At 33.8% G+C, this 141,564-nt stretch overlaps 15 protein-coding genes, 2 long non-coding RNA genes and 1 pseudogene across 28 annotated transcripts; 10 read left to right on the top strand and 8 right to left on the bottom strand.

Annotated features, from left to right (window-relative positions):
* Positions 1-28,666: 28,666 nt before the first annotated feature.
* XRCC2 (homolog of X-ray repair cross complementing 2 (XRCC2)) lies at positions 28,667-33,085 on the top strand. Its single transcript, XM_089623685.1, has 12 exons — positions 28,667-28,915; positions 29,031-29,178; positions 29,467-29,579; positions 29,815-29,885; positions 30,509-30,571; positions 30,674-30,811; positions 31,002-31,095; positions 31,653-31,689; positions 31,788-31,888; positions 31,982-32,074; positions 32,614-32,718; positions 32,850-33,085. Exons 1-10 carry the CDS (start codon positions 28,739-28,741, stop codon positions 32,000-32,002), a joined length of 963 nt encoding a protein of 320 aa, XP_089479811.1. The 5' UTR covers positions 28,667-28,738; the 3' UTR covers positions 32,003-32,074; positions 32,614-32,718; positions 32,850-33,085.
* Positions 33,086-39,805: 6,720 nt separating this feature from the next.
* Positions 39,806-42,799, top strand: LOC149387028 (uncharacterized). The gene is made up of 5 exons (XM_089623253.1): positions 39,806-40,129; positions 40,489-40,626; positions 40,727-41,092; positions 41,273-41,386; positions 42,122-42,799. The coding sequence occupies exons 1-5, from the start codon at positions 39,866-39,868 to the stop codon at positions 42,797-42,799; spliced, it is 1,560 nt and encodes a 519-aa protein (XP_089479379.1). The 5' UTR covers positions 39,806-39,865.
* Positions 42,800-47,478: 4,679 nt separating this feature from the next.
* On the top strand, positions 47,479-51,487 carry LOC149387027 (protein-protein interaction regulator family protein). 2 transcript variants are annotated; one of them, XM_089624105.1, is made up of 11 exons: positions 47,479-47,646; positions 47,727-47,846; positions 47,997-48,062; positions 48,188-48,331; positions 48,420-48,533; positions 49,382-49,453; positions 49,564-49,647; positions 49,757-49,857; positions 50,166-50,250; positions 50,745-51,125; positions 51,332-51,487. In XM_089624105.1, exons 1-10 carry the CDS (start codon positions 47,560-47,562, stop codon positions 51,081-51,083), a joined length of 1,212 nt encoding a protein of 403 aa, XP_089480231.1. In that variant the 5' UTR covers positions 47,479-47,559; the 3' UTR covers positions 51,084-51,125; positions 51,332-51,487. The 2 variants fall into 2 exon arrangements, with proteins under 2 accessions (XP_089480231.1, XP_089480230.1); XM_089624104.1 differs by lacking the exon at positions 51,332-51,487 and having other exon boundaries at positions 50,745-51,293.
* Positions 51,488-52,769: 1,282 nt separating this feature from the next.
* Positions 52,770-56,100, top strand: LOC149387026 (uncharacterized). Its single transcript, XM_089624812.1, has 2 exons — positions 52,770-53,456; positions 55,478-56,100. The coding sequence occupies exons 1-2, from the start codon at positions 52,863-52,865 to the stop codon at positions 55,562-55,564; spliced, it is 681 nt and encodes a 226-aa protein (XP_089480938.1). The 5' UTR covers positions 52,770-52,862; the 3' UTR covers positions 55,565-56,100.
* A 2,679-nt stretch (positions 56,101-58,779) lies between these two features.
* COP9 (COP9 signalosome, subunit CSN8) lies at positions 58,780-61,333 on the top strand. Its single transcript, XM_089621598.1, has 5 exons — positions 58,780-58,933; positions 59,015-59,094; positions 59,546-59,727; positions 60,354-60,461; positions 61,007-61,333. Exons 1-5 carry the CDS (start codon positions 58,850-58,852, stop codon positions 61,144-61,146), a joined length of 594 nt encoding a protein of 197 aa, XP_089477724.1. The 5' UTR covers positions 58,780-58,849; the 3' UTR covers positions 61,147-61,333.
* A 1,325-nt stretch (positions 61,334-62,658) lies between these two features.
* On the bottom strand, positions 62,659-63,253 carry LOC149387024 (uncharacterized). The gene is made up of 2 exons (XR_016300931.1): positions 63,003-63,253; positions 62,659-62,749 (listed from the first exon to the last, which is right to left on the bottom strand). It is a non-coding gene; the product is annotated as an uncharacterized LOC149387024 (long non-coding RNA).
* Positions 63,254-67,276: 4,023 nt separating this feature from the next.
* LOC149387023 (bZIP transcription factor 12-like) lies at positions 67,277-70,650 on the top strand. 3 transcript variants are annotated; one of them, XM_089624740.1, is made up of 4 exons: positions 67,283-67,972; positions 69,611-69,670; positions 69,888-69,917; positions 70,395-70,650. In XM_089624740.1, the coding sequence occupies exons 1-4, from the start codon at positions 67,448-67,450 to the stop codon at positions 70,569-70,571; spliced, it is 792 nt and encodes a 263-aa protein (XP_089480866.1). In that variant the 5' UTR covers positions 67,283-67,447; the 3' UTR covers positions 70,572-70,650. The 3 variants fall into 3 exon arrangements, with proteins under 3 accessions (XP_089480867.1, XP_089480866.1, XP_089480865.1); XM_089624739.1 differs by having other exon boundaries at positions 67,285-67,972; positions 69,611-69,682; XM_089624741.1 differs by lacking the exon at positions 70,395-70,650 and having other exon boundaries at positions 67,277-67,972; positions 69,611-69,682; positions 69,814-69,907.
* A 1,202-nt stretch (positions 70,651-71,852) lies between these two features.
* On the bottom strand, positions 71,853-74,567 carry LOC149387022 (protein BYPASS1-LIKE-like). Of its 2 annotated transcripts, none has more exons than XM_089624198.1 (3): positions 74,361-74,567; positions 73,330-74,230; positions 71,853-73,101 (listed from the first exon to the last, which is right to left on the bottom strand). In XM_089624198.1, exons 2-3 carry the CDS (start codon positions 73,979-73,981, stop codon positions 72,506-72,508), a joined length of 1,248 nt encoding a protein of 415 aa, XP_089480324.1. In that variant the 5' UTR covers positions 73,982-74,230; positions 74,361-74,567; the 3' UTR covers positions 71,853-72,505. The 2 variants fall into 2 exon arrangements, with proteins under 2 accessions (XP_089480324.1, XP_089480325.1); XM_089624199.1 differs by having other exon boundaries at positions 73,330-73,932.
* Positions 74,568-79,206: 4,639 nt separating this feature from the next.
* On the bottom strand, positions 79,207-80,478 carry LOC149387021 (uncharacterized). Its single transcript, XR_016300581.1, has 3 exons — positions 80,171-80,478; positions 79,847-79,897; positions 79,207-79,530 (listed from the first exon to the last, which is right to left on the bottom strand). It is a non-coding gene; the product is annotated as an uncharacterized LOC149387021 (long non-coding RNA).
* Positions 80,479-81,193: 715 nt separating this feature from the next.
* LOC149387020 (WAT1-related protein At1g25270-like) lies at positions 81,194-85,811 on the bottom strand. The gene is made up of 7 exons (XM_089623812.1): positions 85,576-85,811; positions 85,055-85,117; positions 83,756-83,875; positions 83,092-83,350; positions 82,386-82,544; positions 82,163-82,314; positions 81,194-81,645 (listed from the first exon to the last, which is right to left on the bottom strand). Exons 1-7 carry the CDS (start codon positions 85,764-85,766, stop codon positions 81,396-81,398), a joined length of 1,194 nt encoding a protein of 397 aa, XP_089479938.1. The 5' UTR covers positions 85,767-85,811; the 3' UTR covers positions 81,194-81,395.
* Positions 85,812-90,766: 4,955 nt separating this feature from the next.
* On the bottom strand, positions 90,767-91,990 carry LOC149387019 (uncharacterized). Its single transcript, XM_089624546.1, has 2 exons — positions 91,659-91,990; positions 90,767-91,246 (listed from the first exon to the last, which is right to left on the bottom strand). The coding sequence occupies exons 1-2, from the start codon at positions 91,872-91,874 to the stop codon at positions 91,046-91,048; spliced, it is 417 nt and encodes a 138-aa protein (XP_089480672.1). The 5' UTR covers positions 91,875-91,990; the 3' UTR covers positions 90,767-91,045.
* Positions 91,991-98,347: 6,357 nt separating this feature from the next.
* LOC149387018 (ENTH/ANTH/VHS superfamily protein) lies at positions 98,348-100,683 on the bottom strand. 2 transcript variants are annotated; one of them, XM_089624469.1, is made up of 3 exons: positions 99,889-100,683; positions 99,125-99,444; positions 98,348-99,055 (listed from the first exon to the last, which is right to left on the bottom strand). In XM_089624469.1, exons 1-3 carry the CDS (start codon positions 100,559-100,561, stop codon positions 98,348-98,350), a joined length of 1,701 nt encoding a protein of 566 aa, XP_089480595.1. In that variant the 5' UTR covers positions 100,562-100,683. The 2 variants fall into 2 exon arrangements, with proteins under 2 accessions (XP_089480595.1, XP_089480594.1); XM_089624468.1 differs by having other exon boundaries at positions 98,348-99,444.
* A 1,559-nt stretch (positions 100,684-102,242) lies between these two features.
* On the top strand, positions 102,243-108,861 carry LOC149387017 (phosphatidylserine decarboxylase proenzyme 3-like; annotated as a pseudogene). The gene is made up of 21 exons (XR_016300723.1): positions 102,243-102,684; positions 102,783-102,862; positions 103,211-103,235; positions 103,502-103,561; positions 103,762-103,833; positions 103,997-104,089; positions 104,173-104,223; positions 104,828-104,911; positions 105,167-105,258; positions 105,413-105,568; positions 105,683-105,767; positions 106,096-106,207; positions 106,485-106,585; positions 106,733-106,780; positions 106,933-107,079; positions 107,233-107,328; positions 107,419-107,493; positions 107,594-107,686; positions 108,209-108,295; positions 108,378-108,428; positions 108,528-108,861. The product of XR_016300723.1 is annotated as a phosphatidylserine decarboxylase proenzyme 3-like (transcript).
* A 5,421-nt stretch (positions 108,862-114,282) lies between these two features.
* On the top strand, positions 114,283-115,634 carry XND1 (xylem NAC domain 1). The gene is made up of 3 exons (XM_089623795.1): positions 114,283-114,566; positions 114,853-115,163; positions 115,260-115,634. The coding sequence occupies exons 1-3, from the start codon at positions 114,377-114,379 to the stop codon at positions 115,383-115,385; spliced, it is 627 nt and encodes a 208-aa protein (XP_089479921.1). The 5' UTR covers positions 114,283-114,376; the 3' UTR covers positions 115,386-115,634.
* Positions 115,635-118,039: 2,405 nt separating this feature from the next.
* On the top strand, positions 118,040-122,830 carry LOC149387015 (UDP-Glycosyltransferase superfamily protein). Of its 6 annotated transcripts, none has more exons than XM_089623374.1 (15): positions 118,040-118,213; positions 118,461-118,532; positions 118,994-119,078; positions 119,210-119,352; positions 119,598-119,668; positions 120,078-120,159; positions 120,277-120,375; positions 120,507-120,562; positions 120,835-120,869; positions 120,986-121,193; positions 121,319-121,510; positions 121,604-121,663; positions 121,756-121,795; positions 122,205-122,426; positions 122,531-122,830. In XM_089623374.1, the coding sequence occupies exons 1-15, from the start codon at positions 118,127-118,129 to the stop codon at positions 122,582-122,584; spliced, it is 1,506 nt and encodes a 501-aa protein (XP_089479500.1). In that variant the 5' UTR covers positions 118,040-118,126; the 3' UTR covers positions 122,585-122,830. The 6 variants fall into 6 exon arrangements, with proteins under 6 accessions (XP_089479500.1, XP_089479499.1, XP_089479498.1 ...); XM_089623373.1 differs by having other exon boundaries at positions 118,994-119,081; XM_089623372.1 differs by having other exon boundaries at positions 118,994-119,093.
* A 2,930-nt stretch (positions 122,831-125,760) lies between these two features.
* LOC149387014 (basic blue protein-like) lies at positions 125,761-127,061 on the top strand. Its single transcript, XM_089623375.1, has 2 exons — positions 125,761-126,061; positions 126,635-127,061. Exons 1-2 carry the CDS (start codon positions 125,872-125,874, stop codon positions 126,832-126,834), a joined length of 390 nt encoding a protein of 129 aa, XP_089479501.1. The 5' UTR covers positions 125,761-125,871; the 3' UTR covers positions 126,835-127,061.
* A 6,977-nt stretch (positions 127,062-134,038) lies between these two features.
* On the bottom strand, positions 134,039-137,859 carry LOC149387013 (uncharacterized). The gene is made up of 7 exons (XM_089623552.1): positions 137,251-137,859; positions 136,185-136,328; positions 135,821-135,893; positions 135,318-135,423; positions 135,134-135,230; positions 134,539-134,634; positions 134,039-134,454 (listed from the first exon to the last, which is right to left on the bottom strand). The coding sequence occupies exons 1-7, from the start codon at positions 137,770-137,772 to the stop codon at positions 134,302-134,304; spliced, it is 1,191 nt and encodes a 396-aa protein (XP_089479678.1). The 5' UTR covers positions 137,773-137,859; the 3' UTR covers positions 134,039-134,301.
* Positions 137,860-138,767: 908 nt separating this feature from the next.
* Positions 138,768-140,816, bottom strand: LOC149387012 (putative plastid-lipid-associated protein 4, chloroplastic). The gene is made up of 6 exons (XM_089623576.1): positions 140,429-140,816; positions 139,726-139,839; positions 139,531-139,626; positions 139,377-139,451; positions 139,224-139,291; positions 138,768-139,081 (listed from the first exon to the last, which is right to left on the bottom strand). The coding sequence occupies exons 1-6, from the start codon at positions 140,753-140,755 to the stop codon at positions 139,009-139,011; spliced, it is 753 nt and encodes a 250-aa protein (XP_089479702.1). The 5' UTR covers positions 140,756-140,816; the 3' UTR covers positions 138,768-139,008.
* Positions 140,817-141,564: the final 748 nt, after the last annotated feature.

The raw sequence follows: 141,564 nt of genomic DNA, 5'->3' as shown, positions 1-141,564 counted from the left end.
ATAAGATCCATCTTAAATCAGCGTACTAAAGATAGAATTCATCTTTATCCATAACAAAGTTAATAAGGAGTGCCTCTACTCCCACATTCATCCTCATGCCGTCACGTGGTGTCGCCGAATGTGGGTGATGTTGGGGAGGAGTCGGTTTCCTCTTGGCTCGGGATTCCGGTTGTGTCGGAGCTTGAGAGCTATCTCGGTCTTCCGGTTCGAGTGGGTAGACGGAAGGTGTTGCTCTTTAGCAATATAATGAATCGAGTCCAAAAACAACTTCGTTCGTGGAGAGCTAAGATTTTTTCGGCGAAGGGTCGGGAGGTGCTCATTAAAGCGGTAGTCCAAGCGATACTGGCTTACTCCATGAGTCTTTTCAAGATCCCGTTCACCATCATAAACGAGTTACATCGGCTCATTGCGAGGTTTTGGTGGGGTGGTGTGGAGGATAGGCGGAAGATCCATTGAAAACGGTGGGAGCTCCTTGCAAGGCCTAAGAATGAGGGAGGACTCGGGTTCAAGGACCTCGGAGACTTCAACCGGTCGCTTGTTGGCCGTCAAGTGTGGCGCATAATACGGTTCCCGGATTGCTTGATATCTCGGGTCCTCAAAGCCAAATACTTCCCGAACTCGTCGGTGCTTGAGCTTCGGAGCAAAGGCCACTTCTCTCATCTAGGGAAAAGTGTTTGTTGGGCCTTGGAGTTGCTTCGGAAAGGCTTAAGATGACGGGTGGGTGATGGAAACTTGAGAGCCTTTGGCCCGCCGTGGATCCCGAGAGTCGGGGCCTTTTCTCTCACCTCACCCGAGCCGGATGATCACTACCCGTGGCGAGTGGCGGACTTCATGTCTCCGAGGGGGTGGAACCATGGGTTGTTGGAGTCGGTTCTCTCTCCCTACGACATGGAGGCGGTTCGTCGCATTCCCATTAGTAGCGAGGGTGAAGTGGATAGATTGGTGTGGCATTTCGAGGATAATGGTCACTACACGGTCCGATCCGGGTACCGCTTGGCAAGGTCGGAAATCAAAGGGGGTCCCAATACGTATTAGGTGCGACATGAGTTGGCGAGAAATTAAAATTGTGGGTATTTGAGTATTGGGTGCGACATGTCGCACCCAATACATTGGCGGGAAGCGTATTAGGTGCAATATGTCGCACTTAATACTCTGACGGGAAGTGTCACACCCGAAGCCTTTAGCGACGAACTTTTGAGTGCGACATTATCGCACCCGAAGAACTTTCGAGTGCGATATTTTGGCATCGGATGCGACGAAATGCCTATATATGTAGTAGTGCACTGACATTATCGACACGTATCGAAATTTTTCATGCTACTTCCGCAGGCACGGAAAACAGCAATTATCGTGAGGCAGTTTGGGCGAACGGAAGCCATTCCTTCCGTTAGCCGCCGTCCGAATGGATAGGATGAATTTGACCTCGATGTATCTTTTAAGGATTAACTTTTGTAATAAATTGTAAGGATGGTAATGTAAGTGGATGATAATAACCAATAATGAAAAACATATATTTGAAATCTGCTATTGATATCAAAAGAACAATACATGGTGGTGAGAAGGTCGATTGCAAAGAGAAAATAGATCAATATTCAATATTGGTTATTCTTACATATGTCTATTATGTTCGATACATTTTAATCATGGAGTTCGATTTATTTATTAGATTTCAGAATATTGTGGAAAGATACTTTATCGAAGAATAGTCTTCTCTAGCCAGCTCGTGATATGTATCTCTTTTGATCCAAAATGCGAGGGACGCTTGATAACGACCATGAATTTGAATTACTCCCATGGGATACCCGATCTCGCTTTGACCACCATTTCTAGCTCGCTGAATTACGTGTGCTATTGTTGTTCTACATATTTTTTTATATGGTATTGTTTCTTTTACCTATGTCGGAGTGCAATTTTATTAATGTTGTTAGTAGTATTTGTTGTTATTATTATTGATCTACATTTTTTGGAAGTGAAAATAGATTTAAAAAGGTAATGCAAAATATTTCATTAACAAATAGATTTAAAACCATTCTTTTAATATATTTAGTAAAATAACCTAAAGCACCTAAAATCAATCTACAAAAACCAATCACATCAACAACATAACCAATAATAATTCGTATTAAATTCAAAATCAACTCAAATTTGGATTAAATTCAAAATCGACTCAACATAACCAAAACTCCACCAAATAAAGTATATAAACTCAAAATCCCAAAACAACAACAAACAAACTCGAAACCCATATTTTTTTTTGCGGTACGAAAAATTGCTGAAAATCGCACGAAGAAAAACTCTCGACCGGTGTAGTTTTTGCGGCGTAGTGCAATTTACTAGCAAAACCGTATATCCGAGGTGCAGTAGTCAGCAAAATCATATCCGGCAATCGCGAAATTTTAAACCTTGATACAAACAAATAAAGCATATTAAAAGTATTGCTCATTTAAAATTGTTATATATATATATATATATATATATATATATATATTATATATATATAAAGTAATGGACTACGGTAGCGAAACTGCCCTAGCCACTCACCACCGCCGGAAGACTATCCAAAGCAATTACAGATACAACATTGACGGTTGTTAGACCATTGTCGCCGCCTCTGAATTTTTCAAAGATGACCCATGCCACGGCTGGGACGACACCTGAGCCGCCCACAAGGCTAGTCAATATTATTAACCATGTATGCCAACTTACTTTAGCTTCCTTTTGTTCCTGGCTCAGTTTAACACTGCAAAACGACAGAGAGCATATTCGTTAAATCAAATATATATTAGACCCGTGACGTGAGTCGTCCATTTTTAGCTTTGCTTTCACGCTGGTTTTAAAAAAAAAATTAAAAAAAAAAAATCAGATGCATGATTGTGCGGTCATTTATTTCCCTGCCGCTCCATGACCGGAAGACATGGCGATGAGCCGATCTTCTCCGTTGGTCCACGACCGGAGGGACATAGAAAGGCTCGGGAAAGTCCACCGGAGAGGTCACGAGGCTCGGAAACGATGGGAGGGGAGAGATACAGATATTTTTGAAACCCCAATAGAGGCTTAATTAATTTGAAAAAATTTCAGTTTCAAACAACAACAACAAAAAATTCATCGTATGTTTCCATCAAGAAAAGCATTGGCTGTATGTTACATATCAGCAAAGTATTCATCAGAAAATTAATAAAACAAACTAATATACAACTAAATTAACCCCACAATCATATATATTAAATGGAAAAAAATAGGAATCCGTAATTTTTTTACAATCCATGAAATAAACAATAATGTACATGCCCATGGGCATGGCTTTCTGAACTAAATATGTCTGTTTAGTTCCAAAGCTGCATTGTTTGGATTTTCATCGACCATGTTTGACATTCAAACCCTTGCTTATTATATCAAACACAAATGACAACGAAAACCATACTTTAATAGAGACCATAAATCAAAACCCCAAACAAATCTAATCACATACACAGCAAAATAGTTATAGATTCGCCCAAACGCGCAGCTCGCTAGACTATTGGATCGAAAATCATTCTTCTACAAATTTTTATTTATTTTCCTATTAATTTGGCAAAAATAAATAAATAAAGAAAAGATAAGTGTTCCAAAGCTGCATTGTTTGGATTTTCATCGACCATGTTTGACATTCAAACCCTTGCTTATTATATCAAACACAAATGACAACGAAAACCATACTTTAATAGAGACCCTAAATCAAAACCCCAAACAAATCTAATCACATACACAGCAAAATAGTTATAGATTCGCCCAAACGCGCAGCTCGCTAGACTATTGGATCGAAAATCATTCTTCTACAAATTTTTATTTATTTTCCTATTAATTTGGCAAAAATAAATAAATAAAGAAAGGATAAGTGTTCCAAAGCTGCATTGTTTGGATTTTCATCGACCATGTTTGACATTCAAACCCTTGCTTATTATATCAAACACAAATGACAACGAAAACCATACTTTAATAGAGACCCTAAATCAAAACCCCAAACAAATCTAATCACATACACAGCAAAATAGTTATAGATTCGCCCAAACGCGCAGCTCGCTAGACTATTGGATCGAAAATCATTCTTCTACAAATTTTTATTTATTTTCCTATTAATTTGGCAAAAATAAATAAATAAAGAAAAGATAAGTGTTCCAAAGCTGCATTGTTTGGATTTTCATCGACCATGTTTGACATTCAAACCCTTGCTTATTATATCAAACACAAATGACAACGAAAACCATACTTTAATAGAGACCCTAAATCAAAACCCCAAACAAATCTAATCACATACACAGCAAAATAGTTATAGATTCGCCCAAACGCGCAGCTCGCTAGACTATTGGATCGAAAATCATTCTTCTACAAATTTTTATTTATTTTCCTATTAATTTGGCAAAAATAAATAAATAAAGAAAAGATAAGTGTTCCAAAGCTGCATTGTTTGGATTTTCATCGACCATGTTTGACATTCAAACCCTTGCTTATTATATCAAACACAAATGACAACGAAAACCATACTTTAATAGAGACCCTAAATCAAAACCCCAAACAAATCTAATCACATACACAGCAAAATAGTTATAGATTCGCCCAAACGCGCAGCTCGCTAGACTATTGGATCGAAAATCATTCTTCTACAAATTTTTATTTATTTTCCTATTAATTTGGCAAAAATAAATAAATAAAGAAAAGATAAGTGTTCCAAAGCTGCATTGTTTGGATTTTCATCGACCATGTTTGACATTCAAACCCTTGCTTATTATATCAAACACAAATGACAACGAAAACCATACTTTAATAGAGACCCTAAATCAAAACCCCAAACAAATCTAATCACATACACAGCAAAATAGTTATAGATTCGCCCAAACGCGCAGCTCGCTAGACTATTGGATCGAAAATCATTCTTCTACAAATTTTTATTTATTTTCCTATTAATTTGGCAAAAATAAATAAATAAAGAAAAGATAAGTGTTCCAAAGCTGCATTGTTTGGATTTTCATCGACCATGTTTGACATTCAAACCCTTGCTTATTATATCAAACACAAATGACAACGAAAACCATACTTTAATAGAGACCATAAATCAAAACCCCAAACAAATCTAATCACATACACAGCAAAATAGTTATAGATTCGCCCAAACGCGCAGCTCGCTAGACTATTGGATCGAAAATCATTCTTCTACAAATTTTTATTTATTTTCCTATTAATTTGGCAAAAAAAAAAAAAAAAATTAAAGAAAAGGAAAGTGAAGAGATCAATAAGAGACTTAAAAAAATGATGTAAACAAGGAGAGAGTAGAGGATCTAAGTACATATCATATATACATATATATATGATAACTTGATGATGATTAATAATATTGAGAGCGCATCATTATGACAGCCTACTTACAGAAATTGGACGTGATAGTAGTTAGCATTCGCATCGCTTGTAATCGCCGCCAAAATGGAGGAGCGGTTCTCTGCATAGAATTGGTGATCGGCGGCGGTGGCGAAGTGTGCGACGGTGGAGTCAAGTGGCGTGGCTGTGCCTTGGGGGCAGGCGAGGGTGCCGGAGCCGCAGTCTCCGGTGACGCAACGGAAGGCGCCGGTGACGAGGTCGTGGCTGCAGTCTGTCCGGGCCCACACGGCGCCGGACCATTCCGCCGGGACGGAGATTCGGACGGACTGTTCCGGCAAGAGGGCGAGCCCCGTCGCGGCTTCGGGCAGCTCCGGCGACTGCGGAGCCGAGACCACCGCAACCCAGATCGGTTCAGGGCACGAGTTCTCCGCCTCGATCCCCGCCGTCGCTGATACGTAAGTTTAGTAATTATTAGGTTCTCGATATACGGAATTAAGCGGATCTATATACACACACGCATATATCCATATATATATATATATATATATATATATATATATATATATATATATATTCAACACTCACCTGAAGTCATGACGAGCTGAGAGTAGACCATGCAAAAAAAAGCGAGCATTTGAAGAATGGCCATCGGGTATTTTGTATACTTAGAGAAAGAGCGAGAGTGTCTGTGTGTGTAAGGAAAAATACGTATATCTAGAGGATTTTGTATGAAGAGAAAGATAGAGAGTGCCTTGTTATTAATAGCCGTGGGATAGAGAAGGGAAGGAAGGGGGGAAACTTAATCTAAAAATATAGAGTTAAGACTTTTAGCTAGCCCGAAGGAAAAGAAGTTTGTTGGAATGCATTCAATATATTAGCGGCCCTTGGCCTACACTGACACACACACACACATATAAAGGTTTGAAGACGTTATTCTATGTGTCAGGTTTGAAATCTTCTCCCATATCACAAAGGTTTGAAGTATCTATGTATACATGGATAAATTTGACCCTTATTTTCACCAATGAAAGAAAATTTTGATTTTTCACCAATCTCAATAGTTGCTTTTGGGTTCAAATCCATATTGGGGGAAGTCATCTATAAAAAAAATTATGTGTTTCCAATGTGGTTAGACCTTTGGCTTAATTAACCACCAATCTAAGATTCTCATCACCTTTGTCTTCTTACGCTTTTTCGGGTTTTGTGTTCTTTTCTATATATCAGGTTGTTGTGCACAAGCCTTGTTGTGTTCATATCCTGAAATTTCCGTTTGAAATCGCTAATAAATCCGTGGAGTTTTTTGAAGTGCTTTAACCGGGTTTTTTGAAGCTCTCTTCGGCACGAGTTCATAATATTTGGAATCACTAAATTTGGAGTTGATACGGTGGAGATATGGTCATTTGAAATTTTGAGAAATAAAAGAAACGAAATTCATTAAATCTACTTTTAGTTAAATATTTAGTTGTACTGAGTTAAATATACTTTTAGTTTAGTTAAATATTTAGTTGTACTGAGTTAAACTTAAATCTACTTTTGTGATATGACTAAAGTTGTAAACCGTTTTTATGGTATCTTTGAGAAAAGATACAGGTTAATCAAATCTTAGTAAGTGGAAGAAGCCAAGTTATGTCATATAACTTTAAATCTTAGTTTGTCAGTACCTGCAAGTCTTCTTCCTGGTCCATTCTTCTCTTTTTCCATTCTTCTTATAAAAGATATAAGATATTAGTCCTTTTGCACTACCCCAAAATATATAGAAGTATACAAGTGCACGATCAGGGTCTCGTGAATTTTAGTCCGGTATAATCTAGATACCATGATTATAAGAAAATTAAAAGAAAATACACCTATTTCTCCTGTTGATCCAGTACTATCCCTTTTTTTTAAGACCATATTTGTATATGTAACTTTTGAAAATTACATGGCTACGATGACATGTAAAGGTTTCCACCATATAAATTAAGGTCAACGTCTTTAATTTCATGCGACCATATTTGTGTATGTAACTTGACTGACCAATCTCCTGTTGATCCGCTATAAATATTTTCTCTCAACAAAATATTTTCCCTACACACATATACCCCTATGCTATTTTTCAAAGAATCACGGTCGCGGTGTGCATGGTCTACTTCCAGCTCATCATGGGGTTATCGAAATTATTTATTTTTTACACAGGTAAAAAAGTTATCTGTGTCCGTTTGTGAGAATGATGGGGTTATCGAAATTATTTATTTTTTACACAGGTAAAAAAGTTTTCTGTGTCCGTTTGTGAGAATGATCCAAGGAAAAAAATGCCGTTTTCGTTGCCGTTTCGAGCCTCCTGATTTACGGAAATTCGTCATGCCGATGGAATTTCCAACGGAAAAATTGTGGAAATGGGCAAGTAAAATGCCGTTTTCAAATGCCGATTTCCATGGAAATTCGACGTGCCGACGAAAAACCGAACGGAAATAATGTGGCCAATACACATATTATATAAATATATATATATATATATATATATATATAAATATGTGTATATAAATATATTTCTACCCGACACATATTTGTAGTTTTTTAAGTTTTATTTATTTACGTGTATATATAGTTTATTTTTTTGTAAAAAAAAGTTATCAAGTTCATAATGATATTGGTGTGTACGTAAATATTTTATATAAGAAGTGGAGCAATAGAGTTAATACATTCATTGAACGTTCAAACCAATGAAGATTGTTATACCTTTAAAATAAAAGAGTACACTTATGAAGTTAATAAGTTCATTACTAGCCCACTTTTTCTTTTTCATTTAGTTCATTTGGGCAAAAATATTTAGCCCACGTTTTCATTCAGCCCAGCCCACTAGGGCAGTAATACTCAAGTCCTTCTCCAGATGCAAGTCTCATCTCCGCATAAACAAAAAAAAAACTGGAAAGCAACGCAACCAAGACCAGAGCTCCCATTTCTCTCACTCTTCAGTCTCATCTCCGAGGACTCTCGCCGGCGTCCAAAAGCTTTTTGTCGCTTCTCCGAGGACGACGAAAATCGTTAATCTCCGCCGTTTTCTCCGGAAATTCGCCGATTATTTGTGGAATTTGAACTGAGACGAGACGATTTAAAGGAATTTCGTCGATTGTCTGGGAAATTCGCCGGTGTCTTCACCTTCTTCTTCGTTGAATCTAAGTCGTTTTTTTTCTTCTTTTCTCTGGAAATTCGTCGACATTCGTGGAATATATACAGGTTTTATACTACAAGCTAAACGAAATCAACCGGTCGTTTACAATGGAAACGGCATGTCGTTTCCCCGATTTTCCAACGACATAAAACGGGAAAACGACACAAAAGCAGCCGCCGGCCGTTGAACCACCGAAATGGAATTTCCAGGCGAATTTCCTGGAAATTCGGCGACATTTTATTCCATGGAATGATCAAGGAATAAATTCTGTAGCTAGTCACCACTTTCTGTGTCCGTTTGTGAGAATGATAAACGTAAAAGTTGAAATTTCACAATCAAAGTCGAACGTAATAGTTGATAGGCTCGAACGTAATAATTGATAGGCTCGAGCGTAAAAGTTGACAGCCTTAAAAAAGAAAACACTAAGGAAACGAAGTGGAGTTCAACAACAAATAAATATATATATATATAAATATATATATATATATATTATATATATATATATATATATATATATATATTTCAACAGCTTTATTTACAAACAAAATAATTAATGATATGCCAATAGACTCTTTCCCACACAAAATCTCCCAAAAAAGTATTCCGCATATAATATACGACTTAAAATAAATGGGGTTTTCTAAGTTACAAAGCTGTTGAAATTAAATCGAACCATATATATAATCTCAAAATAATGTATCCCCCACGTAGCACCAATTCACCGTAATTCGAGCTACATATATAGCATATAATAAAACAAAACAAAAATACATTGCAACACACATCTTATTTGATCTCACTCAAAATTTCCACAATCGTTGCTTAGCAGTAACGGACTAGGCGCAGCAGGTGATTTTACAGCACTCGATGTTTGTTGGACCGTTGGATTTGAAACAACCACCACTGCCATTTTTCTTGAAGAAGATGTACCATATCACGGTTGGGACGATCCCAATGCCACTATTGGCGCCAATTCCTACCGTTAACCACATCATCCAACTCCTTTTACTTTTAGCTTCTGTTGGTTTCACACTGCAGATAAAGAGAGCGGTTTATAGTTTAATTAATATCACAACATTATCCTTATTTATCATTAACTCATTTTCTCTCTCTTCACGGCCAATCATGATTTTGAATTATTAGTCTAATTAAGTTGATTACTCAGCTAATTAATCTCGGGCTGGACCACATGCTGGAAGGAGGGTATTACGACGCAGGTGACAATGTGAAGTTCGGGTTGCCGATGGTTTTCACGGTGACGATGATGTCGTGGAAGATAATTAATCTCTCTGTTCTATTAATAAAACTATCTTATCTAATTTATTCGGTTTTTTTTTTCAATTAAATTGCATGCAATTATAATTGACTTACAGAAATCGGAGGTGATGGTTTGCACTGCGGCCGTCGACGGTTGTAAGTTTAACCACCACCGAAATGAAGGAGCGGACGGTCCGAACGTAGAGTCGGTGATCAGCGGCGGAGAAGTAAGCCACGGTGGAGTCAGGTGGCGTGAGCGTGCCTCGGGGGCAAGCGACGGCGCCGGATCCGCAGTCTCCGGTGACGCAACGGAATGCGCCGGTGATGGGGTCGGGGCTGCAGTCTGTCCGAGCCCACACCGTGCCGGACCATTCCGACGGAACGGAGATTCGACGGAGTGTCCCGGTGCAAGGGCGAGCCCCGTGGAGTCTTCGGGGAGCTCCGGCGAGTCCGGAGCTGAGACCACCGCAATCCAGATCGGTTCAGGGCACGAGTTCTCCGCCTCAATCACCACTGCCGTCACTGATGATATGCAAAAAAAAAAAAAAAAAAAAAAAAAAAAAAAGGATTGATTTGTAAATTTTAGCCCACGCGGCCATGCAGACCGCGCGTTCAAATTTTGTAAATTCTATAGGCTCTGTCGTTGAACACTCACCTGAGTTCATGATGAGCAGGAAGTAGACCATGCACACCGCCACCGTAATTTTTTGAAAAATAGCCATAGTGTATTTGAGAGAGAGAGAGAGAGAGGTATGCGTGTAGGGAAAATATTTTGTTGAATGAGAGACACTGGGTCGTTGGTGCTTGTTTTATACTTAAGGCCCAATCAAAACAGGACCAATCAAAAGAGTCCAGCAGCGTACTTTATTGTGGCAAATATTTACATGTTTGCAAACAGGAACAATATTGTCATTATTGCTTAACTCGTAACACATAGTTAGGACGAATGTATGACTTTTCTAGAGACGATTCTGACAAATATAAAACAGGACCAATCAAAAGAGTCCCAGCTGCGTACTTATCCTCGGACGAATGTAACACATAGTTAGGACGAATGTATGACTTTTCTAGAGACTTTTTTTTTTTCCGTTCTTCTTCGTTGCAGGTTGCGCGCGTGAGGGAGGAGAAGAACCGTGAAGAAGAAAGAAGAAGAAGAAAAGAAAATAAGGAAAAAAGAAAAATAAAATTTCCTTTTATATGAAATGAGAATTCCATATTTGCTCTTAAAACCTTCAATTCTCCACTACTTGTAAACTGACCCCGAGCTTCACATTTTATTTCAACTGAGCCCAGAAAAACATTACAACCACATCCTTGTCACAAAATTTTGTGACTAAAACCGTAACCGATCGAACATTTAATTAAATGATTTGAACCGAGAATTTTCTCATTCATTCTCGATTGATTCAAATTTATTTAAGGTTTCTCGGAATTCATTCTCGTCCTTGAGAATTTATTTTCTCAAATTAAATTCTGGAATATCTCATCGGAAAATAATTTCTTATTCGAGACGAACTCGATAAATCCTTCATTTTTATTCCGAGATTTCTCCTTACCTTAATATATTTCAAATTAATTCGATAAACTCATTATTCCAAACCCAAAATGATGAAAATAATTCTTAGAAAATTAATTTATGGTGTAGACTCTAAACTAAAATATAATTGATAAAATATTTTAGTTTTGTATTCAATTTGGAGTTGATATGGTGGAGATATGGTCATTTGAAATTTTGAGAAAATAAAAGAAACGAGATTCATTAAATCTACTTTTAGTTAAATATTTAGTTGTACTGAGTTAAATATAGTTTTAGTTTAGTTAAATATTTAGTTGTACTGAGTCAAACTTAAATCTCTACGTTTGTGAAATCCACTATGACTATAGTTGTAAACCATTTTTATGGTATCTTTGAGAGAAGATACACAGGTTAATCAAATCTTAATTAGTAAGTGGAAGAAGCCAGGTTATGTCATATAACTTTAAATCTTAGTTTGACCTACAAGTCTTCTTCCTGATCCATTCTTCTCTGTCCCTTCTTCTTATTAAAGATATAAGATATAAGATCTTTTGCACTTTACCCCAAAAGGTATAGAAGTATCCAAGTGCACGATCAGGGTCTCGTGAATTTTAGTCCGGTATATGTAACTTTTGAAAATTGCATGACTACGATGACATATAAAGGTTTCCACCATATAAATTAGAGGAATTGGCGGCATAAATCATCAAACTCTTTCTCTAGACTCAGTTTGGTACTCAAACTTTTGTTTTTACGGGAATAATCACTAAACTGCATTTCTAGTACCGACGTTACTCATTTTAACGATTTTTTTGACGGAAGTAAGGCTAAAGCATTTTGTTACCATGGTTAAACATATTCAGTATTATTAATGGTATTTTTTTATTCTAACAACTTCATGTGTCTTTTCTTACCCACTAAAATATCAGTATTATTTTAAATAAATAAAAAATTGATAGGGAATCAATCAGCCATTGCCATTGCCTTTGTCGCAGCCCATGAACAGCAACACGAACATGATGTTGATGAGATCCAACTCGGGCCTCACCGACGGCGACGCTCCCTCGTGCTCCACCTCCTCTCCCTCCACCAACAACTGCCGAATCTCTCCCTCCGACGCCCTCAACAGAAACCACCAAGCTCCGGCGACCATGTTCCTCGCGGACACGGCGGCGGTGATGGACCACCCTCCCGGGAACTTGGCCCAGGAGCTCCAGAGCAAGCCCGATATCAGGGTCAAGAACGAAGTAGTGCCCGTAGTGGTGTCGAAAGGACTGGACCAGCTCAAATATAAAGGAGCCACCGCGGATCCGTTGGAGGCTTTGTCTTCGGGGACGTCGTATCTTGATGCCGGCACTATGCACCAGACTTTCCCTCTCCCGGCTTTCTGTTTGGACGGCGGCGACGCCCAATCAAGGAGACGCTCTGCGCCGAGACCCACTTGCTCGTCTCCGGCAAGGAAGACGACGGAGTTCCGGTCGTGTGGCGGTACAGCCTCGTCCAAGACCGGTGGATCCAAGGGCCGTCGATGATCAACCCCCGCTCCATGTTCGCCGCCGCGGCTTCCGGCGACTTTGGTTATGTCGCCGGTGGGCTCCTCCGGGTCACCAATGAGGCCCACAGCCTCAACTCTGCCGAAAGGTACGTGTTAGATTGAGACACGTGGATTTTCGTCAAAAAAATCGTTAAAATGAGTACCGTCGGTACTAGAAATGCAGTTTAGTGATTATTCCCGTAAAAAAAAAAGTTTGAGTACCAAACTGAGTCCAGCGAAAGAGTTTGATGATTTATACCGCCAATTCCTCTATAAATCAAGGTTAACGTCTTTAATTTCATGCGACCATATTTGTGTATGTAACTTTTGAAAATTACATGACCGACCAATCTCCTGTTGATCCGCTATAAATATTTTCACTCAACAAAATATTTTCCCTACACACATATACCCAATGTTCAAAATATCGATACCGATAACCATACCGAGGTTCTGATTTTACGGATATATCGAGTATCGACGGATATATCGACGGATATTCTATAACAATTTTAATACCGACTACCGATTATATCGGTGATATATCGATGATATATCGATTATCGACGGATATATCGACAAAAATCTTATAACAAAATATAATAAAATATGTACCACTATTTATATTTTTAAATTTCTAATAAAACAATCAAATTTAAAATATACCTATAAGCTATAACTTTTTTCTTATAGATATACATTATTAATATTTACATTACTTTCTCAATATTAAAAAATGTAATAAAATATTTTTTCAAAGAAATTGTAATATTTTTTCTACTACATTACAAATATTCTTTAAAATAATAAAAAAAAGAATAGTATTATATATTTAATTATTTAGTCTATTAGTAATTTAGTATAGATATTATATATATAATACGTTATGTATCATACATATATTTATATGTATAATAAAATATAAATAAAGAAATATTGATAATATCATTATACTAAGTAAAATTGATAAGTAAAATGTATAAATAATAAGAAATAATAAATAAAAAATAAAATAAAAAAAAAAACAAAAAAAAAAACGATATTTTCAAATTTGGACGATATTTTGTCGATATTTGTCGATATTTTGGATTTTTTAACTAAACGATATTTTGTCGATATATCATCGATATTTTACCGATATTTATAAAACGATAACGATTACAACGGATATTTTACCGAGACTCTTCAAAAAACGATATATCGGCGATATATCACCGATATATCCCGATATTTTGAACATTGCATATACCCCTATGCTATTTTTCAAAGAATCATGGTCGCGGTGTGCATGCATGGTCTACTTCCAGCTCATCATGGGGTTATCGAAATTATTTATTTTTTACACAGGTAAAAAAGTTTTCTGTGTCCGATTGTGAGAATGATCAAGGAATAAATTTTGTAGTAGTCACCACTTTCTGTGTCCGTTTGTGAGAAAGATAAACGTAAAAGTTGAAATTCACAATCAAATTCACACTAAAGAAACGAAGTGGAGTATCTCCCCAAAAAGTATTCCGCATATAATATACTACTTAAAATAAATGGGGTTTTCTAAGTAAGAGTACTGGCATAAAACATATATATAATCTCAAAATAATGTATCCCCCACGTAGCACCAATTTATCCTAATTCGAGCTACATAGCATATAATAAAGGGAAAAACAAAACAAAAATACATTGCAACACACACATCTTAATCTTAACTGATCTCACTCAAAATTTCCAAAATCGTTGCTTAGCAGTAAGGAATTAGCCGCAGCATCTGATATTATTACAGCACTTGATGTTTGTTGGACCGTTGGATTTGAAACAGCCGCCGCCGCCATTTTTCTTGAAGAAGATGTACCATATCACCGTTGGGACGATCGCAATGCCACTGGCGCCAAGTCCTACCGTAAACCACGTCATCCAACTCCTTTTACTTTTAGCTTTTTTATCTAGATCTGGGTTCACACTGCAGATAAAGAGAGCAGTTTTTAGTTTAATTAATATCACAACATTATCGTTATTTATCATTATAATAAGCTGTAACTCATTTTCTCTCTCTTCACAACCAATCATAATTTTGAGAAATTAGTCTAATTAAGTTGTTCTCTCAGCTAATTAATCTCGGGCTCAGAGGCGACGGCTCGACGTATTAGGGGGTCTTGGACGACATGTAAAAAAGAAGCCTTTTATAATAATATTTAAATAGACCAAATTAAAAAAAACAACACAACGTAAAATTATGATATATAAAATTCCTAAGAAAACTTGTGATACAAACTAAATATTTTATAATAAAAGCGAGAATTCTTTTTGTTGTATTTGTCTTCATTTATTTTTCTCATCTCTTTAATAATAACTTGTTTTATAATATGGCCTTTTAAAACTCAATGAAATCAATTTTAATAACTTAGTAAAAATAGAAGGAATTACTTATTTAACTATATAAAAAAATGTTGGCTTCTCTTGATCCACGAAAGTTATGAAAAACGGTAGGCTTGTTTAAAAGCAAAAGACAATAAACTAAATATAAAAGCCTAATTTGACTTTAAAAGATAACAGAATTATAAAAAAAAAATCAAGTAAATAACATAAAAAACTCACTTAAAAAACATTATGCCCGTGTAGATTTTGTTATAAAGAATAGAAGAATTATATTAAAGGCCCTATTTATCATATTTGCTGGACCACATGCTGGAAGGAGGGTATTACGACGCAGGTGACAATGTGAAGTTCGGGTTGCCGGTGGCTTTCACGGTCACGATGATGTCGTGGAAGATAATTAATCTCTCTGTTCTATTAATAAAACTATCTTATCTAATTTATTAGGTTTTTTTTTCAATTATTTTCGATGCAATTATAATTGACTTACAGAAATCGGAGGTGGTAGTTTGCACTTTGGCCGTCGACGGTTGTAACCACCACCGAAATGAAGGAGCGGACGTTCTGAGCGTAGACTCGGTGATTAGCGGCGGAGAAGTAAGCCACGGTGGAGTCAGGTGGCGTGAGTGTGCCTCGGGGGCAAGCGACGGCGCCGGATCCGCAGTCTCCGGTGACGCAACGGAATGCGCCGGTGATGGGGTCGGGGCTGCAGTCTGTCCGAGCCCACACCGTGCCGGACCATTCCGACGGAACGGAGATTCGAACGGACTGTCCCGGTGCAAGGGCGAGCCCCGTGGAGTCTTCGGGGAGCTCCGGCGAGTCCGGAGCTGAGACCACCGCAATCCAGATCGGTTCAGGGCACGAGTTCTCCGCCTCAATCACCACTGCCGTCGCTGATGATATATATGCAAAAAAAAAAAAAAAAAAAAAAAGATTGATTTGTAAATTTTAGCCCACGTGACCATGCAGACCGCGCGTTCAAATTTTGTAAATTCTATAGGCTCTGTCGTTGAACACTCACCTGAGTTCATGATGAGCAGGAAGTAGACCATGCACACCGCGACGGTGATTTTTTGAAAAATAGCCATAGTGTATTTGTGAGAGAGAGAGAGAGCTATGCGTGTAGGGAAAATATTTTGTTGAATGAGAACCCTGGTTCGTTCGTTGGTGCTTGTTTTATAGCCGTACCCATTGGAGATAGAGAGAAATTGAGAAAGAAAAATAATGTCTCAATCACGATTTTTTTAGAAAGTCAAAGAGGAGAGAGACAGAGATTTAGACAGGCAAAGAGAAATCGTGATTGAGACATTCTTTTTCTTTCTCAATTTATCTCTATCTCCAATGGCGTCTCAATCATAGCCTAACCTTTGATCTCTTCCTTTCTCTCCTCTGCTTAATACACTATAGCGGTGTATCTCACAAAGCGAGTGTTTAAAGGACAATTTGATCATTCTTTTAATTCTACTATGTAGGTGAATTAAACTCATTAAAAATGTCCACCATTTAAATTATATTAGTTATTATATATTAACTTTTCTCAAATATATTATTTGATTATGTCCACCATTTAAATTATATTAGTTATTATATATTAACTTTTCTCAAATATATTATTTGATTATGTATATAATAATATTGATAAAAAATAAATGTACTCAAAATACGTTAACTTCAAATTAAGTTATATTGTTATAGTTATAACTTATAATTAATTTTTTTTATTGAACAAAATATTAAATTCTCATAATAGTATACATAGTGAATATAATTATTATATATACATAGTTCATATATGTTGAAATAAATTATCTATAGTATAAAGTAATAATTATTTGTTATATATGATATTATATCATTTAACATCATTGAGTATATTAAAAAATGAATAGAACATGATAAATGTTTATCTATAAATCACATACAATAAGTTAAATCAAAGTACTGAACTTCATATTAGTCAATGTTTGACGGTGTGAAACTCCGAAATTTAGCTTATAAAAAAAAAAATTTAGATATTTCATAATAATATATGAAATTTAAAGCTATGTTAGTATAGTATCTGTGATTTTTGTTTGGGTTAATTATTAGTTTTGGTAAATTATTGCGTGCCTTATTAGTGTGCCAACAATTATGTTATGAATTTTAGATATTATATGTGTACGTGTATGCTTATTCCATGTGTGCGTGAATGAATTAAAATGCACATATATATTAAAAAAAAATTTTTTTTTCATATTCTTATGTATCTGAAGAGAGATATATATATATATATATATAATATGTATATATATATAATAATATATGTATATATATTATTAGACCGAAATGTGTTGGAACTTATATGTTCCACCGACTAAGAAAAAATGGGTATATAATTATATGTTTAAAAAAACGTTATTTGTTTCTAGTGGCATCTTATATATATATAAATATATATATATATATATATATATATATATATATATATGAAATCCATATAAAATATATTGGATTTGCATGTACGTGTACTTTTGTGTGTGGTTTATTTACTTAAAAGATATATGAATATTTACATAGATACTATGTTAGTTTGTTATTATAGTAAATTATATATATTTCTATGTATCGGTAAGTTTATAACATAGTTACAAGCTGTTAAAGAAAAAAAAAAAGAGGGAGAAGTTATCACGCGTGAAAAGTTGCGTGTTTAAAAGGAAAACAATATTTTCGGTGTGCACAAATCCTATAAATGGCATGAACTAGCCAATTCAAACTATGGCTTTTGCAAAATAGCCATAGTTTCATTAGGTTAACCAAAATAGCCATTACTCTCATCCCTGGACTAAATTAATCCTGCCTGGATTAAATTTAATCCCGATATTTTGTGTGGATTAAATTTAATCCTGCCTGGATTAATAATCGCAGCTTAGCTATTTTGCTTATACTTGATAAACTTTGGCTATTTTGCAAATCCTTAAGTTCTATTTGGCCATTTAGCCGCTTGACCCTTTTTTTTGTACGCAAGTTCTTTAAAAAAAAAAAATAGGGCTTTGTTTCAGTTAGGGTTTTATTTTTTTGGGATATAAATAGCTTTCAGCCTCCGTTCTTTTTTTTTAATAGTCTGCCCTCTCTCCCTCTTCTTCTCTCTACTGCTCTCTCTATCTCTATCCCTCCTTTTCCAAAATAAAAATAAAAACCCTAATCACCAAATAGCCACCTTAATCTCTAGGTTTTGATTCAAGAAGTGTTAGTGAGTTTTTCAAATCTCTTGTAAGGTATTTTTTTCTTCGTGCTCAGTTCATACCATCCCTTTATATTTTTTTATGCTTTTATTCATAAGAAAAATTAGGTTTAATAATTCCTGTTTAGAAATCTGTTTTATGCAGTGTCAAAATCGCACGTTTTAAAATAGCTAAAAACGGTTTTTGAATCTAATTTTTTTACAGATTATACTTTCACATGTTATTTAATCGTGGTTTAAATTTTAGAATTTTTCGAGTTATCATTATTATTTTATGAATTAATTACGATCAGTGCGCAGACTAGTTTTTAGCCTGATCTTTTTACAACAAAACGTCTTGTTTATATATCTACAAAATTCTTTTTGAACTAATTTTTATACACGGCCTAGTTCTATATGTTTATGATATCTACTCCAAATTTTAGAATTTTTGGATGCCCACAGAATATATTTGGGATAAAATCCAAACGGTGCGCAGAATCGTTCCAAAGCAGTTTTTTGTTTTTAAAAAGACTAAATATTGCTTTCTTATACCTTTTATTTTTTTTAAATAATCTGAGCATATTTTGTACATACCTCTGAAGTATGAAGTGTTCCAAATATTATTTCGCTCTCAAAGTAATTTTTATAGATTTATTTTTCAAAAAAAATATTTTATCGACCCCAAGGGTATTTTCGTAATTTACACCTTCAGCCGAAATTTTGAAATTTCCAGAAACTTAGTCATGTATTAAATCCTTTTCTTACCTGATTAGTAATAGTCAACCTTTTCCGTTTAGGTTCCGAGTCATTAAGAGCATCCCTTTCCTTCGACGGTCTTCGATCGTAATTCCGATATCCAGGTGAGAATAATCTCACTGCAACACGGATTAGTTAAAAAAAAATATATATATAATACGTATTATGTGATATGAAGTATTTATGTATCGTGTGAATTTTGGTGTGTGCGTGTTTGTTCGGAATGTGCTTGTTATGATATGATATGACGATATGTGAGTTTATGTTATTATCTTATGTTGTGTGTTAGAATATCTATAACACGTCTTATGTTTCTAGCTATGTTATCATGTATGTTTTTATCTTATGTCGCTCATGCTTTTAACGTAATAAACACGATTAATAAGTTAAGTAAGCAAGAGAGTCGTACCGCCTCGAATTACGGAGGTACCTAGAGGAATTTCTCGAGCCGAACTACGGGCTCACATAGAGAGTTCCTCATATGTTTATGTATGTGACGGGGCGTACTATGGGAGGTCGCAGCCCCATGGTTCGTTACCAAAGTGTACACTGAAATCGGTACGGCTACTCTAGGGGACCCCCGAACTAAAATACGATAGACTTTTAATAGGGTATCTCATGTCACGGTTAAAATTTAAAGTACTAATAACCGGTTCATGCATTTTTGTTTTATTGCTTATGTTTTGTGAGTTATAGTTATTCTCGCTGAGCGTTAGCTCACTCTATGTATATACGTCCGTGTTGTAGGTAAACAACATATGAACAAGTGAGGAGGGTGGATCAGCGGCGGCGATAGCGAGAGGGTTGGGTTATGGTTGCCGTTTTCGAAAATAAAAGACTTCCGCTTTGGTTTCAGTTTTTCAATAATCCAAACCCAAGGTTTATTTGTTCATGGTTTAAGTTATGTTTTTCAATTTCGTTAAAGGTTACGACTTTATTTATGGTATTTATTTTACGATGGTATTGTGTTGGTTTTATATTTTCTTTATGCAACTTCGACTTTTTGGTTGTTTTCGTTCATCAAGTTTTAAATGAAATTTTTTTTTTTTTTTGTTATGAGTTTTCAAACTTGATATTTTAAGTATGTTTTAAAAAAAAAATTTACCCCAAATTTTCTTAAGTTTTAAAAAGTAAGATAAGTAAGACGGTCCGAAAAGTCGGGTCGTCACAGACGGTACTTTCACCATTTAAATAGTATATTAAAATGTATTTAGTGATTTTTTATAATATAATAAAATAAGATATATCAATTATATGACTTTGTATATTTTAAATTATGATAATTAAAACTTATTTCCATTGATAATAGGGTAGTGTAGCTAAATAACTCAAATACTTTGTACTTGACATTTATGAAAGATTTTTAAAAAAATACCCATTAACTAAAATTAACTACACAGAATGTACGAATATACTATTTGTAAACAAAAAAAAATATAGAAAAATTATAATAAATGTTATTAGTACAAATCTTGAGCTTTTTATTTTAAATTGAACCTTATTTATTTAAGTTGATTTATACAACCTTTTTAGTTTTGTTTATCCGAGGTTGGTAATTCCGTCCTTACAAAAACATAAAAAAATCTTGAAAAAAATGAATAAATTTGGACACTTTTGAAAATTACATGACCGACCGTTTCTTTAAGAGACTTATGGGCTACGCTAGCGAATGTGAATTGAATGAAACCATATTTGTATATGTAATTTTCGAGAATAATCACACGTTTCTCATTCATTATCAATCCGTCTTGAATCTGCAGATCAGGAGTTCGCTTCATGACGCCTTCGGTTCGTGCAGAGAAATCTCGAGGATCTCCATCCCTAAAGACTGCGAGACCGGCGAATCTAAAGGGTGCGTAATATATTTACGCAAGAGAAGACATTCTGTGGTGTTTTTTGTTCTTTTTTCTAAAGGATGTTTGTATTGCATAATGGCGTACATGGACTTCCCAGACGTTGGTGCGTTCAACAAGGCCTTAGAGGATAACGAGGCGGAGATGGGCGAGCACTGCCTGACTGTGGAAGAGGCACCTCGATATCTCCTCCGGTGGCCTAAAACAATTGCATGGGTCTTGTTCTAGGTGTTGTGCGCTTTTCTACCGAAGGTTTCTCGACACTTCAAGAGCACGAGACTCGAGGAAAAGACTTTGGGTTGTTTACCGATCTCATGATTAAATTGCGAGAGTCGGACTTGAGGGGTCATTTATTTTCGGTTGTTGATTGGGCGATTATTCTAATTATTGCTCTTGAGTTTGTAGGAGTTGTTCTCCGGTTTTGAGATAGGGAGATGTTTCGGCTAATCCCTAGTAGGTTTAGTTTTGCACTTATGTCTCGGCAGTTCTTAGGTGACACCTATATTAGTTGGTCTAGTCGGCTTAATTTCGTGGAATTTCATTCTATGTAATTCTATGTAAATGTCATTAGTAACATGACAAATACTGTATTAAATCGACAATTTTGCCAAATAACTCAATTAATAGGCAATAATTATTTCCAATTATAATTATTTCTTCATTATAATTTGTTTTTACTCTCACATTCAACAATTTTTCTCACAGAGTGTCTTCGTCAATTTACTCTCACAGGTTAGTCTAAAAAAATGGCACACTTACTAATCTTTCCTTCTGTGCCATTTTTGTCTTCTATTTTCTTTTTTTCATTTTGCGTTGGAGCCCACTTACTAATCTTGTAATCATCAGCAAAACTTTAACCCCTTGAAAGTTTGAAACTTGGAGGCTTTGAATTAAACTAGGAAATATGTATTAGGAAATAAGTATTATACAAAATATATCTTGACTTTTTTAAAAAATAATTTAGGAAATAAACAGTGTCATAGTTGTGAGTCGCACCTTGTGACAAATCTTAAGAATTTATATGAATTTTATATGATAAAGTTAAACTTGTGTAATTATTAACATTCGAAAACTATATATTCATTTTAACGAAATAATAACAGGGAGCGATATATTTATCAATTATAATCTTATCATGTTATAGATAAAAAGTGACAAGAATGATACAATCACACAAAATTAATAAAGATAATAAAAGGACAATTATAATAGAATAATAAATTTTGTTACAAACTTTGAAATACCAAGCTATTGCGTTAATACTTCTACGGATAGGGACTACGATGCATACAAATTAATGATTAAGAGGCATGGTATTCTCAATCACAATTAATTAACTATAAATATTAAAATGTTTTATCGGAGAAAATAATACATCAAATGACTAACACAGTATAAGTTAGCATTTACCTATTTTGATTCGGCTTATAAAAAGCTTCATTCATCTACTAAATCAATAAGAACCACCAACTCATATTATTGTTACCATAGAATAAGTGTGAGCATAACTCACACTATTAGCTCAAAAGTGAAGAGATGATACACACTTATAAAAAACATATTATTACTCGACTAATGTGAAACATTTTAATATCCACAATATTCACTCGTAGTTTATGGTATATTTGTATTAACATTGTATGCCATACATCCAATTTAAAAGTTTTATACCCACGCTTTTCTTTCTTACTTAAAAGTTTGTTATTTGTCAATTATTATTTGTTTAAATATGTTAACCATTTTGTCTTTCAATTGGAATTTAATCTTTTCCAAATTACTGTCTGATAAACGAGAGTTACTGTCTTCCGAATATAAAGTATTATTTTATGTCATGAGTTTGTTTTTCCGGTTTTTGTAACCATCATCTTTTATCTTCAAACTTCAAAGGGCTTCAACGCTTATGTATTTATAAATGTTCTACAAAATATTCAATAGAGGTAATGTACATTTTATATGTAAATAATATGTTTTGTTGTATGTTTAATACGTAATGCATAATCATATCTCACTTCTTTTTATTAGGAAACATTTTTCGTATTCTCTTAAAGGCGTTCGTTTCTTCGAATTTTTTCTCCTATCACATTAATATCAACCCTGATAATTATTTTCATCAAGCAACGTAATCAATGAAGTTTAATTGAACAAATTAGTCTATGCTTTTGGGCTTAAAGCTCACGCTTTATGATATTGGTCGTACTTTAATTTATTGGGGGAATCGTTGTTGTTGTTTTTAATGCATGGTGTACGTGACATGATATAATATAAATTTATGAAATTAAGAACAAGCAAATTAAGTTGCTGCTTGAGTTTGGACAATCATATTATTAAACATGACCCCTCTCTTATTCGTCCGAGTTGATATTGGCGGAGTATCATGCAAGACAGAGCCAGCTCAACTAAATCGGAGGCCCCGGGCGAAAAAAAAAGGGGCCTAATTTTTTTTTTTCTTTCAATCATCCCAAAAAAATAAAAAATAAAATAATTAACATGAAAGTCATTTTTTTTTTCAAATAATTAGCTGTTTAGCCATCTAAAACACTAGCAATTTGGTTTTAACCAACCTTTCGTTAATTTCCCGTTAATAGCCATCTTGCTTACGTGGCAGCTTATTAATTGAATTAGTTTTACCTTTTTGTCCTTACGCTATTTTAATTAGGCATTTTTTTTAAAAAAATTTTGAATTAAATATTGAAACCGAATAGGGAAGTTTTCAAATTTGAAATTTGAATTTTGAGCATATTTTGAAAGTTCTCAGTCATTAATTGTTATGTATTTGGAAATTTTCAACGTTGACTTTAGGTAATTAGTTTCTATTTTCGTTGCAATTCATTAGGTAATTAATTTCGAATTAATTCTTCATTCATTGATATTATTTTGTCTTCCATATATTCATAATTTCCAGAATTTTCGTGCTCAAAATATTTCCAGAATTTTTCAGTTTATTTACACGAGTATACTGTAAATAGGCTTTGTATTTACAGTGAATATACTGTAAATAAGCTTCGTATTTACACGAATATACTGTAAATATGATTTCTATTTACACGAACATACTGTAAATATGATATCTATTTACACGAACATACTGTAAATATGATATCTATTTACACGAACATATTGTATTGAAAAAAAAAAAAAACCATAAGCTTCTCTCAGCAAGAAACCATAAACAAACCACGACATAAAAAATAAAATTAAAAAACATAAAAAAAAAACACTGAAGTTCCTGAAATTCTCCGGTGTCTCTTCGTCGGCGGCGCGCTCGGCGGCTCGCGGCGGCGCTCGGTCTCAGCGGGATGGCGCGCACGAGGAAGAGAAGCTTGGGCTCGGGCTGGTGCTAGTGGCCGCGCGCAGAAGTGAAGAAGGAGAAGAAGATGGCGGCGCTCGGTCTCAGCGGGATGGCGCACGCGAGGAAGATAAGCTCGGGCTCGGGCTGGTGCTGGTGGCCGCGCGCAGAAGAGAAGAAGGAGAAGAAGACGATGTTTGACATTTGTGTTTGTGTGAGAGAGAAAATAGCGTGTGAGAGAGAAGATTGTGTGAATAACCGCGGCAGTTAATGGTATTAATTACGGATCTTTATGATGTTCATCAATAACCGCTGCAGTTATTATCATAATATATTGATTTATATGAATTTATTTCAGTAATGTAGTGGGCGGGAACAGGTTAGGGATTCTTGGTATTTTTACAACGTGTAAATAAATTAGGCTGGCTATTAACCCGAAATTAACAGAATGTTGGCCAAATCCAAATCTGTCTAAATAAGGGAGGCTATTTAGCTATATTACCTTTTTTTTGTCTTTTGGCCTTTTTTTATCTTATTAATTTTAAATCAAATTTTTTTTTTAGTTTGAATTTGGTAAAATTATTTAAAACACTGATTAATAAGAGAAAAAAAAATTGGAAACTAAGATGTTGTTATAATAGAAAAATATATTATTAGAAAAAAGAATGAAAATTGATATATTGTATTTTAAAAATAAGATACCTATTGTAATTATCACATTTGAAGCAAGTTTAAGCAAGAGAAAAACAATAAATGAGATATTCTTAGAATTAAATAAAGTATTCTCGGAATAAAAACAGCTATCTAAGTATTATCAGAAATTAGTTTTAAAATACGATATTTGAGGTAATAAGTTTTTCGAAATTTTGAGGCCTTTTTAGATGGGGCCTTGGGCCTTTGCCCCTCTCGCAAAACTTTTGACAACTAAATAAAATAAACAAGCAATAAAAAGATGATGTTTTTACGAATATGCGAAGGTAAGGACTACGGCTTCACCAGTCTATTCAATAGTTTGGATTCTCATAAACAAAGTACGATTTAAAACATTCAAACTGTGCTAGTCACGTTCATAATAATATCACTAAATCTCTCTTGAGCATCTAGTAACCTAAACATATGCCGAAATTTTATCTCTCGATCTCAACTTCTAAACACAAGACTAGCATTAAACACAACGTATAAATAATTATGTAACAATCTAGCTATCTCTAGCCTAGGAATGAATCACGGTAATTCAATTCAACCACACTAACAACCTACTCTTTTTCAACTCGAAGATAATTGAATTCAAAATCAAGGATGAAGTCATCACTCTCACACAAGCATTAAGCATATAATTGAATTAAGCAAAGCTAGATCGAATTAATAAATACTTCAATAAATTATTAAATCGAATCCATAACTAAATTCTAGACTAGTCACGCCGTAGTCTTTAAGGGGATTAGTTCATAGCGTAGATAATAAACAAAGAAGAAGAAGAAGAAGAAGGAAAACTAAAATTAAACATAGCCATAATAATAATTATAAAATAAAAACGGGAGTTCAAGAGTAGAGAAGAAGAGAATAAAAACTATAACTGTAGCGACGATGAACGACTCTCCAAAACTTCTCTATCTTTCCTAAGCAAACAAAATTTAAAAGAAAAAACTAAGGCAAAATAAAAAGAGGCTAAGATATGTTTTTTATAGGACTCTAAGTATGATTCCATGAGTTTCCAGCTAATTTTCGGAGTGATCTGGGCCATTAAAACTGATCTGACGGCTCAAAACGACTAAAAAACCGTTAATTTCCTCTTCTGTCTGACGGGATCTCGCGGCACGCAGAAGCACGGTCGTGCAGCGCATATGAAGGGTCGCGGCGCGCAGAAGTAACCTCGCGGCGCGAGATGTAGCTCGCGGCACGAAGTCCAACTCTCTAGCTTCTTGCAAAGCGCATATCGTTATGTATCTTTCGGCGATTTTTGGACGACACCTCGTGGCTTTCACTTCTTCGCGGAACGCGCGTAACGTTCCGAGATCCGTTTAGGAACACGCGGCGCGCAAAAGTCCTGATTTTCGTCACTTCGCGTCTTATGCTCCATTTTGATCCGTTTCGACTTTCGATTACATCGTTTTGTCTAGAAATGACTCCTTAAAATTTATAGAAGTTCTTTTTATTTCGTTTGAGTTGTAAATCCCGAAAACATATTAAAATATTATTTGGCACAACTCACTAATTTGAACTATCCACTCAAGTGTTTGACACGTGGACAAATTTTAAACAAAAAAATAATATTTATCACTTTGGTCGTGCTGTAAAGCATTTCTGATAAGAAAAAGTTGGTTATTTTGATTATAAGAAAAAGTTGGTATAAGTGTATAACACAATCTGTACGCGGGCTACCACTGAAGTTAACACTAGTCATGTACCACGATATAAAACAGATGGTACGCAAGTTACGGTTAGATGTGCGACATGACTACATTAGACCGATAAATTTAATTTTTTTTATAATACATATTATATTTCTCAATTCCAAGGGGTTTGGTAGTTGTAAAAACGATTCTTGAGACATTTTTAATCCCCGATTCGACCACTAGGTAGTCTCTCGGTTGAGAAATCAGGGTCTCATGAATTTTAGTCCGGTCTAATCTAGACACCATGATTATAAAAAAATTAAAAGAAAATACACCTATTTCTAAAAAAAAATAAAAAATAAAAAATAAAGTTATGAACTTAAACTCTTATACTTTCTAATAGAAAACTCAAAATATCAAACTTCCATATGACATAATTGTTGCGATTTTTACGCACACGCAAACGCACGTGTCGCCCCAGTAGTAAAGTGTACTCGAAGTATGGGTATCAATCCCACGAGGAAAAAACTTAATTAATAATTAGAGTAACTAGAACGAATTGAACTAAAAAGATGAGGGGAAAATATGTCACAAAGTTTTTGACAAGTAAATAAAATAAAGAAGCAATAAAAAAATGATGTAGGTAAGAACTACGGCTTCACTAGTCTATCCAATAGTTTGGATTCTCATAAATAAAGCACGATTTAAAACATTTGAATTGTGCTAGTTACGTTCAGAATAATGTCACTAAATCTCTCTCGAGCATCTAGACCCCTAAACATATGCCAGAATTTTATCTCTCGATCTCAACTCCAAAATACAAGGCTAGCATTAAACACGAGAACATATAAATAAATCCGTAACAACTAAGCTATCTCTAGCCTATGAATGAATCACGGTAATTCAATTCAGCCATGCTAACAACCTAATTTTTTTCAAGCATTAAGTTAAATTTAAAATCAAGGATGAGGTCATGACTCTCACACAAGCATTAAGCATAGAATTAAATTATGCAAAGCTAGATCGAATGAATAAATACTTCAATAAATCGAATCCATAACCAAATTCTAGACTAGTTATGCCATAGTCCTTAAGGGAATTAGTTCAGAGCGTAGAGAATAAACAAAGAAGAAGAATAAGAAGAAGGAAAACTAAAATTAAACATGGCCACAATAATAATTATAAAATAAAAATGTGAGTTCAAGAGGAGAAAAGAAGAGAATAAAAACTGTAATTGTAGCGACGATGAATGTCTCTCCAAAACCTCTATCTCTCCCAAGCAAACAAAATTTAAAAGCAAAAAGTACTAAGGTAAAATAAAAGGAGGCTAAGATATGTTTATAGGACTTTAGGTATGATTCCATGAGTTTTCAGCTAATTTTCGAAGTGATTTGGGTCATTAAAACTGATCTGATAGCTCAAAACGATTAAAAAAACGTTAATTTCCTCTTCTATTTGACGGGATCTCGCGGCGAGTAGAAGCACGGTCGCGCCGCGCAGATGAAGGGTCACGGAGCGCAGAAGTAACCTCGCGGCATGCTTCGAAGCTTTTGAGGTATGTGCGGAATGCGCGTATCGTTCTGTAACTTTGATGCACGATTTCTTGATACCTTGCGTCGCACGGGATATAGCTCGCGGCGCGAAGTCCAACTCTTCTTTCTCGCAGAACGGCATATCGTTATGTATCTTTCGGTGATTTTTGGACGACACCTCGCGGCATGACCCCTAGTCGAGCTTTCACTTCTTCGCGGAACACGCGTAACGTTCTGAGATCCGTTCAAGAACACGCGGCACATGAAAGTCTTGATTTTCGTCACTCCGCGTCTTATGCTCCGTTTTGATCCGTTTCGACTTTCGATTACATTGTTTTGTCTGGAAATGACTCCTTAAAATTTATAGAAGTTCTTTTATTTCTTTTGAGTTGTAAATCCTTATAAACACATTAAAATCATCAAAAACACTCGAAAACTTGCTAAATTCAAGTCGAGAAAATAGAAGTTCATCGCTTATGAAACGGACCTATCAATAATAATCGTAATATAGTAGCGGGCCTTCCCGCCAAAATCCTCGATGCTGTTTCTCTCTCTCTCTGCAAATTTAACGAGAGGGACAGAGAAAGCTTGATCGTTCAACGATGGCGGTCAAAAGTTGGATCGAAGGAGACGAGACCGCATCAGAAATGCTCTCTAGGGTTTCAAAAGAACGGCCATTTCTTCTTCTTCCGCCTCTTCATCGGCTTCCACTCCGCGTCGGGAACGTCGTCGAGCTCGTCGGACCATCTTCCTCTGCCAAATCCCTAATCTTGATGCAGGTCCTACTCCATTCGAATCCCCTTTATCAAAGATTAACCAGGATTTTCCTCAAAATTTTCTGGGCGTTTTGACGATATTTCTCATAGTGATTTTATTTTTTGCAACAATTCTTAGGCCATTATGACTTGCGTTCTTCCAAAGGAGTGGAATGGGGTCAAATACGGAGGTCTCGGCCGATTCGCAATGTTCATCGACCTCGATTGTCGCTTCGATATTCTGTGCCTTTCCGATATGCTAAGGCAGAGAATAATGGAAGCCAATGGTAATGATACTTCTTCGCCTCTGTTGGAATTTATCAGACAAACACATCAAGAATATTGTTATCAGAAAATTGTTGAATGTGAGAGTAAATTGACGAAGACATTCTGTGAAAAAAATATAGAGGAAATCAAATAATTTGGCTATTTCTTAATATTTGGGGCTTATTTTAGTTGTTTTGGATAGATCTGAGGAAGTCAAGTATAAATTACAGTCGCGTATGCATCGCTGATGTCTGAAGCCTTAGAAATTATGTAGGATTGACCTAAAACTCTGTCCATATCTATTTTAGGCTCGACAAATGAGACAAATGTTGCCTATGTTGAGGAATTACACATGCTTTGCTTGAGACGATTCTTATATACCCGCTGTTATGACAGCTTCGAGTTTCTTGCCACTCTGAAGGTAAAAGGGTTTGTTGTTTTTATGATAAATAATAGAAGGTAAAGCTAATTGTTGAAATGTGAATCTCTATCAATGAGTGAACTTTTCAATGATCTTCAAACTTCATTTGTTTAGGATGCCAATTCAGCATTTTTTTTTTCGTACAGCTTATGTGGAAGATGTTATGGATATGGTTTTCAAAGAAGAAAAGAAAGCATGCCCATTTCTAATTATTTTTTGTTTTTCTGGATTGCAGACATTGCATCATCAGCTTGACCAGGTAAAAGAAGCCGAAAACAATAGTGTATATTTGCTGATGATAGACAGGTTAGTCTTGTTAAGAGTCTAAGATATTGTTGTCTAGTTCTGCAAATATGTTTGTTATATTAGTTGTATTGATTTATTTTCATTGTCATTCTAAATTGAACTTTCAACACTTTATTGGTGTTTCCTGGTTCATTTATCTGGTCATTTTCACAACACCTGTCAGTAATATTGCTGCTGAAATGTATTGACTGACAAACATGAACATCACTAGGTTTGTAAAAGAGTAATTAGGTATTTGTAGGAGAGATTGCTGCTGAACGTTTAATTTATTCATTCTCATTTGTTTTTTCATCTTTTCATTTTGTATCGGAGGCCTTCTGGTTCATTGATGTGTGTTGATTTTGTATATTTTATCATAGTTAAACTATCTTATCATATTGGCTCTGGCAAGACAATAAATTATTAGTCTCATAAATTTTCATCCAAGAGTTAGAATCATTGACTCCATCATTTTGAATATCACTAATACTGTTGAGGGTTCTGATCTCTTAATTTCTTTGTTTAGATTTACATAAACCCCAAAACGATGTTTAATTGTAATACTGGTGGAGAGGTTTTTTAAGCGAGAATGATGTATTTTTCCTCGAGAAATTCCTATTTGCTAAAACCAACACTCTTAGCAGTATTGGAGCTTTTCATTGGGTAGACCGTGCCTCGACCATTACTCTATCAGCTAATACTAACAGGTAACTTCAGTGTTACGATGATATCGACAAAGTCTCAATGAGTATTGACTATATAGTTTCATCCGGTACCAGAGAATAATAAATAGTTTTATACATTTGCAGGAAAAGCCTTTCTCTTCAAAGTGTGTCAGAAACTGTGGTTCAAGAGATGAAGAAAGTTCTGCTGGTGCATCCCATGCTTGTTATAGCTACAAAAGCAATCAGTTTGGGAGATCATTTTTCCTCCAATGATGCCCAATGGTAAGATACTATAAAAACAAACATTTTATCTTTCTTGAATCCCAGTTTCTGCTTTTTTATTATTGTCGAGAAATTGAGACCAAGTAGCTTTCTCCTTTTGGCATTCCAGATAAAGAGCTCTTCTTATCTTCTACGTTGGTACAGTATGCTCTAACAAAGAAATTTATGTCTTTCCTCACTGTGATTTCAGGAAAAAGTCTTTTCAAGCTTTCCCAGATTCTAAAAAGGGGACAAGTAGCAGTCAAAAACCACCATATCGGGAGTTCATGCCCGCTGTTTGGCAGGTATGTTCCATCCTAGTCGCTTTTCTTCACATCTTTCTCTGGAGTTATAGCCCGAGTGGGTTTTCTATTTTGTTACAATTGTTGAGCGTGTCTTTCTTCTTGTGTGAGGGAAATCCTATTTTTAACGTTCGCGTGCATGTGATGGAAGCTTATAATCACCGCCATGACACAGATCCTAAAAGGAAACTTTTTCTCTTTGCTCCAAAATAGAAATTCTCTTTCAAGTTTCAGCAGGAAGGGATTCTGATTAGTCTCAGATTAGTGTAACGTGAGTAATGTTTAGTAGAATGTGTCTTAAAGAATCTTTCTGAAACCAAATACCGATAATATATGCTAGCAGAAAAGTACGTGTAGGTAAAGTAAATCTCCTTGATATAGATGTGCAATACGGTTTGACAACATTTTTTTTTTCTTCACCTCGGCCCAATGCTAATCTTTTTAAATTTAACCCTGTATTAAGCAACATGTCGAAGAATAATGATTGGAGTGCAAACTATTGAATATTCAATCTGTCCAATCGACTGTCTCACCTTTGCACATATGTTTTCCTGTTGCAGTCTTTCGTGACACACAAGATACTTGTACAAAGTTCAGGTTAGATATTTATTTATGCTTTTAGTACGTGCTATGTTTGTCTCAACACTTTTCCTAATGGAAAAAAGTTACCAGTTCTTTTTTATTTCTCTTCACAGACGATCATCTCAATGAAAAGCGCTGTCGAAATTGCGCAGTTTATTTGGCAGAGTGGTTGTTGCCTCCGTTAAGTGTTGTGGACAGATTTGTCGTGAAACATGTGAGAATTATCTGGAATTAACGCTCTTCATGTGTAAAAGTAATTTGGATTTCTTCTGTTGATAATAATCCTTTGTTTGATTCTGATTTCCAGGGTTTTGTCCATGTTGTCTAGGCGAAGTGAATTTGGGTTTGTTGTCGAACGTTTCCCTTTTTATGTGCTTCTTAATTTTCTTTTTGATGCCAGGTATTTTAACTTCTTTTGCTATTTGTGAAAGTTTAAGAGCTTTATTTTTCTTCTAGGTAAACAGTGGCTAAGCAAACTATTTCTTATGGTTTAAACTAAGATGCTGATATAAAAAGCAAATTAAATAGTTAAGAAAGCACTAAGAAAGAAATAAGAAGAGCAAAAGGACAGGCAACCCAGAAAAAGAAATTCTGTGAAATATATGGGAAATATTATAGTTTCTAGTGATGTGTTAGAATTTAGAATATCATTTCGAGGCTGGTTTGTCATTAGAGTAATGAAAGTCTTCGAGAGGGTTCCAAGGAAAATAACTTTTCTTAGCTACGTCTTGTTAACTAATTTATCACTAACATTAGATTCTCTTTTATGTAAGCATGTTCATAGATGCATTTAACAATTTGGTTTTGGACTGAGTCTATTATCTTATAAAGACTACGCCCACAACAACAAAAACCAGCTAAATATATTTATAATGGTTTATTAACTCAATATAAGAATAAGAGACTTATCAACGGTTTCGTTATCTTCTTTTATAATAGGCAAGAGTTTAGGGTACTCTGCTAAGATGATTCCGGGAGCCGTGTTTTTATGAGGAAACGACATGGAATGGTTTTAACAGATGTTGAAAGGCAATCACAAGCCAGGTAATGAGTTGATCCGAAGATAGTTTTTTAAATCTTTATATATACATATATATATATATATATATATATATATAAAATAAAAAAAAATTAAAAAAAAAAACTCATCATTTTCATTGGTAATGTTTGTATAGATGTCTGCAGATTTTCAAGATCATGGACATGGACATGGACATGGATTCCAAGTAATCGACTTATATATTCGAATTGTCTGTGCATCAAAATGACTATGGGAAAGATTCAACGCACAAATACAATTTTTTTAAAAAAGTGTATAAAGCTGGAGATGTAGAGGAAATTAAGACTGCCAGAAGTTCTTGTGTATTTTATTCCGAATAGAAGAGTTTAAAATTCAAATATACAAACCTAAGAAGCTATTTTTATGCAACATATCTTAAATACTGAAGGCTATATAATGACTAGAAGTAGAATCATAGCTAATTACAGGCTGTTAGAGAAAAGTAATTGGGCTAATTAATGAATTTGGTCTTCTGGAAGCAGCTATTGGTAAAATGGCTCATTTGCCTTATAGTTTTACAAACATGTAAAAGAACGACTCTGTAAAATTTAGAGTGAAAAAATCATTGCCAAAATTATTTTAAGTGTTTAACCAAATTATATAATTGTTTATAAGATCCTTGAGGATTATAGGAGGCTTTCTAAGTCAGAGCTTGGTCTTGAAATACCAAACTCAATATATATATATATGTTTCTTTTTTTATGATCAAAATATAGACTACGAATGTGTCAAGAAGGCTTTTACTTTGGTCATGAAGGCAATCGATGATGGATTTGTTTATTAATAGTGTGATGTGTGATTCTCTGCCTCTCCATGTGCCAACCCAATTTGGCATTTAATTTTCTTCAGCTTAATATCAGGGCTAAATTAGTTTATAAAATTAAACAAAAATAATTGAAAAATATAATGAATAAACCCATGTCCGGTCAACTCTACAACTTGTTTTAGATATTCTCTTAACACCACCATCTCCTAGTAACGATTGGTCCTCGGTCACCTCAAAATATACTTAACCAATATACTAAAACTACTAGGCATGCCAATAAAATAAATATATATATATATATATATATATATATATATATATATATATATATATATATATATTGCGTAATTGAAGAAGAAAAGAGACGCGTTCCTATGAAGTGTAGATTTGATGTTATTTTTCCTGTCATCTATTTATCAACCAATAAGGATAAGTCATATGACTAGTAGTAATATACGTATATAAATAACGTGTCACCAATTTCTATGACGAATGAGGATTCTAACTTTGTCCCAAACGTGAAGGCATAGAAAGCATTTATTTATTTTTTTTGGATTCGAGAGGCTTAGAAAGCATTTAGCATGTATAAATATTGTTTAATAACCTTACGTTGTCAACATTTTTACATGCTGTTTTTTTAATGCCACGAGATGTAACGATCCATGAATAAAGTGATCATTTAGCCTTCTTGCCATGAATAAATATTCAGCAAAAGATTACCAACAGACACGGAAAGAAAAATAGCCAGATAACTTCGTCCTGGAAAGTAATTAGAGTATTAGAAAGCAACAGATAATAATAATACATATCGTCAACTCTTAATCATCAATTGGATCTATAATTCAATATGGTTTGAATTTTGTATTGTAATCTTATGTCACAACCCTAATCATGCCGTTGCATATGGACAAGAAACAAGATTGGGGAATGATTAAAGTAAGAAAAATAAAGAAAATACTATTATCTTATAAACTAATTCAGAAATATAATTTAGCTTGACAATACTTTTATTTCTTTTTAGTGTGTGTGTGTGTGTATATATATATATATATATATATATATATATATATATATATATATATATATATATATACGTGTACATTATAGTTGGTTGTAACTTGTAGGTATTAAAATATGAGTTATATGAGTCAAAAACTGATTTAACAACTTTTATATAATAATTTAAGGAGATGCTAAACATAAATTAACTACACATTTTATTTCTATTAAATTTTTCTTAGTCAATGAAAATTAGATAAAAAAAAATAATTGGGGAGCGCGTAATCCATCATTGTAAGTTCACTCCACGAATTAACCTTTAACCTATGAATATTGATCTGAGTAAACAATTATAATTAATTTGACCCTTACTTCAGTTTCGAAAAAGAACATGTACCTTTAAAAAAATATAGTTTAGCTCCCGATATGATAGGCAAGTCATCTTTAATAATAAAACGAGCTAAATAGAAAGTGGATAAAAAGAATAAATAAATAAAAGGCTAGTTTAGAAAACCAAGCAATGTGTGTTGTGAAGTTTCATTGCAAATGCAATGGTCTTCCATAGTCTCACTTGGATCTAAAAAAGGTAGCGTAGCTGGCATAATAAATTCAAAGTCTCAATAAATAAGTAAATTAACAAATTATTATTTAGTAATTTTACACTCACATACACACACACACAAATATATATATATATATATATATATATATATATATATATAATAAGTTAATAACTACAATGGACTGTTAAATAAAGGATACAAATGATTAATGAGGCACATCTTGGAGAACAAGTTTTTAATTTGAAGCTTTCCATTCATATTTAATATAAGTAAAATAGAATTACTTATAAATTAACACAAATGATCGAATTCGTTTACATGGGAAAAAAAAACTTAGTATTTCATAACCAGTATTCAATATAGGTGACATCATAAATATGATACATATACATTCAAAGTTGAATCATCTAAAAAGTATTATTTACAAATTTCCCCGAGACACACGGTTTAATGCGCGCCAATAAACCGTTGTGACCACGAGCTATATATATGTGATTAACTGATTATTTTCTCATAGTAGATCACAATTAATGTTGTGTTCAATAGTAGAAACTCCAAAACAACCTCATCGTGCCACTCGAATTTCTATTAAAGTGTAATGATATTGTTATATAGTCGTTTTTGTTAATGTAATGAACAAAAGATATTGTTATGTGTTTAAATGACATATATGCTTTTTTTATTTTAAATATTAAACAGTTTATTTGTTGGTCATGGTTACCCATCATTTTTCAATTTACCCGTTGGCCATGTTTGTGAACTAAGCAATTTACCCGTTAATCAAAGACTTGGTAATTCTGTCTTTAACGGCAACTCAAATTTTGAGAGGAGGGACGCAAATTTTAAGGGTATTTCTCCTTGTAAGTAAGTTATAGCAATAATTAACCACCTATAATATTAAAAAAAAATTAGAAGAACCAGCGATAATTTAACTACGTGTCATATTATTCTTAATTACGAACAAATAAACATATAATTCAAGGTCAATTTTTGAAAGGAAAAAAAGAAGTTACATTCCGATATAGCAAAATTACCCACGCTCAAGGGATTCCCAAAATTATCTTCTCTCTCTCTCTCTCTCTCTCTCTCTCTCTCTCTCTCTCTCTCTCTCTCTCTCTCTATATATATATATATATATATATATATATTTATGTTTATTATTTTTGTATTAGGAAGTCAACTTAAATCCTCATGAAGATCTATATCACATCAATTGAGATCGCTTGCATAAATATTGTATTCTATTAAATAATCAATATTGCTATGAAATGCAATTCATATTAAACCGCTGTGATTAGTTAATGATACACGTAATTGACAGTGTTCAAACTTAATCAATTGTTTATTTAACATACATACAAATTGAATCTATAAACTTTCCTTATTTTATTTATGTATACGTTGAGGATATATTGAAAAAACAAATAAGACACACATTTCATTTATTTGAAGCTATGAAATAATCCTCTGACCTACAATTTACTGGCTGTTGGGGCCAATTTACATATATTTGCATAATAAAATATCGATCTAGGTCTTTTGCGAAATAGGAGAGTTCATCATGCGACATCAACAACAACAATTAATATAGAAACGTATTATAAGTCTCTTGTTGGCAGATTCTTCTCCTCTTCTTGATAGTTAATAAGAGATTTTATTTCCTTTTAAAAAAACAATTGAATATAAAATTTATAAATTTATAAAATAACTAATAAAATTGTAAATAGCCTTTTTCTAAAAATTGTAAATATCACATGTTATTATAAATTTGTAAGAGAGTTAAATATTTTATATACATTAATACAAGTGTCAATATATTTTTATTGCTTGTGTCGAACTTTCACTATTTTACTAAATAGCTTTAAATCTTATTTATTTTTTTATCAATTCAATTCGAATGGTTATTTTGTATATTTTTTTATTCTAATATTAACAATAATATGATAAGTTATAATAATGATATTCCATCGATTTTGTAGCTAGCATATGTCAATGTTCAAGTGATTCAAAGGTACACATAATGTGTGTATATATATAGATAGATAGATAGAGAGAGATAGAGAGAGAGCATAGGACACGTGTACATATGATCAAATGAAACAAAGAAATATATTTAAAAACACACGCATTGACTTGAGCTCAATTGTAGGTAATAAGCTTACAACGTGGAGAGTAGCGAGGTTAAAGAGGCTAGTTGAAATTAATTAGGCATTAGCTAATTAAATATGTTTAGGCTATATATACAGAACGGAGCTAGATCAAGTGGAAGGCGATCAAGTTGAAGAATTCAAGATCAATAAAACCCCAGAGTCTCTTAATATAAATATAAAAAAATTAATCAATTTAAACCCCATAGTTTCTCTGATCTGGTTATGGAATTTTGTACCCATATCATATTTATATGGAAAAAAGGAATAAATACTCGGATTACTTATTTATATTGATGTGCCTAGTTGCAACTATTTTCTAACATCATTCTTAATATATATGAAATTAAGTACATGTCTAAATGACACGGTATTTAAAGGAATGAAGAACTTAAACTGTTTAGATTGCTTTAGTGCAATTGTTCAGTCATTTTCTGATATATTTTGGTTACGGTTACACTCATCGTATATTATTTTTTTTGTGTGGCTGCTCACACGTGTAAAAAATCCACACACACACACTCTCATATATACATATATATATATATATATACATATATATATATATATATATATATTTATAATCCTCCTGGGCCCTTCTTGAATATTTATTTTTAAACAAACATTTGGGAGAATAAAAAAACTTAGTTTGATTACCAGATTTCCAGTATCAGTTAAATACTATTTTAAGCTGTTCAATAAATGCAAGATAAATAACTACTTCGATTTGCGGTATTTCCCCATCATCAAAATATTTTTATTCTATATGATGTATAATTAGTCTTATACCCCCCAAAGTTTAGCTCGGGTGACATGAGCTCCTGTTTATGAAGTAACTTTTACGGGAAGGCGAGGCCGAATTCAATCCAAAAAATGCAATATTGACGTTTGAAAATTATATTTTGTAATTTAGATTATATTTTGTAATTTGTAGTTAAAGGTTCAATGTAATTGATGATATAATATATGATGTAAAATTGAATTATGTAAAAAAAAAAGTCCTATTATTATTATTTTTATATTTGCATCAATTTATAATACTTACTTGCAAAGGCCGGTCCAAACTCATTAATGGTCATAGGCGAACTAAAATTTTGGAGCTCTTTTGTGATAATTTTAGACTGAAAATTAAAAAAAAAAATTAATCTTTGAATTATATTTTTATTGGATATTTAAAATATTAGAGTCCAGTCCAATCGGGAGCTTAGGCATCGATTTTGCTTGTCTATAATAATAGTAATGATCGACTCAGTTCAAAGATTAGCATAAGCATGTAAAGAGAAGAACTTTAAGATCAATTTTTTTTTCTTGTGAAATAATAAAAAATAAATCATCAAATAAACGAAGAAGAAGAAGAAGAAGAAGAAGAAGAAGAAGAAGAAGAAGAAGAAGAAGAAGAAGAAGAAGAAGAAGAAGAAGAAGAAGAAAGAAAGAAAGAAAGAAAGAAGAAGAAGAAGATATCAAACACTCAATTATAAAACAAATTTGAGACCCCTTCCTTCTTGTAGCGTATATATATGTATATATATGCCACATTCGTATATATATTCATACCTTTCAAAAGTACATAATATCGCACTAGCAAAAAGAAAAAGTACATGCTATACGTACATTATCCGTAGATAATATACCATTTGCAAGTATATAAAATTCTTAAAATCGTGGGAAAGGTAAATTCGAGTACTAATTAAAGTCATTATAAATTCAGTTTGGTGATAAAGAGTGCATGAACACGTGTATAGGTGTAAGAAGAACAAGAAGGAGGAAAAAAAAAAGGAATATGTGGATGTGGGTTTCGATCTTAGATTTATTTGATTAATCACCACTAACAAAAAAAAAAAAAAAACGGCAAGGACGGCGATATTAAACCGAGCAGCTGTCAAAAAATAGGGTTAACCAAACCTAAATCACTCCCAAACCCTACACTATAAATAACACAATTTTGTTGATAATAGATACGTCATAGCAATATATGTTAGTTATAATATATCCTATATATGTAAATTATAAATCTTTTTGTTAAGCGGTGTGCTTTTGGATGCAGTTAGCTTTACACACACACACACACACACACACACATATATATATATATATATATATATATATATATATATATATATATATGTGCGTAGGGGAAAAATAGCAATTAGCTAGATTAATCCCGGCCCTACAAACATTTTACGTCCATTGTCTTAAAAACCTTTTAAATTAAAGGACGCAAAGGGGTAATATTAGCGAGAGACATACTTATCTCTTAAACAAAGTTCAAAGTAGTTTGCTTGGGGCCTTACTGACTTTTCACTAAGCGTGACATCGAATAGTATATAGTTTGTAATTGTATAGTAATTATGCGCAAAGTCATTGGCGATTCATTAAATTTTTCTTTGTTGCAATATATAATTAAAATATTCGAGGTCATTTATTAAGGTGATCGCCAATCATAAAGTCAAACCTTTAGATGCGTCTCTCTGTGTTGTGTATGTATATATAATATATCTAAATAATATTTACGTCTTTGAGACGAGCGAATTGACTTTGGTGTGCCTCAAAAGTAGCGTTTCATTCCATAGCTTTGTAGATAAATCGGAGAGAGAGAGAGAGAGAGAGAGAGAGAATATATCTGCAAAAGTATCCTCTTTATTTTTTTCTTCTTCATATGGAGAGAGGAAAAGAGAAAGAGTCCATGGAAATAGATCTGTCACTAAAAATCGATGAAGAATATGAAGCTGAAGAAGAAGAAGAAAACGACAAAAGAGATGAGACTAGAGATCATGAAATAGAAGACGAAGAAGAAGAGATCAAGAATATTATTATCAATATCAACAAATTAGAAGAAGATCATCATCATGATTCATCTGTGGTAGCTGAGTCATTTCAACAAGAGATCATTAATAATAATATGTCCAACTCGGAAAACAAGGTAATCTACATGCTCTACACGAGTACACACGTATATATATATTATGTTGGAAAGAAATCACAGTATTTTCCTTTTCGACTTCTTCACCTTTTTCTGATTTCAGCTTGCTCATTTTGTCTTTATATACGTGCGTTTGCATGGTGTAGATATACTAAATAATACACATGATATATTTATACATATATATATATATACACACACACACAAATTGTTCAAATTGATTCATATTCTTGTAAAGGCTCACAGATATATATTTAAAATTTTAAATAGTTGCATTTAATGGAAATTTTTATCAGTATACTGGTGATAATACTAAAAAAGTGATATCATATTAATTTATACATATATAAAATATATAGTTATCAGTTCTACAAATGGAGCTGAACAGCATGAAGGAAGAGAATGAGGTGTTGCGAAAATTAGTGGAACAAACAATGAAGGAGTACTGTGATCTCGAAATTAAATTCGCCGCCATCCAGCAAAATAATCCGAAAAAGGTATGTATGTGTTTAAAAATAGCATAAATTAATGATTTAATTTCCATTCACCAACATCATTTATCATATATAGATCTTACATCCGATTATATATATATAGGATACACTAGCCTTTCTCTCTCTTCATCGCGATAATGTTCCAAAGGTCTCATCACATGAAAATAACAACGAATCTCCGTTGAAAGAGATTCCGGTCGGAGAGATCGGCGAATTAGGGTTATCCCTGAGGCTTCAAACAGGCAATAGTAACAGCGACCACCAAAAACGACAAGAAACGGTCATAAACGACACCAAAGAGTCGGAGAGAGAATTAGGGCTACGAAGCTTTACGGCGGCGGAGCAAAACAAGGCCCAGAGAACGGAGGTTTTGGCGGGAGCGAACAACAGCCACGTGGCTCCTTCTCCTCCGCCGCCGCAGAATAGAAAAGCTAGGGTTTCAGTGAGAGCCAGATGCGAAACTGCCACAGTGAGTCGATCAGTTACAACTAATTTGATTTGATATGAAATCTCGTTGACTATATCTGTATATTTGGTCAGCTGATTTTTGAATGGTAGATTTGATTAATATTCTTATATGTATGTATATATATATATATATATATATATATATATATATATATGTGTGTGTGTGTGTGTGTGTGTGTAGATGAACGATGGGTGTCAATGGAGAAAATATGGTCAGAAAATCGCGAAAGGGAATCCATGCCCACGAGCTTACTATCGTTGCACTGTAGCACCAGGCTGTCCAGTTAGAAAACAGGTACAAAATCCATTACATTCTATATTAATAACCTCTATTTTCGTTTATTTCTATCGCCGCACTGATTATCATTCTCGTCTAATATGTTGCACCATGGTCCTTAAATTTTGGCCGTCTTCAGATACTGACACACGCACACGTGTATATATATAGATGTAGTCAATTTACACACTATATTTAAAATTTTAGCCTAATTATATTTAAAAATTAAGAAATAAATTTAATTGTATTTTTAATATTTTAATGATTGAGTTATGAGTTTAATCGAATGTATTTCTTTAACTATTTCATACAATATCCAGATTTGATCTTTAAATATTTGATACTCATAATTTTTGCTTATTAACTTTCATCAAGTTTTTAACATAATATTAAGCATGGGAACCCACTGACTTCATAATAACATTTCAGTGTAAAATCCATCCTTAAATCAGCCTTAACGACAAAATTTGTGGATCGTTCACTTGAAATTCGGCCTAATTCAACTAATTTGGTGATTATTTTTCTACATGTCATTTAACACTAAAAAAAAAAAAGGTCACATGAATTCCACAATTTCAGATCTGACAAAAGAATTAACAAATAAAGCTAGGCATATTAACTACAAAGTATCCAATTTTCAAAATTCAAGATCCAAAATAAAAAAAAAGTGAATGTTCGTATGATCATATAAAATATTTAATGATGAGAACATGCATTGTTGTTTGTATTGTTGGTCAATTGTTGTGTACGTAGGTTCAAAGGTGTTTAGAGGACATGTCAATATTGATAACGACGTACGAAGGAACACACAACCACCCTCTCCCCGTCGGAGCCACCGCGATGGCCTCCACCGCCTCCGCCGCCTCCTTCATGCTTCTCGACTCGAGCCTCCCTTATTCCGTCGACCCCAACAACCACTATAATTACCATAATACCCTCCGCCACAACCCTAACCCTAACCCAAACCACCCATACTACTCCTCCAATTTCAGGACCCTAAACCCTAACGACCCTTCCAAAGGGATCGTCCTAGACCTCACAAACACCTTGCCGCCGCCGCCCCCACCTCCTTCTTTTCCTTGGATCCCAAGCAAATTCCCAAACCCTAATCATCATAACGGAAACTCCAATATTCTCGCGAGCGACGCTAGGGTTTGGGGCGGCGGCAACGAGCATGAGAATGTGACGTCGGCGATCGCGTCGGATCCTAAATTTAGAGTCGCGGTCGCCGCAGCGATTTCTTCTCTCATGAAAAACGACGGTGGTCACACGACGGCGACGATGAATCATGGCGATCGTGGCGATTTCGATCGTAAAGAGAGTGGTGATACTAATAATAATAATAATGGATCTTCTAGCAATAACATTAATGATTGGATGAGTGACTCGTCTCTCTCTGGAAATGGGAATAATACTCGTCATGTACCTTGAGATCCACAGTAGTAATACATATTTGTTACATTTTCTTCAATGATCACAATACCCACAAAAAAATTATATAGTTGAAGGCTTTATAAGATATATGTACCTTTTTTTTGTAGAGTTAGATTGGTATTCAGGTATTATACACTTATTATAACAGTCAAATAATAAGCATGCATTTTTCTTTGTTTTTTACGTACCGATACATAAATATTAATGTTATATATTAGTAGTCGCGTTGTTGGCTATTTTTTTTTTTCTTCCCGAAAACTAGGTTCAAGATGTTATAACATGTTTCCTACCACATGATTTTTTGGGCTTGTCTTATATTCATTCAGGATTTACGATTGATTAACCAACTTGTTATGGTGCTATATCTCAATTCGATCTTATTTACAATGGAATTATCTGCGAACCTTAATTAATTGACATCTTTGCAACATTCGACCTTGTATATAAAGATTCAAATGCTCATTGAGGTACTTTTACACACCCAGAAAATAAATACTTCATCGTTTTTTGAACACAACTAGTTTATAAGTTGAGTATTTTGTGAGGTATTCCATCGGTGTAATGTAATTGGTTTTCGAATTTTCGGCAGAGGGCGTTTAAGTGGAAGCATATGAATCTCATATTCAGGAGAGGGCACTAATTAAGTTTAAATTCATGTAAATAAGTTTAAATTCATGTAAATATTCGAGGGAAAAAGATAAACATATAGTCTATTTGTGTATACTAAATATTAACTATTTTTTATTAGTGAATTAGGCCTAAATGCCCTCTCTCACAGACGTTATCACCAGATTAGACTACATTGTGTTATTTACACTACGCGATTCTTTGTTCATTACGTAGTTGTTGTAACATCTTTTGTGACATCTATAGCTTATTTTGATATTGGTTTCAGTACTCTTATGATTCTCCCATCCTCTTATTGTATTTAGGGGTCAGCAGTAAAATTGAATGCAAGTCTATTAATAATTTGATTTGATTTAGAAGTAAATAAGAAATTGTTAATATTGTTCCTTATCTCTCAATAATTATTCTCTATGCTTTTTTTCTGATGGTGTTTACGAATAAGATATTGGGAAATAAATATAATTCCACTATTTTGAGTTTTCTATGATTAAATTGAATTTGTTTTTATCTTAGACAATCTTCCTTAGGATTTTTCGTACTTTGGTAGTGTAGTTCAAAATTTCTTTCAACCAAAACTAGAGGATAAAAAGCTACTGGAATGTGACTTCATTTCTCCATCGATCGGATAATTGCAAGTTTATTTATCATCAGTTTCTTTTATGATGGTTTACACAATAAGTGTCACTTCTGTTATGAATTTAATTTTTTTACGCTTATTATATCTAGTTATAAATTTTATTTTTTTTCCTTCGCATCTTTAAAAAAAATAAAATAAATTTAGCCAGTACAATAGCTCATAAAAGTGGTAAATCGTGGAAAAAATTCACATCTTCGTAAAAATATGGTATTTCTGTCCTTTTTCCGCTTGTGGGACGTGTCGTTTATTTATTATGGGTTTTCTGTTGTTTTATTTTTTTAGTATTTCTGTCGTTTTATTTTTTACTTTGAGTATTGCTGTCGTTTATCACAGAACTAATCAAATTCACATATGCATATGGTATTTCTGCCCATTTTCCGCTTGTGTGACGTGTCGTTTATTTATCATGTCTTTTTAGTATTGCTGTCGTTTTTGTTTTATTTTGAGTCATGTTGTCGTTTGCCTCAGAACTACTCAAATTCACCATCTGTGTAAAAATATGGTATTTCTGCCCGCTTTCCGCTTGTGTGACATGTAGTTTATTTACCATGGATTTTCTGTCGTTTTGTTTTCTCAGTATTACTTTCGTTTTTTTTAGTCTTGCTGTCGTTTACCTCAGAACTACTCAAATTCACATATGCTTAAAAATATGGTATTTCTGCCCATTTTCCGCTTGTGTGACGTGTCGTTTGTTTATCATGTCTTTTTAGTATTTCTGTCGTTTTTGTTTTATTTTGAGTCATGTTGTCGTTTGCCTCAGAACTACTCAAATTCACCATCTGTGTAAAAATATGGTATTTCTGCCCGCTTTCCGCTTGTGTGACATGTAGTTTATTTACCATGGATTTTCTGTCGTTTTGTTTTCTCAGTATTACTTTCGTTTTTTTTAGTCTTGCTGTCGTTTACCTCAGAACTACTCAAATTCACATATGCTTAAAAATATGGTATTTCTGCCCATTTTCCGCTTGTGTGACGTGTCATTTGTTTATCATGTCTTTTTAGTATTTCTGTCGTTTTTGTTTTATTTTGAGTCTTGTTGTCGTTTGCCTCAGAACTACTCGAATTCACCATCTGTGTAAAAATATGGTATTTCTGCCCACTTTCCGCTTGTGTGACATGTCGTTTATTTACCATGGATTTTCTGTCGTTTTGTTTCCTCAGTATTACTTTCGTTTTTTTAGTCTTGCTGTCGTTTACCTCAGAACTACTCAAATTCACATATACTTAAAAATATGGTATTTCTGCCCCTTTTCCCCTTGTGTGATGTGTGGTTTATTTATCATGAGTTTTTAGTCGTTTTGTCTTTTCGGTATTGCTGTAGTTTTTGTTTTATTTTGAGTCTTGTTGTTTTTTCCTCATAACTACTCAAATTCACCATCTCGTAAAAATATGGTATTTTTGCCCATTTCCGCTTGTGTGACATGTCGTTTATTTACCATGGATTTTCTGTCATTTTGTTTTTTTTAGTATTGCTGTCGTTTTATTTTTTATTTTGAGTCTTGTTGTCGTTTGCCTCAGAATTTCTCAAATTAACATCTGCTACGATGTTTCTGCCCATTTTTCGCTTGTGTGACGTGTCGTTTATTTATCATGGATTTTTCTGTCATTTTGATTTTTAAGTATTGCTATCGTTTTAATTTAATTTTGAGTCTTGCTGTCGTTTGTTTGCCTCAGAAGTCAGAACTAAATCCAATAAAAATGGAGAAAAAAACAAAATAAATTCGAAAATAGTCAATGATTAGAAAAATATTCCGCATTCTCTCGTGAAAATTCATAATTTCGAATCTATCTTAAAATTATGAACTATTATAAATTTCGTAAACATAATTCGTTCAGAAATTTAATAATGAGTCTGAATTTTACCTTATTGGAAAAAATAGAAGAAATAAACATAAAATTTATTTAACTTTGTTTACTAACACCTAATACTTATAAAGTTTATTTTTAACTTTAAATATTTAGCTAATACTGACCCAAGCTTTGGCTACGAGGGTTAGTAAACATAGTTAAATAAATTTTGGTTTTGTTAAACACTAGCGTGCTCAATATTTAAATAATACTGACCCAAGCTTTGGCCACAATCCTTGTTAAATATTTACAAGTTTATTAGTTTTAAATTTAATTGGCCATTTAGTTTACGAGACTAGTTACTATTGACAGATTTATTACCAAGTCTTATATATACGTCCCTTTGTACCCTTAAAAATCAATGAAATTTTAAAATTAAAAAAAAAACTTATTTTAACCGTCGCTCATTTTCTTCCATCTCTTTCATTTCATGACTTTTTCATTTCCACACTCTCTCTTCATTTCACCCCATTTATTCTCTCCGATTCTCTTCATCTTCTCCATTACCCAGACACGAAAAAAAAAACTCAAGTCTCTATCAGAGAACTCAATGACGAAGCGGAAAAATGAGAACTCGAGCAAGTGTGAACTATCTCCACCGTTGTCATTCCGTCGAAACCATAGGCCGGCGTCGAAAAATGAAAGAAAAATCACCGCCGTCTCTCAAGCGAAAGGCCACAGACACGCCGCCACATATCCTTGAGCGGAAATAAAAAATGAAGGCCGAAAATCTAGCCCAAGAATATAGAAATATTTACTCAATATATGCAAATTGGATACAAGTGATAGATTAGTCACGAAAGTTCAAAATTTCGTGATAAGTTCCCAGATTTCGTGATTCATGTGTCACGAAGCCTGTCACAAAAATCGATCAAGAAAACCTATGTTTCGTGACAATTCTAGGAAATCGGTCACAAAAAATTGTGTTTCGTAACAGTTCTGAAAAATCGGTCACAAAATTTGGGAAATTGAGTTACGAAACATAACTATCACGAAACACAGGTTTTCGTGACCAATTTCGTGATTGATTTCAACGCCGACCTATGACTTCGATGGAGTGGTAGCATCAAAGAGTGTTCACTCCTATTCGAGTTCTCATATTTTGGCATCGTCATTGGGTGAGCTGATAGAGACTTAAGTTTTTTTTTTTTGCCTTTTTCGTGTTTGGGAAATGGAGAAGACGAAAGAGTCAGAGAGAAAAAGAGGACTGAAATGAAGAGAGAGAGAGAGAGAGAGAGAGAGAGAGAGAGAGAGAGAGAGAGAGAGAGAGTTAGAGCCTTTTTCGTGTTTGGGAAATGGAGAAGACGAAAGAGTCAGAGAGAAAAAGAGGACTGAAATGAAGAGAGAGATAGTTAGAAATGAAAAATTACGAAATGAAAGAGAGAGAAAAAGATGAGCAAATATTTTTGTATTTTTTTTCTTCGAATTTTTAAAATTTAATTATTTTCAAAAGTACAAAAATCTTTACACATAGCATTTTAATAGATCTGCCCATTTTTTTAGTTACGGTAAATGGCATCGAATGGCAAGTAAATAGTATTGGTGTCAATATTATTAAGGCTAAAAATGAAGCATTAGGATTTTGGGGGTTAAGGTATATAGCAAAAGGGTTTTGCATAGAGTTCTTCACTTTCGCTTCCTCTAGATGGCTTCAACTACCACAACTCTCTCAGCCAAAACTGAGGAAGATCTTCGAAGAGAGATCGACGAACTCCAACGCCAGCAGCGACAGGTACTGTGAATCTCTCTGTCTCTCTCTCTCTGTGTTTGGTTGTCTCTTCTGTAATTTCGATTTGGCTCACGAATTCATAGATTTCGGAGCGGCTTCGAGATCCGAGAGGCCTTCGGAGAGGCCGATTGGGCGGTCCTGGTCCTCGAAACTTCGCCGCCAATGGAGTTCCACCTCGTCCCCGAGGTTTCGCTCGACCCGCCGTAAGTAATCTCCATGTTTTTTTTTTCTTCATGGAATTCAGATTGCGGACCCGAATTGACGGTCTAGGTTTCAATTTTCGCCTCTGAACAAAGATAAGGGCATCCGAATAATTTATTTGGGCGTTCTGTGATTTTTTTTTTCTTATCAAGGCTGATAGGAACGACGAAGAAGATCAACCTCCTGCGAAGCGTCGGCTTTCTTCCGCCGTTGTGAGGGTAAAGATAAAAAATCAAGAATTCCTATTCAATTTGTTGATCGAGTTTATTATCTCTAGGTCTTTAGAAATCCTGTCTCTTTTCGTTTTTATTTGATTTTTATCTTTCGGCTTGATGACTTTTAGCTGGAAGAAGGAGAGATATTGGAGGATTCAAAAGCAATGGAAGTTGTGAAGAAGGATGACCCGAATGAGAATGAAAGCGTTTCTGGGAATTTGCAGCGGAGTGGCTGGTCCGGGAGAGATGGCAATCATAGAGCTCCGAAGAAAGTAAATTTTTTTTTTTTCCGCATTTCGTTTATTGTTCTTTCAGTTTATAATTCTTGTTCGGGATTCTAACTTTGGCTTTGTTAACAAGGATTTCGATATCCCGAACATTGAGCACGTTCCGAGGGTGTTGCCTAAGAATGAGGACCCGAGCTTGGTTAACAGGAATAGAAGGATGTTGGGGCAGCTTTTGGGGACTCTAGAGGTATTTCTAAATTCTTTATTTCGAGTATTTTTTTTCTACTTTTATATATGCAATAGGAAAAGTGTTTCCTTATGCGGTTCATGCATGTGAATATTGGGTATAGATATTTACGAATGAATGCTATTGTTTGCTTCAAAAGTACTAGTTATTGACACAAACAAGGTTTAATAAACTGTACAGAAAGTTTTAATATGGTAAATCTATACAAGAGAGCTTAGTTTAGTTTAAGCAGCTCTGTCTCTGTTAAAAAAAATACCTTCGGGTCATGATGATTATTTAGAAAAGGAAAGAAAAAAACTGACAAGAAATTTGCATCTTGTGCTATTTTTTTTTAATTAAAAAAAACGTGGGAGGAACCGTGAGATTTTTATTAATAGCCCTCACTTTTGGCGGAGGAAAACCGTGGTTACATTTATTTTAAAACAATAAAAGCTAAAAGATAAGAAAAAGAGATTGTATGAGGTACAGATTACTCAAATTTTTTGTGATATCTATTATACCCCTTGCAATCTTTTACAAGTAGATATTGTGCTAACTAATGTGATTCTGATTAGAGATTTATATTCAGTATCTGTTCTTATGCTAGGTATGTATTTGATTAGTTAAATACGATAGTTTATAATCACTGGAGATGGGCTTTGGGATATACGATCGCTGTTTTTTAATATACCTATGTTTGTTCTTATGGTTGGATCTATAGAAACGATCCCTAGTCTATACTGCACGATTAAATTAGTTTCAAGATCCTCGTGAAATTAAAATTTAGAACCGACTTACCTCACATTCAATGCGTGTCAAAAGCTGTAGTTTTTTTTTGCTTATTGCTGTTTTCTTTGGGCTTTTTGTAGAAATTCAGGAATGAGGATAAGAAGCTTTCAGGGACCGAGGCATTCATGCGCAGATCAGATTCCTTACAAAGAGTGAGTAAAAGCTGTTCACTCCTTTTGAATACTCTCTCAGTCTGAAACCGTGATGTGAGAGATTACTGTGCCTGGCGTTCAATCTTCATATATTGTTTATGTGTTGATAGGCCGAGCAAAGAGCACGGGAAGAAAGTGAAAAATTAAGGCAGCAAGAGCGTGAAAAAATTGCAGATAAGCGGAGAAGAGATATGGTATTATACTTGTCAATTACATATCCAACCATTGTTTTGTGTTGTGAATCGTTAAAGATTTTAGTTTAACAACGCTGATTATTACTAATAATAAATGCTATCGTATCAGACTCTGCGGGCTCGTGTTTCTGCCAAGACTGAAGAGAAGAAATTGGAGTTGCTGTTTCTTCGGTGGACCGAGCATAACAATAAACTTTCGAATTTCATAAGGTAGGAAATCTCTAGTATTTTGGTGCTAGTGTTTTCTTTTATTTTTGTTTTTCTACACCTAGAAGTTTACTAACGTATGTTCTCTTTGGCAGGTTATTTTTATTTTTGGCCCAAAAGTGTCCATATTCACATTTTATTGAGACGAAGATAAGTTTCCGTTCATATGCATAGTTGTGTCGAAGCAACTCGATGAAGGAAGTTTCTTGCCTTGTTATAATAGCATGTTTTTTAAGGTTGAATAAATACAAACATCTGTTTTCTTGAAATTGTCGATTCAATTCATGCCGTTTTGGATTTTGCCTTTTCAGAACTAAGGCAGAACCTTCAATCTATTATTTGCCCAAGAAACCATTAGACGAAGATTCATCCGTTGCCAATCAGAGAAAAGAACAGGTCAGTGTAGGGTTTTTTTTTTCAGGGTACTTAACAGGGCTTATTTAGTCCTCAATTGGTTAAGTCAAATCAAAGTTAAGTATATCTCTTGTGAAGTGTTTTTCAATGTCAAAATGAGATATATTGACTAAATCACGACTTCTTGAGTTTTTACCTTGATTTACTGTTAAATTTTGAAGAGTAAATTAGTAATATATTTACTTGTTCAATTCCGCTTTATTTATCCTATTTTATTTTAGTATAAATTACCCTGGGTTTTTTAGGGTTACGAGAAGAGTTGCCGAATTCAAATATTGTACTTTTCTTGGTAGTAGAATAATATAATCGGAGAGATTGGTTTACCTCTTGATAATGTGGGTTAATGAGATATATTGGTATACATTTAACAAATTTTTAAGGTTTTATATATCACTAATATTTATAAAAAAAAAAAAAAAAATGCAAAAGGTGAATTTTACCAAACTTCTCTTATTTTCGGTTAATGACATATATAGGCGTTCGAGGAGTGGAAATCCGCGAGGAGAGAGGAAGTGACGGAGTATCAGAAGCAAGTGGAGGACCAATATTTGGCCAACGTCGAAAAAGAGTTGGAGAGGTGGCAAAACGCTCGGAACAGGAAACCGAGCAACGACGCGACGATAAACTTGCAAGAGACGATGGATAAGGAACTCGACACCCACAGGCTTGAGCACGGCCCAAAGAAGAGAAAGGTTGAGAGCGACGAGGAAGACGACGCCGACGACATCAACGCCGTGGAAGACGATATCATCGACGACGTTCTAGACGTCGACAACACTAGCGGTCTGCCCAGAGCCGACGAGAAAGCCGAGTAGTGGAGTTTCATGTGATGATGCTTTTTTGAGCCTTGTGATCCTGTAAGACAATTTTTATTTTATTTGTGGGTTTTATAGGTAGATTTATATTTGTTACTGTAGTGCAGGTTGTATGGAGTACCGACTTTGTTTGTTCTTTCTTAACTTAAATGTAGTTTTGCTTGCATTTGTGAAATCTTCATTTCTGTTCTGTGTTTCTGTCATTCTTTACATTTTTTTATTTTAGTTTATTCTCTATTATTTTTCAGTTATATCGCGCGGGAGCCTAACGTTTTCATCGGTAAATAAGTTAACATGTGATGGCTACTAGCTAGGGTGGCAAAATATAATAACATTTAATAAGAGCTAATATATTTACATATGTGTAAATTGTAATAAGTATCACTTTATATATTTGTATTAATGTATACATATGTCAGGAACACTTCGATGTGTCAAAGAGCTAGGGTGTCAAATTAGGCATTATTTCAATTTTAGTTTGTGCTATCTTCGATGTGTAACAAGTATCACATTGTTTCTTTAAGAGCTAGGGTGTCATAGTGTATTAATGTTAAAATATGCATTCATATAGCTGTCAACTTTTTTTAGAAAAATTAAAATCGCATCCCCGCTACATATTTCAGCTTAGTAGTTGTTTTGTGAAATATCAATGTGAATTTTTATATTAATAGTTATGTAAAATACTATATAAATGTACAATATCAAATAAGAAAATTGAGGTTGCTTGTTTGGTATACCCATATTGATAAGATAAAATAAAATAATATAATGAAATAAAGTTTAGATTTTAATCCCCATTTAGAAATAATAGAATTGAGATAATATATAGCACATGGGTATTGTTGATAACAAAGCAAATTTAGAAATTAGTTAGAGACCCCAATAGCAATGATGATTAGTGTCATTGTATTGTATGGACTATGGAGCATTATGGGAACGAACGAGACGAAAAACAAAGCACTTGTGAGACTTACCTGAGAAACAACGTTTAAGTAACATCGAGGAGTAGAAATTAGTGGAGTTTATTATATTTTTTTTTTCTAAATTTTATTTGTTATAGATATGTGGGGTCATATGTAGTACAATCAATAAGAACAAAGTTAGTAGACCCCTTTTTACTGTTTTTGCTACAGCGAAATCTCACTTTCCTTTATTTACGTTTAATAGTTTCCTTTTTCTTTTTTATATCTGAATAATTTTCAAAGAGCTTTATATGACGGGGCAGTTACAGACGTCGTTCTGTCAAAGCTATCGTGTCGCCGAAGATTTCGGTTTTCCAAAACAGTCGTTTTGCCAAAGCTGTCGTTTTCCCGAATTGTCGTTTTGTCAAAGCTGTCGTTTTTCCAAAGCTGTCGTTTTCCAAAGCTGTCGTTTTTTTCAAAGATGTCGTTTTCCTAAAGCTGTCGTTTTTCCAAAGCTGTCGTTTTCCATAAGCTGTCGTTTTTCCAAAGCTGTCGTTTTCCATAAGCTGTCGTTTTTCCAAAGCTGTCGTTTTACCAAAGCTGTTCTTCTACCGGACACCGCTCGGTGTATTACCATGGACGCAAAGCCCCGCGCGTGCGCTTCGATCGCTGTTTTGCTTATCGCACACCACACAACTACGTGGCACAACATTATTAGCCAATAATTTATTAATTCGAGATATTATAAATACAGTGTCACTAATCCTAGACGACACTTCTTTTTCCCTTTCCCTTCCACTTCTCTGTCTCTCTCTTCCTTCAACACCAAGCAAAGCACCGAGAGCTAAGAGAGAGAGACAGAAACAAAAAGACGAAAATGACCTCGAGAGATCAGAGCCGGCGGTACCACGCGACGGCGCTTCCTCCGCCGTCATCGTCGTCGTCGTCGGCGTCGTTCCGCGGCTGTTGCTGCTGCCTGTTCCTCCTCTTCTCCTTCCTCGCTCTGCTCGCGCTCGCCGTCGTCCTCGTAGTAATCCTCGCCGTCAAGCCGAAGAAGCCGCAATTCGATCTCCAGCAAGTCGGAGTCCAGTACATGGGAATCGCGGCTCCGACGACGGGCTCGTCTCCCTCGGCGGTGGCTCCGACGACGGCGTCGCTGTCGCTGAACATTCGGATGCTGTTCACGGCGTCGAACCCTAACAAGGTGGGAATCAGGTACGGCGAGTCTAGGTTTACGGTGATGTATAGGGGGATTCCGCTCGGGAGGGCTTCGGTGCCGGGATTCTATCAGGGAGCGCACACCGTACGCCAGGTGGAGGCGTCTTTCGCCGTTGACCGGGTCAATCTTCTCCAGGCCGACGCCGCGGATCTCGTTCGAGATGCTTCGCTTAATGATCGGGTTGAGCTTCGGGTTCTCGGTGAAGTCGGAGCCAAGATCCGAGTTCTTAGCTTTGATTCGCCTGGAGTTCAGGTCTGTCTTCTATCTCTCTCGCCATTATTGCCGTTTATTTTCTTTCTCGAGTTTCGAAACGTTTTTCGTCTTTGTTTTTGCGGTGGCTTTTCCTCAGAAACTTCACTCTTCTCCACTCAAGTCTCAACACACAGTTCTTGTAATTGCGTAACTGCCCTTGCATTTCTCCGTATTAACACATTAGTATCGCAGTTTGTTTGAAAAAATTGGCACTAAGATATAAATGAAAAAGGCTAATAATTGCGTCGCTTTGTCTCAACGCGGACTTTTTTTTTCTTTCTTCTTCTCAACTCTCGTCAAGAGTGAAAAGGCGCCAATGGGATTTCTAACTTTTTATTTATTTATTTATTATTATTATTATTTATTATATTTTGGGTTGACATATGTGATATATATGTGGGTGTATTTTTTTTTAAATATATATATTCCACCGAATTAGTTCACTAAAGATATTAATATAATGATTTTAAAAATGTCGTTTATGTATCCATATTGTCGTTTTGGTTTTTAATAATATAGTCCACATTTTTTTTTTTCCTCTCTTTATTGTAAATTTTCATTGTTACATGAACTTTATTTGTGGCGATAAGTGAGAGTGTGGTGTGAAATAGAGAATTAAAAGGCAGAGCACGTTTCTAGATATTCGCATCGCTGTCCTTTTCCATGTATTTCGATTTTCGCTTGTCTGTTTTTATTTTATTTTATCAATCATAACCGGTTCTGGTCGGTTCTTTCTTCGTATTCGATTATTTTTCCAGAAAGCCAAATTGAACAATAATAATTGATCACTCACTCTAATATTAAACCCTTGATTCAATCTCTGTTCCTCAAAATTTCCAATCTTTTAACTCATTTTGGCTTCTAATGTTAGTTATATTTCATACATCATTCAGATTCTTTACATGATGAAAAGTTTTCCATTTTGTTTTTTTATTTCAAAGTCTTATTTCCATTTGCTCGAGAAGACAATGACATTGGAAAACAGAAAATCATGTAAAATGTCAATTTCTTTTTCTTTCTTACTTAAAAAGCAATAAATAAATATCTCATGTACTTTTTTTCTTACGCCTCGCCACGTGACTCTACACTGCATGTGGGCCTAATGATTCCCAAAATAGTCTCCATAAATAATAGGATAGGAAAATAAAAAATTTACCTACATTTTTTTTTTATCTTCTTCTTTACTTCTCATGATTTATTACTATTACTGGGGTGGGATGGGAAGTTTCTTAAAGTAATTGAACTTGAACCATAGCAAAAATAACAAATATGTAACAAAATACTTGCGCGTCGGAGCAGAGCAATGATATTTTTTTTTTAGATACAGTCTGAGCAATGATATTGAAGGTCAGTGATATTACAAATAAAACAATGAATAAATAGCTCTGTTCTTTCTTTTTCCATTCCTTTCTTTACATGTGTGATTGAACCATTATGGAATGATCTAATTGGTGCTTGTTTTGTTTTTAGCTTTTTATGCGTTGGAATGTGATGTTTGTGGCGACTGTCATTTTTATCTTTTGCATTCTTATCCTTTTCCTTTCCTTTTACTTGTTGCAAAGATTAGTGTGACAGGTCAGTTATAATATTCGAACCTTTTTCTTTAGCTGAAGATGCTATTTGTTTAGGGTATTTCCTTCCCATACTTAAACGCTAAGATAGCTAATACGGATGGGTGGACATATTTAATACTATATATAGTACGAGTTCATAAAGATGGTTAATATCTTGTACATTTAGGATACGAAGCCTTTTTCAGCTTTTGCATGACTAGGATAAAAAAGAGAAATACAAAGAGGAAAAAGAAAAATAATAACAAAGATGTTCTATTTCACTTTATATGGTCCTTTTCTTTTCTAAGGTGGGTATAGAAAGAGAAGTGTTACTGAAATATATTGTTTGGTTTATTATTATTATTGATTTTCTGCTAGTGAATGTCATTTGAAATTAATACTAATTTTATTAATTTTATTTTATTTTTAATTTAATTTGTGCCTAAGATACACATGTTTGTTGGGCAGGTTTCCGTGGATTGTGCTATAGCCATTAGTCCAAGAAAGCAGTCTCTCACTTACAAGCAATGTGGGTTTGATGGAGTAAATGTGTAGAACTTACCATTTTTTTAAACAAAAAATTTATTAATTTCTCTCTTCAATTAGAGAGGAAAAGAAAAAGGAAAGGAAAAATGCATTTGCTATGAAATCCCCTGCAATTGGGTGGATCGGTATTTCGGTTTTGCTAAGCCCATAGCTAACCAAGACCCAAGAGAGAAACGACGAGATCTTTATCAAGGAACTATTAATAGATGAAAAAAATCAAAGATATTCCCAAAATTTTGCTATATTATTAAAAAAAAAAAAAAAAAAAAAAAAAGAGTTGCTTGGGAATGTGCTAAATGTTTGTAACGTGTGAAAACTCACTGAGTTGGTCTCGAGGTATTCCACGACATCTTTTCCCCTAAAGAAATTGTTATTTTTCCCTAAGTTGTTTTGGATGTAAATAAAAAGGTCAACCAAGGAATTAAATTTAAATTACCTTTAAAGTTAATTTAACAATAAATAGATTATATAATTGTGATCGGCTTCAAAATAATTATGTTTTCTCATTTTTAAAAATATTTGATTTCTAAATATTATTTTTAGTGACGTGTAAGCCTCAATTTTTTTTGTGAAAAACTAAAATAAATTGAATCAACATGAATAATTTTGTGGAGGTCGTGTGTTTAATTCCCACTCGCAACAAGCTGCTTTAAAAAAAAATCTTTATTTTGAGAAATTAAGAGCATCTACATAATTAATAATACCAATTGAAAATAATACAAATATAGGTAACATAAATCGGTAAAGGTAATCGAATATCAACTAGGAATAATATAGGTTTATTCAAACTATTAGATACTCATTTCAAATATTGGCTTTCATTTAACAAGCGAGCGGTAAAGTCAACATTAATAGAAAGTAAGGCAATCGTTAATAACTAGTTATAACATTATTTTTACTAACTAATTATAACTTCACCCTATTACTAATCTTGTTTATAAAACAACTTAGTGAACACACATCCAATTTAATTCAACAAAAGACACACAGAATTGGTAACTTTGTTCGGTGATAAAACACCTACTCAGGGGGATTGATACATCTGGTGATGAAACACGATCAACTACCTAAATAATCAAAAGTACATGACTTGGGTTTGCAGATTCTCTCTCAAACACCTATCTTCTATGACTTCTCCAATGGATGACGATCTAAACTCCCACTAGATCGGAGTATCTCTCTCTCTTTCGCGCAACTATCCTCCCAAAGATCGCACGATCCTCTCTTGAAAATCTTCTCAGCGTATCAACGCAAAACACGCAATCACAAACTATGTACAAATCAAACACAACAACAACAAGTTCTTTGTCGATGAAGATCTCCTATCAGAGAGACTGGTTCTAGGTTAAGGTCAACTTGAATTGACCAAATAGAATAAGAGTAATTAACTTAATTCGGCCCACAAGGAGTCTTATTAGGTTAACATCAAATCTCTCGCGAATTTATTGTTTTTGGAACCCAAATATCCGAGAATATCGTTCCATAATATTTTGAACTGAAAATAGGATATTGCTAATGATTTTTTGCGTGGGAGGAAAGTGACTTTAAGTTACCCGGGTCTTGAACAACTTATTGCATCTTGTCTTGAACAACTTTAACATAATTGTTTTGCCAAACTAAACTATTTCACAAAAGTACCAACAAAATTGTTTAAATTGTCTTGTTTGAATGCTTAAGTCTAATCGATGATGCTATTTTTTGAAAATTTGTGAACAATCGATCACGAAAATCTACAATTTCGTGTGATCTATAATTTCGTGATCGATTGGTCACGAAATTCCCAATTTTATCAAAGATTTCGTAACCGATTGGTCAAGAAATTTCAAAATTTCGTGATTAATCGGTCACGTAATTGAAGACGGTCTAATATGTAGGTATGTTTGAGTTGGGTGATAAAACAATTAGAGTGACTCCTCATTTGTTGCAATGATCGAGGATTTGTTTTTCTAATTTTGCAAAATAATTAAGAGGAATGAATAAATAAATATTAAATTAAAAAGAACTTTAATAGTGACTCCAAAAAGGATCGTTGTATCTTTTTTTTTGTCAAAAAAATTTGTAATCGATTTGTCACGAAATTATCTATCACAAATTTGAAAATTTTCGTGACCGACTAGTCGAGAAATCTAGAATTTTGCGACTGATTTATCACGAAATTATGCAATTCTCTTATTATAGAGAAAATGTGAAGTATAAAACACAAATGTGATATACAATCATCAAAAAATAAAATTATACGGAGCCAAATATATTTCAAAAGTTGGAAAGACAAAAAAAAAAAAAAAACAAGTAAATAGATTTCATTATATAATAAAGTATTTATACAAATGAATCTTCATTATTTTTTTTACATTAAAGCAGCCACTACAATTGGTGAAAGAATTTTCTAAGGACATTATACAGATTCTATCAATTTGATATTAGTTACAATAATCTGATATGAAATTTAATATTTTTTTTTAGTCCTTAAATACTAAATTCACACATGTCATAATCAATCAATGAACAAATAAAAGAAAAAAAGAAACAAGGAGATTTTAAAGAAGACGGCACACCTAGAGTAAGTAAACAGGATGGACAATCCAAAAAGGGGAATTGAGGAAAGTAAGATTGGATATTTGAGTTCATTGGAGAATTTGATGATGATAAACAAGCAATACAAATTGTAAAAGATAGAGAGTTGTGAAATAAGAGAGAGAGATAGATGTGTAAAATAAATAAACGGTGATGTAGCTAAAAAGTCAATTTAAAGTTATGAATTTGTAAAATAATCAAGATTTGTCTTAATTTAGTAAAATAGTCAAAATATGCAGTAATCTGATTTCAAAAAAAGATTTAACCCCAAAATATGCAGTAATTTGACTGTCAAATTTTTTTTGGAAACATGAATTTGATTATTTTGTTGAAAAGTTGAAACTTTTGTTATTTTGCTAATCAATAAGTTTCAATGGCTATTTTGTACAATTTTTTCAAAAATAAAATGAAAATAATTGAAGGGAAATCTAGAAAATGGAAAGAAAATTAATGAAAGGATAGTAGACTTTGCACATGTCTATTGCTAATAGATGTGTCAAATCTTCACTTTTGATTTTTGATAAGTAACACAAAATTAGTATTATAGTTGTCAATATAAAACAAAATGGTAAATAAAAGCAATAGCGATTTTACTGTTTTAACCCCGCAATAAACTAAGCAACGCGGTGTTGTTGGCTGTTGCGGTGTGTGTGAGAGAGAGGAGAGAGAGAGAGAGAGAGAGAGAGAGAGAAGAGAGAGTTACAGAGTCGAAGCGAAGCCATGGATTTCTCAGCTCTTTCGGAGGCTTTAGAATCGAAATCCTTCTCCAACATCGCCGATATCTGCGACAATCTCATGCTTCAGGTGATTACTCTCTCTCTCTCTCTCTCTCTCGCTCTCTCTCAGTATCTCCTTCTCTCCGTCTCACTCTTTAAGTCCGTACAGGTTGCAGCCGAGGGCGTGGCGTTTCAGGAAGAATGGCCGTACGCGATTCACATCCTGGCTCACATCTACTCCGACGATATGTAAGTTCTTTCGTTTGATAACTTGAATCGTTTAAAAGATAAGAGGTTTAGCTGTTAGGGTTTTGACCGAACTCGTTAATTCGTAAGCAAGCAATGACGAGGTTTTTGGGGGGGGGGGGGGGTGGGTTTGGCGTTCTTAGGGTTTCTGATTATAGGATATGAAGAATCGTCGTGTATTCGATTGTGACGTTTGAAATGTAATACTACAACTCAAGGCAATCTTATGATTTACCACTGATTTCTTGTTTGATATTGAAAGGAAGCAAGTTCAATCATCTGCGGTGGATCCGCGTTTGTTCTTCTCGATTGTAAATATTTGTTTATTTTCGTTTTGTGTCTTGCTTAATTCAGTTCAAGACATTCTGTTTCCTTTCTTCATCGTCAGGACTTTGTATGTTTCTGTTTTTTTTTTCTTCTTCTTTATATCTTTGGTTTCTGGGAATGGCTGCAGAAACAGTGCCCGATTTCTTTGGAAATCGACACCTCCGGCGATGAAAGACACTCAACCTGAACTTGTGGCGGTCTGGAATATCGGGCAGAAGTTGTGGCTTCGGGACTATTCTGGCGTGTACGAGGCCATTCGTTGCTTTGATTGGAGTCAGCAATTGCAAGGCCTTGTTTCTGCCTTTTCGGGTGAGTCATTATTACTTTTGCTAGGATTTTTTCTTAGAAGAAACTCAAATAGAAAGGAAAAAGGAAAAAGGTTCAGATGGGCTAAAGCAAAGTACAAATTATATAGCGCAAGACCAATCTCAAGTGGAATTTTGAAACTAAGGAAGATAACCAAAGAGCTATTGAGCTAGTTACGAGTCTCATAGATCCTCTATTTTACAGCCATGTAGATTAAATTATTGCTGTCTCTAGTTACCGCCATGCAGGTGAAATCCGTGATCTCCACAGTCTTCAAATTCTTACGTTTTTGAAGTCCGAGAATTCATATTATTCTGCTCATTCTGTGTTATATTTTCCCTCTAAACCCCGTTTTCTAATTATTAATTATCTGTTCTGCGGATAGGTTGTAGTCGTAAAATTTGAATCCATGAATCATGAAGAGCAAGCTTCAAATCTGATTTTCTAATGTCCTAACATCTCAACCAATTTTCTCTGATGATGTCTGGGACTAAGCCTTCGTGAAATGAAATTCAATCCCACTTCTTGGATTGGCCGAGGATAATCTTTCAATTTGTAGTGAGATGATTTTGGATTTTGGTTTGTACTTCAGATTGATATACCTTCTTGGTGTGTGGACTCTCTTGCAGAACTTTACACAAAGAAGATGTTTCAGTTGTTGCAATCTGCGTATTCCACGATCAGTATTCAAGACACGGCCCTCTTTCTAGGAATGAACGAAGATGTTGCCACAAACTGTAAGTCAATCTCTTTTTTTACCATTTAACTTATCCTCACACACGTCTCTGGGTAAACGAATTTATTTTTAAGAGATAGCTAAGAGCAGTTTAATTGATAATCCCACAACATTATAGTCACAACTCATAAGACCATACAATATCTCAATTAGGCTCTTTCTGATCAGACGAGCCTTATGTAGGGCAATTATACCCATAATATGATAAGGATCGAGAATCAGAGTGATTACGGAAATGCTAGTTAATACTTTATACTGATAAACCTTGCTTCAATTTCGGAGATAGACAATCGGCTCAATAATAGATATGCTTTCGTTTTCCACTTCTCTATAATCGCTGGAAAATTCATCGAGTATAAATTATAGGCAATACATTGGTCAATCCAATACATTGGTCAATCGACCGTGATAAGAGTGTGACATTGAGTGAATACTCATAATTACAGTTGGTTTGAAAGATGATATTGAAACCAAAAATAGTCTTGATTGGTTTATGTCAATGCAATCTTGCTTATAATAACCTTTTATTTTCCGTTGATTGTGCAGACGTTGTAGAACAAGGTTGGATCGTAGACCCCGCTTCTCAAATGCTGACTGTGAAGAAGCAGGTTGTGGTGAAAGAGCAGAGACTAGATCCCGGTAAATTGCAGAATTTGACCGAATACGTGTTTTATCTAGAGCATTGAGCCAGACTACCTGGTTCATCCTATGGATCTACTTTTTGAACAACATAGTTAATGGTTTGAAATTTGTTTTCTTATTTGGATTTTCCTCAACAATGTCTAGACTCTTGATGTATGTACAGCAGGTTATTCAAAGCTCATATATTATATTGATTTAAACCATTCACAGTCAATAGTCAATTTTTTTTTTTTAATTCCGTTAAGCTTTGGTAGGAGTAGAAATAAAAGGCTACAAAGCCTACTACATCAAATTCATTTGAGTTGTGTTTGCTATAAATTTCATATCCGACGGCACAAAAATAATTATGACATTTTTTATGTTGTCAATATAATGACATTAGTTGATTTACATTATTATCAAATTTGCAACGGAAAGAAATGGTCTTTAGAGTATATTCAGCAGCCTTTGGTCCCCTATATTTTTGTCTTACTGTCTATTGACCGTTTCGTATAGACTCTTTGACTGTTTCATATAAGACTCTATAGCATAGTCCTGAGCCAAGGGTTTTAATTTGTGACAAACACAACCTCATATCACTTTCGTTGCCTTTTGCGTCCAATCAATTGGTTAGTTTTAAAGTAAATCGTACTTTCTCGCGGAACTATGATGAGTATTTCACGTAATTACAGGCGCTTATGTATAATCACCAAAAAAAAAATTACGATAAATGTTTTTGGTTACGGTAATATGGTAATAATGACGGTCACGACGACCATTACTGTATTTTTGTCCTTATCATTTTACTAATAAAAGACCGTTTATATTTTGACCGTTATAAATAAAGTGATAGATATTTAACACTGGCAAAAAACTTTGATTTTGAATTTCCTTTTGGTACAAAGTGATCTATTCCTTCCCAATAATTCGAGTCTATCTTGTGTCTGTGTCTGTGATTTTATAAACAGTTGTTTTTTTTTTTCTCTTCCTTATAATTTTTGGAAATCGTGCTTACAAAAGCATTTATTTTTCACTACGCTTGGTATTTTGCATAAACGACGATGTATTGGAGTCTCCTTCCTATACAACTATAATAATGAATAGAAGATACCAGAAATATCTAGATTTAAGTAGAATAAAAACAAAGTTCATACGAGGACAAATTTCTCAGTAACGAGAATGTTTTCTCAAACCAAGAAGGTAAAAATAAATGAAATTTTAGTTCAGTAATAGTATTACTTTCCGTACTTTTCATTCCAGCTCCTATAATTTCCCGATTAATATCTCCTTCTAGTGGGTTCCAATTCACCCAATGAGTTTATCATCACAGCATAGCAAATAGCTTGAAACCAAAACTAAATACTAACCCATTTTAGCTTACCATTTAATCTTAAATTAGATCACCTTGAAATACTTGTTTCCCTCTAAAATAAACTTCTGAAAAATAACCCAATCCTCTCACAATAATCGTCGAAATTGGATAATGAAATAATAAAATCTCTCATCTGACTTTAACTTCATATATTATATATCCTCAGTCGCCAAACTTATGATAACATAAGTTAAAGATCAAGAAGTACTAACTACAAAAAAAACACAGCCAAAATATTCAGAAAAAAGAAAGCAGAAAGATTAATTTCACTGCTTTTTCTCCCAAAATATATATGACTGCATAATCATTACAAATAGTTTGGTCAGTCTCTCCGATGTCCGATCACATATACACACACACATAAGATCATAATATATCCAAATTACGATATTTACACATTGAGAATCCCGCTACGCAAGAAAGAAAAACCTAAAAAAGATAATTATTTTTTATTCTTAATCTTATTTATATATAGCCTATGAGTTAGACAAGAAATAAGGAAGATGATATGGCTTGGTCAAGCTATAGATTTCAGACAAAGACTTGAACCTCTTGTTCCTTCCGGCGATCACCGGACCGGTCCGATCCACGGCGTGCGATGACGTGGCGTCGCAGTCGCTGACTGTGTCCTCTTCTCGGCGTGGGTTCGAGTCGCCGCTGAGTTGGATGAGTTGCTCGGCCGCGTCGATCTCCGAGTCGGAGAAATCGCCCAACTCGCTCGCCTTTCGTTTGGTATTGCATGATAAAGGTGCTTCTCGTGCCTTAGCCATCGTGTCTTTGCTTTGCGCGTTTAGAGAGAGAGAAAGGTAATAAGATAGAGAGAGAAAGAATGAGATATAAATAGCTTATATAGAACGAAAGTCCGAAATGTTATTAGGTCGGTTCGGTTGTTTGTTGCAAATTAAAATAATAATACATTCTTATTCATAGTATATAGTTAATTTTTTTTTTAATATTATTATGTTTTTGTTTTCTTTTCAACCACGCTTTCAACTAAAGGAAAACATTGATGCTATATATAATTGCAAACATACATAGACTTTGTATAATTATAATTCAATCTATTTGAAGTATTGATTTTTTATTACGGTAAATATGGGCTAAACTTTTTTTTTTTTGGAAAAACGTTTGAATTCAATTTTTTTTTTTTTTTTTAATTTGACCAGGATTAAAACTTAGAAAGATATGTCTGCGGTAATAATTTCCGGTTATCTGCAGTAAATCCATTCATGAGCACCAGTAATCATACTCGAATAGTCCTAACCTTGCTAATTTATTTGTTGATTACCCGTCATGCCTTATATTTATACATATAAAAAGTAAAAAAAAAATTACTCACATATATTGTTAATTTTTTTTAAGAGTAGCTTTGCTACCAATAAGATTGAACCCACGACCTCAATTTGAAAATGGTGGTGAATTACAAATAGGCTATACTAAATATCACGTATTGTTTATATTTAATATCAAGATCTCTAAAAAGAACAACCTCAAATACTTATAAATAAATATATTTTGATCTTGATAAAATGGGAATGTAGTTAAGTAGCCCATTCCACTTATCTCTTTTAAAATACTAACTCAGGTATCGTTTATTGAAAAAAGTAGTTAACCAATATCACATTATTTCATTATAGAGAGAAACATCATTTGTAATAAAATGAACATGCACAATTTTTTTTAAATGCAATCATCAATTATATCAAATAGAAGAAAAAAAAATTAAAAAAAACTCTTCGAATGGTTAATTAATTTACTATTCTGATATATTTAATTTACCAAAAAAAATTGAACTTTTTATAAAGAAACTGTGAGAATCGGAAGCTGAATATGCAAAAATCCATGACAAAATGATTTGAAATGAACCAATAAAAAATAAATTTATTTAAAAATATAAGCAAAAAGATATATGATCTTATTAACAAAATAAAAAAAATTGATGAATTGAAAAACACGGTGATGATGATATAATAATCAGAAATGAATCGTAATTCATCAGAACTAAGTGAAGGTTGTGATAAACTAATCCTTCAATCACGTTCGTGACCAATAAAATCAAAAGTTAGGCAAATATCTGAATAGAGATTTAGAGATTAGTTAGTTGCAATAAATTCTTCTATAATTTTTATATTATATATATATATATATATACACGAATATTCCAATCATTTGTTTAAATATTAGTCAGCCAAGAGTTATTTATTCTTTTACAACTTATTCATGAATGATTTTCAAGTATATATGAATTTATCAAATTTTCCCTTTAAAATCTCAAAATGAATATATACTAACATATACATAATGTAAATTGTACATTTTTCTACCACTCACTCCAATTAAAACAAAAGCCTAATATCACAATTGTCAATTATCTAATGGTATTTCTGATCAAACTCAGGTAATGGTTTTGAGATAGGAACAGAGCACTCAGGTAATGCTAATTTTTCCCACTACTGAGCCAGGTCTTGAGATATAAGGAATTTGTAATAACCATTAAACGATGAAGCAGAGGAGGGACATTACCCACATAACTAATTGGTTTTACTGGATGGATCGATATTATTATAGTACGATTAGCCTGGTCAAATTCCAGCAAAGAATAATGCCAAGATAAAACGCTTTAACTGTGAATTCTTGTCAAAACTAAGAAGAAGCGATTACAAGTTACGATAGTATTTCCCAAGACACATATTGCATTAAACACCCAAACTATAAATAGTAAGTCTCGGACAGTCAAAGACTTCATACTTTATTGTCCCTCAAGCGAGCAAGCTTCTGACTGTTATGAGAGAGAAACTTCGGTGTTTGGGTTATCAGATGAAAAAAGGGTTTTGGGTTGTTTTAATCTAAGTTTTGGTATTAATACTGGTCTGACACGTTTTCTAATTGGGCTCGGTGTTATAAACTATGGGCTCAAACTGGGCTGAAGCGGCCCAAGGCGCCAACTAGTGAGTAAAACTCAAGCTACCAAAGCGGCTATAAAGTTTAACACGATCTCGTAGTAGAGAGAAAATGCTATTAATATTTCATATAACTTTTTTCCTATTTCCCTCATTTTCTTCTCTCAATCATTCCCACCCCCACTTTCTCTATGAAACCACGCACCCAAATCTCCAGCTTCTTCAAAATCTACTTCATCCACTCCTCCTCGGAGCTCCACCAATGACATCCCAAATGTCAATCCTCTGTCGAACCTTAATCCAAACAATAAAGCAAAAAAAAAAATCCTCCGCCAACACAATCAAGACAATGTCCACCTTCCATTCCATCTTCCATATCTTCCCTCAAATCTCCGCTGAAACTTCTCTCCCGCTAAATCCGGCCTCAGGAAGTCCTTTCTACAGTGAGAATTGGCGAAGCTCTGTGATTCCGATCGGATTTTTGATCGAATCGCCGGGATCACGAGTCCAAACCCTAGCTCTAACCGTGGACGCGAAGGGACTTGATGACGTGTTCGCGAACTAGACGGCGTCGCAGAACTGGGCGGACATGAAACATGCAAGGGTAACTGTTGAGAACTACGTAAATAATTGTTATAAATTGTTGACATCTGTGAGTAAATAGTTATCTGTTAGTTGACAATAGTTGTCAACAATTGATGACATCTAAAGTCAACAAATAACTAACTTCGTTCAAAAACCTTTAAACATACCCAGACCAAACCGAACCTTTAAACAACCTATAAAAATGATAGATAACTTTCTAAACCATGAAAATTTTTGAAAAGCCAAAAACAAAGAACCTTGAGCTTTAGCTCGGGCGAGGATGTGGCGTCGGACCTTGTGCGTGGAGCTCGGGCGTGGGTTTCAGAGTTTGGGTGAAGAAGACTGGATTTACAGGAGAGAGAGAGAGAGAGAGAGAGAGAGAGAGAGAGAGAGAGAGAAAATGTTCAGAGTTAAATGCCCAGCTCACGTCATTTCTCTATTTAATGTCAATATTAAATAATCATTAAAGGAGTTGGTGCGAGATTGTAAGAAAAATTGTGGTTGAGGGTGATAATAGTTACAAAATAGTCTCTCTCCAATATTTACTAGTATATTTGGCCAAATTATACTTTTGGTGGGAAATGAGAAAAAACTTATAAAATGATAGTACTTGGAGGCAATTTCTCCAAGTTGTATTGGGTCTCTTCTTTGAGAGCTCAAAACACATATGTAGTGATCGTGACTTCACTTAGGCGTGCTGGTTTGCGTCTAGGTGGAGAATCAGTCTAAATCTCTGTGTGTGAGAGACAGTGCTGAGATTTTATATTTGTTGGAATGGATGCAAGGTAAGAGTATGATGATGAGTCTGTTTGGGGATGAACATGAGTAGGGACTCATTTGGAGATGAACCTGAGTAGGGTCTTGATCTTTATGACGTTCCCGTTGAAACTTGTTTGGCGAGCTCATGATGTGTTCTACAGAGGTCAACACCCGTGTGTCCTTCGCACAGTGCGGAAGGAAGATGAGATGACTCGAGCCTTTATCCGGTGCTACTTTGTTTCGAATAGGAGTCGAGACAGAGGACCCATTAGACTCTGGTTGGGTCAAGATGACCATGGACACGAGCTGGACGAGTTCCTGAAGATCTTCCCAAAGTCTATTGTGGATAGTTGTTTTTTTGCTTGTGATGGATTGTAATTTGCAATGATTTGCTCGTTAATATGTAATTCATTTTTTTTTTAAATTGAATTCATGAACGAGCAATTGTCGGTTTGGGCCAAAGGTATATCCCCCAAGGTAGCAATGTGCGCGGTGTAATTAACGTTTCTTTTGGACCAAAAAAAAAAAAAAAAATTAAACTTGAACTAATATTTTAGAGTTGATTACTTTTATAATGTTTTGTTCTCCTACGGCTCATACGAATATAAGATAAAGATACAACAGCACATCATGATTATTGCTATAATAATTCATGAATATCTAATATCGAAATAGATATTTTCAAAACATAAAAAAAAAAAAATTAAAACTAAAAAATTTAAAGTGTTTTCGAGACCTAGAGAATCGGCAATGGCGTCCGCGTCGACGACGACGAATTCGGAACTGCCTCGACAGTCCTCTATATGTTCACTCTCCACCTTCATCGCCGATCTCCACACTCAAGGACACAACAACCACCACAGCCGCCGAAACTCCGGCGAAGACGAAGCTTCTTCTTCTATGGACGACATCCTCAAGGACATCTACTCCGATCATCAGCCGCAGCCTTCCGGATCAGTCGATGAGGTCTGGAAGAGGATCGTCGCCGGCGACGTCGAGCCATCTGCGGCGGACGGAGGCGGCGGCGCGATGACTCTGGAGGATTTTCTCACGAAGAGCGGCGCGGTGAGGGAAGAGGACATCGGAGTCGGAGCGGTAGGGTTTGAGCAGTTTCCGGCGGGATATCCGGCGGTTATTTACGGCGGGGGTGCGGCGGCGACGGGGAGGGGGAAGAGGAGAGCGGTGGAGGAGCCGCAGGACAAGGCGACTCAGCAGAAGCAGAGGAGGATGATCAAGAATCGAGAATCCGCCGCGAGGTCTAGAGAGCGCAAACAGGTTTGTTTTCTGAGATTTAGTGGAAGCTTGTTTTCAGTTGTTTTTTTTATTTATCAATGGAAACTCGATTCCGAATCTGTATCATTGTTATGACTTTCAAATAGATTTTTGTAGATGGGTCTTTCTTTCAACAATTTCATTTGTGATTCAGCTATTTCGTGATATTAGGTTATTTAGTTTAGATCGATTGTGATTGGTTGTTCAAAAACTTGAAGCAGGAAAGTTTGGCTCGTTTTGTGTTTGTATAGTTCAAGCTCAATTATCATCGGTTACCAGGGATATACAGTTATATTTGGTAGCTTCATTAAATCATCTAAGGAAAATTAGTGTTTTGAGAGAAGTGAATGTCCTTGACAGCTTTATTAGGTCGATTGTGATAGGTTGATCAGAAACTTTAACGGAGAAAAAACCTCGCTCATTTCGTGTTTACTTTGTGGTTTGTGTTCAATTATCATTGGTTACCAGGGAAATAGAGTTGAATCTGGTAGCTTTGTTGGGTCATCTAAGGAAAATTAGTGATTTGAGGGAAGTGGAGAATCTAGAAATGTGAAGTTTCATCATGTTTTACTAATTTGACAGACAAAATATGGTTAATTTTCGATAAAACAAAACTCGCAGATAAGAAGTTTTGGTTCTTTTGACGTGTTGCTCGTTTACTCTCCCCTCCAACCGAGGGCGCCCTGTTTTTCTTCCGGGATTATTTTTACTCGAGTTCAATTTAACGTGCATGTTCATTTTAGTTTTCCCTTTATGCACTAAATGAACACTTGGTTAATTCTCGAGGGGATGAAATTGGAAAGAGATTAGTCTCTCTCTCTTTTGCCACTGTTTTGGGAAATAACTGTTGGCCTAAGCTGCAAAGGTTGTCACTATAACCTCTTTAGCATTCACACAATTGGAGAGGGATACATTAGGGGGTAGAAAATGATCTCTGCCTTTTTCAAATGTAGAAATGATTTCTCTCTTAATACCTGAAGGATAGTTTCATTTTCAAAATACAGTTTGACGGTTTATTGTAGTTTACGTTAGATGTCTTAAGATCTTTACTGATTATATACCCGAAAGTTTACGTTCTTGTGGTGTACTTTTCGTAATTCTCTGCTTCTTAACGGACGATTATGGAGTTGTTAAGAGCTCGCAAAAACGAATATGCTAACAAATAAAATTGCATATTTCTCCCTCGAGCTTTCTGTTTTAAACCCAAATGCTGGGTTATGACAAATTTAAAAGCTTGATCTCTTTGTTAAGGCAGAGATAATGATCTCTGCCTTTTTCAAATGTAGAAATGATTTCTCTCTTAATACCTGAAGGATAGTTTCATTTTCAAAATACAGTTTGACGGTTTATTGTAGTTTACGTTAGATGTCTTAAGATCTTTACTGATTATATACCCGAAAGTTTACGTTCTTGTGGTGTACTTTTCGTAATTCTCTGCTTCTTAACGGACGATTATGGAGTTGTTAAGAGCTCGCAAAAACGAATATGCTAACAAATAAAATTGCATATTTCTCCCTCGAGCTTTCTGTTTTAAACCCAAATGCTGGGTTATGACAAATTTAAAAGCTTGATCTCTTTGGTTTATCACGTGATTATAGTATATAGTATTCTTACGGGTTTTGCTTTTCAAAAACTTTGCAGGCTTACACAGTTGAGCTAGAAGCTCTAGTAGCCAATCTGGAAGAAGAGAATGCGAGATTGGTAAGAGAAGAGGTATGGACATTTCAGCTCACGAGCTGAATTCCAAAATGTTCCATTCCTAAAATTATTTGGGTCACAAAAGTTTTTTTTAGCGTGCAATATAGCCAGTGTCTAATTAGACTATAATGTCTCTTTACTTGTAGCTCGTTCACCTCGTATAGTTAAAAAATCACAATCTAGTATGAAAGAGATTTATAAATTGAATTTTCGGATGCAGGCTGCCCGAAAGCTAGAGAGATATCAACAGGTACGTTAACAAAAACATTTTCTCGTTCAAATGTGCTTGGACAGAATATTAGAAACTACTTTTACGTCAACTATTACTTTTATCAGTTCATAGATAGTTAAATTACTTGGTAGAGAGCTCGAGAGTTTCACTCGCAATCTTTGTGTTAATGTTATGCTTTGATTTGCTGGTTTTGTTTAGAATTGCGCATCACTGTTTTTGCGTTATTAGTGTCCGGATATTCTTTGATTATAACTCTGGGAGCTGATTTTGGAAGAGCCATAAAATTCTTTGTTATATAGCAATCAAAGATTCAAAACCATAGGTCCGCATATTCTTTGATTAGAATTCTGGGAGCTTATTTTGGAAGAGCCATAATTTTTTTTTGTTATATAGCAATCAAAGATTCAAAACCATACATAGTTCTGTTGCTTTTTTTTTCTTTTTTTTTTTAATATCTGATTTCTAATATTTTTTTTTTGTTCTTTCCAACTGCAGCTCATGAAAACTCGCATTCCAGTGGCTGAAAGCAAGGAAAAGAAAATAACTGAAAAATTCAACTTTGAAACGAAAGTGAAAGTGAAAGAAGAGAAAATGACGGAGAGCCTTGCCCCAGAGACCGGAAAGAATGGTACGCGAGTAGTTCTCCGGAGAATTTCGTCTATGGAGTGGTAGATGAGACTGTTACAATCGTACAAATTTAATTGGTTTGAGAATCAAGAAAAAAAAAGGGGATACATGATTGGTGAAATAATTAGCTTGAGTAGATGAGATAAAGAATTTAGCTTTGTAAAGAGAAATGTACGGCATGTGGTTTTCCAGAAAAGCCTTGCTTGGTGATCGATCTAACCAGAAATTGTCATTTTTAGAGTAATTTGTTCTTAGAAATAACCAGCCTCGCGTATCTTGATGGGTTTGGGTTTGGGTTTGGGTTTGGGTTTGGGATGGTGTTATTGTTATCACTGTTGTTGCTGTCTAATAATAATAAAAAAAAAGTATATATACATGCTTTACTTGCCATTTCGCTAAATTGGTCTTCATGGATTTGTGAATTTGTTCACATTTCCTTGTTAGCATGTCCACGTTGGTCAATTCGAAATTAAGTGCCATTGTGATTATTGGATGGCTCTATTCATTTGAGCAGCTAAAAGTTTATCAATGTTTAATGTATATCACATGTATAATTGTTGTTTTTAATTGAATATAACCACGTATGTATAGATGCATGTGGGTCATAGTAATAAAACATGAAAAGCTCATAAAAAATCATTTCCAAATTTAAAAAAGGCAATTGATACCATTTTTATCATATTATATATTGTTGAAAAACATAAAGAAATGGACATTTTTTTTTATCATTAGAAATATTGTTTCCTTCTAAGATAGTTGAGACGAAATTACACAATTATTGAAATCCATATTTTTTAAAAGAATATTGAAGAAAGTGTTAGTTCTTTATTCTAACACTTGCAAAACTGATTTCAAAGTTTATATTATACTAAATTTACACCAGATTACTATTCCCGAAATTACTTTGTTAGGGGTTGACCCTATTATTTTATTTATTTTATTTTTATTTATGTTTTTCTTTGCGTCTTATTGATGTAAACTGATATTATTTTTAAAAAAAATTATATTTATTTCTCTTCAACTCAATGTTAACACCTAAAACACGACCCCTTAAGCATGAGAAGGTGTTGGGTGTCGACTCAATAATGTTGGACAGACAGAGCATTTTCCAGCACATGATATCGTAGTATCAATTCTATTGTCTGGCCACAAAAATAAGAGATCCCCAAAATCCAGCGCCAATATATCTTTCGTACCTCACAAATAATATTCGTTTGTAGATTTTACATAAAATTATTGTGAGTTTGTCAGATTAGAGCACATTGCTGCATTAAAAATATCATTTTGTAACGACATAAATACGTTAAAAGTTAATGCAGTCTTGGCAAAAGAAGAATATTGCCTTTAGAGATGACCTTTTTTAATACATAAAAAAAAAAAAAAAAAAAACAGCTTACAGTTAAAGACAACAAATCATTACAGACATGGTAACAGAAGAAACATGTTTTGCAGTATTGTTCAACCAGTAATAAGTATGTTAAACAAATAAAATATTCAACTAAATACATACTCCCAAGTCTCAAACAAGGGAAAGCAGATAAGATGACACTAAAGAGAAAACCCATATGATATGAACATTGAAAACTTTATCAAGCTACTAAACCAACCAAAATCAGTTTCACCTGTAAACGAATTCCCACAGATATAATAAAATTAAAATCGATTTTTTTTTTGCTACAGTGAATCAGAGAGCACCCTCTAAGCAAAGATTCAGACGAAACACTATATTCTTTACAGAGATGATGAGTATAACATTAATAGATATAATACGTACAAGGAAATCTTATCAAACATGTTCATGGTTGGATGAAAAACCAGTCTCTCAAAAGGGCATCATCTTAACATAAAAAAGGAAAATAACAGGTAAGAAAATACACATTCGCCAAATTTTTGTACACTTGAAGCTCAAGAACTCACCAGCGATTTTTGTCGAATCTCGAAACCCACTCCACAAAAAAAAAACGAAAGAAACCCCAGTCTCACTCGAGAGCATTCCCTCGATTCAAGATATCGAGGCCTTCGGTCCGACACGCCATGATCTTCCGGAAGACCTCCCTGACCTGTCGCTCCAGCGGGTCCAATCCGGCGTGGAAGGCCTCGTAGACCGCCCGGACCTCGTCCACCGTCCGATCGATCTCAGCGACTTGATCATCGGCCAGAGGGAACTGAACCGAGTCAACGAGGTCCGTGGCTTGCCGAGCGCACCTCTCGAGCTGGTAGATCTCCCTCAGAAGCCCGTTGGACGAGGCGTTCTTGTGCTCGCCGCGCCTCTTCGACTCCTCCACGATCCTCGTCAGCACCGACCCCAGAGGCGGGCCCCACGGGAACCCTTTCGGCGCCGTCAGGTGGACCGCCAGCCCGCCGCGGTCCTGCTGGCACGGGATCGCCGCCACCACGGCCCACATCGCGAAAGCGAGGACGAAGCTCATCGCGAAAACCGGCGAAGCGAGCCCGTTCGTGGCCGCGATCTCGTTCCCCCGCGGCGGCACGAGGTTTCCCGAGATCGACTGAAGCTGCTTCGCCGCCGACCAAGAGTGAGAGACGCTCCACGAGAGCGACCTCGCATGCCCTGAGCCTAAAGGTGGGAAAAAATGGTTAAAAGTTTAAACCTTTAACAATATTGAACAGTTAACGGTTAACCATTAACCGTTTAAAACGGTTCAAGATTTAACCAGCTAACCGTGTTTTTTATAACGGTTAACCAAGTTTCGATATTTTATTTTCTTGGCGATTGGTTAACCATGCTTAACCATGAAATGACCGGTTAAAATAAATTGACGGGTTAAAGTGTAAATAAATTTACCTGAGCCCGAACCGGAACCGGACCCAGTCTGGTGTTGGAGTTGGTGGTGGTGCTTTTTGGGGTTGTGGCGGCCGAACGAGCGGTTCCGGTGGGAAAACGCCCCGCCGGAGGAGGAATTATCGCGGTCGTCGAGCATGGCTAGAGCGAGGTCGAGGAGGGCTTTGCGGGCCCGGCGGATTTGGGCCTCGCCGACGGAGCGGCCGCCTGGCGGGCCCAGAGCCGAGAGGGCGATATCGAGGTGCCTCTGCCATTGTCGGACCTTTTCGATTCCGTCCCTGGCGGCGTTGCAGATGTCGAGGGCTTTCACGCTCTTCTCGAAGAACTCGTCGACGAGGCGGTCCAGCGGCGGCTTCGAGATCTCGGCCCGGTTCCTGAGGAGGACGAGCCGGAAGTCCTCGAGCGAGCCGAGGAACAAGTCGAGGAGCTTCGAGACCCACGGGATCGAGAGCAGCTCGTCGTTCCCTACCGCAGAGAGGTCCTGAAACTGCTCCGCGAGCCTCTGCTGGAACGACTCGAGCTCCGATTCGAGTGCGCTCGGGTCTTGGTTGATGTTTGATTCCATTGAGTGAACCTGATCTCTCCTAAAGCTCCAGATTGAGCGTCCTATTGAGGCCAACGGCGATGAAGAACCTGAATTCTCCGTTGAAGGCATTGTCACGGAGAAAAAAAACCTTTTTTTTTTTTTCTTTTTCTTCTTCTTTTTTTTTTTTTTTTTACTATTTACTCAATTCAACAACATTTGGGATGCAAAAACAAAGTGACCATATAAAAAGGCAATCGGAAAAGAGCTCGTTCGCTATTCAGACGTATTCTTCAAAATCCACAACCCTAATTCTCAATAATCGATTCGATATTTCCAAGTGTTCGAAACTGTTGAATAATAGGGTTTCACCGAGATCGGCTATAATAAGAAAGAAGAAAAAAAAAACTTTAATCAACTGATGATGATGCTACGCATTAACCAGATCACGATTCACGAAATCCTAATTCCGAATAAAAAAAACGCGAAATGAGCGAAGAAATCGGCTTACTTGGTGCGTTGTCTGTGATTGAGCTTGTCGTAAAAAATGGCGGTTCAAAAGAAAAACTAAGACATACAGGTATATATGCTTGTGTGTATATATGTGTACGTATGTATATGTATATATGTATGTTTGTCTGTGTGCAAAAAGAACGAATAAGGAAAAGGGAAACAATGGATCTTCAAACCCTTTGGCTTCGAAGACCCCTAAATTTTGGACCCGAGATTGCGGGTTCAAAACTCAATTATAAAAATAAAATTTTAATTCTCAAGCGAACCCTTTAGCTTTAATATAATTTCTCCTTGGTCCTTGCGTTTGCTTTATTTAGCTAGAGGAAAAAAAAAAATCACCTACCTTTTTCATTATTTAACTACAAATATTATCTTTTACCGTTTTACACACCTACCCACCTTTATATATATGAAATTCACTACGTGATGTCATGTAACAATACAATTTATATGTGTTGATTAAATTGTTTGAATGATATTCCTAAAAAATAATAGAAGTTGTGATATGGAAAGTTGGAAATTATACCGAGGTACATTAATGTTATAAAATTGTCTTTTTACAATTCTAAAAAAGTTCTAAAAGCTATAGAGAGATACTATAAACTATACACTCTAAAAAAGCCAGAAAATATTGTAGAAAATTTACAATATATAACTTTATGGTCTTGTGTAGTTCACATTCGTAACTTTATCATTTTTGTGCCTTTTATTGACGTGATTGTGCTCTTTATGTATCGGTCTTTGTCATAACTAATCAACCTAGATTAATAGTGGCAATGGTAAATTTATTTATTCTTACCATGGAAACCGAATACTGGCCCCGTTTGGTTATGTTTTCTACTCCTGTTTTCTGTTTTCTGATTCTAAATTCTAGAAAACTGTTTTAGAAAAACTGTTTGGTTATAAATTCAGAAAACAGATTTAGAATCATGTTTCTGTTTTCTTTGAAATTTGTTTAGAAAACAGAAAACAATGAAAAATTGTTTTCTATTTTATCTCTATACAATTGAATGAAAAACATAACCAAACAACATTTAAAATATTCTGAAACATAATTCTAAATCTGTTTTTTAAATTTAAAAATTAGAATCAGAAAACAGAATTTAAAAACAGAAAACGAGTTTAGAAAACTAAGCCCCTGTTTGGTTAACTTTTCTATTTTTGTTTTCTGTTTTCTGATTCTAAATTCTAGAAAACAGTTTTAGAAAAACTGTTTGGTTATAAATTCAAAAAACAGATTTAGAATCATGTTTCTGTTTTCTTTGAAATTTGTTTAGAAAACAGAAAACAATGAAAAGTTGTTTTCTGTTTTATCTCTATACAATTGAATGGAAAACATAACCAAACAATATTTAAAATATTCTGAAACGTAATTCTAAATCTGTTTTTTAAATTTAAAATTAGAATCAGAAAACAGAATTTAAAAACAGAAAACGAGTTTAGAAAACTAAACCAAACGGCCCCTAAATCAAACGGCCCCTAAAGCTCTTTGTCCAATTACTATCCTAAGAGGTTAGAAATAATAAATATATAAAGAAGGGGCTCAAAATTGCAATTAATTTATTTTCCTAGATGAATCATATGGGGTAGTGTTGGTCACGTTATGGGTCCTATTCCTATAAATATATTTATGTAACCATATGGCTGGAATATTTAAGAGGGGTCGTTATTGTGGTCGCAATATATATTGGGACTTGGGTTGGGTCTTAAGAAAGATGTCAAATGGCATGGCTAAAGCATTTTATTTTTGTTTCACACCACAATTAGCTAATTTTAGCAGATATTTTAATTAGGTCCAAATTTATGACGCTCTTATAGAACATAAAGATTGATTTTTTCCACTTGCCAACTCGAAATTTGTTGGGAAGTTTTGAAGAAAAGGTCGTCGTTGAGAGGTTGCCATGCATGAGCTGTGAGAGCAATTAGGTGGCAAAACCCAATAACAATGGCCCAAAAAGAAATTAAAAACTTTACATACAAAATACATTGAGATATAAAGTACTGTATATAGTAAGAAGGAATGGATATTTGACAAAATTTTAACTGCCCTTTTTTTTTTATTCTTCTTTTACCTCTCTCTTACGATGGATAATTACATTTAATATTGGATTTTTAACTCTAACTTCAAAAATATCGTCTTAATCAATGTATACAGTGATTCTCCCTTTCGCTTATGTTTTTATCGGAGATTTGTTCTAACTTTTTTTTTTACTATTTTATTTATATATAATTTATGTCAATTGTGTTTAAATTTACTTTTGATTTATTTTAAACATAATATAATATAATGTATTAAATCCTCCAAAATATGAAATGAGTTTTGAAATTCTCGATAATTAGTCTATTGTTTTGAATTTTAATCTTCAAAAATCCATATTCATATCCTCTTATTTGTGCAAAACATTACTCTATTATTTGATCTTTACATGATTTTTTGTAATATAAGCTTAAATATATGTTCAATGTAATCAAATATATGAGATTAATGTATGAATGAAAAAAATAGTATAAAAAAAAAATATGCACAAGCCCAGACATTGGAAGACCTGATGTCTTCATTTTACATTATATATTAAACAAACATCCATTTTTATGTAGCCCAAAAAAATATCAGACATCTATTTGCATAAAATAAAAATAAAAATAAATTACTCAAGCCACTAGAATGATTTTAAAATCTAAACAAAAAACCTTAAAAACTTTACAAACAAAATACATTTGAGATAAAGTACGGTATAAGTAATCACATGCGACACTCATTTTAATAATATAGAAATAGAAAATGTGGTTTTGCGGCTTTTGCCCATACATATATAAAGGAAATAACCACACTATTATCACATTTAATTTAAACATTGTAACACCCAGCTGACATACATACCATAGAATAGAACTGGCACAAGGAAGGAACAAGTTAATTATTTATTGCACTCTAATATAAAACTGGAACACCCACTTGCTTGCTTTTCATTAAGTCTTAATGACTTCATAAACAATAATGTGGACTAAGTAATTAATTTTATATATCAAAACAATATTGTTTTTATGCTACAAGCACTACTTTGATATTTAATCTTAGGCCCCGTTTGATTATGTTTTCTATCTCTGTTTTCTGTTTTCTGATTCTAAATTCTAGAAAACAGTTTTCTTTGGTTATAAATTCAGAAAACAGATTTAGAATCATGTTTCTGTTTTCTTTGAAATTTGTTTAGAAAACAGAAAACAATGAAAAATTGTTTTCTATTTTATCTCTATACAATTGAATGAAAAACATAACCAAACAACATTTAAAATATTCTGAAACGTAATTCTAAATCTGTTTTTTAAATTTAAAAATTAGAATCAGAAAACAGAATTTAAAAACAGAAAATGAGTTTAGAAAACTAAACCAAACGGCCCCAATCATCCATCCATCCATCATCCATTTTTATTGTTTTTAAAAAAAGGGTACGAGTATGACTCATACTGTATGAGTAATCTCAAAGTACGACTGTTAACTTAAAAGGACGAAACATTAGTCAAATGAATCTAAATCGAAAAGAAAATAAATTCGCAATGAAATAAGGGAAAAAATACAAAATAATTATTTAAAATTAATTAATTACTAAATTGTTAATGAAATAGCTAAATTTATATTATCAGATTTTTTTTGACAAAAAATTGACATTGTCTATTTAAAGCTATAGTAAATTTATATAAGTAATTGAACACTTTCTCAAAGCTAGTGGTAAAAAAAACATTTTTGGAAAATGATGTTTACAGATTTTGATTATTTCATTAGAAAAACCTTATTTGTACATCCAGTTAATTCTAATTGACTATTTAATTATGCACCTTATATAATAGGATTATGGTAATTCGAAAGAGAAACACACATTGTAGTAAAATTTTCAGAAGTGGCGGAAGAGTTTATGTTGTTAAAAATAAAATTTCATAATAAATACAAATATAATTCAGAACTACTACTGTAAATGTATTACTTAGATTAATTGTAAAAAAAAAAAAAGATAAAAAAAGAAGAAGAAGAAGAAGAGTACACACGTTTGCTGGGTTGAACACAGGCAGTAGAGCAAGCATCGAGACAAAGCCAGAAATCTAGGTTAGGGGGAGCTAATTTGCAAGAAAAAATTCAGGGGGGGTTGATTTGTAAATTTTGAGAGTAAAATAAAATAAAAATGGGCAAAAAATGCAAAAAAAAAAATTGAGGGGGCTATAGCCCCCTCTCACCTCCATGTGGCTTCGTGCCTGGTAGTAGTCCTCATGTATACTCGTGTATACAAAGAGCGAGGGTCTTTATTTTATTTATTTTTAGATTAAAAAATCGGTTAAATATCCGAAATCCATTTTGCTAAAATTGAAAACCAATATCCACTATAATGTTTGAAATTGGATCGGTTAACCGAAACCAAAATTTGGTTTTATAACGTGTTACCAATATTTTCGGGGTATTTTACTACAATATGTATATTACATCATGCACGATCATACAGTAAAAATATGACATAGTGATAGTCATTACCCAAAATTAAAAAAAAAATTAAAAAAATGCCTTCTCTATCCGTTCAATAGTTTACAATTATATCATATATGTACCTCCATCGAGTAAGCATATCTAATTTTAAGCATATACATAGTAGGATTCATGATTATAAGAGATAAGGATATCCAACTTCTCATAGAAAACTGCATATTTTTTTTATTCTCGTATAACATTTGATCACAACTAATTGCAAATAGATCAGAAACATATATTTACACGGTAACATATGTATTTACTTCTTATCAATCAATGACAGCAATTTATCAGCGTATTTTTTGGTATGTATAGTAAATTAAGCAAAGAATCACACTATTAAGCAAATCACATATCTTTGTCAATATGATTATATTCCAAAGCAAATAACCACACTATTACCACACTTAAATATTGTTTGTAACACACAGCTGAGTCGCAAGTACAACAGTTGTGTCCTTTTTTTATATTTTTTTTAATAAAAGTTGTGTCCTATTTATTTGATAATAAAAATACAAAACTTGTCCATTATATTGTCTACGAACAAGGAACAAGTTAATTATTATTACAGCACTCTAATAAAACTGGCACACCCACTTGTTTGCTTTCCCTTAAGTCTTTATGACTTCATCGACACGCTTATTCACTACAGCATCTTCACAAAACAACAGACACGTGTCAGTTGTCACAATAATTTAAAGCTTTGACAATTTCATAGATCATCAATTAATAACAATAAAACAAAAAAACTATTTGATAGTATCACTAATATCTGAAAGAATGCAAGTGTATCAGTGGGTTTTTATGCCACAAGCACTACTAATAAAATATCTAATATTAATCATCAATCAATTAAAAAAAAGTATCCTAAAAGTACGAATTTACTTACAAAAGATGAAACATTAGTCAAATTAATCTAAATTGAAAATTTATTTGCAATGAAATAATAATAATAATAATGGGAATATTACCTGGACCGCATTTAATGGAGCACTTCCTATCACACCGCGCCATTTCCCTCGCTGATCATTCCAGAAGAGAAACACACATTTTAATCAACTTTTTTTTTTTTTTTTGCATTCATGATTAAAAACAAAATTAAAAAATAATCGATGGGTTTGAACGAATTTAGTGCTAAGTATGCCTTATTCTTAAAACGGATTTTTTTTTTCTTCTGCTAAACCAGTTTATGTTGTAAAAAATAAAAGTTCATAATAAATACAAAAATAATTCAGATCTACCATAAAAAAAAAAAAAAATTACTTAGAATAACAGTAAAAAAAAAAAGTACACACGTTTGCTGGGTTGAACACAGGCAGTAGAGCAAGCATCATAACAGTCTTCTGGGCCAGCAACGACTTCATGTGTAAATGAAAGCGTCAATATCAGAATCATGACCCCAAAAATTGCTGTTTTCTTCATCATTATATATGTATATATCGATCTGATCTGTATATATTTTGGGCTCTGAAGTTGAAACTATTTCTCTCTACCTGATCTCTTCTCTGTCTCTTATCTTATTATCCATTAGTTTTCTCTTGTATTTATAGGAGGAAATCTGCTAGGATATATTCATTGAATAATACCCGTGGTTTTTCACTGTACTACGAAAATGCCATTCTGTATATTTATAATTTATTAATTGGTAGTGACTCGTAACAGATCATGTGCAGATCCCAGCTGACCGTTTTGACCAATTTAAAGTATAATATTATAATAGAATACAATAGAGACGTCAATTTGGAATACGACACTAAACTTCACTGATAAATATTTCAAAGTAAAAAAGGATTATTCTTTAAACTTAAAATCAAATTTTATTACTTATTTAACTATAAAATCATTCATTTATGTTTGAATTCACATATCTAGCATTATTTTAAGCGATAGATGTATTTTAAAAATATAAAATAATATAAGAATAAGAGATCCATTCTATGTTGGAATCTAGTGAATTACATATAAATCGTTTGAAGTTTTGAACCGCGTTCAATATTGACCTTTGACTTTAACTCTCTTGTCTTGTATTGTATTTGTATTTAATTAGTCTACTCATTAACTATGTGACATTAAAAAGAGGAGTAAATTGTATCGATTTTACTACGATATATATATATATATATATTACATCATGCACGACTCACAGTAAAAAAAATTTACTTATCTACCCGTTTAATAGGTACCCAAGAGCAAGCATATCTCAATTTAAGCATAGTAGGATTCTTGATTATGCGAGACATGATATGCAATTTTCTCAGAGACCAATCTGCACTTTTCTCATATAACATTTAATCTTAAATCAGAATACAACGCAAATGGCTCACTTCAGGAGCATATATGTATATACAATAAAGTTCATGCTATGCACAAACGTCCACAGCATATATATAGATCAAAATAGTCTGACGCGACGTCTTTCTGGAGTAGAAGATCATTCACAATTACTCAAATTAATTATAATACTTCTTTTTTATTTTCTAAATAAATAGATTAATCTTTCATTTATTTTTTGCACCCTGATTAAAACCCCTTCTCAACATCTGATTTGCGAAGCCCGGTCAATCCTTCGTCCTGAGTATTAATAACGGTTTTGTCGTCACCTGAATCTGCCTCGACGATATGAACTGATATATCGACCGGTGGTTTCTCCGATAAAAGTTGATCAGTGCTAATAACTACAGTTTTCTCGTCGGGTTTCATCATAATTTCTTTGGCTTTTCCCCATAGAATAAGATACAAACCGGCCACAATTAACACGGCTGCGAGTACACTGAAATATAATAGAGATTATAAATATTAACCAAGATGAATATTTCAATATACGCGCACATATAATATAATATTATTATTACAAATTTTAGCTTAGTTTTTTTATCATTAAAAATATTTTTTTTCCTTTTTTGTCCATTTTTTTTTTTACTATTAATTCTTACCACAAAATTAGTAATTTTTGGCTCTTGAATTTCTCTAGAATTTATTTTTATAAATTTTAAGCTCCTCTTAAATATAATTTTAGTTCTTTCTTAATTTTTTATTAAAAAAATTAGAAAAATAACCTATTTAAACGTTTGATATTGCTAAATAACCAATATTTAGTAAATATTAGTTAAATAATCATAAATGATGACGTGGCTATTTACTTAATATTTACGTTTGTAAATATATAAAATGATTTATTTACCTCATATTTACCAAACCTTAATTATTTAATAATTCTCAACATCTAAGTTGAATATTTTGCTAAATTACCATTTTTTTATTTTCTATATGGCGTATAATGTACGTACCTTCCAAGGTGCAAGTCTTCATGGAGAAAAAGAGAGCCAGCGATGGCAACGAGAACCAACATGAGAGGACTGAATGCGGACGCGAACACCGGTCCTCTCTTGTGGACGCACCATGCGATTCCCACAACTACCAGCCCAGATGCCACAGTTCCCTATATATCACCAATTATTATATTATTCCGAATAAATGATCCAATTGAGTATTATTACATATATACCGTACCGAGTAGGCTACGGTGAGAAGTCTGATGTCCCAACCCAGCTTCCATTGTTTCCAATCTTTCTCAGTGAAAAGCGCTAAAACCATAATCTGAATGGACGCCATTGCCGACATTAGAGCCGTGCCTGAGTAGTGACATGGATATCTCTTGCTCATTTTTGCCTGTTTTTCATTTACTATATATTAGTAATCACAAAATATATATATATAGATAAAATAATAAAATACTGTAACTCCATCTGTATTATTAGGTCAACACCTCATCTGCGGCAATATGTGCTCAAGTTTTTACGTGTTCTGATTAAATAGTGAGTTTTTATGAACAATGAGTTTTATTTTATTTTTTATTTTATCTATTAGATGTGACGGTAGTCATATAAGGAATTAATTTTATGTTATATGTTTTGGATTTTTTTTAATATATGTTTTAATTTTTTTTAATAGCAGGTATAAGAGCCTAATTTGATTTTTAATTCATGAGTTTAAATAATAGTGCTTGTTTGCTTACTTTACTTATAAATATTAATATTATTTGACCATGTTGTTATAAACGTTGGATTTCGATATATATGATATTAATTTACTAATAATAAATAAATAATTATTTGTATTGTATAACATCTAGATATATGTGTTTACTTTAACATTTATACGGACTCTCTATCTAAAAGAGAATAAATTATTGTATTGAATTATGATTTATGATCACCTGAAGGATGAGCCACAGTGAGAGAGATATACAACATGCCACGCCTAAAACACATCCCAATGCATGATTTTTAGAGTGGTCTTCTTGCGGTGATGGGGCCAAATTGTGATGATGATGATTCAAAAGGTCAAAGTGCGTTGACCAAACGTTGATGTCAACGCCTTTGTACATAGTTAGAATTGCTGCTCCGCCTATTCCCAGCAGTGATCCCACCAGCTTAGCCTTCCCTCTTATGTCTCTTAAGTTCGGTTTCTCCATCCTGATCAAGAATGAGAAAATAACTAGTGTTTAATTATTTTTATTTCTTAAAAAAATAAATAAAGAATAAAGTATACAAGGTATTCATAAAGCTTTAATAATCCAACACTACAATCTAGGAATAGAAATAAATAGACGAAATTAAAGCCCGGATAAAAACACAAGGTAATATTTGAAATAAAAAACCAAAACTATTATCTAATATATAAACAACTGTCAGAAAATAGAAAACTGCCGTTTTCACTCAAAATTCACTAAGCATATATACGTTATTTCTTACACGGCGGTTTCATGTCTCTATAAAATCTAGGCTTTGCATTGCATAAAAATAATATTATTTTATATTAGTGAATACTCGAATAAATTAATTATGAACATAAAGAATTATTTATTATTAGTTAGTTACCCGATGGAAAGAGCCAAAATGTAGGTGATAGCCGGAATGAGGTTGGTCATGGCTGCAGCGAACGACGCCGAATCAGTCAAAGTCAAACTTCCCAGATATAGATATTGTGATAGAGAACCCCTACACAGTCATTACAATTCACTGTGTTTATTATAACTATTTTTTATTTTATTTTATATAATAGATATAGTTAATCTCTCATATAGACGATGGAACTTCCTCTACATATTCTAACACCAAATGCATGCAGTGGCTACCTGTGTTTATTATAACTATTTTTTATTTTATTTTATATAATAGATATAGTTAATCTCTCATATAGACGATGGAATTTCCTCTACATATTCTAACACCATATGCATGCAGTGGCTACCTGTGTTTATTATAACTATTTTTTATTTTATTTTATATAATAGATATAGTTAATCTCTCATATAGATACGATGGAACTTCCTCTACATATTCTAACACCATATGCATGCAGTGGCTATTTTTAGGAGGGACATACAATACAAACAAAAGATATTAAGGTATAAAATATAATTTAATTTTTTTGAGGGGGCATGCTTGAAGAAAATAATGTAAATTTGGACTATATAGCAAAATAAGTATACAGAATATTAAATATTTAAAAAGTTGAGGAGGTATATGTACCCCTAGCCCTCACCTAGCTGACAAGTAACTATATAACTCAACATGTACATTTCGCAATTACACTCTTAAATCTTTTTTTTTTAATATATAAAAAGGTTCCTCGGATGAATATATAAATTAAAAAAGATTTAAATTATAAGAAATGCTTAGTAAATAAATTCAAAATTTCTTAAGAAAGTATAAAATGAGCAGTGAATAAACACAGCCGCGATATTACAACAAAAACTTATTTTAGATGGTTTTTTATTTATTATTATATAAAGTATTAAACTAGTATTGTACTTATGACGTTACTAAGTTTCTAGCTAGAGAAAAAAAAATGAGATACATATACTGTATACATATATAAATTCGTGGGGTGGGGGTAGAGTACTTTATTTCAAGTCATATGATATTCTTGATAAAGTATCGGCTCTTATATTATCGTTAGAAGGAATAAAATATGTGTGACATGTGTGTACAGTATTTATACTATATGCTTGATTACGCGAAATTGTGTTGACATAAATAAACTGCATGCACTTTCTAAATTTATTTAGGCTGTCCTTTCTGAAACTTTTCATTTGTATGGATTATACATGAAGAACAAAGAACATGAGATCATTACGAACATATTCCTAGTATGAGAGGTAGATAATACCATACCCAAATAGGCCACAAAAGAATCCCTGAAAAAGAATGATCCAAGTTAATTTTGGCCTTCGTTTCCTGCCAAAAAATATAAAAAAAAAATATGAATTAGTTAGAGATATAATTAAAGTGATTATTGCTTGACCAGTGCATGTCTCGTTTAATATTTACATCTGTCATTAATTATTTGCAGGTCTTTAATTACGTTACTATATATATTGTACATATATGAATTTAAAATATATTTAAATAAAACATGTAGAACATTAGATCAGATTATGCATATATCCAAACAATCTACATCACATACTAAATGACGTGCACATTTCAGCTCATCAGCTTTCGAAAATTATATTAAAACACTATAGAAATAATTAATATGTGTATCTAAAAATATCAACTATATAACTATGCCGTCTGTATTATACGACTGGAAAAAGTAATGAAATTTGAGAATAGCAGCTGGTATATATTGAACTTTATGCATAATATAGAGATATATAGAGATATATATACATCGATCATTCATATGATACCTTTCAACAAAGAAAGCAAGAGGAAGAATGAAAGCAGTGGCAAAAATCAAGCGATAAGCGACGATAACTCTCATTTTCATTCCATCGTTGGCGGCGATTTTGTAAAGAACATTTACTCCGGCGTAAGCAAACTGAATAATCCCCATTGCCAGAGCTGGTTTCAGCTCATTCAAACAACTCAGCATCGTCATTGAGAGAGAGAGAGAGAGAGAGAGAGAGAGAGAGAGAGAGAGAAAGAGAGAGAGAGAGAGAGAGAGAGAGAGAGAGAGAGAGAGATTATTATTTTGTTTCTAAGTGTTTGCATTATGAGAGAGGTATTTATACTGTGAATGACGAGGTAAAACAAATGAAGATAACTAGAGCAAGAAACAAAAAAGTGCAAAAGGACGTATTGCATGATTTCATAAATAGTTTAAGTGTCCATATTAATTTTTAAGTATCCATCCAAAAATTAATTGTCAGTTAAATCAGTGACTCATCATCACCTTATTACAAGATTTATCAAATCCATTTATTTTTCCACTTAACATATCCCTAAACATAGTGGCTTTTTAAATTCAGAGATATAGGGCCGGATTAGATTTTTTTTTTTTTTTTTTTTTTTTTTTTTGCAACAGTCCTGTTTGAGCTATATGGCTTGGACTTATCATGTTAAGTAATTAGGTTCAATTTCAATAATATTATGTGAATGAGAAGAGTAGAATATAATCATATATAATACATTGCTAATTAAGTGTTTTTTTATTTTTTATTTTTTACGTGTGAATCGTAACCGTTCTTAACTGCACATATGATCATGAAACTATTGGTACACTACTACGTATATGATATTTGAAGATATGAAATTTAAGACGTTTCACAAATTGCACGACTTCGATAGTCTAAATTTCAAAATTGATTTTACAATTCGTTTGGAAAATGACTTCAATAAACTTTTAAAGACACTAAAAAAATGACTTTGAAACTTCCACATAAATATTTAAATTAGTATATGTTTTTAAGATGTTTAAAGAATAATTTTAGAAGACAATTAAAAATTTTCTTAGAACGACTTTGTAAATATACTTTTTTATGGTAAGTCGTTTTATTAATGTCTTTAAATGTATATTTCAAAATGATTTATATATGACTTCAAATGTCTTCTTTGAGTGTAAAAATAGTTTTGGGTTTTAATGTAGTGGTATTGGGAATGTTTTGATATATATATATATATATACAAAGGCGGAGCCAGGTGGGGGCCAGGGTGGGCCAATGCCCCCCCTCAATTTTTGAAAATTATTTTTTAGACCCAAATTTTTATATTTTTTTATAATTTTACCTCTAAATTTTACTAATAATTATGTTTTTGACCCAAATTTGTAAGTTTTTTTTCAATAATGCCCCTCCTCAAAAATATTTCTCAAATTTGCCCCCCCTTAATTGAAATCCTGGCTCCGCCACTGTGTATATATATATATATATATATATATATATATATATATATATATATATATACTTGGGGCAAAAGTAACAGCTACGGCCATATATATAATTAAGCTTTGATACACTAAGTTTTGATAGTAATATTATATAAGCTTTTATACACTAAGTTTTGATAGTAATATTATATAATTTATATCATCGGATCCGGTTCTGATCATAGGCAAACAAGGCTTTTGATTGGGCTAAGCCTCAAAATTTTAAATGTATATTATATATATTCAAAATATTAAAATATTTATTTTATATTTAAATTATTATTATTATTATCAAAAGACCCTAAAATATTAATTTGTTTAACACTCGTATAAATGATACCATAATATTTTTTTTAGTCGTTTATGCGAGTTCGGCCGCCCTGTATACATGACACATATTTTTTTTTAGTCGTTTACAATAGCTAAAAATAATCACATTTTTTTCTTTCAATAAGCCGCACAATATTAGTAAAGTGGGTTGTTCGCAAAGTTCAACCCATTTGTAGGAATAAATAATGACATTGACTTAACAGAAATCTTTGCATTCTAAGTACCCTCACAACGAGAGATAAGTACTCATATTTTGTTGATGAATTGAATATTATTATATTTACGAATCAGTTAACATATTAAGGAGACTAAAACAGGCTTGGTAGGTCATCTTAAATAATCGCTTAGCAAAAAAGGAAAAAAAATGTGTATGATACATATAATATAAGACAAAAATAAGCTAATTAACTAGGCGGCTAATTAATGCAACGGTAATAATGATGATCAGTTAATTTCATGGCGTTTTCCAAGGAAAATATGCCCCACTTGTTTCCACGTCATTGTTTACATGCAAATGAATAAACACTTGTCTCGTATATTAAAGCAAGTGTACAATACAATTTCAATTTCTCAACCCACACAAACAAACATATATTATATGAAACGTCCTAGAACATTTCCGAAAAAGAAGTGTTAATAGAAGCAAGAGTAAAATTTGAAGTATGCTCTTAATGTAGTACTCTTCCTCAAACTATGCAGATTTGCATTTTGTTTTATCTTCTCTTTTTTTTTTTTTTTTTTTTTTTTTTTCTAAATTAAAGTAGAAAGGTCTTTTTCAAGGCAATGCTGGTTTTCGCTTCGTTTCCTACCATGTCACCTCATACGTGTTGATCCATTTATTTTTCGTGCATGAATTGAAAACGCAAAAAACTCAAATTCAAAGTATTGGTCCAAAAAGTTATGGGCCGGCTAAACAACTAGCCAAAACAACACCTCTACTTTAAAATTATAGCCCAACTATTAACATATTTAGGAAAATAGCCAATTTATCATGACAACATTCTAATATTCCAATAGTACCCTTAGGTTAATATTATTAACTATCATAGTAAATAATATCGTCCATAACAAAAAAATTAGTAAATCTAATTAACAATACTAAAAACTATAGTAAATAATATTTGTTGTAACAAGAACGACAGTAAATCTTATTTATCGTAACAAGAATAATAGTAAATATTATTTACCATAACAAGAACAAAAGTAAATCTTTTTTACCGTAACAAGAATAAAAGTAAATCTTATATACCATAACACGAAAAGTATCAGAGTTGAGAATTAGTTAATCAAACAGTAAATACGATTTACTTATTATTTTTGTGAACAATTGAGGACAATAAATCTAACAGTAAAAGTATCAGAGATGAGGATTAGTTAATCTAACAGTAAATACGATTTACTTATTAGTTAATCTAACAGTAAATCTTATTTCCAAAATCAGTTCATCCAACCAGGCTTAGTACAAACCAAGTACGAATCTCCAACCACTCTTTCCCTTGTTTTTTTTTTTTTTTTTTTTTTTTTTTTTTTTTTAACTAAATAGCAACACAGCCATCAATAGAAGATATAGAATAGTCGTTTGATTTGTTCTCTTCATGTTCATCCCAAAGACGTGTCTATTTCAAGGATTTTATTAATTATCATAATAATTAGTAATAACCAAGAGACAACGAAACTTGATTTCTCTTCTGCCTCTTTGACGCCTGATTAGCTTTTTTGACCTACCACTGCACATGACTTGTTTTGTGTTGACTTGGAGAGCAACATTACTTTATGCTCGTTGACTAAGACATAGTCCCAAATGTTCAGTAAAATCTAATTGTTGAAAAAACAAATGCAAAGCATATTTTTTTGATTCTGTTGTACTTGATGAGCAAGAGGTCAAGCAAAATCTAATTGTTTAACATGTTTTGAAAGAACGCAAAACAACAACAAACACTACATCAAAAAATGTCTGAAAAAAAAAGGGGGAAGCACTTAAACCTTGAAATATTTTCTGAAATGTCTCTCTTTTTAAGGTAAGTTATTCGGGAATGAAACAAACTAAACTGAACCGAAACGGGGACGGCGTGACGGTGGTGGTGGCGAAGAACGCCGGCGTGACGATGTCGGCCACGGGGACGCCGTGGGTGCTGGGCCCCAGCGGCGGCGAGCCGAGTTCGGGAGGAGCCTCAGGAGCTGCGCGATCCTAGGGTTTCGCGCGATCCGCGATGACGGCGGAGAGCCTCTCGCGGGATCCGATCCCGCCGGAGACGAGGAGTTCGCGCGGGGGCTGAAGAGCCACGTGGTGTGGACGATCAGCGCGCTGATCGCGGCCTCGGCGAGGCACTTCTTGCTGATCCTCTGCCATTGAGCGTCGCCGATCTCTCCGGCACCGCCGAGGCTGAGCACCAAGACTCTCCCGCCAGGCTCTATCTCGTCGGAGTCATGACGGTGAACAGCTACGCGAAGCATGATACCACACGACCACAAGATTCGGATGTGAGCGATCGGCGACCTTGCGAGGGAAGAGGAATGAAGAGGAATCGTAAGGATTTTGGTTATGGTGGTTTAGGGTTAGGCTAGAGTTTGTTGCAGGGAGAATAAGCATTTGGGGATTTGATGCGTAGAAGATGAAGAAGAAGAGGTGGTAAATAAAATTGGGGGTAAAGGACAATTTTGAAAACTCAAAATAATTTGGGCTATTTCCCTAATAAACTAATAGTTGAGCTATTATTTTAAAACTTCTCTACTCAAGTGGCTAGTTGTTTACAAATCTCTTCTTTTATCAAATGTGTTTATTTGGGTTTTTTTTAACCGAACACAAAAATTACACTCCGATATTTAATATATTGAAATGCTATTTTAATTGAACCGTACCCGTGCTAACTATTTTCATTTTAGGGCAATTTGAATTTTTTAATTTAAGTTGAGTTTCTTATTTGCTAATATGATTGTACTGATTCTTTAGTTTTGATAAGAAACGAGGGCAATGCAACAAGGATTTTTATCAAGAGTCATCAGGTATGGCGAAGATATACCCCGTAGTTATATTATAAAAATATTTGTACTCAGTATAAAAAAAATTATCTAAATAAATCCTATGATATAAAATTGATAAGCATTAAATAAAATATAAAGTAGATCAAAGATAAAAATCAGTCCAACCTTTTGGTATGCGTGGCTCGCTCTTCGCTCAAGGCTAGACACAAATTTTATTCGTTGTTTTGCATCACTATTAGTATCCGCTTTCTTTGTTTGTATTATTTGTAATCATATTTGATTATGGAATAACTATTTTGCAGAGTTTATGATGATCTAGGATCTAGCTTTATGAGTCTCTTGATCTTGGTTGATCGGGTTCACTCATCAACTATAGAAATTTTTTGTAGAGACAACGTGTTGCACTTGCCATTCATGTGCGTTATTAATATTCACTATCGTGATTTTGAAATTCATTAATGTTTTCATCCGAATTTATGGATGAGCACGATTAGGCTTGAAATCATGTCCAAAACATCGTTGATGAAAAAAAAAAGCTCAAAAATGTTGAAAAGCAACTATGAAAACACTATGCAATTAACTACAAGGCAAAATTAAAGCATGCATACACAACAAATCGAATAGATGTAGGTAATAACAATATAACATATTTAAACAATAGAGATTTAAGCCTCGGATGTCACAAGTAATTTTTTTTTGTTTTATTTGGTGGTCGTTGCAGATTCTGATGGTTTCTGATCAGTAATAGTAGATTTTTCCTTTTCCTTTTCCTTTTCCTGTGCTTCCTTTGATATTTCAGGCTTTGTCTCAACAATAGTGTCTTCTTTTACTTGTGTAGCCAATGCTTCTTCGGCCTTCTTCTCCACAACCTGTTCCTCACTCGTTTCTTTCTTCTCCACAACCTGTCAATGTTTATTAATTTAATGGTAAGTCTTTATTTGAATAAAATAAAATAAAAACTATGTTTTTTTTTGCCCCCTCCAATAATATTTTTCCATCCGAGCCCCCTCAAAAAAAAAAAAAAAAAAAACCAGGGCCAATTCGATACGATCTTGTGAGAGATTTTATATCTTTCAATCAAATATCATCAAAGTATATCAATTCCAAACTTCATTCCAATAAAATGATATCTGTTACGTAACAAAAATGTATTCTAACATATGTTCATATTTTGAGGACCAGTTATTCTTAACTCACGTCTAATTTTGTTGAAAAAATATCATGTAATCAACAATTGGTATGGAAATTTTGAAGAGAAAGGGATTACATATTATTCCACAGAAATTAAAACATTTATCGGATAGAATTCAATACCTCCTCAGTGGTTAGCAAGGTCTGAAGAGATTGTTCTTTTTTGTCATCACCATCATCAGATTCCTTCTTAGTGTTATTTCCCTGATCGTCCTCAACAGTATTGACTGTGACTTCCTTTTCTTCCACGTCAACATCTTTGACTTTGACCGATTCCTCCACCGGAGCCGCCACGGCCTCGTCGCCTTTTGTCTTCGGAAAGCTGCCACAATTTCCCATAATATAATTTTGTTGGAAAAGAAGGTTTCGGTTATAGAATATAAGATCCTCTTTTCTCTCTAACTCAATTATCAGAAGGGAAAAAAGTGGGAAGCAATGGAAAATATATTTTGATGGTGATGATTAGAATGTGGAAAATCAATTTATGGAACTTGTATATTTATAGACGTGACAAGATTCTTGCCAGACGTTCTTTTGTATGGTACAGAAAGTTTTAAGGAAAACTTGGTTGTCAATATTTATATATATAGCGATAATAATAATTATATACATTTAATTGGAGAAACTTTATGTCAGCTAATAACATTGTTATTACCAGTTGTACAATCGCAGGCTGTTTTAAACATTTTGCAATAAATTGATTCATATATATATATATATATATATATATATATATATATATATATTTACAGTTTTATAACTTTTTTCTTTCTTTTATTATAGACAAGATTACAGGAATATGCGTAGAATTAATATATATTAATCAATAATTAGGATTTAAGACAGTGTTTTTAAACTAGAAAAACAGATTACAATCTGAGAAGCCATGTTACTAAGTATAGTGTTTTTATTTCATTCTAGTGCTTTCTGTTTTCCAGCAAATAAGCGCGATATTCAACTATTATTTTATTCATTAATTGTGCTGATTATGACATTATCAATTATTCTCTCCCTTTTGGTGCAGGATCTAACCAATATTAGAAACCTTATAAATAAAATAAATTTAATACTATCGACATAAATAATATTAAGGGGTCAATCATAAATTTATTATACAGATAAACGAAAGGGAAAAAATTGGTTAAAAGAATATAATTCAAGTTGGAGGGATCAGAAAACTGTAAAATCATCTATTTGAGATTACTTTCTTCTATAGAATTTCTCTTCTTATGATAGAGCAATAATTAATGGTTTCTATTTTTAGGTTGAAACAATTAATATTGATATAATCTTCAAACGTCAATACTATGTGTTTTTTATGGATTGAAATCTTCGCTCCCTAGCAGAGGTCATTTCAGAGGCAATGTCTTTGCCACCAAGTTAAATTTTGGAAGGTGTTGAAAGAATTAATAAATGAATAGAAATTGGATACGGGGTTAAATACAATGGAATCATTTGCGTATAAAAGTTAGTGGTACGAATAAAATACAGGATACAATTAAGGCTGAATACATCGAGGGGGGTTACTAAAATAATAAGAGAATCAATCAAATACTGATTTCACACAAAATTTAGTGCAAACTAATAGTTAATGCTTGACACGTAAATTGATTGTACTATGTAACCCAATAATATATGGATATAAGATATGTGTCGTGTCATCTATATCAAGCAATACGAGTTATAATAATAAGCTTAATACAAATGAAGAAACCCGACAAACATATTGCAGGCACATAGGTTTGAGAGTTGTGGCCAACAACTAATTGCTTGTCACTATTGCTAAACACGCAAATATTTTATTCCACATAGTTTATGCTGTTTTTCTTTTTTAATATATATACTTCCGATCTAGGTTTAGTATATTCTCTGAACCTATCGTGTGTGTATATATATATATATATATATATATATATATATATATATATATATTTTGGAGAAGTGATATTATCGGTTAAACTTACATGATACATATTCAGAGTATAAAAACATGAGACATATCGATCAAGATTTCGTGATAGTACATGAGCATTAAACTGAAAAAGAATAAACCTACATGGGAGATGTATTTTTTACAGCGCTTGAGAATCGAATCCATGATCTCACAATATGAAACTAGGTGTGGGATTACCAGTACAACTATACCAAATTAGAAACCACAAACCGGTAGCTTTTTGGTCTCCTGTTAACTTGAAATATTAATCAAACTTGTATTCATCAATAAATTTTGTTAATTTTTAAGTCACTGCTCTTAACATAATACAATGGAAGAGTTAATTAAGAATTAATGACATTTTTACCCCATCAACTATGACACTTTTAACAAGTTGTACAATGAGCTAAAAAACTACATTCTTAATCTTTTTTTATAATCACAGTTTCACGTGTAGTCTTCTTTAAGAAATCCATCAAAATAGATGTTAAATGAAGAAAATTATGAAAATGCTCTCCTCTATTTATAGGAAGAATCCCATTATGAAATAAAAATAGATACAAAAAAAAAACAAATCTCTCTCTCTCTCTCTCTCTCTCTCTCTCTCTCTCTCTCTCTCTCATCAGTACCTGGACATAAACCCCAAAAAAATTGTGGCTATCAAAGTCAAACTTTCTCAATTCGATCATCTCGGACCGCGATTTCGAGCCTTCGATGATGATTAGCAGCTCTTCTTTTACTTCCATGGAGATTGGCGGCTCCGATATTCTACATCTTTTATCGTCGAACAATGGCGAACATAAATCCGGTAAATGTTGTTGACTCAGCATTGATAGCTATGACATAGCATTTCGCTAGTCTAGGTCTCCTTCTAACGGTGGTTTTAGCGTAAGAAGAGCCTCTCCGGGGCCTTTGATATGAAGCGGTCGGAGACGATGCGGACAAAATCCCATTGAAAGCCGCACATTCATCGTCACCCATTGAAACTATGTAAACCTGATTGGAATGAAGTCATGTTGACTTCATTGGTCCGTCTATTTTGACACAAAAAATAACAGAAAGACTACATGTGAAAATTTGACTATAAAAATATTGAAAATGCAATTTTTTTTTGGGTAATTAAGCTAAGTAGCCTCCTGAAAATAGTCAATTTATTTTTAGCCAACGTTCTGTAAATAAGTGGTAAATAGCCAGGAGGATTTATTTACAACAAAAATTGGCCGAGACTACCCTTCCATTTTCCCGCCCACTATCTTCCGGGTCATTAATACGTGATCAGCTGTAATATTTGGATATTAATGCACGCGAAAATCGAGGAGTAATTAAAACCATCAGCTGCGTTCACATTAACACGCAACCGCTCAAAAATATTGTTTAAAAAAAAAAAAGATGCCCAAAAATCGCAGAGAAGAAACTGCTCAAATTTGAACCGGAAAAAAGATTCAACACCTTTATTTACAATCGAAATCGAAACCCAGAGAAGAAATACAGCGACGACGAAGAAGAATGAACACGGGTTAGTAAATAAATAAAAAATACGATTTGTATCGGTCTTGTTTTACTGCTCTTCAGGAAAAAAAAAAGAGAGAGATTTGGCCGCCATCAATGCCGAGCCCGAGCACCCCCCTCCTCTCTCTCTCATCGTCATCGTCTCCTTCATCTCCTTCTCCTATCTTCTTTTTCATTCCTTGCGCGCCATCAATGGCCGAGACCGAGCATCACTCACGCGTGTTCCAGCCGAGAAAAAGAGGACAACCACGAGCCGCCGAGGATGCCGGACCGAGAGGAGACACCGGGAAATGACGCGTAGAGCACCGGAGAGTTGATGGCACAACCATAAATCGTCCTCCTCTCCGCGATCTGCGTCCAAGGTCCCGATCTGCGACACCGCGAAGAACAGTTTTTTTTTTTTTCCTGGTTGTTGTTCATAGAAAACATATTTACAGTATATCCGTGTAAATAAGAAGCATATTTACAGTATATTCATTGTAAATATACAACATATTAACAGTATATTCATTGTAAATAAGAAGCATATTTACAGTATATTTGAACTGAAAAAAAATTCTGGAAATATTTTGAGCACGAAAATTTTGGAAATTATGAATATATGGAAGACAAAATAATATCAATAAATGAAGAATATATTTACAGATTTTAACCACGAAAATAGATACTAATTACCTAAAGTCAACGCTAAAAACTTCCAAAAACATAACAATAAATGGGCTATTAATTTTCAAAATCTGCAGGAAATTTCAAATTTCAAATTTGAAAACTTCCCTATTCGGTTTCTGCGAATTAAATAAGGGCAAAAGTGTAAACCTAATTTAATTAATAAGCTGCCACGTAAGCAATATGGCTATTTACAGCATATTAACGAAAGGTTGGCCAATTTTAAATTGCTACACTTTCCGTGGCTTAAGCAGCCAATTATTTGTACAAAAAATTGGCTACGTAAGCCACCTAAACTATAGGAATTGTAAATTAGCCAATCTTTGGTAAATAATTTGTAAATAGCCAACTTGCATACGTGGCAGCCTATTAACTACCTAAAATATATGTTTGGTTGTGTTAAATAAGGCTTTTATTAATTTGTTAATAAGTTTACTTGGCTATTTACAACAAATTAACCAAAAGTGGGCTATATCTCAATCCACTATATCCGTGTGGCTATATAACTTAATAACTCAATTCGATCATCTCGGACCGCGATTTCGAGCCTTCGATGACGATTAGCAGCTCTTCTTTTACTTCCATGGAGATTGGCGGCTCCGATATTCTACATCTTTTATCGTCGAACAATGGCGAACATAAATCCGGTGAATGTTGTTGACTCAGCATTGATAGCTATGACATAGCATTTCGTTGGTCTAGGTCTCCTTCTAACGGTGGTTTTAGCGTAAGAAGAGCCTCTCCGGGGCCTTTTATATGAAGCGGTCGGAGACGATGCGGACAAAATCCCATTGAAAGCCGCACATTCATCGTCACCCATTGAAACTATGTAAACCTGATTGGAATGAAGTCATGTTGACTTCATTGGTCCGTCTATTTTGACACAAAAAATAACAGAAAGACTATATGTGAAAATTTGACTATAAAAATATTGAAAATGCAATTTTTTTTTCATCGAGTAACCGGTTTAAAATGTCATAATTGAGGGATCACAAATGTCATTAATTATTAAATTAAATTGCGGGACTAGTTATTAAATTGAATTCCAAGTGAGCGTGTAATATAAATCTTAGAAATCATTTACAAAGCTGACGTAAAACGTGGCCAACTTTTATTACTATCATACTTACAAAACTCATGTAAGATATATATTATATTTCATATTATTACTATCACATTTTTTTCGGAAGTCCTTGAGGAGCGGCCAGTCGTACCAATTTTCGCAATACATTGAAAAAAAATTGCATAATAGCACGGAAAAAAATTGAAATTTTCAACACGCTGTCAAATTCGATATTAAATCGCATCGAAACACATCATTTAAAAAAAAACTTTCTATAACATCTTTATCAACTAACTCATTTAATTTTTATCTTCCTGTTGTGTTTTTGCCTCTGAAATTACTTCACGGTTTATAGTAATAATTGATTTTCAATTGTTGAGTTGTACATCATATTTTGTAGTCGGACTATGAGATCGGTGGCAACAAAAGTAGACTCTCTCTCTCTCTCATGTGTTTTCTTTTCTTCATTTTCTGGAATGCAAGGGTACAAATGAGATAAAAAGTACAAAATAAATTGTCTCTTTATGTGTATATCAATTGAATTAGTCCTTCTTTCCCGTTTGTATTGATCTTTTTTGCATTGTTGCAATTACATTCTTCCTCTTATCGTGATTTTTGGTTATCAGCCTCAAACTTTTTACCTTTTCATTGCCAATGCCAGTGAGTAATTTGGCGACACCGTACAATCTAATTTGGACATATGGACAATTCCGTTCCCAAATGGACAGTAACATTCCGTCCAAATTCCGTACGAATGGATTCCATGAAAATAAAAAACAAATTTATATATTACAAAGAAACAGTTGTAATTCAAAAAACAATATTTCAGTAGCTTTTTTGGCCGCTGGATCTCAAAAATCAGATGATTCAACAAATATATACGTACTCTTATGAATACTTGTTTACTTTAACGACCTATCTGTTTGGGTGTTAAAAACACAGGAATGACAATGAATTAGTGTTAGGTACTGGCTTGAACGTATTAAATATTATTTAATATCTCTATTAAGTTGAAAACAAAGAACATGAAGTTCAAAAGAAATAGGAACAGAGAAGCTAACAATTATGTCCCACATAGGAAGCTAAGATGGAAAATCATGAAATAAAGAGTTATAAATAATTAAAGAGCAAGCCTGAATAATTAGGCATTTGATTTAAAATGATAAATAATTATATTAATAGAGTCACCCCAAAAGCGATTCGAGCATAGTTCCGAGACATTTTTTGCAAGAACTCTTGAGCGAGCATCCTGGATCAGCAAACCTTTCACTTTTGCTCACACTGTTTCACGTACGAATCCTCGCAAAGCCCAACTCCTTTGGTATGAGCAAACCTTCGATACCACTGAGCATAGCAAAGATTGCAAAACTCCGCCCATGCCCCAAAAATCACGCTCTCAATTTTAACATGAAGCCAAAGAATAATCACAATAAAATGGAAAATAAAAATATTTCTCCACAGTGGAATGGAAAATAAATCAAATAATTCTTCCACAACAAACAAAATTGTCTGTAACATCAAATTTATCCTATATAGTCCACGTCAATTCGCTAATTAATTAAAAATTACACGTTAATTATTCTAGCTATTTTTTTTTTTCTGACATAACCAACCAACCAATCAAACCAACACGAGTCATTATTAGTAAGACGACGTGTAACCGCGGCCAAACCCGACATTATAGGGCCCGGTGTGCTGGATCCGGCCCATCCCGAGCTGGCCATGCATGCCGTCCCTCGCATACTGCTGCCACATCATCTGCTCCTCCGCCATCAGCCTCTGCTTCCTCTCCATCTCCGATATCTGCACGTACGCCGGCGGAGCCACCCCTAACGACGCCGCAAATGGGTCTCCGCCACCTGTCGCGGGCCCCGGCAGCGCCAACGCCCTTGTCCCTGCCACGCTGCTCGCGCTCGCCCCAAACCCTAACCCTAACCCTAGAGTACTCGTCGGCTCTTTCTTGTACATCCCGTCCAAAGTCAACGGGTCAAACCCGCCCGCCATCTCCGTTCTCTGGCTGGCCATCACGCTCGCCGTCTCCACCAGCGCCGTCTCCCAGTCAGTCGTCGTCGTCGTTGCACTGTCGTCACCGAACGCCTCCCATTTTGGTTGCTGCGAAGGAGGGCCGTCGAAGAGCGCTAGGGCTAACTTATCCCCGTGATCCTCGGCAGTCAACGTCGAATCTCCCAAGCCCAACAAATCACCGGTGACGACTACGACGTCTTCGACTGATTTTTCTGGCGCCGGGAGCGCTTTCATACCATTCAGATCTTCTTCTTCTTCTTCTTTTTCTTCTTCTTCTTCTTCGTTAGGGTCGTCGTCTTTCTGTTCGACGACACGGATATCACCCTCGTTGGGCTGCAATGTCAACCCATCCGGTCCTCTGTCCTCAGCGGCGTCGTGGGACTTGGACTGAGCCCTGGCGGCGTGGGACTTGTCGCGGATGAAATCGTCCATGACGAGGAGCTTCTTGGGGGTGATCTTCTCGACCTCGGGGTACTCGGAGGAGCGGGCGATCCCGGTGGTCTTGCACCAGCCGTAGAACTGGTCGAGCTCCTCGAACTGCTTGCCGACGCGGGAGAAGAGGTCGAGGACTTTCGTGCACTCCGAGACTTCCATCTCCATGAACCGGTCGATCAGGACTCCCATGGTCTCCGTCAACTCGTAGTACATTTGGAAGCTCTCTTTCACCGAAGGGTACAAAGCCACTATCACCACCCTGTTGCTCCGAGCCTCTCCTGTGTACAAGCATTATCAATCAGTACTTGCATGCATGTACGTAAACACTCTGCATGTGCTACGCATATATATACCATGTACGTGCATACGAACTTTACGTTTATTTATAACTTTTTCAATTCTAGATCCCATTTAAATAAATGGTTTTTTGTCCCGTTGAGTAATCAGATAAATTATATGTTAGACCAGAAGAATTATTTTAATAAATATGTCCAGTTTCTAAATGAATACCATGAAAATATAAACTTATATATATAATTTTTTTCATTAGATATCGACTCGATCTATTTCCACTACTACGGGAAGGCAAGATATACACAATCGAAAGAACGCAAAATATGAACAAAAGTCAAAGAAATTATAAAGGAAAACACAATCACATGATCTCGGTGATCGGATCATATAAATGTATTTCATATACATACATACATATATATATATACCTGTTGGACGACAGGCCAAGAACCTCTCGAGAAGCTGTTGGAGATGGTGGGCCCGGGAGAAGACCTGATCCGTCCTCATCTCCCTCACCGGAGTCGCCCTCACCACCACCGCTGTCGTCATCTGCTGCTGGTGGCTCACGGCGGCGGCGGTGTCGTCATCTTCCTCCTCGACCCCAAAGGCGCTCCTCCGGCCGCGCCGGCTCTGCATCCGATACTCCAACCGCTCGTCCAAATACAGCGCGTACGTCCGCACGAACGCCGAGTAGTCCCACGCGCCCGGCCCCGACGACGCGTCCCTGAAGTCCGACAGGTTCAGGAAGCGGGTCCCGCGGCGCGTCGAGAAGAAGATCTCCTGCTCGTACGCCGGGTCGCCGTCGGCCAACAGCCGCTGGACCAGGACGAGGGTCTTCAGAGCCACCGTCCAGTTTCGGGTCTTGCTGAGCCGGCGAGAGAGCGTGTTCACGCACGCGCTTATGAACACGCGAGAGTAGCAAGTCAGGCTCAGGATCTCCCGTATGTGCTTTTCTTCCGCCGGCTCTTCCACGTGGCGCGTGGCCTTCACGATCGCCACGTCCAAGTCCGACAGAGACGCCGAGCTTCCAACTTTCGCCAGACCGATGCTCGTCTGGTCCTTCATCGCCCCCAGCGCTCTTCTTATCTTGCTCGGACTCATTTTTTCTCAATTATGACAATGTTATTAGATCCTTTTTTCTTTTTCTTCTTCTTAGTCTTGAAGAATTTTGTCTCTTTTTTTTTTCTTTGGTATTGGTTTGCTCGGATTTACGAAGTGTAGCTTGATGAGAAGACCACTAGAGTTTGAGGCTGAGCTTAAATTAAGGGTGTCTAAATTAAGTAATTCTTTTGATTTACTATAATTAGTGTATGACTCGTATTTAAGCCTATGTAATTCTTTGTTTTAATGGTTTGCATATATATATAAGGAAAATGTCTCCACAATTTATTCGTTCTAGCTAAATGGCTTCAAAATAGTTAAAATTTATATAATTAATTTTTTTTTTTTTTTTTTTTTTTTTTTTTTTTGATAAAAATTTATATAATTAATTAACTGGTTAACTTCTCATAATTTTTTTTATACTGATAAGTTATATGTATGTGTCAATATTTTCATTGGTAGTGTCAAAAGATATTTGGACGAGAAACCTACAGAGATTTACGAGAAATCAATAAATCGACAAAAAATTAAAGTAAAAGTTACTAAAAAAAAAATAGCAACTGATTTCCAGTTTTTAAGTATCATTTTTTTTTTTTTTATAATATTGATTTTTCTATACATATACGGATTTTTAAGGGCTTCTATAAATATACGTTGATTTTCTATAGATGTATCGTTTGATATTGAAAAATGCAGTATTATTATTGAGGAAATGTGTTTTTATTAGTAAATTTCTCTTTTTTTGAAATTACTATATATATATATATTTTTTTTTTTTCGAAGGCATATATATATTTTAGGGAGATATATTAGTAAATTTACTATATTGTGTCTAATACTTTTAGCATTCGTAAATGTTTTATTTATAGAATTACTTAAATGCTTTATATGATTGTATCTCTACAGTTCGTTACTTGGTTTAGTGGATTCGTGGTTGCATACTTGAGCGCGCGACCAAAGTTCGATCCTGAATAGCTCGACATTTTGCTTCGAGTATTAATGTAAACGATATAGCGTCAAAAAACGACAAAAATCGTCATGAATGGTAAACGACTACGAAACGAATATTAAGAAAACGACATCGCATCAAAAAACAACCAAAAAAAGGGAAAACGGCAAAAAGAATATTAGGATAAACGACATCACGTCGGAAAAAAAAAAAGAGATTCGAAAAAAACGACAAAAAAGTAGACGACGACGAAACGAATATGAAGAAAAACGACATCGCATGAAAAACGACAAACTTCGCCAAAAACGATGACGAAACGAATATAAAGAAAAACGACATCGCATAAAAAACGACAAACTTCGCCAAAAACGACGACGAAACGAATATTAAGAAAAACGAATACTAAATGTGTCTATAGATGTTTTTCATATAAACAGAGGCTCTGGTTCAGAATCCACTTCACTAACCTTCAACTAAACAACAATAATGCATTATTATTATTGTTGTATATTTTTGGAAAAGACAGGCACTATTACTTTTTGAAAAGGACAGGCATTATTAGTTGTTAGGAGGAGAAATATCTTGCAAATTCTATATACATATATATGAAATTAAGAATATGCCATCGTGGCATAATAATCGTATTATTTTTCTCCACAGTGGCATTAAAATAATTAAAAGTTTGGGGCCAACTTCTATTTTCATTACCGGGACTTAGTCAACGGTCAGGTCCAATTTCTCAACTCAATTAAAAAAAAAAAAATTCGAATATTTCCGTCAAATAAAAAAGAAAACAATTTTATGGCAACCACTTTCCAGAGAATCCAGACACAAAACGCATTCGTCAAAAGATAAAATCATACAATAATTTACTATTGTATAGACGCCTCGGAGAGAAACCAGTGTGTTTGTGAGAGAGAGAGAGAGAAAGAGAATGGGAAACGAGAGCTCTAGAGAAACGAAACCAGAGACGAAAGACTCAGACGCGTCGCGTGATTTGTCGTCGAAGCTGAAGAAGAAGCTTCACCTCCACAGTGTCCGTCGTCGGCTTCATCGCCACCATGGTCAACGCTCTGGAAATGGCTCTTCGTCTTCTTCTTCTTCTTCGTCGACGATCCGGAAGCTTCTCGATCAAGATCACTTCGCCGGAATCGCTCTCCTCACTCTCCTTCGCGTACGTATCTGATCGTTTCTCTTTTAATTTGGATTTTCGAGGCTTCGATTGCATTTTAGGAGACGAAAGTGGAATGAAGTGTTCTTTTTTCCTTTTAGGCGGAGATGAAGTTCAAGGACAAGTGGCTAGCTTGCGTTTCCTTTGGAGAACAAACGTTCCGTACTCAAATCTCAGACAAGTAATACTCTCATAAAGCATTGGCTATAATCAACGAATTAGATTAACGTCTATACTATTAGCTTCTCGAATGTGCTTTGAACCAAGTTTTTCTTTGTCTTTCGAATGTTCAAAGAGAAAATGGCTCATAGTATAGGAAATAATCGCAGCATTTTTGCTATTTATCTTCTTGGAGTTCTTTTTTAGTGGCTATGTACGAGTTCAATTTCAACTCTTCACTATAGTATTTAATAATTAACAATGATTGATACCGATCCCCTGTAATGTTGCAGATCAGATCTGTTTCAGAAGTAAAGATCTTTGATTAATTTTTTGATGTTGAATTTTTCTATTGTTTTGGCCTATGCAGCACAGAGAAGCCAGTTTGGAATTCTGTGAGTACTCTTTTTCAACTCTCTAGAAAAAACAGCACATTGTTTTAAGTTTTTTTTTTCTTTTCTGCATTGCTTTATTAGCAAGTTTACTTGAGATTTTTTTTTATTCTTTTCATAATATAGTGAAAATCTGGTTATGCACTCTATACATAGTACTATTTCGCTTTGCCATTGTTGATGCCAAAACACCTTTTTTGTACATGTTGATGAATGTAATAATGGAAGACAACTTTTTTATGCTAATCTATGCTTGGTATCAAATTCAGGAAAAGAAGCTTCTTTTGGAAAAAGATGGACCTCATGTTGCAAGAATATCTCTATTTGAGGTCTGAAATGGATACATAGCCTGTCACTTGTTCCATGCCATTGTCTCCTTTCTCGTATTTTTCTCTATAATATCTTAAAAACATATGCTGGGGCTTGAATGTGATTTTTTTTGTTTTTCTTCCCATAAATTTTTCTTTGAGCGGAATGTTTCTTTGTCATTGGAGGCTTCTGCTCTAATCCATATTTTTATTCTGTGCAGACTTATTATAAGCTTTCTAAAAACAATCTGATTGGATATTGTGAGATCAATCTTCTGGAGTTCCTAGCACGGGTGAACATCACTTTCTCATTGAACTATATAATGCTAAGCAAACTGTAATCATTCTATTACATGGAGTTTTGGCATCAGTTTAATTTGTAGGCGAAAGTTTTCATGATATATGTTACCACTGTTTTCTGACATCTGGATATCTGTTACTAATTGTTTCTTTCAGGATGTGGATTTAGATTGCGAAAAGTTTGATATATTAGATCCATCTTCATCAGACTTGGTGGTTGGCAGATTATATATTTCATGCTCTATTGAGGTGCGAAATCCGAAGTACATATGTTATTGGATTATTAATGACATGGGGGAGGGTTTTGACATCTATTGTTTATGAATTACCAGGACCCAGTTGAAACTGAAAAAGCCTTTGCAAGACGTATCTTGTCAATAGTGGTACGTTCTTAATGTGTATGTTACATTTTTACCTGTACTTCATTTTCATAGTGCGTCAATAGTTATATTACATTACAAGTCTCAAGTTTATATCCCTAGTTTTTTTCTTTGAGTTTAGGTACAGTGTTCGGCCTTTGAATTTAGAAAGAATTTATGGACAAAAATAATTTCGTTGTGTCGTGTACATTTACATTTTTGTTCTAATCAGAGTTTGGCATTATTGCATCAAAGAATTGTTAGACTAGAATTTCTAGATATTTTAATGTCCCAATGTATGGTAGTGTATATGATATATGTCAAAGAATAAGATACTTGATAAGAGGAAAACAATTTTTGAGACAAAAAGTCAGAAGTGTTTTAGAATGTATAAGAGACTTGGTGAGAAGCCGTAGATGGCACTCTTCCGTTAATTAAGAAAAAAAAAATTGATAACAGAAAAGGGACTCCTGGCTTGAAAATCCAATGGCATTTTTTGTTATTCCAAATTAAAGGTACTAAAAGAAAACCCATCGAAGCCTTAATTCAACCGATTGAGGAAAAATAAATTATTAAAAAAAAATCATTTTTCTTACACTATCAATTCTGGTATTTATGATTTCTACAGGACTATGATCAAGATGGAACACTCTCATTTTCTGAATTTTCTGATCTAATTAATGCTTTCGGGAATCAACTGGCAGCGAAAAAGGTTTGGCGTGACCCAAGCTCTTATATACAAGTTAGATTATGGGTATGGAATAACTTAATGTAAAGCTTAAAAGGCTACACAGAATCTTTTGAATGTTTAATGAGAAAAATAAAAAAGCGGCACCAACTGTGCGGACTATTTCATCAGAATGCCTCTAGTTTATCGTTTTATTTCTTCAAAAAATATATTATTTTTCTTAGGCTTTTTTTTTTTTTTTTTTTTTTTTTTTTTTTTTTTTTTTTTTTTTCTAACTAGAGAGAGGAGCTCTTTAAAGCAGCTGACAAGAATGGGGATGGTGTGGTTAGCATGGATGAGTTGGCTGAACTTCTTGCTGTTCAACAAGAAAAGTAAGCATTTGCATAAATTTTAGCGAAGAAAGTTTTTAGTAGCATTTAGAGCAGAGTCATATAAATGGACATGAAGCATCTATATCTTTTATGTTGCACCCTAAAAAAAATTCCAATGGTTTTCTCATGTTGTCCCCGGATTCGTGTGATGCAGGGAACCAATTTTGAGTTGCTGTCCTGTTTGTGGTGAAACTCTCGAAGTTTCGGATGCTCTGAACAACATGATTCACCTGACGTTATGCTTTGATGAAGGAACTGGAAACCAAATTATGACCGGAGGATTTTTAACTGAAACACAGGCTTCGTATGGGTGAGCAATATTTCATGCAAGTAGAAAGGGGAGATTTAGTTGGGCTTGGATGGTTCTGTTATGGATTAATTTGGCTCTGCCATCAAATAATATTGTATATCTACATATTTTTAGGTGGATGTTCAAACTAAGTGAGTGGGCCAATTACTCAACCTATGATGTTGGATTAAATTCTGGATCAAGTGCTTCACATATTGTGGTATATACTTTAGCTCACATCCTGTGAAAATGAAAAATGAGTTTCTTTCTGTTTTTCAACTACAATAAACAATCTAGCCTCACTGAGGCTTCAAATAAAAAATAATTTATAAAGTTATCCGTTTGTTCAGTTCAGCTGGTTGGGTGTTTGACTTCGTAAATTGTTGTGTTGTTATTTCTTTGGGGTTAAATCTTGTAGACTTTTCTCACATTCAAAATGTACGTTTTTATATCTAAGAACAGTTTTTCATTTTATTGGATTCAAGTTTTTTATTGTCAACTTCCTGCAATGTCTGTTGGTTGTTTTTACTAACATCTTCTTGTTTTAGGTATTTGATCGGAGGACAAAGAGGCTGGTTCATGAATTGATTGACGGAAAAATTGTTTTGTCAATGAGGGCTCTTTATCAATCTAAGATTGGACTTGGGATTATGGATAAAGGTGTGGTGATTTGCTTTATTTTTTTGAAGGGCTAGTATACAAAGGTGAAAGAGATAACGTCTCTTTCAATACCAGTTACACATGACCCTGCACACACAAACACTCTTGCATGGAAACAAGGAATCTAGAACTTTCAAGATATCAAAGAGAATTCATCAGTATCAATGCTAAACCGTTATGTATTTTCAAAGACCAGTTTTTCCCGTTTCTAACATGCTGTTTTATAAATTTTTTGGAAGCTCTTGCATCTTTACTTTTGGTGACATTATAAATTCAGGGGCAAAAGAGCTCTTGCAGAGCATTTCTGAGAAACAAGGCAGGAAAATGAATTCAGAGGAATCAGCAAAAGACATATTGAAGTTTGTTGAATCGTACAAGGTAACGATAATATTCAACCAATTGTCATGATTGGGGTTGCATTACGAATCCTTTTTAAAATGTATTATCTGGTCTGAGTTCGCAGCCTTTTTAGGGCGGTGCTTTCAATGTAGAGATTTACTTTAACAATTTACTATGGTGGTGTAGGGTCAGATCAATTTGGCCGAAGCTAAATATCCTGTGGAACATTTTAAGGTGCACTATTTATGCATTGATTTTTTTTTTTTATACTATGTCATGTAATATTATATGCCGGTTTGCAATGCTTTTTTTTTTTTTGAAGCAGCAGCAATTTTCCTTGACAAAGTAATACATGTTTTTATTCTAACCAATGCTTCTTTGTACAGACATTCAACGAATTCTTTATCAGAGAGTTAAAGCCCGGTGCAAGACCAATCGCCTTCCCCGAGCGTGATGATGTTGCCGTATGTGGTGCGGATTGCCGTTTAACAGCATTTAAATCTGCAGATGATTGTTTAAGATTTTGGATTAAGGTATTTATAATTGTTATTTATATTTCACCAGCTGGCTGAGGGATATACATATCACGCAGTTCTTGGTTAGAGAACATGTATTGCTTCTTATTTTTAAAATGAAAAGGCTTTTGCGAATAATTTCTCGGGCTTCTTTTTCAATCTTTTATCCAGGGTCGAAAATTTTCAATAAAAGGTCTTCTTGGGCAAGAAGTATGTTCCAACGCTTTTGTTAATGGATCATTGGTCATATTTCGCTTGGCACCGCAGGTATTTTCTTCCCGTTCAACTACTCGTTGATTCCATGATTTTTTTTCCCTTTCTGTAGGACTTAAATTGGGTGACATTTATTTGCTCCAGGATTACCATCGGTTTCATTTGCCTGTTTCTGGAACCATTGAGAAATTTGTTAATATACCTGGGTGTCTATATACAGTAAGTATAAGAAAACTTAAACTTGTTGATTTATGTTTTCTTTATTCTCCCAGCTTTCTGAATATCTCGTTTTTGTTTGTCGTTTACTTTTTCTTCACAGGTAAACCCCATAGCCGTTAATAGCAAGTATTGTAATGTATTCACGGAGAATAAGCGGGTTGTATCGATTATTTCAACTGTTGAATTCGGAAAGGTTAGTAGCTTCTAATCGTTTAATCATAACATCCCGTAGCTTCACTAGACGGTGACATGTGGCGACTTTTGATTTTTTTCTCTCTTTTATTGTTTTTTTCTCTCTTTTTCTGACTTTTTTTTTCTACTCTCTCTCTCTCTCTCTCTCTCTCTCTCTCTCGTGAGCGCGTTTCTAAAACTAGTAAATAAAAAAGGACTGAAATCCTCATTCAGACTTGTCTTTTAAATTCCCTTCCAACACTGTTCATGAGACTATTGCCTTCTCTATCATTTTACTTGACGCAAAAAAGTATTCATTTTCCTAGTTTTATGTCTCAAAAACTTGTTGCTTCGTGAGTGTTAAATCAAGTTATCTAAAGTACTTAATCCATATTTCTTAATTCAAATTCCTTCCATGACCACAGAAATCATATGATTTCACATCTTAGTTAATAATGCTAATATGCATAACAAGTTCGTTTATGCTAATTTCATCTTAGGCCTAATCGTATACATGCATTTATTTTTGAACTGTGCAATGTAGGTTGCGTTCGTGGCTATTGGAGCTACCATGGTCGGAAGTATCACCTTTCTTAAGAAGGAAGGCGATTACGTGAAAAAAGGAGAAGAGGTAAAAACGCAGAAACTATTCGATAATCCATGTCGTTTCTTCATCGATTTACTGGGTTAAAAACATTTACTCGGCAATGCAGTTTGGCTATTTCTCATTTGGAGGAAGTACTGTGATATGCGTCTTCGAAAAGGTTGGTTTTGTTAGTTCATTGTAATCACATATATGACCAACCACGTCCCAAATTAATTCGTCTTACCATTTCACTACAATGTGGCTATCTCTTGTGTAGGACTCAATTGATATCGACAATGACCTCCTAGAGAATAGTGCCAGGTCACTCGAGATTTTGGTCTCTGTAGGAATGAAGTTAGGCGTGGCAAAGAAACCATCCAATCCTGGTATACATGCCCAACCTTGACAACTGTGTTATTTGCACATATTAGCCCGGAATTGATAGATTCAGCATCGCGTATTCTGCGAAATCGATAATTGTGTGAATAAATTATGCTCTCTTATTTATATGTTCAAGCTTATGATCCCTTGCTATTATAAATGAACTAATCAATGAAATTTCTAAATGGTGTGTGACTGATTCTTATGAAATAGAGTTGAGCTTAGCCTAATCCCAGCCTCTATAAGCATCTTTTGCACCACTATTCCTACACCAGATATAGATAATTCCAGGCATAGTGTGGTAGAAAGAATAAGTGATCATGGTCTCTAATATGCCTCAACGAACATATATTTACATAAAAGCTAGTGGTGGATTGTCTTTTAAAACTTATCCTTGTGAGAGTTAGGCTAAAGACCGAACCATACTTTTCAGCCAAACCACTCCAAACGTGATTTGTGTGTGTTGGATTCTAGGCTTTTTCATATGATGTTGTTGACCAAAGTTGAAGTGCTTTTCTTGTGTTTATCTTATCCCAACTAGCATCGAAAAATTGAAAAATATAAATATATATGTATATAGAAGTATCATTCTCTTATCTGGTGATTGTTATTACTTGAGCTATTTCAACGTGTCTGGTACTTGGGTTATCCTCCTACGTTACTTGTGAAGGTTGGAATGTAAACTATGAAAATCAGTGTGCCAAACGATATGTGAAAATAAAAAAATTGGCTAGAATTGTAAATTAGCCAACCTTTGGTAAATAATTTGTAAATAGCCAACTTGCATACGTGGCAGCCAATTAACTACCTAAAATATATGTTTGGTTGTGTTAAATAAGGCTTCTATTAATTTGTTAATAAGTTTACTTGGCTATTTACAAGAAATTAACCAAAGGTGGACTATATCTCAATCCGTGTGGCTAATATTAACTACAGCAACGACAATTCGGCTATATGTGAAGTTTCAATTGTACTTCAAGCTGACTCAATAGAGATACGTGTTTAAAAGCAAAGGATTAAGATATCGCTGCCAATATCGATATGATTTTATTGAGAAATCAGTAATATGTATTTCATAATTATTTGAAATATTTATACAGACATCTTACTGATCAGGATTGAATGAGACCCCGGTTTCCAACGATTATTCATAAAATAATATAATTAACAATAATATCCCTTATTTTTCTACCTATATATCATTAGTGATTTTAATTTTTGACAAGATCCAATAGAAAATATTGATGAGCCGGTCCATAATATTCTCGATATAGAATAATATTCTCTACTAATATATATATATATATATATATATATTAGTAGAGAATATTATTCTATATCGAGTAACAAATTTCAGTTCCCTATCGACCTAAAATAGTGAGACATACCGACTATGTTTATGTTTTACACCCTTAGCCTTAACTCTGATTATTTATCCTAAAGTCTCAACTTTAGGATAAACAATCATAATGTCTCTTAACTCTGATTGTTTATCCTAAAGTCCTTGCACGATAAGTACTTATCATTCCCTTTGATATTTTCTCTTGAGCATAACTTTCAATATAATATGTCACACTATCGAGATTACTTCTGATTTTTTGGTGGAGTTTAATTACGTATTTTGTCTTAATGTTCTACCTCCTCCTAATTTGCTTCATCTCCATAGCAGCATATGCTTTGATGTTTATCGTTTTAATTTATTTATTTATTTTTTATTTTTGCTGATAAGTATTGAGTATTCAACTTGATCATATTGGGTGGCTCTCATTTTAGACAAACTTTCCATTTGCAAAGTACAAATTCAATTTTATGTTTTCCCTGAAAATCCATGTACGAAAAAGTGTCAATAATAGAACAATAGCTATTAAAAGATTTGTTAAGAACTTACAGGGCTAAGGTATAGAGTTTCATGCAAAACAAAGGTTCGAATTGCCATTATCGATAACTATATCGCATCTCTTGATTTGATCGGACTGATTTTTGCATTGGCATGCCGACAGGTAAAAAAAAAGGCAAGTAACTGTTAACAATGGATAAATTGTTTACGGATCAATAAACCGTTTGTTCATAGTCAACGAACGATTATTCATAAACCATTTATATATGTCTCTATTAAACATAGACATCAAAATTTATAACTACTAATGTCCACTTGATTACATTAATAGGAGCAAATACCAGTTATTAATGGGTGTACTGATGGGAATTTTACAACATAATATAATTATTCCTCAAACTCAAAATACCAAAAGTATTCTTATAAAGCTATCAAAATACAATAAAAATAACACTAAAAACTATTACATCATAGCACTCAAAAGACAGCAAATATTCAGACATGAAAAAAAACACATTACATACTTGCGTAAATGAAAGGTTGAGTGTCGGTGTGCTACGAACTCGCCGTTTTTTTTTTTTTTTTTTTTCGTCTTTAGTTTAATCGCGTTATCGGTATTTTTTTCGAGAAGCTAATTTTTTGAACTCGAATCTTGCCTTCACAATAATCTTTTGTATATGATAGATTTTAGGAAAAATGGCATGAACTAGCCAATTTAAACTATGGCTTTTGCAAAATAGCCATAGTTTCATTAGGTTAACCAAAATAGCCATTATTCTCATCCCTGGACTAAATTAATCCTGCCTGGATTAAATTTAATCCCGATATTTTGTGTGGATTAAATTTAATCCTGCCTGGATTAATAATCGCAGCTTGGCTATTTTGCTTATACTTGATAAACTTTGGCTATTTTGCAAATCCTTAAGTTCTATTTGGCCATTTAGCCGCTTGACCCTAGATTTTAACGTTATTTTCGAGAGTGTTTTTTTTTTTTTTTTTTTTTTAATGAGATGTTTCTTTTGTTGATATTTTCCATGAACCGATATTATATTAAGATCTTTGATAAATATCAACGTCTAGCGAACAACTTGATGTAAGATAAGAGATAAAACCCACCCATGTTTCACACGAGCGATCTACTGACCGGTTATGAAAATCAATTTCAATATATTAATTAATGGTATCTCGCTATATTTTGTGTCATCACGTGGAATGTTGGCTTAGCACTATATAATATATCATATGTTTGATTTCCTTGCAGGCCTCTTTGCTTATGTGAGTTCATTGAATATATTGACGGTTGGGGTAGGGATAGAGGTACTTTAATCACTTAATTTTGACAATACAAACATATTGGAGATACCAATTCACCTGCATCACTAATTGATGTGAAGTCACTGAAAAGGAAAATATATATAGATAGTTAGAAAATGTATTAGATATCTCAACTGGATAGCAACAAAACAACAATATGGATGGACAAGTTTTTATATTAAAATATTGCTTGTGTTTGTAATTAGTAATGAAAGAAAAATTTTGGGGCCAGGTTTTTGTAGCCACATGATCCATAATAGAGTCTGAAAATTTAGGCTATTTTCGCTTGTAGATTAGTTTTTTAATTTTATACAAAAAATTAGCACCTGTAGCTAATTTTTATTTATTTTTGGATAACAAAAACACATAAAATAAATGGGAAAATTGAAACCAAACAATTTGCTAATCAATCTCATTCACTCATTTCCAAAATCTTCAACACGTAAACGTCTGTCATTAGTTGGTCTTGGTCTGATCTGGCTTGGTTATAACTTATAACTTGTACTAATAATCATAATATGTGTTATTTTTTTAATTATTGGAAAAAAAAATTATATATCCTAGCTAGTAGTTACGCACATTTGGAGGCTATGTATGGCTGCACTAAAATGATCATTTTAGTTGGAGAAGCCGTAAGCAAAGTACTGCTTCGCCCAAATGTAGTTATTATTTTATTTGTTTCTTTTTGTTCTTGGTTTCTTCTCCAAGATACATATATAATTTATTATTGTACCATACAGACATTAAAATAGTTTTATTATTATTTATTGGAAATAACACTTTAAGGTTCATATGTCGTCCCAGGCAGATCTTGCTGAACTCTCTATCCTACGAATAGTTGATTGCTGTTTTCATGTGCGTTTATTTATTTTATTTTATTTTTATTTTAAATTTTAATTGTTCTCTACTTACGGAAATTGATTACAGCTCTACGGCGAGAGATGCAATATATATATATATATGCTTTTCCGATTGATGTAAAAAAGAAGGAAAAAGAAAGGCAACAAACAAACAAGTCATTTTCATCTAAAAAAAACCATAACATATAAAATTATGGTAAATCATTATTGGTATATAGGCACACTCCAAAAGATAGGTGGGACCAATTAGCCCCATGAGTTTCAATTTGGTCCACGACCAAACCCATATTCGTGTTTGCCACGTGGATTACAGCCAATGCATGATATCAGCATGAAGTATGCAGATTATACGGCCCACATATTTTTGAATATTTGATCATATAAGAGGACACTAATTAGATGAGAAAGCCTGTTTCAGAAGTTAATTGAATTCTAACAAACTAAATTAAATTTAAGAATAACAACAACTTGGTAATTACATTTACTTAAGAATAAAAGGTCTCATCGAGATCAACGGAAATATATAAATAAAAAACCAAAAATACTTAAATTACAATAATACACACAAAAAAATTCAGAGTACAATCACAAACATAATTCACAATTATAATAGAACCACGAATTACTCGTTTTTTAGGTAACACATATCAGAGGTATAGATTTATAATAGAACCACGAATTACCCCGATTGAAATTGATTTAAAATATATATTTAAAATTTTTCCAACTAATGTAAGGGAATAAGCCCCAATGTTTCATTGCATTCAGCTAATTTTATATGTACTTATTGGGGTACGTGGAGCGTAATCCCCCTATATGATATATATATATATATATATATATATATATATTTCTTTGAAACTATATAATATCGTTGTTGAATGCCATTATTTTTAATCTATGTTGCAATAGTATCGAAGTCCCGGGGATATCTGTGCTTTACTTTTAATGGGGTTTTACTTTATCCTACTCATGTGCGTGTTTATAATAACGAATAGAATAAGAACAAGAACATATATAATTGTTATGGTTAGGCTAAAAGAAGCATATACTTGTATATGAATCTATGTACATAAATATTATATACTCACACACATGAAAACGTGGCGGACGATTAAAGCCTGTTGCCTCATCAACCGAAGCTTCCTCTTAAGGCTTATCTTGAATATATGTTCATGTAATCCAAATTTACATATATAATAACACTAATTCCGTTACTTTAGGAAGCATATATAAATAGCATAGATTATATGTTGTGTGTGACTGACTGTACATTGTACATATATTATATATAACTTTGCGTTCCGTTGGGTTTGGCAGCCCGCCGTCTCGGAAGTTGGAACCACTACAATCAAAAGGGCAGTCTTATCATGATCATCAATATATATATATATATATATATATATATATAAATATGTATGTACTATATACACACACATCATAAAAACCCTCGAACTCAAGCTCCACCATCATTTATTTATTATATATGTATATATTTTATATATATATTTGAGATCAAATCCCACCTTCTGTCTCACGTCATCACTAGCTCTCTCTCTCTCTCTCTCTCTCTCTCTCTCTCTCTCTCTCTCTCTCTCTCCTATAAATAGGAGCCACAGAGCTTAACTTCCTTTACAAGCATTCAATATCTTCCTCTGGTTCTTCTCCTTCCGGGTAGCTCTTGAAATTTTACATACATATTAATTATTACAGAATACGTAAGTAAATATATACATGTCAAACAATATGGGAGATGATGATAGTAATAGTAATGGCGTAAACTTGCCACCGGGTTTCCGATTCTATCCGACAGACGAAGAGCTGGTCGTTCATTTTCTTCAGCGAAAAGTTGCTCTTTTGCCATTTCACCCTGACGTCATTCCTGATCTCGATCTCTATCCCTACGATCCATGGCAACTCCACGGTACGTACCATCGTCCATGCATGCACGGCCTATATATATATATATATATATGTATATATATATATATATGTATATATATATATATATATGTATATCATATGTTTTGCATGCCTTGATTTTATGTCTAGCGAAAGAAACCGCTATATTAGTAAAAGCCCTAGCTAGATAGTGTACTAATTTTATTCAAAAGCTATATATCTCGTTTTGTTTAATTAATTACATGTATAAATATTATTTACAATCAATCCAATTACATAAATATATATATATGTATGTATATGTGCAGGTAAAGCTCTAGGAGTGGACACAAAGTGGTACTTCTATAGTAGAAAGACAAAGAATAGAGTTACAAGCAATGGGTTTTGGAAGCCACTAGGGATTGAAGAGTCGGTTAATGGGAGATGTGGTGGCAAAAAAGTTGGAACAAAGAAGTACCTAGTCTTCCATATTGGAGACCCTTCTTCTTCAGATCATGATCATATCAAAACCAATTGGATTATGCACGAGTTTCATCTCTCAGATTCTTCTTCCACTTCCTCATCTAGCTCTTCCACAACCACTAGATCATCATCCAAAAGGAAAGCTTCCAAGAAAAATGTTAGTGCCCACAATTCATTATATAATATTACCTAGCAATATAAATGTAAATAAGTTATTTTGTATATAAAAAATTATTTTTTTTTAATTTTTCAGGATTGTAATAAATGGGTTCTTTGTCGAGTTTATGAACGCGATGACGACGATGGGACGGAACTTTCATGCTTGGATGAAGTTTTCTTATCCTTGGATGATCTTGATGAAATAAGTCTACCAAATTAGTCATTGTACCTCAAGACCTAAAAGAAAGAAAGTAATGATCCAAATTTAGGAGTCTACTATTACTATCATTATCTTTCTTCTATTTGTAAGATTTTTTTTTTTTGTTGCTAGAATATATTTGTAAGATGTTGTACAAGCTTTTATGTAGACCCTAAGTGGACACTATATCATGTACTTTGTGGCTAAGAAAAATGGCCAAAGAAAAAGGAAAGAAAAATTGCTTGTGGGACATTTGAGACAAAATGACTAAAGGGTAAAATTTAGGATTCTTTCTGTTGCCTCCAAATTTATGACACGTTTACATAAATTAACCTCTTGAAGTCTCATCTCTCTCAAACTTTATTTTTGTGCAAAAAGAAAAAAAAATAAAAAACCATTACATTACAATATTACACATAATGTGGAAGTGGTTGACTTCTGTGAAGAATCTGACAGTTGCACGGAATTTGTGTGCACTCAAAAGAGAAATGGTAGTGCCTTTTTGTCCTTATCTCTTTTTCTAAATGGAGGATCAAATACTTGATCACGTGCAGAGATAATTGTGAAGGGAAATAGATAAAACTGTGGAGCCCAACGAGCACTGTAATGTTAGAATGCAGGTTTGAGGGCATATCATAAAGAATAAAATGCCTTTGTTTGCTTTGAGAAACAATTGATGGCTTTTGGTTGTTGTATTGTGTATGTCACAATGCCAAGGAACAATATGTTCATTTTTATATTTATATAATTTTTAATATATGGGTGGCTTCTTAGGAGAGGATTGAGTCATGTGTGATGCAAGCATTCACATTAGCGTTGCAATATATTTTTGGGGCTATTTGCATATTACTATTTTATTTGTCTCTGTATCTCTAGCTATATATGTATAACTTGTTTCTCCATTTATTCTATTCCTTTTTTTTTATATAGCTGTAAAAGTTTTTGTCCAGTTTGTTAGGTGAATGATGACAATTAATTCATGCATAAAATCTCATATATATAGTCCGTATAATATTATTTGGCATCGTGTATAATATTAACGTTACATATATAGTAGTTAAAACAAAAACATCTCAAATTGTTGAAAGTATAGGGTCTAGTATTTCATACTGTAAATCTCTCCTTTTTATGGAATACTGTAAACCTCTCAAACACACACACACACATACATATATATATATATATATATATATATATATATATATATATGTATGTATGTATATACATGATATACCTGTCAGCTGTTTATGCATGCTTGTTTTGATGAGACCGGCCTTGAAAGCCAAGGGAGATCTCTTTAGTGTAGTTAATTTTACTTTGATATTTCAATTTCATGATTTACGTCTGTTGTTTATATTACCAAGTGTAGTACTCGAGTACGTAACATGGTTGTTGTCAAAGACATCATGGTACGTAGTGTCACATATGTGGGGTGGTATATTAAGATTATCAGAAATCCGAGATTTATTAAAAAACTACACTTCTACTTGATATGCAAGGAATAGATGATCATAAATTGTTGGATCCGAAAGATAAAGTCCTATAGGTTGGAGTTTGAAAGTATACAGACCCTCGACTTAAAAATTCAGTAGAGAGGGAGATTTTTATTTATTTACTTTATTATAGAAATGATATTATCGATCAATATTATGATATATATTTGCAGTACAATAACAGGAGATATAGACATTAAACTGAAAAATGATACAATTTTCACTTGTACAAGAGGACATACATTTTTACAGCTCATATAGACCGAACTCATAACTTCGCGATGGAAGTAGGTGTGAGATTACCATTATACCAAGCTACGAATCATAATAAAGAGGGAGGATTATCCATTTGGCTTATTTAAATAATTATATTAAAATTTAACTTCATTATTTAGTAATTAAAAATAGTCTAAATTAAGACAATACACATGCATTATATTAGGAAAGAGCTATGCATGCTATTTCAAAAATATTCTTCTAAAAGGTATATTAGGAAAGGTCTTCGACATTTTTAATAAAAATTTAGACACCTATATACATGCGATTTACCACTCTCAAAAAAGTTATCGACGGAGTAAAAAAATTTGTTGACATTTAATACTTGTACATTTTTTAAATTTGTAATGTTTCACTAATTTTAAATATATTTTAACTATTTTGCAAATCTATTAGTTTCGATTGACATTATAGCCAGAAAACCCATACTCCTAACTCTTCTTAAACATATCTCAATTTAAATGGACAATTAGACCAGTAGCTCACTCTCTTTTTACAAAATAGCTCAATTTTTTTTTTTTAAATAGTCAATCAACCCGAAGTTCATTTAATTAACTTCGACTTGGTGGATTATTTTCATAATAAAATGAAACTTGGAGTAGATCCTCAAAATGAAGTAGATATTGACTTAGTTGCGACAAATTAAAATACTGTTCACCAACCAAAAAAAAAAAAAATCGCTCTCCACATAGTCATATAAGCTGTTTTTTTGGAAGAAAATATAAGTTGTTTTCAATGAAGTTTTTTTTTCCTATAATTTCAGATGAGTCCAGTAGAAGTCTAAACAACAAAGGAATTTAGAATAGGCAAGGAGATATTTGAGGAATTAAGTTTGAAAAGAGCACAAGCGGAGGCTTTTACCATGAGTAAAGCCTGGAAACGATGAAGCCCAAACAATAAGCCCATTTCCAACAGGCAAGTTCACAGAGTGGAAGATGTGCGACGTTTGCCATAACGGAAACGAAGAAGAAGAAAATCACACCACCACCAACAATGGAGGTTGAAGAAGAAGAGCAAAGAACCAAACCAGTCGCTATTTTCATGGCCTTCGGTACCAAAGGAGATGTTTTTCCTATCGCCGTATGTCTATTCACTCGCACTTCTCTTATTTCCATCAAAATTCCGAATATAATATAAATGAATAAAATTAGTGAAGCAAGCAAGCATTTTTTTACTATCTTCCGCATTCTTTTATTTGTCCTTTGGTTCTATCAAACTTCAGAACTTTAGCATAATCTCGACTCAAGAGTGCGAAGATTGTTAGTCCTTGAGAAGGCTGTTTCGATAATTCTTGTCTCATTGATTCGAATTTGATGTCGTTTCACAGGCTATCGCGTCTGGATTCGCAATCGATCAGAGACAGTATCGCGTGTTTCTCGTGACTCATTCGGCTCATGAGGTTCGAATTCTGGGTTCCGTATTCGCTTTATCGATTTTGAATTTGGTTCGTCTGTTTTCATTTCCATTTGTTCGTTTATCATGTACCAAAATAGGGGAAACATTTCGTGGAATACAAAGAGGAAAAAGAAATGACTTCTCTAAGAAGTCATCATAATTAGCAGAAATTAACAACGTGCTTGATGGTAGTAACTTAAAGAGAACTCGTTATTTACAGCTGAATCTGAATTCTTTTGTTCTCTTCTAAATCTTATTATATATACCAAACCCTAGTATCTCAATAGAATTTTCGTTCTTGTCCTTCTAGCCGCGAAAATAAAGCATTTCAAATTAATATAATTTTTTCTTCTTTATTCAGTGGCTCACATACATAGGAAGTGATAGAACAAAGCCTTAAGGAAGTGATTAAATCCTCTTAAAAAATGCTTAATTTTTATTCTTTTTTTTTATGCTGTGTTGCAGCATTTAATGTCACACCTAGCCGAAAAACACGTCACATATCGTCCGATTTCATCGCCAGTGGTTCTTTCTACCGATCAGATTCAGAGTAGTAATAGTCTGAGTGATTTCATCCTTCTTGCTTTTAGTTTTTTCAATGGAAAGGAATAAAAAATCACCATTAATAGGAAGGTAATAAACTAATATACCTGTGATTTTCTATGTCTTTTCTCTTATCAGGCTCTGCAAATGAGGCATTTTCTTTGCAGAAAAAGACTCATATCAGAGACCATAGGCAAGAATGCGTTTCTGTCGTCGATGGTATACTTGGACGAGGCCCGAGCATGGATGGTGACTTTATTGTGATAAATTTTTTTGCGTTGGTATTTTTTTTCTTCTTCTTTTTCTAAACATTGGTGAAGAAATGTCTTAAGAAGAGGATTAGAGTGTCATAATTTTTTTTTTTCTGGTTATCCTAAACGTGGTTATTTGATGGGCAATGCTTTATGTGTGGAAATTCCCTTTGACATATAATAAACAAGACTTTTGATAATTTCATGTCATTAATTATGTTGGAATATCACATTGAACTTATATGACAATCCGAACCATTTTGTTGTTGGTCCAGGAAGGTTGGAGTCTAGCTGAACTATTTCGAGTTCGTTGCATAGTCGCCGCTCCTTATGTTGTTCCGTACAGGTAAACATAATTTGTATTCAACTCTTAAATAGAATTCAATTGATGAGAAATAAGAAATACAAGACAAACAGGTGTTAGAGAGGCTAATCCTCACACAAAACAAAACACTCCACTTCATGCTCAATGATTATTCTTTGTAACACCATTTCTTATCCTAAACAAGTAACAAATTATGTATTTGTCCGAACTCCTAACGTATTCCTCTTTCTTTTCGCAAGCGGGCTCTTGACAAAATTCTTGGAATATATGGCCTTGTATTTGGGAATCCGTTGTTTATATCAAAACGTTATACATGCTTCAGTGACAAGTCTTAAGTTTTTATCTAATTCTTTCAGTCTCCACCTAGTCTACTTATTACCTTCTCGATTAATTTTTTAATAAATTAACTGTTATTTGAAATACCGAGTAGCGCACCTTCATCATATGAACGTCACTTCAAAAAAGAACATCCGCTTCTGTACAAGTACCTAATGGAAGCTCCGCTGAAAAAGGTAATTATGTTTGCATTTAATTTACTACGTTAGTGTTGCTGTGAATTTCTGCAAAAAAAAAAAAAAAAAAAACATGTATAATTATAAATTATAATACATTATCGATGGTTGGTCTAGGTTTGCTGGGACGATGTAGTTCACTGGATGTGGCCACTATTCACCGAAAATTGGGAAACTTGGAGACGCGATCTGAATCTGAGTCCATGTCCCTTTACGGTCAGTTTCTCTTGACATAAATCTTCATACTCATTTGATATATTATTATACATTACCATGCTATGAAATCGAGTTTTTGATTCTCAACACCATGTGTATGTGTTCGAGTCTCATCCATTGTGTTAAGCCAGGACCCAGTAACGGATCTACCTGAATGGCATGAGAGGCCATCAAGTCCTCTACTATTGTGAGTATAAATGTATAGGTTATTTGGATCATATCAACAGAATTGAAAGCTAAATCCCAATAGTCTCGTTCTTTTGTTGAGATTTATTCATTTAATTTTTTTTGGCTGTACTTAAATCCCATTAGCCAAGCCTCTTGAGGAAGATTAGAATTTCACGTCATATATGAAGAGGGCTTAGCATTTCAATGTTAAGCTTAAAGCATGTTTTATACACGGACATGTCCAGTTTGAGTTTAAACTATCACTAAACACTTTTTCTCCTTTTTGGGCAGGTATGGATTCAGCAGAGAAGTGGTTGAATGCCCTGGTATACCTATTTCCCTTGTAAAAAAAACTGTGTGATTTTCTTGCTTGATCTTCAAGGAACCTCTTTAAATGGCATTGATTTACATTTACACGTTACTTTTTATCACATTGAAACAGATTACTGGCCATCTTCTGTTAGGGTTTGTGGCTTCTGGTTTCTCCCGGTTGAATGGCAATTTTCGTGCAAAAGCTGCAAAGAAATATCAGTGATTCAGCTCGACCAGAAAGACGATGAACTATGCTCGACTCATTTTCGGCTACAATCATTTCTGAAGGCTCGTGATTCGGAGCCAATTATTTTTATTGGACTGAGTTCTGTTGGTAGGCAAGTTCGTTCTTTGAGTTATCACTAACTAGCATAATTAAAATGTAATCACCAATCAAATCAAACTCTGTAATTTGATCCGAATTCTAAAGAAAATGATTTGGTTATACACGTTCTTTTTGCAGCATGGGATGCTTGAAAGACCCTCTAGCATTCCTTCGTGTTCTTCAAATGGTTTTGGAGATTTCAAATTACAGGATCATCCTCTTCACAGCTAACTATAAGCCTTTAGACACAGTGATTCAGGCAATGGGTTGTGATCGTTTCAGTGAAGATTGTAGCTCTCTTTTCCACGACCGGCTCTTCTGCTTTTCAGGGTAAATCGTCTTATTTGCAGCAATAAGCCTTATATCCATGATTTTTTTCCCTCTCCGAATATAATAGAACATCGCATGTACATTCCAAATCAGCTCTATACCATATAGCTGGATCTTTGCTCGATGTGATACAGCAGTTCATCACGGTGGAAGGTGATCGTAATTTACTCATTTTTAATCAGAATTATGTAACATGGTTAAGCACTATCATGTGTAATAATAAATCAATCAATTGTTTGAAACAGCGGAACTACCGCTGCGGCGCTTCAGGCTGGTATTCCACAGGTGAGCTCGGTTCATATGTTCTTATTTTTGTCTTAATTAGACTATTTACCGCGTCACGTACTTGTGATTTGTGCCATATTTGATTTGGGTGATGTGGGATATGAAAACTTCATTACCCAAATAGCCAAAGGAAGAAGATATGAAGTTCAGGTTATGTGTTTAGAGATGAAACTTAGGGGCTAAGTCAGTGAGAAGTATGGATCTTCACACATTATCAAATTTATCGACAATGAAAGATATGCAACATGATTTGATTTGATTGGATTGGATCCAAACTGAAGTTGCTTATGTAATAATATCTCCATATATACATTTCCAATCGTTAACTTGTTGGCGAAGCAACGTTCCACGGCCCTGGTCATTTTTTCCTTTGATTTATTTTTTGACGAATTAACGATTGGCACGGCAGGTCGTGTGTCCGTTCGTGCATGACCAATTCTACTGGGCCGAGCGAATGTGTTGGCTCGGAGTTGCTCCGGAGCCGCTGAAAAGGAACCACTTGTTCCCCAAAACTAATTACGACGAAGCCATCCGAGAAGCCGGGAAAGTGCTCTCGGGAGCGTTGAACGATGCATTGTCTCCTCGAATCAGGGCACGCGCTTCGCAGATATCTCAAACGATTGCTCTTGAGGTAGGTGATCTTTTGGTTATTATAATTGTTGAAATGGCATTGAAAAATTAAATGCTTGAGACATTGTGAATATGGGATTTAATTTTTGAGGTATGGATTTTCAGGATGGAGTGTTTGAGGCTGTCAAATGCATAAAGCAAGAACTAGGCTTGCTCTGATTTTTTTATTTTTTTATTTTTATAATGTTTATTAATGGTTTTTGCTAGGTTTTTTTTTCATTTATTTATTTTAGTGTACCCTTCGCATGGAAGGGATGTTTTAGTTGTTTTATTTTAAGTGATATGATATCATGCACGAATTGTAATATGTTTTTTTAGGAGGAAAAATAGCGTTGTCTTAAAAAACAAAAACAAAAATAGTTGGGAAGTAGCATTGAATTTGAGACTGTTACGCAAATTTCAATAGTTCTTATCTCTTTTCCCTTAAAAAAAAAAATTAAAAAATCTCTTTCCCAAGACATTGTTAGGTTTGAAATGAGATATTATTAAAGCGCAAAAATAATTGCAACTTGGTTGGTCCTGGTCGCCGGAGCCAGGTGGGTTGTTGGCACATTTATATTAGCAAATTCTTCTGAAAAGTCAATGTGTGATAAGTGATGAGATTTCAAAGTGGGTGTCATAGTGCTTCGAGCAATGGAATTATATATTAATTTTTTGTTAAAAAATACTGTACATTTTTTTTTTTTTTTTTTACATTATTCGAATGAAAATCGTGTGAACTGCCAAAAGTTACAATGATTATGGTCAAGTAGAGATGCTTGCAAATTATTTATATGATATAATTTAATTAGGTTTGCAAATGATATTATTACTAATTAGGTTCTTCACTAGGGCACGCGTATGTTATATACACATGAATCATGATAATCTTAGTTCTCGAGAAGCAAAGTGAATGTGTTATTGCTTTAATTTTACGGCATTCTTTGGTTGATGAAGGACTAAGAAATGATGATCAACGCAATTTATGCTCAACAAAAAGAGTTACCTGTTTCCACTAACCAGTTCCATTTTCATTCCAAAAAGAAGTTGAGTCAATAATTAGTTATATTGATTGACTTATTTGCCAAAAAGCTAATATAAAATTAAGGATGAAACTACAATAAGAGACGTCTTTCAAAAGCCTAGAGTTTAATAATGTTGTTGCATGGATATTGGTTTTTTTATATACACGTATTTTAAAGCAGATTGATTATAACAACGATTAAGATTACTATAACCCGTTAGGTTTTTCTAATCTAAATGGAAGTGTCTTCAATTTCTTCCGTATAGAAAATAAGATAAATGTTTCTTTTATATGTTTCGTTTGAGCAATTATTTTGATTGTTTGGAGAGCTTAGAGAGTTACTCTTTCAGATCAAGCTTTTGTAATCCGATCTGAAGTTTGAATTCGGTCTTTGTGTGTCCATTTATCCCTCACGCGCATGTTTATTCTCGGAAAAACTATATATTTGTTTTCATATTTTTTTTTATCGTCTGGAGAGCTTAGAACGAATTGTGTTCTTACTCTTATGTACGTCTGTGTTATTCATCTGTTATGGTACTTCTATAAGGGTAGTTTAAGCTTTTTTTTTTTTTTTTTTTTGAAGGGAAGGGTAGTTTAAGCTTATTAGAATTAGATGTTAGGTTTTTAATTATGTGAGAATTGACGAAACTCTTTTGTAAGGGATTTTGGGCGTGATTTCCACAGGAAGCGAGAGGATCTTGGACCTTTGAGCTTATTGTTTTGTCTATAAGTTAAAGTCCTGATTGTATATATTATTCAACCCTAGTCGTAAGGTTCTTATTTTTTATTTTCTATACACCATTTTTTAGGTGTGATGGATCCGGAAACTAGGTTTGAGTTGTTTTAGTTTTTAGATTTTTTTTAGTTAATAAGTTGTTTTTATTTATATGATTCACTTTATCAGTATTCAGGGACGAAGCCAGGATTTTCATTTAGGGGGGGCTAATTTGTAAAAAAAATTCAGGGGGAGCTAATTTGTAAATTTTAAGAGTAAAAATTTGTAAAAAAAAATGAAAAGTGGGTAAAAAATACAAAAAAAAAAAAAAAAATTGAGGGGGGGGCTAAAACCCCCCTCAATTACAGCTGGCTTCGTGCCTGTCAGTATTGATAGTTGTAATATTTGACTCTATGAATATGTTTTCAGATCATGAAATAAATAAATAAAAATCTTGAACATAGCTGACAATTGAAAAACGTAATTTTTTTGTATTCATGCTCCATTATTCAGCTGAAGGGTAAAATAGCCAAGATAAATAGTAGCATAATAGTCATGATAATTTCCTTGATCCATACTCGTTCCATTAAAAAATATTTGTATATAAAAACAAACCACAACATGTTAATGTTAATGATCACCTAAGTTTTATCACACTTGATTCATCTGCTATCTTGTTGTGTCATGGAAATATGTTCGATGACGCCACGATGACGTAGTGTGTGTACGTATATGTGTGTGTGTATATATACATATATATACATATATATATATATATATATATATATATATATATATATACTGGCTTTAAATTAGCCTCTTCTTAACTCAATGCTAGTCAAAAGCTAGCTAGTCGGTGGGAGGGTGTCAAGTAATATATTAATTGCTTAAGTTGCTCAAGTGATATATTAATTTATTATTAACTTTAAAAATTTGATATACGTGGCTCTTTTATCGAATTTCAAGATTACCATCCACAAAACTAAGTTGTTTAAAATAGTTACTTAATGTAGTTATGAAAGTATGCTGAATTTAATTAGTTGATAACAAAAGAAGCAAATACCAATGATTTCGATACGGAGTCGAGAAAAGATATATTTGATGATAAATTACAGGCATTTACCATATCATCCCAAAATAAAGTAATTTAATTGCAAGTATAAGAATCCGATTTTAGACAAAAATATCACAGAGTGTACGTCTTCAAAGTTAAACAGACAATATCAAGAAAAGAAAACAATAAGTCTTAACGTGTGAATATAACTGCTCTTGTTAATATCTCATATTAGCATACAAGTGAAAACTAAAATTTGAATGTTAATTTGATGACCAAAGCTGATGCAAGCTGAAACGTACTCTCTCCAAAACCCTATATCAATATATGCTATTATTATGTAGTACGTTTGTCTTCTTATTGAAAAGGTCAAAGCTCGGAGACAAAAACCATGGAAAAAATTTCTTCATAGCCGACGATATATGTTTTTGATTTTGGGACCATACCCTGTAAATATTTATTGTGTCATACTAGTGGGACCCACATCCATAAACCCCATCACCACCAACCTCTATTAAAGACTAGACACCATGGCTTACTAAATTAGCTGAACTCACTCACTATTTATAATTTTATATATCAAATACTATCATTATCTTGATATTCACATCTCTAGTGCGTTTTGTTATTTCTTTCATTACTAAGCTTATTAAGCATTTCAAACAAGAACGAAAATGGGCGGTCAGGGAAGAGTCAGTGCAAAGTCTGCAGCGACAAGTTTGTTGTTGTCGTTTTTACTGATAGCGAGTCAAACCGAGTTGACTCGGGCGGCGACGGTCTTCAATGTCGGCGGCGCCGGTGGTTGGACGTTCGCCGTTTCCGGTTGGCCAAGAGGAAAGACCTTCCGAGCTGGTGACACACTAGGTTAGTTATATTACGCACACACATCAAATATATATATAAATATATATATATACACACACACACTATTTAGACATCTACTACAATGAGTTAAATAATCATGAAATCTTCAGGGACAATAAATTATGTTTTCTTCCTGAAATTCTCTTATATATGCAGTACATATTATAAAACAGCAAATTGATATGAGTATATTAGTATATATTATATATATACTGCACATATATAAGTGAATCCATATTGTCCCAGAAGATCAATTTAATGATTAGTATTTATATTATATAATCCCTAATTAATCAATCTCAACTTTGAAGGGGGATAATCTGAAAGAGAATTCGTAAATATATTTAATTAACAATTTTTTTTTCCCATAAAGTCATGAGTTTATTCATCTTATTATAAATTAATTTTGAGATAAAATCAAGTACGTGATATATGAAACCAGATCATCAATTTCTTCCTTAATATCTCCGCTGGTTGGTGTCTTTCTAATCAAAATAAATCACGTTAAAGTTCGAGATCAAAACTACATTTAATTCTACAATTTTAATGAATTAATTTTCATTTTGGATGAAGTGTTCAAGTATAGCCCAGGTGCGCATAACGTGGTGGCTGTGAATTATGCGGGTTATCAAAAGTGTATTACTTCAAGAGGTGCCAAAGTGTACACAAGTGGAAGAGATAACATCAAGCTGGTCAAGGGTCAGAATTCCTTCATTTGCAATTTCTCTGGCCATTGTGAATCTGGAATGAAAATCACCGTTAATGCACTCTAATTTTATAAAATCAAAAGATTATTCCAATAATCAATGATATGGTCTAGCTAGTATGTATGCGTACTTGTATCAGTGGTGAGTGTGTTTAATATTATCATAATATGTCATATGTTATGTGTAAGTGTTATATATATGTACAAGTAGTCACAACTACCATGTACTGTCATATTAATGGGTGAAACAATTGCTTGTATGAATTTGCCAAGGGTTATATATATGTTTCGTTATATATATATATATATATATATATATATATATATATATATATGCATGCTTGTATTTCTGTATCATATTGCCTATGTGTTTCATGCCATTTTAATATAAGTTTTGTTTTTCACTCTCTCTGAGAACTTTATAACTTAGTGGCATCGTTATAGACCGAATTTCAAGTGTATTTCAAAGATAGAATGATTAGTTTGTATATACTCGATCAATGTCTTTTTCACTCAGCATTATCTAATTGTAACTAATTCATGATATTCTTATTTTGTCGTCAACCACTTGAGTCACCATAATTTTATAAGATAACAATAAACTCACTCAATTTAGCTAAAAATGAGATCACACAAATCACTACCATCAATATTGTTACACGTAATGATGATGATCAGCAACATATATAACTACCATAATGATAATGCTAATTATTTGGTGCATCTATTATACAATTAGATTATGGCTCGATGACGTTATCAGGACGTGGCATATAGACTCGAACTCACTCCCTACACACACATATATATATCATGTTATTTCTTATTATGAAAAAAGAAAAAGAAGAAAATGAGTAGGGAAGAGTCAGTGGAATGTTTTGGAACGACAAGTTTAGTGTTGTCGTTTTTCAGGAATCAAAGCTATGTGCAATGTATTTATGTAAGCTTTTAATTTATATATTTGTGTTAGCTTTTATTTTATTTTACATACTCTTAGTACATGAAAACGTCAAAATTGATGTCATAAATTTAAAACTCGCTTATTATGATGGGATGGATTGAGCACTATATCATTTATGTTTGGTTTTAGTCCATTTTAGAATGTGCGGACCTTTTTTTTATTCAAGTGTATGTTAGCATATTTGCTAATATTAAGACGAAATAAAAAGAAAAATAGTATTAATATTATTTATAAATAATTAACGGAAAAATTAATATAATAGATACATAGACATGAAATACAAAGAATGGCTTATGTAAATAAAACTAGATGAAACCAAAATCGATAAAGAAAATAAAACGTCGAGGCTCATTTGACCTTTTTCCTTAAAGCGTCATTGCTTTCTCACCGGATGCTGAAAAACAAGAGCAATCACCTTCCAAAAGACAACGATGTACAAGTTGAACAAAACATCATTGTGTTCAACTCCGACGAACTTGAACATGTGATCAGCTACACCAAGAGAATTGAAAGAAAATATAGAAACCATAACTCGTGTATATAGCTTTTTCGTGTATATTTCGTGTATACCAATGAATAGAAGATTAATATTAAGAAGCACTAGACATCGGTTGGCGTTTAATGTACGCAATCTATACTTAGTGTGCCTGTATATGTTTCTAATGGTAATGGAGTAACCTTGGTAAATTGGTAATGGAGTAACCTTGGTAAATTTTCGTTTAGTCGAAGCAAACAAATAATGTGAAGATGAACTATTGATTGATGTATAGAATGGGAACACACAAAACATGAAGCTGTATTGTAAAATACCAAGCGTAGTATACTTTGCCAATTCATTCATGTCTCCAAAGAAGTAAAACCATGATTAAATTTGGACAGAGCAAGAGTCCACATGAACTAAAAGGACTTGAATATAAGAGTCTACCACAGTATACATGTCTAATGCTAATTGCAACCGCAAATTCCATGATAATTAAATAAAAAAAATTAATTTAATTTGAGGAGGATTATAAGTTGCTAAGGGCGAGCGAATGAGAAACATGAGAACGAAACGCGCGTTTTGTACAGCAGATTCTATAGGAAGTGTGCGCAGAAGCCCAATCACAATCTGGCCCAATAGACCTTTATAATCTTAAAACAAGTACTGTAATCAGTTAGTAAATAAATCTTTCCTATTAAAGTCCATAAGAAAAATCATATCTTCTTAATAGATCAAAAAGCCATATGTTGGTAAAGCTAAATGATAGACCTGATGCTACAGCCCACAAACTGTTCATATGTTCGGCAAATTTTGTTATTCAGAGCACTTTTAACCCACAGAATCATAATATCAAGTTAATTAAAGCTGCCTCATTAAGTTTTGGCAACTTGAATTTATTTTGCAAGTTATATGAAAAAAGGATTGTGTAAAACCTAATCTGACATTACTTTAAGTACTTTAGGTGGCTACTAAACTAGACTTATATATTAATAATTTGCGTATAATTTTTTATCAACCGATATTTTAGTAATATAGTATAATAATCACTAAAATGTTCAGTGGGTCACGTGCCCCCAGTGCCGCACTGTGTATCCGTGCTGGATAGAGAAGACTCGGTGTAATGTTTTGGAACGACAAGTTTATAGTTGTCGTTTTTCAGGAATTAAACCTATGTGCAATGTTCTGGGAATAAATTCAATTTGCTTATTCTTATAGCTGACCTTCAAGTTCGTCGACATTGGTGGTTAGACTTTAATTCAAAGGTTTAGGATGACCCACATAAAAGACTTTCTTAGCTGTTGACATCCTTGGAGCAATTTTAGTTCTTTCAGTAACGATATTAGTGGGTTTTTAGCTCATTTGGTTCTTGTATATTTGTATTTTAGTGGTATTAGTCCTTAATATTTTCTTTTTTTCAAATACGTCCTCATGTGCTAGTCGCGTGAATACTTTGTTGATTATTTAACGTGAGGGACAAAATGCGCCAAAAAAACAAATTTTGAGGGTGGTTTCGTTCTAAAAAAAAGGCTAAGGACTAATATCGCTTAACTATAAAAGTACAGGGACCAAATAAGCTAAAACTCTAAAAATTGAATAAGATATATCACTTAGCTAGGCGACTAATAAAAAATTATTAAAATGTAAAAATGAATTGTTACCTTTATAAGATAAATAAAAATAGATCATATTGTGATCTAAAAAATGCCAAATATAAACTAGACAATTTTAAGTTCTTAATCTTATGGTATAACTTCTTTTGTCGTAAGATTATTTTTTTCTAATGTGGGTGTGTTATGTTTTATTACAAATTTTATTTATCAACGTTTACGTTATTAAATTTCATTAAAACTAACATTATCGAAAGGAATATATTTTATAACTCTATTTTTCTACTGACTTAATACTTGGGGTTTCCCTAGAAATGTTATTCTGGAATGAAAATCGCCCTCACTCCAACCTAATCCTTATATATTTCATTAAGTTAATCATTTCCGAATAATATGTAATGTATCAATAAAGTCCTGAATCTCTCCATTGCTAGTATGACTATTTATGGTATCTGAAATGAGGGTTCTCCCAGCCCTCCTCTGAATAGGTATTCATATTCATGTACTTAGTTTTATCAGAGAAATAAAATAAATTAAATACAAGGTATAGTAGGTGAGATTTTAATTAGATATACGTCCCCGTGTAGTCACTCGCATCACAAGTTCACAACTACCTTGTGTCCTAGTGGGTGCAATATTTATTGAGATGATATATATTAATAATGAATTGAATATGATTATTAAGATTAAATCAGCTCCGTCCAAGCCAGCAGTACCGTATTTATTGGGATGGATTGGTCCTTTGTTTGTTTTCATGCAGTTCGTCGTCGTCGTTTAGGCTTAGCTACTTTATAAGCTAGTGAAGAAATTCTTATCCGGGTTATTCGCATGTGGATAGTTTTAGGACCCGTATACATATTAATTGTTCCCACTCCTTGATAATTTTTTTTTAAGGCCACTCCTTCATATTTGACCCACACTAACTCCAATAAAAAAAAAAACAAGGGTCCTTTTTTACTTCGTAACTTGGATGCATTGGAAAGCTCTTATTACGCCATTGGACATGAGTTTATATATATATATATATATATATATATATATATATATATATATATATATATATATCAATCAACTAATTTTTTTTCATCAAATTTGTAACAAAATCACTTTTTTTTTTATGAAAACATTTATCACCAAAACATTTATTTATGATAAAAATTAATTGGTGTGTAAAAAAATAATTCTTTTCAGTAAAAATCATCTAAAATAATAATATTCATGTCAAATTTCCTATAATTATGGCAGAGAAACCATACGGTCTTAGACTGACATAAAAAAATGGTAAGATTTGCGGGAATAGTGGCATTGAGTCGACAATTTTTTTTTTTTTTTTTTTTTTTTTTTTTTTTTACGCATGACTAATAACAATTGTTCTTATTTTGGTTTTTTCGGTTTCAACAAGATAAGCTTAGATCTACGTATAGTAAATGTTTACGTGGTCTATTGAATAGGTTCAATAACACATGCAGATACATAAATAGTTCCACGCATTCATCTGACGTATAGGCTTTCTATGAGTTTATTCATCTCCTGCTTTTATTAAGGAAAGTAGTCGCTAAATAATTAGCTGGCTAAACTATATTGCTAAGTAGAACTAATAACTGATGAAATGGGTAAGTTCAAGTGGTGAACACTTCTATCTATGCTTACACAAAATTGAGATTGTAAGTTCAAGTCACAACTAAAACAAAATCTTGACAAAAAAAATTAGAACTTTTTTTAACTAGGATAAAAAAAATTAACAAATAATAATATCCTTATAAGATATATATATATATATATATATATATATATATATATATATGTGTGTGTGTGTGTGTGTGTGTGTGTGTGTGTGTGTGTGTGATTATATATATATATATATATATTGGTTTTTAGACTAAGTGGTGGTTTTTGGAATCCAATGTTTAAAACAAAAACAAAAACAAGAAACAAATAGTAGCGATCGATGGACTGATCCATTGACAAATCATTTTAGAGCACTAAGGATATGCAATCATCATATTCCACGGTGCTTTAAACATAACCTCATTAGTCATTACCATCTTTCAGCATCATGGCACACAGAGATAAAGCGACGCAAAAGTATAAATATAAAAAGATATTGAAACCTAGGTATAGTATTGGAAATTATAATACATATATAAATGTAATATATATATAGGGTTTCATAGGTGTAAGTTTTATTTGTATAAACTAATTAGTTAATATATATATTTATATACATAAACTGCTGAAATAGTTTATATACATTGTTGGGCGAGGAAGACACACGTGATCCCCTAACACTGTATTAAATTGCAAAAAAAAAAAAAATCGTTGGTTTCATAAAACGACATATATTGAAGGCGATTGTAAAAGTATTTAGTTTTTTAGACACAAAAAAAAGTCTCTCCAAAGATAAATGTATCCAAATCTCTAACAAAAAAAAAAAGGCTTCAAATATCGATCTTAGAAATATCTTCAAATAAGGATCTACCATAGAAGTATATCGATCTTAAAGGTTTGTGAAGACGTACGTTCTTTTGATCTCTTAAATGGATGCTCTTGAAGACGCCACACTTAGAAATCATGTGATGGTAGAGCCAAAATATAAGGTCCTGCAAAATAGTAACCCGCATTGGATTTATTTACAATTCAAGTTACCTTGTTTAAGAGGAGAGAGAGAGAGAGAGAGAGAGAGAGAGAGAGAGAGAGAGAGAGAGAGAGAGAGAGAGAGAGAGAGAGAAGAGAGAGAGAGAGAGAGAGAGAGAGAGAGAGTAATATTTATGTTTTTGTGGATCTAACATCTAATTCTAAATAAAAGATCTAGAATACTGAGGTTGCTAATTAAATAAATTACATATACATACTTGCGATGCAAATATATACTCCAAACATTCGATGGTGATATTATTATTTATGAAACTTTAATTAAATATATATCTACACATATAAACGTAAATACTAGATAGCCGATATGATTTGAAGATATCTATGTAATATGTGCGTCTGCTTATGTAAAGATGATACGCAAAAAAAAAAAAAAAAAAAAGGAACAGAAAAAGGGATTTATAGAGAACTATATACGATCACCAATACAGAGTGATAGAATAAAAGAACTGTCCCCTTGATGTTTGTCAGAGAGAGATTTACAGAGTCAGTTTGACATTCTAGCCACCTCCGATAAAAGACCAACTCTCTGTCGATTTTAATATTATTTGGAGATGGACAGAATGCCAAATCGCCTCTGCAACAAGGCCTCTGAAAAACCCTAGAGAGAGAGAGAGAGAGAGAGAGAGATAATTTGATCAAGATGTTATATATCTGTTTGTTAAAATGAAAACGTTGAGGAAATAGAATATATTGAACCTTTTGGGATTTCATATGGATGGGTTTTGAAATGAGAGATTTGACTTTTTCTTTTTCCTTTTTGTGGAAGAAAGGTGTATCAGCGTGCATGAGGTTGTACGAACATGTGTGAGAGATATTATAGTCTCTCTTTTCTTTTCCTGAGCCATGTATTACATGACCAAACATATATTGACACGTAACATTTCTAAATTAGAATGGTATATTTGACGTTTACGGTTTGACTTTAGGTGGTAATGTAAATCTCCTGCCTTGTTCTTAATATGCTTTTTGACTTTGGGTTAAGAAAATGAAAGGAGTGCAAAATGAGTTGTCCAATTCGTCTCCCACTAAAAAATTTACTTTACTTTGCCAGCAAAACGGCTGTTTTGTGTTTCCAAACTATTTAAATAATGCGACACTACTCATGATTTCCATTTCATTGAAAAAAAAAAAACTTATGGTTTTCATGCCGTTGGCATTTTTCTCAACATTCAATAAAAAAGTTCGAGTTTCGCTTTCATTTTTCAAAGAAAGAAAAAGTTAAATAATCATACATACAATTTGACATTGCTAAATAGTCAATATTTCGTAAATCTTATATAAATAATAGCTTTCATATATTTACAGACGTAAATCTTAAATAAATAGCAATTTTTATTTATTAGATCGCGTCATCTTTATAGCTATTTATTTAAGATTTATGAAATATTGACTATATAATAACAATTTCAAACGTTTTAATTAGCTATTTACCTAATTTTTTGAAAAATAAATGGGTTGACTTTATTATCTTACAATTTAAAAGTAAAAGCATATAGTAACCACGTAACGTTTTTGAGGGGTCGAATTCAAAAGCTTTGAATTGTCCCCAAAAAATTATACCAAAAAAAAAAATCAAATTAAAAATTTCCCCAATTTATTTCTATTCATACAAGGAAAAATAAATGTATATGTCCCACAACTTTTGTCCTCATGAAGTAATTTACATTGTTATGTCAGGGTTTTTTTTTTTCTCCACCCACGTATATTTTCTTATCAACCTTGTATATATAATTATATTAGTCAATAATGTTGATGAATATTATCAAAATCCTATTATTGACTTTTTAAGGTCAGATTGATTTACAGGAAGGGGAAAAAAACACTATTTGGCTACACAATTTCCGAACCGACTAAGGGACTTTCATCTTCAAGTAACTCATTTACCGGGTTGTCCTTAGCCCATACCTCGGCATCTCGGTACCCGAGTTCGAAAAGCCGGTCGAGAATAGAATCTTCTGCCGGCTCAAGAGCCCAACTAAAAAGCTGTGAAATAGTTTTGACGAGATTATGGATCGAACGAAGGAAGTGAATATCAGTTTAAAAAATGATCAGCTACACGAGTTTTACCTCTCGGGGACCAGCTCTGTTTTCGGGGTTGCAGTCTGGACTGATTCCGACCCCTTCCAATCCCAATCGACTCGCCGGAAAAGCACAAATACGAACCTGCAAAAAAAAACTCCGATATGGTTCACAACAGCTGAGAGTACTATTTAAGAAAGGAAATTCCGTGCAACGATCATTGTTTATGTATATTGAATAAATTGTAGATTCGTCCCCTGAACTATGGTGGGTGTGTATACTTTGCCCCCTGATTTAAAAACCTTCAAAATAGTCACTATAAGTTGTAATTCGTATGAAGTCTAGTCCTATTGTTTCTTTAACTAAAAATCACCAAAAATTATTAAATTATCTAAAACAGCTACAACAACGATAGTTTGGAAACTGACCATTCAGTGAACAAAATAATTAGAACGACTAAAGAGACACGATTTATAACTTAAAGGACCATTTTAAACGATTTTTTTTTTTTGTTTGTTATCAGGGGGATATAGAGTAACGCAACCACCATATAATTCAGGAAGGCTAATACACAAACTATTTGTTAATATTTTCAATGTTACACACACTGGGATTTAGGTAAATAAAAGGCATAATTAAATACCGTCTTCGTAGCAGATGTTGGTGGCATGAACAACGTTAAACCCCCATCTATGCAAAGCCTATTTCGGAAACGCGTAACAGGACTTGGTGCAAGATATCTGCAGTTATAAAACAGCTGTCGGTACGTAGCTAAAAACACAGTAGACTTTCAAATGTTGTTCGTGGAGTGTAATATTCTGATATACCCGGGAATGAATGAAGAAGTGACAACTGCATTTATAAGATCGTCTTTGGAGTCAAACTTGTCTACCAACAAACCTCTGGGTCTCCATAGAAGCTGAGTTACAGCAACTGAATAAAAAGAATAGCTACGAGTCAGTTTGTGTAAGTTATTTGAAAAGTGTAGTTTCAAATAATGGAAATATGAAGTTGATCAGCTCAGAGGTCAAGCATATCAACCACCTTTCTCTATAATACTCCACTTTTCAATTCCAAAGTAACCAAACATCCCAAGATTCAGATTCGATTTCCTACTTCAAATACAAGAGACGAAAGTCTGAACAATATTTCTTTGCCTAGAAAGAGGTTGTCCATATTTCTCTTTCAAGCATTATAGTAAGAATCAGTCGAACTGCCAAAGCAGATTAGGAGATATACGAATCAAAGTAAGTTGCCTATGTTCAACAGTTTCTTAGAGACCAATCAACGCACTTTTCCATGTCGTTAACACAGAGGAAATTTTACTCACCACGAATTCGACCACTCGATCTAATATGCACATCGTCGGGTAGAAACTTCTCAAGAACCTCTCGCAGAACAGCCTGCAAAAGTGGGTGAAGATAAATAGATCGAAGAGCTTATCGTAGTCAATATCCATTTGAAGTCAATTACAAGTCAACTACAGAGGCGTCACAATACAGTATATATACATCTCCACATTACTCCAATCACTTGAAAAGGCAATTGTAGCTCAATGTGGAACTCAATTGGTTGGTATTGCAAAATGTGGGCGATATACCATTTGACTCAACATTCCTAAAAAAACACTAAAAAATTACGAAAATCGAGCCAAATTCAAGACTAGCAAAAACCGTTTAGTATAGAATAATTACCCCGAGCCGAAAAGCAGTCCCTTTAGTTCGGCAATCGTCAGCCAGTACTTTTGTAGCCCTCAAGGCCTCTTCCATGGTAGCCCCGGATGCAACCACAGCACAGACTATCGCACCGGCCGAGGAACCAGCCAATGGTGTCGTGTCCTGTGTTTCACAATACACCGTTCTTTCTATTCACCAACAACTCGACAAAAAGAAGGAAATAAAACAAGACATTCTAATACTGAAATTGATTCACCCAGAATATAATTGCTGAAATAAGTGCCTTTTCTTTGAGGATTATACTTTCAATCGCATGGCTACTTTAGAACCAAACTTCATAAACCAAGAAATCATCGAAATCACATCGCTTCACAATACACCTTTCTTTATATTCACCAACAACTTGACAAAAAGAAGGAAATAAAACAGACATTCTGATACTGAAATTGATTCACCCAGAATTTAATTGCTGAAATAAGTGCCTTTTCTTTGAGGATTATACTTTCAATCGCATGGCTACTTTAGAACCAAACTTCATAAACCAAGAAATCATCAAAATCACATCGCTTCACAATACACCTTTCTTTCTATTCACCAACAACTTGACAAAAATAAGGAAATAAAACAGACATTCTGATACTGAAATTGATTCACCCAGAATTTAATTGCTGAAATAAGTGCCTTTTCTTTGAGGATTATACTTTCAATCGCATGGCTACTTTAGAACCAAACTTCATAAACCAAGAAATCATCAAAATCACATCGCTTATAACTACGCAAAGATTGAAGTAAATGATAAGTTGTCAACTTCTCAAATATCTTCCGAACGAAACATCGAGCAGAATCTAAAAGGCAAGGCCAAAGCATACGTACGAATCGTATATATCACCGACCGCCTCCAATGGATTAAGAACAATTTATATTCAAGGTTCAAATGGAACGTTCTATTCTACCATCCACGCGTTTCATTTTAGTCCAAACACAAAATCTTGTAATAAAAATATCTACTTGAAACATTTTAATTTTCAGAATTATGACGGCAGAGCTGAATTACAAGAACAATTCCTAATAACTTGATTCAGACCTTGATGTAGCCATTTTCAATGAGGAGCTGAGCGACGCCGAGGTGATATGGGAAGAGAAGTCCGGCGGCGGAGAAGCTGAACCCCGGCGAACTAACCACCGGCCTCCGTAGCTCCGCCTCAACGTCCTTCGTCCTCTGCTCCCACACCACTTCGTCGTCCCTCCATATCCTATCTCCGACCGGAGCTCGGCCGAGCGTCGTGGTCTTGACGATCCGAGAGGCTATGCCGATGAAGAGTTCACCGGTGGCGACGGCGAAGGATTTCCTGGCCTCCGATCGCTCAGGCTCAGGGTTAGGACTCCGGTCCGAGGACGAAGAAACGGATAGGGATCTTCGCGGCGCGGCGGAGCGGCGGAGAGAGAGTGTACGACTGTGTGTGAGGTTTGGGTTAGGGTTTGGGGAAGAGAGGAGGTTGGGACGACAATGGCGGTGATGGAGGAGAGAGGAAAGCGATTGTGACGCCATGGATGATGAAGCAAAGAGAGAGGCTAAAGCTCTGTTTGGTTTCTTGTTCACCGCCATTTTTCCTTTTCGGTTTCGTAACCAAATACTTTGGGTTTTTTTATTTTTTGTACAAGTCCCTAGTTTTATGGTAATTTGGCTGTTTAATTCCTATATCATTGCATAACCCTTTGCAGTAGTTAACGCTTACACGTTATACCTTTAAGTGTCAGTCTATATAGATTAGACAAATATTTTGGCGGATAATATATCATATTTTATTAATAATGATAAATAAAATAAATATAACTTTTACCGCCTGAAAATAACTAACCATCGCTCAAGACTTCGGAATTCGGACTATGTAATAGATACTTACCGAGATTGTCCCGAATTCCTATATCTCTTCTATTTCCCGAAATCAAACATTTACTAATTTAATTTAGTATGTTTTTGAAAAATTATAGGAAAATATTGAAATTGCGATCTAGTTAACGTTTCGATTAAATTTCAAATATAGTCAAAATTAATGACGTGATGTTATTATTCAAATAGCAAATTACATAACTATTCTTTGTTATTATTCATGTAGTCCAATTAGTTGCACTGAATCATTGATTTGATTTTTATTGTCTTTTTACGTTAATTTACACGTTAATATCTTTTAACGTTGAAATTCTTTTAATTAGAGAGTGGTTATGTTTTGTTATTTTGAATTTAGGAAAATTCGGTTATAGCAGGCAATTTGGTAATTTCTGTCAATATTAATTTTGTTTAATTTCAGTTAGTTTTCGTTTTTTTTCACGTTAGCTAAAATGTCGACTAGTAGTTGGTTTCTATGATTTATGCTATATAAGAGTATTTTCGATATTTTCTAGCCGTTTATTTATGTAAATGACTAAATTATAAAATTTACCAAATATCGATTAGATCCTTAAAAACATGTTTGAGATTGGCTGTATTGCTAGATCACCCTATGTTTATATGTGAAATTTCGTAAGCCAATTGTTTTATTTTCTTGTGATATAGATGCATGATAACAATAAAAACCAAATTAATAGCACAACTATATATGTTAGAGTTATTCAAATTGACTTGAGGTAATTTTTCATTCAAGTACATGCAGGCTAACAAAATTCAAACTTTAATTACTTGTTCCGGTGATTTGAGTCCAAGTAATTAACCTAAAGTATATAACTATACCAAGCACTATACACTACACATAGTTCACAATTACTTTTTCAACACGTCCATTAAAGGATATTTATATATACGTGGAATCAATATTACAAAACCCTGCAAAGCTTGAAGAAGGTCTCAAGAAGGAATTCTATAAGAAGGATCAACCATCTTCAAGACGAACAAGTTTCCTTTATCGCCTCTCGATACACTGCCACAATTTGATCAAATTATAGAACCGATAATCAGCGAATAAGGTGACCAATTTTACGGCGGGAAAAAAAGTTGAAAGTTATATATATAAAGATGAATCAAATAAAATACAAGAGAAGGTCGGAAATTTTGAAACTAACCGCAATTCTTCATCCAAGTACGTAATCTCTAACTCTCCACGAGCTCTTCCGGGTGCTTTAATCGGTATCTTTTACACATAATAAAGTGGTCAAAAAATTATTGATCACATCACAAGCCACATGACATAATAATAAGAAATAATTAATACTTACAAGACTTCCGATTTTGAAAGTGTCGAATTGCACGGCGACTTTTCTCGAGCTCAGAGGCGTTAAATCTGCTGTCACCTGTGAGGCACAGATTCAACAAATGTGAGAAGAAGAAAAAAAAATTGAAGAAATAAAAGAAAATTGTGATGAGTATTGCCTGGTTGAAGAATGGGAAAGATTCCATGTTTTGGGCTCTAAGCGTGTCGGAATTGATGGCTTGGAAGTTTGTCTTTGATCTTAAAAATTTCGGCCTCTGTCACAACAATGAAACTATCTCCATATGATTACCATTTTATAAAAAGAACAGTAATTGCTAAAATTATGTATATTATCGAATGAGTAATTGTTCTACCCCGGTTTGAAGAATCGAGCTTGAAGTGGTGTAAATGAGTTCCCATTTCCCGTTGAGTAAGTCTGATTTGAGCGGTTCTTTTGTCGGATTAACTTCTTCGAGTTTTCGAGCAATCTGGTTCGGCCACACAAAGATGAAATATCCATGAGTCAGAGGATAGAAAGATAAGCACATTCACATAACTTCATTTCATAACTGCAAAGAAAATCACAGCTCATTATAAAGAAGTGATTCTTAGGAATATGCTGAAAGATCCAATCTTTTCTTTTGCTCTATGCTCTGAGTTTGACTTTGAATATGAAGCCTAAACTTGTTTATTTTTTCCTCTTTTCTTTCTATTCACAAATAGCCATATGATATTATTTATGCATTCAGAACTCATACAGCAAAGATTACTTCATATTTGCAAGGCAAATTACACTTTCTTAAATGGACACACACACAAAAAAAAAAAAAAAAAATTCACTTTCTTAAATGGACACAAAAAAAAATCCTAATCAAGCCTCAGATAGCGTACAAATGTATTTCTCCTCAAGTTTCTTACCATCAAAATTTCGGAACAAAAATCCAATCCCTACAGCTTGAAATGTGAAATCACCTAAAAGCTGTAAGCTTTTTCACTCTTAGGTCACAATGCCTTGTCAAATTGTTCATTCTCAACTATACAGTCTCGAGAAAACGACAATGAAAAAAAAAACCTAACCTGATCAACGATCTGCTGGTCCTCCGGCGTGGCCTCGGCGCCGCGGTCGAGCGGCGCGATGGCGTCGAGAAGCTCTTCCTTGAGAGCCGTCGGATCTTTTCCTTTCTTGCTGAGGAAGGAAGAGAAGAAAGAGACGTTGAGTCTCCATGAATGTTGCTGATCCGAAGCCAATGAAAAAGAAGACGAAGATAAAGAAAGATTTGTTGGTTTCGTTGAGAATGGGAGAATGGGATTGGAATGATGAAGAAGTTTGGGACTCGAAGAAGAAGAAGATGACTGACTGGTGGTTGTGAGAAATAGAGGAGAAGAGCAAGAAGATAAGGCCATTGTTAAGGACCTTCTCTTTTCCTTTATTATTTCTGTTACATTTCTATTTTGATACCAAAATAAAGGGAATTTCTTTTGATTCTGTCGGAGAGACAAATTAGTTAGTTGATGTGGTCCTTAATTAACAATATTGGCAAATGAGTAATTTTATTTTTGGATCAATTAGACAAGTAGTTTAATAGTTTACTCTTTTTAAAAAATACCAAAATTTTTATTTTATTAAGAAAATAGTCAGTTTTTTTAAATTTAATTCGACATAATGAATTATTTTATAAATAAAATGAAATTTTAATTATAATATTAAAAGAAATTATGAGATTGACTAATTACAACATTTTTTCTTTATTTTTTATAATTTAATTTAATTAAGTTTATTCATCCCTAGGGGGAGTTTATTTTCGTTATACCTATAGATAGTACGAAATAAAATCATATGAATAAAAAATAAAAAATAAAAAATAAAAAATAAAAAACACTTTTTTTTATGTTCGGTTCCGTATAAGCTTCCTGCGACTTTACTAAAAGTTTAATAATCAAGATGAAGTGTTTAAGCAAAATAACAAAAGTTTAATATTGTGTGTAAAATACCACTCAAAAAATTGTGTATGAAATATGAACATAGTCAATACAATTTTCGGAGTGTGATTAATTTGACTTATTTCGGTGCTAATATTTATCACGTGTTTTAATTTTCATTTTAAATGGTTGATTTATTTACAGTATTATATATGATTTGAGTTCTTTCACTTTCTCTCTCCTATTTCTATTTCTGTTCTTCCTGTTTTTTTTTCTTCTAAGATTATCCTATT

Source organism: Urtica dioica, chromosome 8 (assembly GCF_054948205.1).
Source record: "Urtica dioica subsp. dioica isolate 48M chromosome 8, U.dioica_male_clone48M_v1_H2, whole genome shotgun sequence".
In the NCBI taxonomy this organism is placed as follows: Eukaryota; Viridiplantae; Streptophyta; class Magnoliopsida; order Rosales; family Urticaceae; genus Urtica; species Urtica dioica.
This window is presented reverse-complemented; position numbering and strand designations above follow the sequence as displayed.

Excerpts from the sequence above, each read along its gene's own strand:
- LOC149387028 (XM_089623253.1), top strand. The coding sequence starts at position 39,866 with ATGGAGAGAGGAAAAGAGAAAGAGTCCATGGAAATAGATCTGTCACTA. Across the intron at positions 41,093-41,272 it reads CCAGATGCGAAACTGCCACA|ATGAACGATGGGTGTCAATG; the intron begins GTGAGTCGATCA and ends GTGTGTGTGTAG. Across the intron at positions 41,387-42,121 it reads GCTGTCCAGTTAGAAAACAG|GTTCAAAGGTGTTTAGAGGA; the intron begins GTACAAAATCCA and ends TTGTGTACGTAG.
- LOC149387019 (XM_089624546.1), bottom strand. The coding sequence starts at position 91,874 with ATGGGAAATTGTGGCAGCTTTCCGAAGACAAAAGGCGACGAGGCCGTG. Across the intron at positions 91,247-91,658 it reads CCTTGCTAACCACTGAGGAG|GTTGTGGAGAAGAAAGAAAC; the intron begins GTATTGAATTCT and ends AAACATTGACAG.
- LOC149387013 (XM_089623552.1), bottom strand. The coding sequence starts at position 137,772 with ATGGCGGTGAACAAGAAACCAAACAGAGCTTTAGCCTCTCTCTTTGCT. Across the intron at positions 135,424-135,820 it reads ATCGAGTGGTCGAATTCGTG|TTGCTGTAACTCAGCTTCTA; the intron begins GTGAGTAAAATT and ends CTTTTTATTCAG. Across the intron at positions 135,231-135,317 it reads ACTTCTTCATTCATTCCCGG|ATATCTTGCACCAAGTCCTG; the intron begins GTATATCAGAAT and ends TTATAACTGCAG.
- LOC149387023 (XM_089624739.1), top strand. The coding sequence starts at position 67,448 with ATGGCGTCCGCGTCGACGACGACGAATTCGGAACTGCCTCGACAGTCC. Across the intron at positions 67,973-69,610 it reads GGTCTAGAGAGCGCAAACAG|GCTTACACAGTTGAGCTAGA; the intron begins GTTTGTTTTCTG and ends AAAACTTTGCAG. Across the intron at positions 69,918-70,394 it reads AGCTAGAGAGATATCAACAG|CTCATGAAAACTCGCATTCC; the intron begins GTACGTTAACAA and ends TTCCAACTGCAG.
- LOC149387026 (XM_089624812.1), top strand. The coding sequence starts at position 52,863 with ATGACCTCGAGAGATCAGAGCCGGCGGTACCACGCGACGGCGCTTCCT. Across the intron at positions 53,457-55,477 it reads TTGATTCGCCTGGAGTTCAG|GTTTCCGTGGATTGTGCTAT; the intron begins GTCTGTCTTCTA and ends TTTGTTGGGCAG.
- LOC149387018 (XM_089624468.1), bottom strand. The coding sequence starts at position 100,561 with ATGAGTCCGAGCAAGATAAGAAGAGCGCTGGGGGCGATGAAGGACCAG. Across the intron at positions 99,445-99,888 it reads CTTGGCCTGTCGTCCAACAG|GAGAGGCTCGGAGCAACAGG; the intron begins GTATATATATAT and ends GCTTGTACACAG.
- LOC149387015 (XM_089623369.1), top strand. The coding sequence starts at position 118,127 with ATGGAGGTTGAAGAAGAAGAGCAAAGAACCAAACCAGTCGCTATTTTC. Across the intron at positions 119,353-119,597 it reads TGATAAATTTTTTTGCGTTG|GAAGGTTGGAGTCTAGCTGA; the intron begins GTATTTTTTTTC and ends TTGTTGGTCCAG. Across the intron at positions 120,563-120,834 it reads CCATCAAGTCCTCTACTATT|GTATGGATTCAGCAGAGAAG; the intron begins GTGAGTATAAAT and ends CTTTTTGGGCAG.
- XRCC2 (XM_089623685.1), top strand. The coding sequence starts at position 28,739 with ATGGCGGTCAAAAGTTGGATCGAAGGAGACGAGACCGCATCAGAAATG. Across the intron at positions 29,580-29,814 it reads AGTTTCTTGCCACTCTGAAG|ACATTGCATCATCAGCTTGA; the intron begins GTAAAAGGGTTT and ends TCTGGATTGCAG. Across the intron at positions 31,096-31,652 it reads TCATGCCCGCTGTTTGGCAG|TCTTTCGTGACACACAAGAT; the intron begins GTATGTTCCATC and ends TTCCTGTTGCAG.
- LOC149387014 (XM_089623375.1), top strand. The coding sequence starts at position 125,872 with ATGGGCGGTCAGGGAAGAGTCAGTGCAAAGTCTGCAGCGACAAGTTTG. Across the intron at positions 126,062-126,634 it reads CCGAGCTGGTGACACACTAG|TGTTCAAGTATAGCCCAGGT; the intron begins GTTAGTTATATT and ends TTTTGGATGAAG.
- LOC149387012 (XM_089623576.1), bottom strand. The coding sequence starts at position 140,755 with ATGGCCTTATCTTCTTGCTCTTCTCCTCTATTTCTCACAACCACCAGT. Across the intron at positions 139,840-140,428 it reads ACCAGCAGATCGTTGATCAG|ATTGCTCGAAAACTCGAAGA; the intron begins GTTAGGTTTTTT and ends TGGCCGAACCAG. Across the intron at positions 139,627-139,725 it reads GCTCGATTCTTCAAACCGGG|AGGCCGAAATTTTTAAGATC; the intron begins GTAGAACAATTA and ends TTGTTGTGACAG.
- LOC149387027 (XM_089624105.1), top strand. The coding sequence starts at position 47,560 with ATGGCTTCAACTACCACAACTCTCTCAGCCAAAACTGAGGAAGATCTT. Across the intron at positions 47,647-47,726 it reads TCCAACGCCAGCAGCGACAG|ATTTCGGAGCGGCTTCGAGA; the intron begins GTACTGTGAATC and ends ACGAATTCATAG. Across the intron at positions 49,648-49,756 it reads ATAAGCGGAGAAGAGATATG|ACTCTGCGGGCTCGTGTTTC; the intron begins GTATTATACTTG and ends CTATCGTATCAG.
- LOC149387022 (XM_089624198.1), bottom strand. The coding sequence starts at position 73,981 with ATGCCTTCAACGGAGAATTCAGGTTCTTCATCGCCGTTGGCCTCAATA. Across the intron at positions 73,102-73,329 it reads CGGTTCCGGTTCGGGCTCAG|GCTCAGGGCATGCGAGGTCG; the intron begins GTAAATTTATTT and ends TCCCACCTTTAG.
- XND1 (XM_089623795.1), top strand. The coding sequence starts at position 114,377 with ATGTCAAACAATATGGGAGATGATGATAGTAATAGTAATGGCGTAAAC. Across the intron at positions 114,567-114,852 it reads CGATCCATGGCAACTCCACG|GTAAAGCTCTAGGAGTGGAC; the intron begins GTACGTACCATC and ends GTATATGTGCAG. Across the intron at positions 115,164-115,259 it reads GGAAAGCTTCCAAGAAAAAT|GATTGTAATAAATGGGTTCT; the intron begins GTTAGTGCCCAC and ends TTAATTTTTCAG.
- COP9 (XM_089621598.1), top strand. The coding sequence starts at position 58,850 with ATGGATTTCTCAGCTCTTTCGGAGGCTTTAGAATCGAAATCCTTCTCC. Across the intron at positions 58,934-59,014 it reads GCGACAATCTCATGCTTCAG|GTTGCAGCCGAGGGCGTGGC; the intron begins GTGATTACTCTC and ends AAGTCCGTACAG. Across the intron at positions 59,095-59,545 it reads CACATCTACTCCGACGATAT|AAACAGTGCCCGATTTCTTT; the intron begins GTAAGTTCTTTC and ends GAATGGCTGCAG.
- LOC149387020 (XM_089623812.1), bottom strand. The coding sequence starts at position 85,766 with ATGACGATGCTGAGTTGTTTGAATGAGCTGAAACCAGCTCTGGCAATG. Across the intron at positions 85,118-85,575 it reads CTTGCTTTCTTTGTTGAAAG|GAAACGAAGGCCAAAATTAA; the intron begins GTATCATATGAA and ends ATTTTTTGGCAG. Across the intron at positions 82,315-82,385 it reads TTCTCACCGTAGCCTACTCG|GGAACTGTGGCATCTGGGCT; the intron begins GTACGGTATATA and ends GGTGATATATAG.